Below are 144,179 nucleotides of genomic sequence, written 5' to 3' on the forward strand. Positions count from 1 at the left end.
CGCGGAACGCAAATTGACAACGTTTTGCCTTGCAAGTGTCGAATACACCGCATCGAACGTCGACCATGCAGATGACTACTCCAAAGCCTCCTTTCAAGGCACTACTTCAAAACTTCAAAGCAAGTCTGCTTTGCATACCACGGTGTTTTTTGCTGTCCTGCAAGAACGTTAAAACACGTGATCCTCCTCTCTCTTTCCACCTCAACAGCTTTTAGTCTATTGCAGTGATTGCTGGACCAATTTACAAACAAACAAACAAACAAACAAACAAACAAACAAACAAACAAACAAACATGCAAACAAACAATGTAACTTTCCAGCTTCCTTGTACGAGTTTTGTCTGGTAAGTAATGGCCGCGCAACAAATCCGTATGCTTATTAAGGGATAAACAAAATCTGAGGGCGCCTCTGTCCTGTACTTTTACTCATCAAACATTTCTTCCGGCAGCTTTCTCTTTATGTCGACGACTGTTTTTCCATTATACGCCGCGAAGACGTCTTACCTTTTCTGCAGCACCTGAACTCTTTCGAAAGCACAATAGAATTCACCGTTGAAGAAGAAGTTAATGGTCGCATGGCTTTCGTTGACGTTGAAGTCATGCGCACTGAATCCGGCCTTTCCACAAGTGTTTATCGAAAGCCTACCCACACAGGGAAATATCTGCACTTTGATTCGGCCGATCCCCATGGACAAAAACGATCTGTTGCCTCGACATTGTCCACCCACGCATTCCGATTGTGCTCGACTACTGACGTACGCAGAGCTCAGTTGAAGAGAGTGACGCAAGATTTGGTCAGCAATGGCTACCCCTGCCAGTTTATAAAGACTGAAGAAAAGCATGCAGCTGAACCCCCTGTAAGGCCGATGAGAACAAGAAAACGGGTGTCTCTCCCCTATGCGCGAGGCGTGAGCGAGTTAATGTCTAGAATTTTCAGAGATTATGATGTACAAATCTGCCACGTCCCTTCAAGCTAGCTAAAACAACTCGTCCGAGTCAACCGCTTCGAAAAAGAAAAATTTCCGGGCGTTGTCTACAAAATTCCTTGCCAGAACTGTCAGGCGTGCTACGTAGGTGAGACGGGAAACTTTAAAAGAAGGCTACAGCAGCACCACCGCAGTGATGTAGCCAAAGGACACACGGTTTCCAGCACCCTGGCAGAGCATCACGAAAAGACTGGACACAGTATTAACTGGCATTCGGCTTCTATCATCGAAAGAGAGAAAAAGTTATCATCCCGATTGCTCCTTGAATCATTCTGCATACAATATACTACTAACACGATAAACCGGATGCGAGGACCCCTCTCCGAGTTGTACGCAAGCGCATTACGTCTTCCGACGCATATATAATAAAGACCATCATGCATTCGTTCATTGTGAACAAGGCACCCGTATTGGGCGCCGAAACGTCAATCTGTGGTTTTGAATTTTTTCAGTTGGCGAGTGTACTTTTATTCAGCCATGTTCTTTCCTCGCCAGACGAGTTTTCGTCAAACCCTAGACTTGCTTACGCCGTTTTGTTGCACTATCACGCACCATCTGAACTGAGCGGTCTCTCTGGTGACATTGTTGAGCTCCAGTTTGCGTTCTTCATCAATGCCGAATACAACAAACACGGCCGTCACTTCAAACGAGAACCAGCTTCATTGGAAGAATGGACAATTGCAGTAGGGACGATGAGGCACCGGAGAGAAACAATAAGGTTGAGCTAACGGGGCTCTGAGTCCAGATTCGATAAACCAAGTTCAGTTTAAAAAAAGGTCATTGAAATCAGAGCTGTCGGTGGCCTACAATGGACTCCAACACTTCTCTTGCCTTCTACACGCATTAACATTCTGGTTCATTAACGGTGTTTATGCCACCGAGGAGACAATGTGGCCTGGCTAGACACTGTGGAGTTGGCCCAATTCCGGAGAGTGACAAATGCTTTAATTGCACACATAATGCCTGCACTAACCTGAACCACGTACTCTGGACCTGTCCTGGTCAACAACAGAATCGACACAAAAGTACCGAGTATACTACTAGCGACCTTCAGACCCGCAGAGGTGCGCCCGTAGTATACCCTCAACCTGGCCCGGACATCCGAGAAACATTTTTCGAGAGCATGTACATGTGAGCGGCCTTGCTCCCGATATCTAAAAGCCCCTAGTCCTTACAGACCACAACCTTTCACCTGCATGGTCAATACTAAGGGACGATCCTATCCAGAAATATGTTAAGCAAACAATCGAAAAGGCAAAGCGCTTCAGCTGTTCTGATGCATGCTAACACCGCACCTGAAGGATGCTTTGGCGATGGTCTTGAGGAACGACTCGTGCTTCGGCTCGTGCTCTTCGTGCTGTTCGCGGACGAGGAGAATCGCCATGGACGAGGTCGCTGGGCTGGCCGAGAACGCCTGCGTTGTAGCGTGGGTCTCGGTGTCGACTTCGTTGGAACCTTCGCTCAGCCAGCCGGCAGCATCGGTACCATGGCTGCTGCTGCCAGGCCACCACCTTTCCTTTCGAGCGCCACCGCTGTGCCGCTTCGAGGCAGCGGGGCTGCTCTGGTCGCTCCTGGTCAAATCGTGGATGTCGGCGTCCAGGAGCTCACCCTTGACGTCCACATCCGCCGTCGACTGCTCGTCGCCCAGCGTGGTCTTTCGGTTGACAACGCCCGTACCGCTGTCACTGCTGCTGTTACTCCCACTGCTGTCCTTCCCTGGTTGCCGGGAGACTTTCCGAGGTCGTGGCTTGACTTCGCCTTCCGGCTCGCCACCTGCTGCCTCGCCGTTAGTGGAAAGCGAGTGCTTCTTTCCACTCTTGATCGTACTCGATGTCGAGGTTGAAGAGTTGCTCATCGCTACTTTCGTTCACCTCGGAAACCGTAGGACACTGCAACACCTCGCGCCGAGACGATTTTCTTCTTTCTCTTTTCCCCTATCACCAAGTATTGGGTACGCGCCATAGTTGATATCCATCATCATCCACTGGAGCCACTAATGGCGAAAAAGGTCATTTCAAAACATGTACTTATCTGAGTTATCTCTGACTAAGCAGTTGGCAGGCTGGGTCCCTCGCTGTGGTTCCGGATCCGGTCGACGTGAAGGAATCCTAAAATCTGCTTTAAATGAATCAATGTTACGTTGTTGAACAAGGGGATCACGGCTCTTTAACATATGGCCATGCACTGAGCATGTAGATCAGCTGAAGTTGCGACACTCACGACAAGAGCAAAATTAAACAGTATGCGTGAGGTTCTATTTTCTTGCGAAGAACTAGGGACGAAAAATTTGAACATTAGCTGCCAACCAGAACATGAGATGCATTAACGTCAAGAAGAAAAATGGGTATGTCTGTTCGACTTTGCGATGAGTGAAGTCTAACGTTGAAGTGTGGGCCTTACAGGGTAATTCCTACAGATTACAGTGACTCTTATTCACTGGGGCAGCTGGGAGGCAGCCACCATTACTAAATCGAAGCTTCCTTTGCGAATCCTTCCGAGCTTTACTGGCTGTCGCTGCTGTCTTGGCAAATAGTTCATACTTAAAAGAAATTGAATTACGTGCCCGAAGGTGGTCTTGAGCCTTGGTCCCCCAGCACAGTAGCCCAATGCTACGATAGGCCACGATAACACGTATACTTCTATCATGCCAACACCAGTTAGCTCTTAGAGATGATGACTGAATGTGTCACATTGCATAGCTCGAATGCTTGAGAGCACATGCAGGTGCGCCAGTATTCTTCACACCAAAGGTGCCGTAATGAAATGGACAAAATTACAGCATTTGATTAACCGCTTCACGAAAACTTCGTTTCACATAGACTTCAAGATGTGAGTTGGATCTACACTTTTTTAGCGATAGCTTTATACGCCATGTCTCTCAAGGTCCTTCATCATTTCACAATGACCTTGAGCCGCCAGAGTGCAACTGCGACGTCACGCCACGTGGTCCGCTGCCGTGAGGCGTCGCAGCTGCGCTCGCTCGAAGCCTCGCCGCTGCGGTACCACGTGGTTAGGCGACGGTTAAAGGGCTAAATATAGTCCGACGTAGCGCGAGCGCGCGCACACGTTACGTCACGTTGGCGAGAACAACAGTGCTCTACCGATGGTTCGACGCACTGGTGCAGCCAACGCAACCGCACGCGGCCAACGCGCTCTGACGCACCCAGCATTGAACGACGCTCGCCCGCGCGCTGATAACGTCGGGCTATACGCATAGGCGCCTTTAACGGCTGCTTCGCCGGCGCTTGGTCGTTCAGTCTCGCCATAGATGGCGCATCGTATGGGCCATCTGTGCGTGCGCTTGAGCCCACGCGACAGGCTGCCCCCAATCATCCAGTAGATATAGCTAGATGGCAGGCTGAGAAATCTCTAGCAAACGCAAAGTTGCCTGATGAAACCCCGTAGCAAAGGGAAGCCAGTTTAGCACGTTATAGAGAAGCTTACCAAGCGCGGATGCGTGCCAAGATCGAAGCTACTGCGACCGCCTCCGTCGTTGAGTGAGTGAATAAACTTTTATTTGGTCCAGCAAAGCGCGATAAAACGCGCACCCGGCTAATCCCACGACGGGACTGACAGATCTAGTCTGCCGGCCCGATCGCGGGCGCGCTGGACCGGCGTTCAGCAACACGAACAACAACAAAGAGAAGGAGACGAAGCCGTGGGTACAAACAACGACATCCGCAACGAACGTTTGGCGAACCACACACTTCGGCTGGCGGCAAGTTCGACTGCTGGGGCCAGGTTTCACAGCGACTTCACGGACAACCCGTTCGGCAGCGTGTGTAACGTGTGTGGAAGACAGTGGCCTAACCTTAATGAAACACCGTGCACACATATAGTCTTTGCAAAACCAAGTCAAATAGACCTTTCGCACGTGATAACTAGGCTACAAGAGCTAAACCTCAGCTAAATATTTTTTCGCGTTCTTTATCTCCCCCGCTCGCTCCGTTCACTTACGCACCAACCACCCCAATATTTTAGACGGTTTAGAAAGTGCGAGGTGCTGCGTGAACGCATCAGCGGCTTATTCATCCGAAATACACGCGCAGGTGCTACCATCTTGCAGAGTCTGTATCCCACGTGCAGCAGACTGCACATACACTTCCAAGCGCGCAAGCTGCGTTATTCAAGCAATTTGAGATGGAGACATCACATCACACAAAATTAGATTTCTGTCGTTTAGGAGACCCTGCGACTTGCCGTATGAGATGGTTGTTTCTTTGCTTGCAGAGCTTTCGGGGCAGCAGATCATGTGGCTGAAATGCTGAAACACCGCGAAGAGCTTGGTAGTCTTCCCGGCAATCTGCTCCCTATGCTGGAAGTGTTTGCGCAGCTCAAGCAGAACCGCCGGACTGGATGCGTCTCGATTTGATTTCAGGTTTAGTGCATGTGTTTGATGTTACTGGTATTTCTTGTGTTGCTTTGTCTTTCTGACATTGCTCTTTATTTCCCACGTCATGAAAACAAAATTGCGTTATGTCTTAGTGGTTACCGCATCCAACTCTCAACTGCCCATCAACGAAGTGGCTTAAGCAATACCCGAAGTATCAGTGGCAAAAGGCATGTTCTGCATTGATCTTTTTTAATTGCGTGAGCATGTAATGTTAAACAGGCTGTTGAGGCAAACACAGTGCGTGAGAATAACGACTGCAAGCCGTGAGCACGCTCGATAACTTTAAACAATTTGAGATGGGGAACTCGAATATAAGAACAGAAGTTTGCCGATTAGAATGCGAAAAGAATTAAGCGATATTCTAAGTGAAAATAAATGCAGCCATTTAAGCGGAGAGTAGAAATAGCCTCACTAGCTTCCGAGGCTTAAAATATTTGCACCAAACCGTCTAATGAAACGAGCAAGTGAACTGCGTACTCGCACCACAGTCGTAACTATCGGCGGCGGAACTTCAAAGCGCAATTTGGAACTGACAAAGATGGTCTTCGAACAGCATCATATTACTTTTTATTTTCAGTGAAATAAAAATTTTTCAGGCAATTCATGAGGTGCAATAAAAGAACATACTTGCATTTCTTTCTTCGTTTGAAGCACTGCCATAAATAAACTTTTGGCACTGGTCTGTGAAAAAGACTCATAGCAGCGCAAGTCGATGCGACGACTTGTAAAATTTCTAACTTTTAGTATTTTCGAGATTCTAACAGATAGCACTGTCCTTGTGTGGTAAGCAGAAGAAATAACACAGACACAGACGATGGCCTTTGGCCCTCTTCATCACCTGACAGAAACATGGGCAAACACCGGTGTTCGACCAACAACATTCCTCGGAGACTCTATTTAGCTCCACCTGTTTACCGTGAACATTATATCAGAAGACTATAAAGGTGGCCACAGAATCCTAATTCTGCTTGTACAGACGCTCTCACTAGTGACTTTTTGTACATATACTAGCGTTCTATAACTAAGCCACCCATACAGTGGTGTGCTTCATTGGCTATCAATATCTTAGGCTGCGCTGAGGTTTACTAAAAGAACTCTATGAATGTTATGCCACACGAATTCAATATGCAAACTAACACGGACCACGCAAATTTTAGCAGTGGCTAAACCTACTAAGAGGTGTTGAATTTTCTCATCCAACGGTGAAATAGGAACAGCAATAAAATCACAATATAAGGCCGACTTCACAACCAAACAATATTTTTTGAATCTATTCTTCTGTCACAACCGCAATAACACCTACCATGTCGCCGTATCGCGATTCAACCGCCAGAACCAGTGCACATTTGAAGTTACGCAAAAATAAATAACGAATAAAATAAAATAAACTTACAGGTATGTTCGGGCTATGCGCTTGACAAAACGGAAACTCCATCGCACAAAGTAAAAAAACACCGGAGACATTACGTTGCGACAGTCGGACCGTCTGGGTGTACTGGGTGCGAAATGCACTTTAATTCCTAACGCCACGCGGCCATCTCCTGTGTAACTTTCCGAAGCAACTTGCGCTCCACTGAACTTGAGTGAAGTTCGAAGTTTCGCATGTAATGTGCTTGTGAGCTGACTGTTTATGTCTTGGTCTGTGCTGTTGATACCTCAAAAAGTACTTACGGGGTATCCGTTTCCATTAACAAAAAATAACAATGATGTATATCGACGGAACATTTCTGGTCCCTAGGTATACTGGTGTGAGAACGTTCCGTCTCACGCAAATGAGTGATTGCGTACTTAGCGGCACAGAGCGGCGAAATCGCCACACAGTTGTGGTGTGCGGCGGTATACTTTGAAACAACACAGCACGCAAAACAGGCAAATTTCTCGGACGGTGAACGATCTGGAAGCGCACACTTGCATACAAGACGACTTCCTAAGCATAATAGGAAGAAACTGATAATTTAAATTAAATGGCGCCACGTAAACATCATGAGACGGCGCAAAATAAGATGGTGAAAACAACCCCGACACTGGGGATGGATTCTTAAGATCACATAAACACGAGATGCAGGAAATCAGCAGTACGACTGCACTCAATCGATGTCGCTCAGCCGTGTCCATTGCATGATGACCGGTGAGTGCGCAGCAACGCGCTTCACGAGAATTCTTGGCAGGTTCGCGAGGTGTCGCTCGGTACGAGCGTATTGTGACACAACCAGCAGTGATCATGGGGAAACCGTAACTATCAACTGCGGCGCTGAAACAGCCACTGAACTCGTAAACAGGGAAGATCAGTATGAAAACAACACAACACACAACAGCGTCTCCATCGCCTTGCCGTCACGTGACGGCAGACGACTTGCGACAGTAACAAAAGTATGCGAAGTCGAACAAGAGCCGCTGGCACACAAACTCGGTGCCCCGTAGCTGATCATGCAAGGTGAACATCTCTTTGGCGGTCGTGTAGTGCGCGGTCACCGCCCTCTTCACCTCGCACACGGATTCGATGCGCAGCGAGTTGAACCCTTCGACTTGGACGCGACGCACGCCGATGCTCTCGGCGCACGAACCGGTGATGTAGGCGTCCTCGATCGGGAACGGCCTCACGTGTCCTGTGGCCCTGTACAGTGCATCAACGACGTCGCCTCCAATGACGTAGGCCGAGCCACCGACGTAGTCCGGATAGATGTCACCCGGGTACTCGTCGGACGTCACGTACCACTTGTTGGTCAGGTCACGAATGGGCTGGCTCACCTGGTACACCTTGCCGTAGATTGCGTCCGCGGAGCGGGACTGCATAGCAGCGAAGAAGTTTCCTGCGTTTAGGTATGTGTCATCATCCACTTTGACCACGAACCGAGCGCCGGGGCAGAATTGCGTCGTCCACCGGAGCATCATGATAGACTTGAGCGTAACGTTGCGGTACGAGTCGAAGAACCCCTCCTGAATGACGTCACCGTGCACCGAGGCCTCGCTCTCGACGGCTGACTGGAGCCTCGAGTCGTTACCAGCGCCCAGCAGGAAGGCTAGCCGGTTGCCGGTGAACGCGAGGACGTCGCGGCCCCAGGTGTCTCGAATGGCATTGCGCCGGTCGACGTTGCCCAACGCGGACGATATGAGGAATAAATAGTCGATGCGGTGCCCATGCTTGTCCGTGCCGTTGCCGCGGCACAGTCGCTCTTGGTTGATGAGGTACTCAAAGGGCTGGCTGTACACACGGCTGCTGGGGAATGTGCGCCGAGGCTGCTGCTGCTGCTGAGACTCCCTGTAGCCTGCTGCCTGGGACGCCAGCGGAACGGGAAGTGGGTGGGCCGACGACTGGCGCCGCGCAGCGATCACCCGACTGTCATGGATCCGCGTTGCGCTGCTGGCAAAGTGAGCCAGGCTGGCGAGCACCGTTACAGCGGTCACGCCAGCGGCCGCGAATCGGGCGAAGCGCCGTTTCCTCAAAGACCACATCGGGGAATCCTGCGAGACGAAATGAAAAAAAAAAATGAGAATGTGAAGAAACAGCGTTAGTTCATCGATAGCTTAAGAAGTAGAGCCTTTAACGAGCCAACAGACAAGGGTGACATGTTACATTAACAAAAATTGAGCCCCTCGGTTTGCATTCTTCTCGAGCATTTATGAAACGCATACACGGTGCATCACGGTATGGTAAATGCGTGTAAAGAATTGGAACTACTTCATGGGCCGTGTATGGAGATGCTGCGCCGTAAAGCACCGCAAGTAACACGAAGTTTGCTTCAAATTGCGGCAGGATAAGATTTATTTTGTTACATTCCTGTGCCATCGATTTTGAAAATTTAATGGTCTTATTGTTCTTTCTATATTACCAAGTTGAAAGTATCCTTTAGTTGTATCATATGCAAGATACGTTGTTCCCTATATCATGCTCCAAGTGTCCACCTTTATTATCACTCAAAAAAAAGAAGGACCATAGGTCTTACATACTGTAATCCCATATGATAAATGGTAACATACGAACTGTCATGCGGGATGCCATGTAATCGCACGGGAGATTGGGGGAAGGGAATTGAATGGAATTCTGGGGCTTTACGTGCCAAAACCACGATTTGATTATGGGGCACGCCTTAGTGGGGACCTCAGATTAATTTTGACCACCTCCCCTGCGTCTTCTCTGGACAGAAATAAAGTTATTTAACTCACTCACCCACTCACCCACTCACCCACTCACTCACCCACTCACTCACTCACCCACTCACTCACTCACCCACTCACTCACTCACCCACCCACTCACTCACTCACCCACTCACCCACCCACTCACCCACCCACCCACTCACCCACTCACTCACTCACTCACTCACTCACCCACTCACTCACCCACCCACTCACCCACTCACTCACTCACTCACTCACCCACTCACCCACTCACTCACCCACCCACCCACTCACCCACCCACCCACTCACTCACCCACCCACCCACTCACTCACTCACTCACTCACTCACTCACTCACTCACTCACTCACTCACTCACTCACTGGGGGTCTTTAATGTGCCCCCAATGCATGGGACACGGGCGTTTTTTGGAAGGGGAATTAAATAATACAGAGGTTATGAGGCATTAGTTGTTACAATAGTATATATCCGCGTTTCCGTCATGCGGATATGTTTACACTACCTTTCTAAAAATACGTGGAACCGCTCGCTAGAGGGGAAAAATCGAAATGCATAGACATCGCACGCGAGCACAGCATTTGTTGAAACCATACAGGACAGCAAAAAACACAAAAAATAGAGATAGGACGGAGGCAGTTTATGCTTGTGCAGTATTTGAATACTGCACTGGAGAGCTTGTAGGTGCAGTCACAGTTGCCAAACTCTAGGCAGCTGCTGCAGATATCTACTGGTACCCCCCAGTGTTCCGGAGCGATGTCTATAGACTCTGCTAATTACCTTCTACACGTTCTTCCCGCCAGGAAGGCCACAGGAACCTACCTGCACGCCTCCGTCACTGCTTTTGTCATAGTACTAGTCACGCAAGAAGTCTTTCAGTAGTTTACACAGATTGAACTTCCCTAGCAGCAAATGATTTTAGCTAAATAATCAGCTGTGAAATGTACGCAGAAATGTTATAGGCACATCAGCTTTGGTTTATTGTTCAACGTTTACCTTAATGCTTTAATGCTTAAAGGGACACTAAAGTGAAAAATGATTTCTTCTGCATCAGTAAATTACCGTTCTACAACACCAAAAACACAACTCATACAACGATAAGACGTTTGGTAAGCCAGAAGAAGCGCAAGAACGAAATACGGGTGGCGACGCCTACTTAAGTTCCCGCACCTGGGGGCTGTGACGTCTTGGATTTTGATAACTACTTCTAGGGCTAACTAATTATATATAGCGGTACAGATTGACTACACTGTGTTCTAAAGGAACCAAATATTAAACATGACAAGTTTCGGGAACCTTTATGCAGCCAACGCGGCCCAAATGCGAAAACATAATTTGGAATTCCTGACGTCACGCTGACGTACCGGCGCTGGGGTTTCGGCGCGAAATTCAAATAATGATACTTGGACCTTCATTTTCTCATCTAATAATCAAACTATTTTTTTGAAATGACTGCCTGTAGGGTTCTCATACAATGCTTCATTAGTCTAAACTGATTTATTGTTTAGCTTTAGTGTCCCTTTAAGGTTCAGCTTGAAGCTTTATTGCTTAATAATGCTTAGCAAAGGAAGCATCACCGGGTCATCCAAGGCGCCATGAAGCGACATTGACGGAGTAGACAAATATTAACATTTCGAGTTCCGGTAAACTCTGTTTTTTATCTTATGTGAAAGTAAGAATGCCCTAACAGTTAATGAGCGGTTGTTTTTAGAGCGCCGCTCTTGGGTGGCCGTTCCTGCGGCGAGCGTCGGCGTTGCACCTCATAGCCGAGCAAACGAACACAGCGAGGGATGGAAGCGAACGCGGAGCGCAGCGGGAGACGGAAAAACTGCGATAGTGAAGAAAGCGCGAGGAGGAAAGCGGAGGAGACGGGTGTGGCGAAAACGTGAGAAGAAAAGCGTATGGCCGCGCATGACGGGGTTTGCGGGGATGATGGCTAAGAGATGGCGCCAGAGTAGCACGCAAACGGACAGCTGCGGCGGTTGCTGTGAATCGCGCCCACGTGTCACCCACGTGTCGCCTCTCGCTATCTTCCGATTAGCGAGGCAATCGCGCCCCACATCGCTCCGTCTGAAGCCTGCCGCGCGACACAGATTGTCCACGCCAGCGAATATATGACGAAATGAAGACACGTATACAGCTGCGCTGAAATTTTTGATTAGGGGGTATCGTTATCGTCGGTGAATTTTTTTCTTTTGAATACATTTTCGAGGCATTACCTGTAGCGTAGCACACAGCTTTCAGAAGTACGCGTTCAACTAGTACTCCGTGGAACAGCGCTCAACTGGCCAAAAAGGATTATTACGCAAGAGTAGGAACTTGCTCACCTCGACAATTTCGAGCAGTTAAACTATCAAATAAATGGAGAGAAAAAAATTTTGCCAAGCCATTATTTTAACAGCAGGTCAGGTAACACGCCTGTGATGCCAGCACCAGTGTGAATCATGGATGGAGTCATATGCCGACTTCTGTGTAGATCTTAAAGCTGCGCTAACGCCTATATTAGGCTACTAGAATCGCCCAGCAATGTTTGACTGCGCCATAGTGTGTGTTTCTTTAATTGATGTACAGCACAAAGCTACGACAGCTACGACATAATTCGCGTTCCCCGCAATGCTTGAAGCAATGCTCTGAAATTAACGCTGCACATGCAAGTGAATCTGGAATACGTCATGCCGCAATATACACAAAGCCGAATGTAATCGACGTTATTCAATCCTGCCAGCGACTGCTGTTGGAGTGTTCTATAGGCTTGCTAGGTGCAAATCCACCCAGAAGAACACGCACGACAGTCAACTACAGTGTACAAATGTTTACACCCTTAAGGGTGTTTTCTTGTCGCACTGGTACCGTTTGGGCCTTACAAATCTTGCCTCTTGTACCATTAGGGCCTTGCAAAAATTTATAGATGACTACAACGTAGGTCTAACTAGACTTGCGATGATAAAAGAGGTAGTTGAAAACTACGTAATCATTCTGACAGCCTTGGGCACGCAGAAATATCCGACAGGAGAGTCATATTTGTCCCTGCGAAATTCTCTTGTCGGATATTTCAGTGCGCCCAAGGCTGTCAGAAGGATAAGGTAGTTTTCATCTACGTCTTTTGTCATCTTTCGTTTAGTTAGAGCTCCGTTGTTGGCCTCTATAAAGTTTTGTCAAGTTTTAACGGTAAGCGTGCCACCAATGCGACAAGAAAACACTCTTAAGGGTGTAAATATGTTCACAGTGTATTTGGTAACACCCTGTTACCAGCTGCTACAAGAAATGTGTATCAAGACCGCTAACTTGTCTAACAGATCAGCAACCGGTACTGCGAACTATGAGAAGCTAGCATAGGTTTAGCGTGCATGTTTGTTGCTGCCTGTTCCTTCAATTACCATTCGTAAACACAAATAACAAATAGTTTTCTTACCTACTCTTACATCTGACATCAGGGAAGTCGGTTTCGACTCCCTGCTTTGTATGAATCATCGTACCGATGTTATAACTTACCGCCTGATATGCCTTCGAGTCATTCCCTCAATAATAAATGTTTTTACAACAGTATCTTAAAACGTACAAAATGATCGGACAAGGAAACAGACAAAAAAGCAGCAACGGCAAGGCGTAGAAACCTTAAGCTCAACTGAACAGCAATGCGTGTAAGCGCACGCAGTAAGAGGGCATTAATCTACAGCCGACACCCGTGAAACATGTCCTAATTGCACGGCTCCTGCTACTAGGCGGACGCTTATCACCTCCTGTCATGGCGATATAAGTACACTGGCACTCGGAATATTAGGCACAATTGGCCACGGAGCCCCGACTCGAGCCTAATTTTACAGAAGACTATACTAGTCGGATAATTCACAACAAATGCCCAAACAATTGCAGTATCTGCAACATAAAGGGCTGCTTGCGTTTATTTCATGCCATTTAAAAACAAAGATATTTACAAAACGTGTCTCGACGCAAATCTGCCGAAATAACGATAAGTCTACAAATACTTATCCACGTACTTGAAGAGTCACCAAAAGCTCAGCGAAAAGCACTGTACTTCACCGCGGTGTTTACAATGCCACACGCAGAAAACGTACAGTATAGAACCTTACTCACTTGACGTGAAAGGTCATCAACGTACGCTGACTGCATAGCAAGCACAGAGCGCGCCAAGTTCTTCGTCGCACACGCTTCACAACACAGTGTCAAGCCCATCGAAGCAGAGTCACTGCCGTGCACTGTTCCGCTGACAGCTCGGTGGTGAAGTGGCGGGTTCGGCATATTCGCAGCGATTCGAAGCAGCGCGAAGTCGCTGGAACGCATCTGCGCAGCCGTAGCACCTTACCGTAGAACCCGCATAACGGCTGCTCCGCTACGCTTTTTACGTAATTGCACTTTTCGGCGCAGGGTAAAAGAAAGGAAGAAATACAAAATTAATGTCGTACGGCACGCTCAATAGCCCAGAGGCCGCTATTAATCAATCGCCGGTATAGGAGAACCTATATATGGAAATCACGTGCTCAGAAAGTTTGACGCACCGCAGCGGATTGCGAGCGGCAGAGGAGCACGGTTCGTGAGGTGAATTGAAGTGCACCCGCAGTAATCAAGGGGCAAAGAGAGCACAATATCGGACACAATGGGAGGAAAGGGGGGCACGGTCGAACGTCCCGTCAGTCGAAAGGTTTCGTCAAACCTGGCTCTCTGCGGCCAGATGTGCTAGAAATGCGGTCGTTTCCGCACGTCGGTTGTGTGTGATTTCAACCAGTAGATCACTTGGATTTGGCTCGTGTACAAGTGTGCCGGTGCGTGCTTTGTTATGAATTATGCATGGCAGTGAATGTTGGCGATTACAAAAGCCCTGCAGTACAGGGGCCCGCACACCTCTTATACTGTTTGGTTTTCGTACTGGGCCAACTTGATGACTGTAAACATTCTGCTTCACCGGTATTAAAAACTGTTTTGCAGATCAAAATATGAATATTTAAACGGTCGACATTTGCTGATGAGAACAGTTAGCGGTTATTGAAAATAATAAGCGCTATATCTCATAAGATGCCAAGGTAGGCTTGAATTATAAGTATAACGTCGCGTAATATAGAATCACCCTACAGAAACAGAAGAGAGGAAAGGCATAGAGGCTATCAAGACGCACGTCCGATTTGCTACCCTGACCTTGGGGAAGCGGATATTGCGATGAAGAGAGAGAGAGGAGTGAGAGAAGGTACACAGAGTTTTTGTTTTTCAAAGCTACAAATGGCGGATGCACACGAAAATGGCTGAGTGGCTGGTTTTCACACAGCGTGAATTGGTATGCATCGTGCTAGTAAGTGACGACGGCGCTTAATTGTGCGGCACACAGCATCTATATGATAGATAGCGGCGGTCTTGTTTTCGAAAAGGCGTTCGACGAACAACGATTACCAGGGGTAGGTTAGCCATGCAATTATCTTATGCTTTGAATATTGGAAATGCGCCCTTTGATTGCCTAGAATGTTAAGAGGGGAGCGGCACACGACAAACTGTATACAGGATGTTCCAGCTATCATGCACGAAGTTTTTTAAAGATACGGATAATTCAACCCGAATAAGACCAAGCGCATCTTGTTCGGAGTGAAGTTTAGGAGCCGTCAGTGTTGTTTTTTTTAGTCCGACATCTAACTAGTTGATTAAAAGTATTTCGCTCACTTTCATTTTTGTTGTTATATCGTGAATAATTCTACTGGGGAGCTGTAGAGAATTGTAAGATACGTAGAAATTGTGTTTCCAGCAGGGTGCGCACATTGCGTCTCTTTTTTTTTTCCCGCCAAAGGGTCAAATCTCGGGAGATATGAAAAAAATAAAAAATAAAAAGGTCATGTGATTACGCGCCCGCGCTCACGGGATAGCAATGCCATCGAACAGTAGGAAAGCAAGCTGCTCATCTACAACTGTGCCGATGAACGAGAAAAGCAGCATGCATGTTCTTTCCATGACGTGCCAACAGCTCCCGTCAATTACTGTGTACCAAGATAAAAAAAATCCCTGACCTAAAGGACGAGCCAGGACGGCGAGGACGGAGGTCAACCGGGACGCACTATACCGTGTATCCCAGCTAACGTTAGCGAAGGTGTTCAAAGAAAAAAAGATAAAAAAAACATGGTGCAAAACACAATTATAAAGCATGTGTTGTTGTATTGTCAAATGTCTGACGACTGCACACCGTAGGTCTTATAATTGTAACTCGCACCGTGTTTTCTAATATTTCTTTTTTCAGTTGAACTGCCTGGCATATAACGTTAGCTAGACACCCTACATACGCAGTGCGCCATCCATCTCACCTAGTCCTGCTAGCCCGCCCACACAGCTCACCACTCGCACTGCCGTACTGTATCGCGGAGTGACTCGAGGAGCAGCCGAAACCAGTCTTTACTAAATATCCAAAACCATCGCGGGAACAAAATGTCACTTGCGCTTGTGTGCGGGGTCATTCTATGCTTCAGTCCATCTATTGATGCTCTTTACGTTCAAAATAAAAATTCAGGACACTATAACAAATAATGGTTAATATTTGTTCGAATGCACGTTCAGCACGCTACATAGCAGCTTTAGTTTTGTTACAACATATAAATGTTGTACGGTCACTACAAATCTAGTTAATATAAATTTCAGGACAAAAATAAAGCTAGACATTTACTGATACACACATCGCTGAATCTACAAACGATGTTTTCCAACACTCGCCATGCTGCCAATTCTCTTTTTTTTTTTTAATTTCAAAACTATTAATTTTATTTTTTATGTTCTGAAAAGCATCGTATGGTAGAAGTTCCAGACCAAATGAACTTATGGTTATAGAACAAAAATATGATAACAATTGAGATTCAGGAGAGTTAATATAGGAATCTACCAGGTCGTTCGAAGAAGGTATAGACGAACTTACGTACAGCATCGTTGCTATCCTAGCTCAAAAACGATAGTGGCGGCCCACGCAGACTTTAGGCCCAGATTTTCTTCTAGTTTTCTTACGAATTTCCCTTTCTTTCTTTCTTTCTTTCTTTCTTTCTTTCTTTCTTTCCTTCTTTCCTTCTTTCTTTCTTTCCTTCTTTCTTTCTTTCTTTCTTTCCCATCCTCTAGGATAAAGGCGGTCGAGGTAAAAGCTGCATGCAAACAGCACGACGATCCCTCGACCCTCGCACAAGCAGCAACAATAAGAGGCATACGCACATGGTCATGCAATTCTGGAGCACTTTGACAAGGCAGCAGATAAATATGGAATATGAATTACAATATAGAGAAAACAGAAATGTATGTAACGCACATTTCAAGATAATCTTAGAGCTTCAAAATGAAATAATACAGAAGTAGTTCTAGGGCATTTTCACAGAGCAACAGATCAATATCGATTGCAAAACACTGGAAACAAATTTATATAATGAAAACTTGTATATTGTATATTGTAGCTTGCATATTGTATATATTTTGTAACTTCAATGTAAAAAAATTCGGAAATACGTCTAATTATGTGTTCAGATTATTGCAGTGTTAAAATATGTTAGCGAGTGGTGGAACATACTTACTAGGGGTGATGGTACACGAGCAATTTGAATTCTGACAGAGTAAGGTTGCGAATTTCTATGCCTCTATCATGGAAACCATTCAGAAGCTTTGGCAGGCGACACTGAAGCACTTGATTGCCATTAGTTTGGGACCGAGGAACTTTCCACATCTCTGTGTGATGTGTAAGTCGCGCAGGTTGACACGGTTCTAAATTAGCTATTTCAGCGAATGTCTTGCAATGTCTGCGATAACTGAGATAAAATTGCTTTATTAGCATTTGGGTATATATATTTCGAATTTTTAGGAAGCTTATACTGTACAAGGCTAGGTTCCGTGTGCTCTGTATATGATAAGTTTTCAATAATACCCAAGATTTGTTTTTGCAGTAGCAACAGTTTGTTAGTGTTCGATTCAGTTGTCGAACCTCATACCAAATGGCAAAACTGTATACGGGAGGCTAATAATGGATTGTATATTAAGAGATTTACTGACGCAGGAAAAGTATATCTATTTCGACTTAATAGGCCTACAGTGCGGCTAACTTTGTGAGCGACGAAGTTAACTTGGTCATTCCACAGTAGATGGCAAGAAAAATAAACATCAAGAATCTTAATAGTACTAACTATTTCAATCTGTGCTGAATTGAATGTTACACTTAAGTCTGATAGAATGCGTGTGTATTTAGTGTGGAAAATAACGGCTTTTGTTTCGGTGGCAGTAACTTTAACGAAGTTCTGCCCATGTGCTCAGCTTTCGAAGAAATACATTTGCTTGGCGAACGAACTTGTTGGAACAGACGGGGGATACAGATATGCTAAGGCCGTCAGCGTACATTATGATCTTTGCCTCTTTATGGAAATATGCAACATCATTCACGTTGAAGTTGAAGAGAAACGGGCCGAGTATGCTCCCTTGACTAGTTATTGACACAAACTGTTGTCTGTTTGTGAAGTAAGACATGAAAAATTCTAGTGCGTGACCTCTTATACCGTATCTTTCAAGTTTTTGAAATATGTGGTGATTAATAAAATCGAAAGCCTGGGTAGAGTCTACAAATATGCCAATAATCAGAAGTTTGAGTTCGAAGTTACGGAGGATGAATGCTTTTTGGTCAAGAAGCGCGAGCTCCACTGACAAGTTTTTTTGAGAACCGTACTGAGCCTTTGAGAGGAGTTGGTATTTCGAAACAAACGAGAATAACTGCTTTGCAATAAGTTTTTCTAAACAACTGGGAAACATTGGGAGAATAGAAATTGGTCGGTCATTTCGAATGTTTAGTTTATCACCCTTCTTATGCAGGGCTACAACTCTTGCAATCTTCATTCAAGAAGGAAATGTTGCTGTAGAAATACACCGATTGTAAATATAGACTAAAATAGGAGCTATATCATGAATGACATGTTTGATTGGTCGTATCTGTAAGCAATCGGCGTCACAAGTGAAAGAGTCACGAAGGTGTTGGAATATTTAGCAAGCGTCTGCAGTGTTGCATGGCTGTAAGAAAATTGTGTTTTGGTTGAAAGGCAAACGACTTTCCAATGGCTCTGAAGCCTGCATAAGGCCTATGTGCACGAAGTAATGATTAAACGCATTTACCATGTGCTGTCCAGTTTTTACATGTCCATCTATGGACATGTAACATTTTTTTTTTCTAGTTGCTCAATTGTTTCTTTCCGTCCAGCAATAGCTTTTATCTTATTCCACAGTTTGTCACAGTTTCCTATGCAGGATAGAACTTGATGCAAAAAATATGATTTCTTTGTTCTCTTTAAATCTTTTAGACAGTTTATTACGGAAAACCTTAAATTCTTTTAAGTGTACAGGTTTGTGTCTTGATGAACCTGGCAAAGTGCCTTTCTAGCTTTTTAATTTTTCTGAACTGTTTAGTTAGCCACGGATTTTTAATGCTCTTGTGGCAGATCGTTTATTGAGAAACGAAGTGATTTCTGTATATTGCCACAAATTTCTCTAAGTATATGTTATAAGATACTTCAGCATTACCACCAAGAAAAATTTCGTTTCAGCACACCTGCTTAAGTCCCGAGTGGAGCATTTCTAAAGAACGTTGAGTTATTGGTTGGAAAGCGATAACTACTCTTTTTAAGTTACGATCACTACATCCGATGCTAACAAAAAAAAATGACCATATGATCACCTATTGAACTGCTTAAAACAGAACTTGTAGTGCATGGCAGGTCATAATGCGGCAGAAAAAGGTCAAGTACAGTCACAGACGTTTAAGTAAATCTTGTCACTGACTCTATAGCGTTCAACATCCATTAGAAGTAAGTACTCCTTCAAAATTAATTTTCTTAGCCGTTTCCACGCTCATATCGATGTTGAAGTCTCCACCAATGATGATCCTTTGCCTCCTTTCGCTCACCGTAGTGAGAAAGTGATAAAAAAAGTTAAAAACGATCATGGATTGCCATCAGGTAGACGATAGCACACAGCAAGAAGAATTCTATAGGCATCAACACACAACATTTCATAGTCACTAGTAATTCAGAAAAATTCAGGTAATAGACCACATGACAGAGCCATCTACTAATAACGAAACACCTCCTCTACGCGTGCCTGACCTATTCAAATAAAATGTTTGCTTTTTTAGGAAGCTTAAACTTATTAACATCATTATTATACTGCGTTTCGCTTAACACTACATCCCAGCCTGCATTTATATAATCAACAAAGCTTTCTAACTTGTCTATTTTATTTTTTACGGACTGTACATTCATGTGTAAGAAATTTAATCCCTTTCTCCGAGTGCGGAGAAAATCAATCCATTCATCTATAGCAACGTGGCCTAAGTACACCATGGTGTCAGAAAACAACCAATTTCTGGCGAAAAGGTGCTGCTTATGAACTCAAGTTTTGAATGTCTTCGTCGCACTTTATCGCGACCGCCGTATCACCGGACGCACTGCTCCCAAGTATTTTACCGTTTGTGTACCTTACAACCTTGAACCCCGAGTGCTATGGCAAATCATGGCGGTTTTTATTCTCCACCGGTAATTTTCGGGTAAATATTCAATTTATCGTGACAAATCAAGAGCCCCGACGCCGGGGCGCAACTACGGGCTGTCCAGAGGGCCCATGATGCGGCGGTCGGGCATGGCCTGACTGTCCCAACGTGGGAGCGGACCGCAGCGCTGAGTCGCGTACCTCAGGACTTTAAAGTTTTGCATCCATCCATTCAACGCGTCCAGCAGGACGCTTCGCCGGGGCTACGGACATCTTGCGTGCGAAACCAAAAGCCATGCAAAGTAAAAATAACGTTGGTGGGAGATGTGCATGCCGTTCCTTTTGTCACGTCAATCTCAGATGGCTTGGGCAAGAAACACGCCGAAGTGAGCGCTCAAAAGAAGCTAGATGCAGCCTGAAATGCAGCGATGTTTGCGGCAGCGCTCTTTACATAGCGTATACAGACCTGCATTAAGGAAATAGGGTATTTCTGAACCAACCACTCCCCTGCATAGTTGAAACGACAGCAAGATCCTCCTGCTCGGGGCTTGGTTGACACCTATACTTGCAGTTCGGATGGACTAATGCACGAAGGACACATGAATAAGAACACCCAAAACGGTGCCTGTTTTACTGTGTTTCTTAAAAAAAATATCATTATTGCGTCAACGTTATCGTGTGACTCTAGTCTCAGTCTGCACCCTATCACGCTGCAGACGCGACACTCTTCGGAATAACGCATAGCCCGCCTAATAATGGCCGCAGTCTTCGTCGGTTTAAATGGCTTCTTCGATCTCTCCTCGACGCAACGACCCCTCGCAGACAGTTTCAACACAACCACAGGCGTGACCGTTAGGCGATGTAAAGGTTCTTATCTAGATACGTGGAATGCATATATGACATTCTTGCGGCACAGAAGGCAGCCCCGCTGTGTTACAAAATTTTAAGCGTCAAGAACGTTTGCGCACAATCTACGAATTACGAGAGTCTAGGACTTGCGCTGTAATCGACCGCATTATTGTTTGCAAAGTTCAGCGCGGTGACCTGGTCCCGGTGCCCGGAGAGGATGTTCAGCGTATTGTTGAAATTTGGTAACCAAACCTGATTGCCGCATGCTGCAGGCGTATGCTGAAATACGATCATGGCGGCTGTCAACTGGCTGCAACTACGCCGGTTTTGTAAATAAACAACAGTTATGTTAATGCTACCATTTATTGCTATTGATGACTTGCCGACGCTAGAAAAGGTCAGTTCAGGATGATCACTTTTATGGAACAGATCACAATGAGTTGGAATACAAAGAGCCCCCAATTCGCAGGTACTTACTCACATGAACAATGCATCCAGAAGATTGCCAAGGAGAGCACTATTTTAATCTGACAGCGAGCAGAAGGTTTATCGGAGGAAAGACAGAGAGGTCGCCCTGCGGTTTTATCCGAAGGCAGCTCATGTACAAGCGACAGGTAGACGACCTGTATGTAGATACTGCAATGAGATAATTTCGCGCCTATCTAATGGGGCACGACTGAGTTTATTTGAAATGTTTGGCGTACAATTCCTCACCAACTATTATTAGACACCGTATTTTATTTCATGCGCAACCTCCTGTGTCTTGCAGATTTATATAGCCCTGATTGAAATTTTGAAGATAATTACAGCGGCTTTCTTTCATTAACCGAATTGTGCGCGGAGTGTACATATTCCGAACAAGCGAGGCAATGCGTGCTCCGCCTTCGCCCGCCGGCCACGGCACCAACGTCGGCTGGACAGTATCCGCACACACGCGCGTATCATGCAGCGGGCATTCCCAGTCGGTCAAGGCAACCCCGCCTGTAACTCTCGCTCAATTGACGAAAATCAGCCTCGAACAACCGCCGACTTTCACAGGCTGTCCCACAAGTAAGCAGGTGGACAAATACTAAGCTGGTCCGAGGCCAATTTCGAATGTCATAGTAGATAGACTGCATCAACGCTTGTATTATATAATATCACTTGCACTGGCGAGCCGGACGTTAGCGCTACAATGAAAACTGACACTCGAACGAGCACGACAACACGAAGTCAAAGGACAAGCATTTCGGTGCAGTTTCTCACAATATTTTTTGGTTCGAGTTACGTACCGGTTGTGTCAGCTATGGCTGACTTCATGAACAGCAGTGGACAACACAGTTCAGCTCTGCAGCGTACAAATCCGAGAGGACTAGCACCACGCAGAAACAATCGCAAACTCCCGTCACGGCGAATGAGTCTGTTCAACCAGCCATTACAGCTAACATAACCGCAAGCACACCGCATATACGAGTTCACAGCGGTCCTGGCACTTCATGCGCTCGCGACGTGTGAAATAGTGTGCTCAAAAAACTACCCTTTAGCTTAGTCGCCAGCTCCAAGCAAGTTTCACATTTCAGAATGCGTTGACTACTTCTAATACTGGCAGCTCACGCAGCAAGAGTTTACAGGCTAACGCAGGTGGATCGACGGGTACTGAATCGAAGCGAGACTCCATTACAACAGTTTGCACTCAAAATGCTTTCTAAATAAGTCTATTCAGGACTATGAAAATTGAACAAAAGTGCTTAGAAATGTCAACAAGGATTTCAGTAGGCGCTGCTCGGAAACGAGCCATCAATGAGATGTTGATAGAATCGAATTAAAACCACTGTCAAAATTGCCCACAGCACGCGCCGTGTTTTCTTGCCTGGGCCCAGCCCGAGCCCAAAAGTGACATTTGCTGGCTCATCCGAGCCCGGCTCAGAGGTTTCAAATTTGGCCCTTATCCGGCCCGTAGGATCCCAAAGATTCGGGCCGCGCCCAACCCGACCCAACTCGGTTCGGCCCGTTAGCCCTCAAGGCCAAACGAAGCATTGTGCAGTTTTCTGTTATTGTGGAGATCCCAGCCGCACAGAGATACCTGGCTAAAGAGAGGTTTGACTGTCAGGTTTTTCATTGCAGTTGTCGCTAAGAAGTAAACAGGTAAAAAAGAAAGGAAAAAATAACACATCCTCTCCATTATGCTCGAGCGTTACCGTGTGGCATGAACTAATTGGTGGAGGCTCATTGGTGGAGTGTGCCACTATTGTGTCGTTGCTTGCCTGCTCCTGCTTTCCCGTTGGACGACAAGCACCACCGACCCAACATTCTGTAAGGGCGGCGATTTTTATGGTGGACAATTTCGCGAAGTTACAAGTAATCTACCCGGGCCTATAGACTACTTGTATACTTGTACGACGGGAGTCCTACCCGAGCCTGAAGCTCCCAGGCCTGAGCCTGACCCGGGCCCACATCACAACTTGCTTACCGTGTCCGAGCGAGGCCCGCGGGCCGGGCCGGGCCAAGACTTTCGGGTAAGGCAGAACCCGTATACAGTGCCCTACTGCACAGACCGCGATTTAGTGGACGTCGCCTTGCCCAGCTACACCGTAAAGATGGCTTCTCCGATGCAGAAGCCGTTCATCGCACGGCATTTCTCCCTCATGGACAGGGTCTTCTCCAATACTGTGCCTACACAGCCGGCCGCATTAGGCGGGCGTCGCATACGTTGTAGGAAAAAGGACCTGCGTATCTTTACCAACACGTTACGACATATTTCCACTGACAATCTTGTTTTGCAAGGAGAAGTTGTGTCTGCGCTGCGTTATCATCTTACCGGTTGTGTGCGAGGCGAAATTTCTTTATCGGTAACGATTTCTTGACGACTTAAAAAAATAAGGCTTTAACTGCGCGTATAATCCCAGCTGCTGTTGAGCTTGTACACACGATGTGCTCAGGACAATTGAACGAACAGACCTCAAATGTAGATCGCACAGGGCAGGAAAAGTGTTGAGCATCAGAAAGAATACAGCCCCTGTGTTGCCTTATTCGACCTCCAAACTTTGCCTGCGCTCAACAGACCATTAATTAAGTTCTAGTAAAATGGGCCCTTCGGATCACATCGCGTGCGAGCCGCGATGATTGCGATATGTTGATGGTATAGGTGCTTTCTAAACTACGCAGAGCACCTCCCCAATCCTCCAAGTAATGTAAAGGTACGGTTGCACGTAAAATTGAAAAGATGAACAGCAATGTAGGAGGAGGCTTCGAGCTACACCGCAGTAAGCTTATGCTAGAATGACACATCAAAAGATTGTGTGCAAACATTAAGTTTTTGTAAAGCTCTGTCCAATTTCGTCAAACGCCACCGAAACAGTGTCACAAGTTCCGGACACATGTTGGAATGCATGCAGGACAAAATTCGAAAACAAATGAGGAGCGAAATTAAATTCATATGATGGCTTATATGTATCCATTGCATTTCAGCCCCACATACATGAACTATATGAGTTGCTTCCTCAAGAGGGCCCAGAGCACAGCCAACTGTTGGACAATCAAAATCACGCGTCATATTTCACAGGTTTATCAAAAGCTTACAAGTTTTTCTCGCAAAACGACTGAAATAACGTTAAATCCAGGAGACGGTTGAGCTCTTGCTGACACTGGCAAAGATGGAGAAAATTGAATTTCTTCGATGAGAATGCATTCAGATAGAACTGAGCGAACCTACAGATTCACCGCCAACTTCCTTAGTATTGCGACCGGCATCTTACCACTATCAAGACCGCATACCTATCTATCTGTATACAGACACAAATAGGACGCTTATAAACAATAGAGAAGCAAGAATAGATAAACAGATACGATACGACACTAGCATCTTAGCACCGTTTCCATCTACATTTACTACACTGCGTCGAACATAGCTTGAGGTGCCGTGATTGCCTCAATGAGAAAAGACGCGAGTGCCGAACTCCCATCAGCAATCCTGTTCTCCGAACAGGCGCCGCGTCAACACGGTCTCTACCAAATTGACCTTTAATTCCCTGAGTTTTCCAAGTTTTCCCTGAGTGCTCTTGCAAAATTTCCCGAATGACACAGAACTTTGTTTTATGTCAAGGTGGGCTGACACCATGTCGCCCGATGCTGTCACTGTCTAGTAATGTTTAAACATAAAAAAAAACCGGATTAATCCAGTTTTTATAAGGATTAGTGCTTATTTTATTCAATAAGAAAACAGAAAGGGAAGGGGGGCTAGTGAAATGCTCAGCAAATAAAATACCTTTTACTCACGCAATACTCCTTCTGGAGCCTGTGAGGTATATCAAATAAATAAATAAATAAATAAATAAATAAATAAATAAATAAATAAATAAATAAACCTGCGAGAAAGAAAGGTAAAACCTATTGTAAATTGAGTCGAACGTCCTCAAATACGAATAAAAAGGAGACAGGGTCGGAGAGACAGGGTGTATAGCGATTCGAAAGCCGCCATCAGGGCATTCCAGAAAGGCCGGGTAGCCCGGCAGGTAGTTCACATTCTGAAAGGCGCCAAACAGGGCAACACCTCCATGCACTCGATCCTTTGGTTCCCTGCACACGTCGGGGCGATTGAGGGGGTTCCTCTGAACCTCAACGAGTCTGCCCACGAGGCTGCGCGTGGCTTTACCGACCGCGCTGCCCTCGGATCGGGCGACTCTCTCCCCGGACACAGAGACGCTCCTCTCACACACAACGAAATCACGAAATTCTTTTACTTAGAGAGAAGGGTTTTCCCCCCGCCTCACTCCAAGCTAAGCAGGCCGCAGGCGGTCACACTAAGACTTCTACAAACGAACTCGTACCCAAATCCGGCGTCCCTTAATAGCATATATCCAGAGATTTATCCAAATTGTTCTTGCGTGGCCTGTGGTGAGGTAGCTACGCTGCCACATATGCTCTGGGAGTGCGGGTCGCTGGGCCCGACGTTCACCAAGGAAGAGTGGGACGCGCTCCTGCGAAGTCCTGTCTTTGAGGATCAAATCCTGGCCGTCCAGCGCGCCCGCGATCGGGCCGGCAGACTAGATCTGTCAGTCCCGTCGTGGGATTAGCCGGGTGCGCGTTTTATCGCGCTTTGCTGGACCAAATAAAAGTTTATTCACTCACTCACTCACTCCAAAAGGAAATATTTTCGAATATGAGCTATTTCTATCAATTGATTACTGTCTCATTGGTATGATGTCCGAACTCTGTCACAAGTGAGATTCTCTCTCAACAGCTGTTAAGTCACCCTCAACTGTCCAGACATACTCTCAGCCAGCGCACAACGCCTCAGTATTGCGTTTCGTTGCTCTAAAGAGTTTATTTTGGTCTGGATGAGGAACACCTGCATCTCGGCATTAGCCAACACTTTGTTTTTTGAGCTCAAGCTCCTTCGAAACGGCGGCAGCACGCTTCCTTTCCCGTTCATTCCTCAGTGCGTAGGTCCTTTCTGTTCGTGTTTTCCTTGTTCTGTTCCTGTTTTCCTTGTTCCTGGTTCGCTTCACGAACCATTTGAACCATCCTTTTGGTAAGTCGTACCAGGTTTTACAGTCAACGTGCGATTTTTAGCACTCCCTAGGGACCGAGAAAACATCCGAAAAATCGGGCAGTTCGACAAAATAAACGCATGTCTTTTACTGCCCTTAAGGGCTCAAATCGCCACAAGCACATCCGGAAAAGCTCCGAATGCCTGCCAGTCCACTTATTAGGCATATCGGTGCTCGTACTTTGACTAGAGATGGCGAGTGCACGCGTGTACAATATAGGAATACACACTGCGTCTCGTGACAATTGCCCCTTCTCACACTTCTTATGCTTCACAGCAATACTTTTGTGTATGCTTCACCACGTCACATTACTGTAGTAAGGCGAAGCTAACGTTCAAAAACCGGCATTACACCGTTCTGTGCTTGCCGAGCTTCGAAGCTAATAGCGAGGACCACAAAGGCGGAGCCGCGTTGCTGACGGTGGCATTTTCTTTCAATGAAAAACATGGTACCGAACGGCAAGAAGCTTAACAGCGAACATTGAAGCAGCTAGGCCTAGCGCTGCCGCGGTGGTGGCGCCTACGGCTGCAAGCGCATCTGCGTGCAAGAGCACCGTCCGAGGCGGCTAGGTAATCAAAATGGCAGATGTGGTGGCTTTGTTTGATTAATGCCATTTATGACCTGCGGTCACGGCAAAATGTCCGAAAAATCGGACGGCGAAGGGTTCTTGCGTCCGAAATTTCAGACGTTCTTATACATTGACTTTACGGGGTACGTCGCGATGCCGCGAAGCGGTCCGAATTATCCGGCGTCCGGAAAGTTGGTCGTTGACTGTACACTGGCAACTCCTCCAGCCGACGACACGGCGTCAAAGTAGATTCGTTACGATTCCTTTTTGTTACTCCAGCCAGCATTACCACGAATTTCGTTCCTTTTCAATACAATTACAGCTAATTTTCCCTGATAGAAGCACAAATTACCTGAGCTTTTCCTGAATATTTCTAGACTATTCAAAATCTCTGAGAATTCCCGATTTTCTCGGTTTTCCCGGTTGATGGACACCCTGGTCAACAACATATCCACCTCCCCCGTCCCCCATAATGCTACGAATACGACATGTTGACGCTAGTCCCACTGATAACTTTTGTCGCGCATTCACTGTCGTCACGGAGACCACTTATCGTGATGTATGCGGAGTCCATGGCACTCTTAGAAGGCAATCAGAATCGTGAGGTAGCAGCACAGAAGCTCGAGCGCGGGAAAAAAGTTTCTTGCTCGCCGCTCTTAACACGGCACGCGGAAAGGATTGCAAGACAAATAAGAGAGAAAAGCGCTGATAATTAGGTACTAAAAAAAAGATGGACGTAGTATAGTCCGCTAGATTTCGGAAGAATAGTAATAACGGCTGTTTATTACACATAGTTTTACTTCCGAGGACAGTGTAGGCGATTTTGCACTATTTCCGTACTCCCTCAATTTCTTTCTTTAATTTGCACGTGCCAAACTGCATACTCCCGTATACGCGAACGTGAGACGAACGAAGAATACACCACTATAAACCAGCGATGAAAAATCGAGACGCTACAAGTGTCGTACCGGCTGCCGCAGGCAACAGCGTCGCCACGCTTAATGCATGGTTCGTCAACGCCTCTAACTCTGGCGTGTACGTACACGAGCACGTGGCACCGCACGCCAGCCTGACACAGGCGATATCGACGTAGCTGCCCTGCATACCTTGGTGTACCTAACGCCATTTCCCACCCTCTACTCCTAGAGGAAAAAGAAAACAGCATTTGCCGAAACCACAGAGCCCACACAAAAATAGCAGACAGAGTCGTGTCATTAGGGCCGGAAGAGAGGCGACGCATCGCCAAACCATCGGCGGTGCCGACAAACAGCAGCTAGTTACGAGCGTCGCCAAAGCAGGGAATTGAATATTTAAAGAGGGGAGAGGTGGGTGTCCGATGCCCTGAGTTATAAGAGAGGGCAGAAGGGTATAGTGTTAAGAGAGACGAGCAATCAGGCCTACTAAGCCGAACTGCGCGCGGGCGGTTGGTGTAGAGGAGAGCGGCGGAGGGGGCGAGAAAGAGGAGGCGAGAGGCCGAGATGAGAGAAGGAGATGAGCGCCCGAACGGCGGGCGCCTTCTGCTATCCATTATGCATTCTCTTCGCCACAGAGCCGCCAGAACATCCAGTATACCAACGCCCCACCTCCCACGGCGACGAGCCGTCACCCCAAGCAACGACCGCGGCAACAGAGCCACCAACACGGAACGGCCAGCGGCCTCCCATGAGGTGCAGCTGGATGGAACCTTTCGGCTCGGCGTGTTGCTCCACTTGCGAGCGTCTTGCTGTCGGCTGCGTGCCGAGCACGTTTCATCTGGCGTGTGGCGCGTTTTCACCAGGATGGTGATGAGGACGGGTGTAGGAGATTTTTTCTGGAAGTTCTGCAGCTGCTGGAATTTAGATTTCTTTTTTTTTTGCATTATGATGCACGTGGGAAACGGCAGCTCTAAGTGCGTATACATATACGAAAAGACGTGCAATTCTAGCATACATATTCACTCATCAACTGAAAACGCCCGCGCGGCGCTGCAGTGGTATGCGTGCATTTCAGGGCAGCTACATCTTTACTTGAGTACAACCCCTGAGAACGGCGTCCTATATCGACCATACGTACAGCTTTAAAACAACGTGCAGAACACTGGTGATTTCGCACCTTGTATTGCAAAACCACGCAGACGGACAGAGATTAACCCTTATATCGCTTTTTTCAGCGTATTTTTTACCTGTATCCGCGGTATTGCGCGATATATTTGCGAAAACGTCCTACCAACAAGGCCTACTGTAACATTATCATGCCTTATTTAACTCTAGATACCATTTCATTTTATCCATATAAACTTAAACTCGCGTCTGTGGGTTTAGCAGTACGAATATGTGATAAAAAAATCTCGAGGTGCTCAAGAGTGGTAAATATTGTATTCAGCTGAATGTAGGTCAGACGAACTGATCAAGCACACTATATATATATATATATATATATATATAGTGTGGCGACAATATACACACGAGGGGTCGTCTGAGCCTAACCCTTGTCTATTTTGGTGGTTTGTCATTCCGATCTATTTACGAATACGGCCACCTTGCATAGCAAGACTATCACTCTTGTCAATCGCTCTGTAGCACCACCTAGAGTTCATAGTATTGAAAACAAAGAAAAAACGCACGTGCTTAAATTGATACTGGTCTCCCTACGTGACCGACGTGCCTGCTATACGACTGCGTAGACACTGCAATAAATGAGCGCATTACTTGTACTGTAGGCACATTGTAGATAAGGTAAATATGAGCAAATGCCTCAAATACACGAATGAAATGTTTTGTGCGCTTTGCTCGTTTGTCTAATAAGTCCACTCTACTGCGAGACGTATAATTCCGTTATCAGTATTACAAACAAACAAACAAACAAACAAACAAACAAACAAACAAACAAACAAACAAACAAACACAAACAAACAAACAAAGGAGCACTGAGATGATCATATCGCTCATGGTCTGTCCGTGTGGCCTATACGCACCTACTATACGACTACTTAGAGCTGTCGTCGGCTTCACTTATCGTATTTCCGCTCGGGACAGCTATTTTTATGAGACTGGACGTCAAGACAATTTGTTTCGTTGTCGACGAAAGGAGAATGGCTCCAGTGCAGCGACAGGCCTTCCTCGACGGCGAAATAACACACCCAGCCGGGCTCTCACGCAATAACACTGACGGAATGGTCCCACGAACCGCAATCTGCCAGAGGGCTGCGGTTCATCTGCCAGCGCGCTGGCAACGCCGATATGCCAGGACCGCTAGAGATAACAGGGCACGCGTCGGCCGACAAGGCTATGGCGGTTATCACCGCAGCCGGAAAAAAAAATCTTGACCCAGGAAATCGCCAGCGGTCGTTGCCACTGGCTATACGAATCATGAAATTAGTCAACTCATGTTTCTCACAAAGTCAATGCTAATAAGAACTGTGCGGTCAGGGATGCTGAGTGGAAGAAAACATTTTCTTTCAAGAACTCTAACAATTAAATGTCTAAAAGAAATGAGGCGTTCTGTTGTGAAGCATTGTATCGTGGATAAGCAGGAATAACTTCGGGAATTAACTTGCGAAAGTAACACCATGCCACGAATTACGCTATATTGGAGGTCGCATTCCTTTCTCATGAGAATGCGGTCGTCCCAGACCCACTTGCGTAATTCTGTATTTCTCCTTACCAGGCAAATTCAGCGAGGTCGAGATATGTTTCATGTCGCCGCGCTGTGTAAATAACTGCTTCTCAGTATAGAAGGAGTGGCGGCCTCTTGTTGTGGTGCGGAATACCCGGCAACGTCACAGAGTAGACGAGTGGCCACGTGTCAATTTCCATGGCAACGTTTTACCCATCCACGGATTAGCGCAGGCCAACGCACGCAGGCGGCTAACTGCCATACAAGTACCATATCGACCTTAAGGGAAACCCTGTTACGTATACAACGCTGAGGCCTCCACTTGAAGCGTAAGGCTTCGAGATGCCTGTTGGCCTTTATTTGCTTGGCAACATTTTTGTGCCAGTCTTCTTCAGTACGAATAAAGGCGGATCGCATGAGACGCAAGCGCTACCACTTCATTAATTGCCTTTGGCGTCCGAACGCAAATGATATCACTTCCAACTGTCTGGTGCATGCCGTCTGCGCGCACTTTGAATTATCCACGAAAAGCACAACAAAACGAAAAGGAGCAGAACACCCCCGCGTCACACCGCAGCGCTTGGTCTGACGCAGGGATGCACACAAAATGAATAATAAGGAGAATAAGGCCACTATAGATCACGTGTTTGCTTCTTACACCACCCTCACTCGGACGTTAGAGAAGCATAGTCGTCTTGTATTTTATTGAAAAACACATCTGTTTGCACACAACAATCGGTACTCGGCATGCAGCGTTAACATAGATTCAGACGGAAACGTTAGCACTTGTAGTTTGATGCTCTTGTGAAAGATGGCTAGACAGTTACGACCCGATAACTGACAGTATCAGTATTGTGAGCTTCGTTTTTTTTTTTTGCTTTTCTTCCCACTTATGCTTGCACAATTGAGTCTCTGTCTGTCTGTGTCTGTCTGTGTCTGTGCCTATCTGTCTCTCTGTGTCTGTATGTCTGTCTGTGTCTGTCTGTCTGTGTCTGTCTGTGTCTGTCTGTCTGTGTCTGTCTGTCTGTGTCTGTCTGTCCGTGTCTGTCTGTCCGTGTCTGTCTGTCCGTGTCTGTCTGTCCGTGTCTGTCTGTCCGTGTCTGTCTGTCCGTGTCTGTCTGTCCGTGTCTGTCTGTCCGTGTCTGTCTGTCCGTGTCTGTCTGTCCGTGTCTGTCTGTCCGTGTCTGTCTGTCCGTGTCTGTCTGTCCGTGTCTGTCTGTCCGTGTCTGTCTGTCCGTGTCTGTCTGTCCGTGTCTGTCTGTCTGTCTGTCTGTATAATCTAATCTAATCTATGAAGGAATGAATCATATGCTTTCGGATCGATGCATGAAACGTGGGGTTTCATGCATCTAAGATGGACAAAAACGAACTGACAAATAGCACTGGCTGTGCATACAAGTAGACTGAAACCTTGGTTCGCTGCTGGCACATCTGTTTCTCAACGAAGGGAATCCACGGTGCAATCTGCGGCGCGCTATCGTGTTTGTTCCGTAATTAAGGTCCTGACGTGTTCGCCACTGCTTTTCAGCGCCGGCACAGCGGACACTGTTCCGTTATTGAAGAAGCATCTCGCCCCCCTCGGGGAAGAACAGCGCTGCTATATGGGGGCCAACTGCAGCTCAAAAGAGCAATATTCCGGCCGGCTCGTCGCAGCGAAGAATGGAACACCAGGGACGATTGTCCGTCTCCATAGCCTTCGAGCGAAGAGCTTAAGTGGCGATTTATCTTTCAAACTACGCGAGCACACAAAAGAGAGTTGCGCGGTCACACGGGTATTCCTCGTCGCTGGTGACAGAGGTCTGCAGCTGTACATAAATGCCGTAACGAAAGAAGAAAAGGAAAGGAAGAAATAGAAGAGACAGAAAGAAAACAGCATGGCAGAACGCAAATAATAATAATAATAATAATAATAATAATAATAATAATAATAATAATAATAATAATAATAATAATAATAATAATAATGAAACACCAGTTATCACAACAACTCAAAATAACAATGCGTCTCCTCGAAGCAGCTCATCGTCAAAATATACGTACAGCGCTTGGTATGACGAAGCATACTCCACATCACGTGCTTTACTCGGAGGCTCAGATTAACACACGAAGAATTGAGGGAAGACGCACGACGCGCCCAGCTGCTGCGCGGCTGGCCGCTATGTATTCAGGTCGAAGCAATCTCGCCCAGTTTGGTCGAAATCTGCAAGCTCTCTTCTTAATTTTGGGCGCCATGTCTGCCTGTAATGGCGGCCATTGTACATCCCTTTCCGACCAACGCGGAAGAAAAATCAACAAAGTCGGCGGCGTTACCATTGTCACAGAGCATTCTTGAGCGACAATGCAGCTCACTGCAGTTACACGGACGCCGCAGTCACGCGTAATCACGTCAGCACTCCCTGGACAAACAGCAACGGTAGTAAAGAGGTAACAACTTGCTCATGGCACACAATTAATCACTACCGGCGAATAACTGCAAGTGATTCTGGAGGCTGTCCAAGCAGGGAAAAACATAAGGGACAAGAAAGGTAGCCTCCAACATCGCATACCCCCACACAAACACGTGGGCTCCAGGACACCGTACGAATGCAGAAAGATTGACGCGCACTTGCTGGCAACCGCTAACAACGATGAAGCCAGAGTTCAGAACAACAAAGTTGAGGTACACATTCGCTGGACACCCGAGTCATATGGGCGCAGGAGGGAATGACTGAGCGGACGTGATAGTGCGGGTAGCACACTTACATTTGAAAGTGCTCAAAGTGCACGGGGAGCACATCCTAAAGGGGCCCTGAACCATTCTTCGGGCTTGGTGAAATAACTTAGTTCGCGGGTAGCAGTCCCTTGCCCAATGCGCACATCATCGTGGATTACCAACAAGCCCAGCCTCGCGTTAAAGAGATCCTTTCAAGTGAGACCCCTGCCCACAGCTAGCTATAGTTCCTGTCTAGGAGCAAAACAATCAACTCAATCTAGGAATCTCACCGGAAGCACCATAGCGGCGGCCGTTTCTCTTAGTTTTTAACAAGCTTTTTATTTTCATTCTCTCTCACATCCACGCTGGTGCTCAAACGCCTCTGCCGGACTTCAAATATGTATTTGGGGTGTCTTTCGATTTGAATTCCCAAGTGCATGTTACTCACTGTGTCGGGAGGGGCACATGTATTTGACTATGATAATGTTTCACGACTCACGCGCATATCGCCACGTGCAAATCATTAAGAAAGAAGGTATGGATGCTGTACTGGTGCGTAATAAGAAGTACATAAGTACAGACATACCGCTTGTTGTCGGACTATTAGTTTGGGCGCTTTTTGAGCGTAGACACAAACATAAAAAATGGGCACGTGGGGTGAGCGTTTTCATGTTCTTGTGTCGTCGCCGTCTGCTAGGCGCCTGCAGCCTAACCAAACTATGGAAGTTCTAAAAACTGCAAAGCAAAAAAATTTAAAGAAAAATGCGTTGAGAACTGGCGCTTTCGATAAACATTTGCGATATGGCTCGTCTGCCTTGAACCGCTCACTTATTCATATTTCGTAAGCAGGCAGTGAACCGTCAGCGGCAAAAATAAACAGGGACAGCGTTTACGGGTGATTACTTGAGATAGTAATTCGGCATAGCTGCATGGTGATTACAAGAGTACAGGCTTTATATACACGCGTCATAAGGGATTCGCAGTTATTTCTCGAATGTAATCGGTGAGCTAAACAAGGCAGCTTGCTTATATATGGCAAAAATAAGGGCATTTGTTGCGGGCAATATGTAGTTAAAGTTCCAAGTGTGTAAGATAATTGTGACCTTTGCAAAAAATTACGTAGTAAAGTACTCCTGATCGTTATGAGTTTAGCCCACCTCCCGGGGGTAACTACAAAAGCCACTGGGATAAATCTTGTCGAACACGGGGAAACACTATGTAAAATGCGTGTGAATCAAATACAGACTTTGGGAAACAATACTAACAAGTGCTCAAAAGCGTTATATGACCATTTTATGCTATGTTTCCTAGTGTCCCGAAATAACCCTACGTTATTAACCCCATTTTTCTGGGAGAACTACAAATTCCATGAAGATAAAATTGAGAGAAAATGGGGGAAAGGCTATGGCAAATGTGTTTGTGAAGAGAAACGCGTATGGAATTAATACTGCCTTTTGAAAAAAATTATTAAGCAAGTGTTTGAAAGTGTAATATGGTAGTTATCAGCTATGCCTTACCAATTTCCCGACATATCTCCACATTATGGAAATGGAGATCGCGTCAAGTGCAATATGTGACAAAACTAACATTTTAGGCGTTATTAGAAGTGCTTCAAATATTTACAGAACGCTCATTTTGTTCTTTTTTCATGCGTTATGCGATGTTAGTAGAATGCTTGCCCTGGTGTTCTTGGTAAACTAAAAAGACACTTTGTTTATATTTGTTTAAAGTGAGGGGCAGGTTATGGATAATGTGTAGACGAAATGCAAAGTGAGTACAAATTACGGTCTTAACAATAAACTACGTACGAAAGCTATAAATACCATTACAAGTACATTTAAGAATAAAACAGAATTTACCCTCCTGCTCTGGGGTAACTATAAACGCCTCCAAGACCACATCAAGTGCAAATTGGAGGAACATATTGACCACTGTTTTGGCCAACGTAAACATATGCCCAGCATTCTAGCCAGGTAGTCTGGCGTTACCAGTCAGTGATCTGTATTGTCATGCAGGGTCAGCTCTGGACAGCTATTCGAATTCTTTAGGTACCGTCATGTGCTCTCAACGGACCTAGAGGCACCGTCAGCGAAGTAACTGCCAACGATGCCGAAGTGACCTCGCTGCCACTGAAAAATGGTGTTGTGGCTCTTACTACACAAAGGCCTATTCATTGATCGTTGGAATGGGTGGAACACGTTCCTGCAACAGTTGCGGGTGTGATAAATGCAAACAACATCTCTGCATCTGTGCCCGCTAATACGATCCGCGCTTTCATCTATGTATCCCGCACGATGACCTAATTATCGAAGTCGAAAGCCCAGGGAACATGTGCATTAATGCAGTTCCTGAATTCTACAGTCCTCTGTGACGGAATGTAGTATATATATGTAAACCTTCGGATGAACGTACCCTAAGCGTTTTTTCGCCTTTCTTTCTTCTCGTACTCTGTCATCGAATGTCAATCACGAAGCGATTTTGGCGAACGCGATGGGCAGAACCAACTTCAACACGACGTCATCGGCAGAGCCAAGCATACGGAGCTACAGGAACTCGACCTATTTTCCATCCACGTATGCAGAAAATCAGGGAGGCTTTCTACAGATTCGCGCGCAGTAAGAGTGTGGGACCAAACTGAAGTGATATTGAGGATAAATAGCTCCATGTTGTCTAATTCACCATTTTGTCATTTATTATTCGACATCAGAGTGGCTACGGCTTCCCCGATTGGCTCTAAGCACCAACATGGCAGAAGCCGACAATATGGCAGCATGCGACTTGTTTCAGAATAGCATCCCTTGCGGGTGATCTCGCCGACAACGGCAGTCATTCTCCGAAATAACGCGCACGGCCACATTGCCACGCAGTCTACGCCAGATCCTTACAAAGCCCCCAGCTATACTGCTGCTGCATCGGCTCCTGATCTGACACGATGAAGTGCAGGCGTCAGTTAACATTTCTTTTCTCAGCCACGTGTTCGAGGGCGCTAGAAAAACAGTTGAAGGATCAAAAGAAATAAGTTAGTAGACCACACTTAGGAACAACTTGCCAATGCGAAATATGGCTGGTCACGGTTAGCGAGGAAAAAGGGAAATGAAAATGTTAGCTTGCAAATAAAAATATTGAATTACTTAAAACAGATCGTTTTGTTAGTGCCACAAATAAACTAACAGTATGCATATATCACCACTATACCAGGTTTTCTTTTTTAACGCTAAAGGAACGTTAGAAGATCGCCTGTGGCATATAGCGCAAGTCTACTCATTGAGTAGGGTTAGGATTGCCATTTGTTGGGCGTGTTGATCAAGTGACTTGGAAAGCATATTTAGCGTCAGCGAACAAGGACAGAAGGGAGACGACACTACAATGCTTTCCAATAGCGCAATGCGGTGTCGTCTCCCTTCTGTCCTTGTTCGCTGGCGCTAAATATGTTTTCCAAGTAGGGATACTCGATGCGACGGACATCATAACTGAAAAAAAAAACATAATTGACTGATCAACATAATTTCACTAATCAGACTATTAATGAATTACCTTGACACAAATATTGTAATTTACGAATTGAAGCTATTTATGCCACAAGACACCAGTGTTGCCAGTTTAGCGATATTGTTGTTAGACTTAGCCACTTCTTGGTCTGTATAGTGACAAAATGTTTTATTTAATGACCAACTACTTTTTTTTAGCGACGTTACAGAACAGATGGCGACATTTTGGCGACATAGGAGTTAAGAATTTTTTGTTAAGAAATGAATTTCTAAAAGGCTTTTTAATATTTAAAAGCTAGATAAAGGCAGCCGGAATTGTCGTATGGCACGCGGGCTTTGTGACCATATTGACGTAACGTTGTTCAGCACTCGCGGAAGTCATATGCGGCGGGTAATTGCGCTGAGGCAAGCGGGGTTCAAATACTCACAAAATGCTCGTTTTTTTTTTGAACTTTTTCACGAAACCCATTAGGAAGGGTTCTAAGGCAGCGGTGGGTGCTGCCATTTCACTGAGCACGTTCGATTAGTGGACATTGGCAATCGTGGCAGTAACATTATGGAGACACATTACACTAAATTCAAATTGCATGGTGAAGCTCGCAACGCAGCAGGTGACTAACACGACATGTGAACTGTACAAAAGCGTGCATATCAGAGCGACTGAGGACCGATATCAATGCACCGAATCCGTTTCTCGCCGCCTCCGCTTCTCGCGGTTTGCGAACAAATCAATACTTCACGGAGTATTCAGGTCGATCGAGGGGCGCAGCAGTATTGACCTGCCATGTGGTACCGTAAGAGTTGACCTGTATAACGATCGCGTAATGTTTATCACCCTGTTAACGTGAGCAAGATCGAATCGCATAACTTATTTTGCATCCTCTGACGAGCGCCGAAAGCTATAAAGTTTGCAGTGCGTCTTTTTGATGGGGGAACCGGTGATCCGTGATCTCTTGAAATATGCTAAACGTTTCATCTTAAAATCTGAAGGTAAACGCAGGATTTCAGCTTTCATCAAACATAATCTTTAAATACATTACTATAGTACATAAATTTCTATACACCCTGCTAATAAATTGAATGTTTGTTCCTCAAATCCATGGCACACTAGACGAATGTAAACGTTTCTGTAGATTCGTTACGCCATTTTAGCCTATATTATAGCGTTCCGATTCCATGGCGCTTTCATCAAACATAATCTTTAAATACATTACTATAGTACATAAATTTCTATACACCCTGCTAATAAATTGAATGTTTGTTCCTCAAATCCATGGCACACTAGACGAATGTAAACGTTTCTGTAGATTCGTTACGCCATTTTAGCCTATATTATAGCGTTCCGATTCCATGGCGCGCGTAGGAAGTAACGGCCACTCCTCGGACAGATGATAGATGCGACACGATGATTTAAAGTTTTTTTTTATACATGCCAACCAATAGCAAAATGAGGTGCTGCCGCATTCGTGCAGTGCCTGTACAAAAGCACACAAAGGGCGGAGGGTACAAGGAATTATTGGTACACAATGCTGCACGACAATTACCGGAGCACAGAGTTGCCCAACAAGATATGAAAAAGAAACTTAGTATGTGTCCATCACATATAGTGTTCCAAGAACGCATATGTTGAAGTTCACTCAACAGCTTAAGCGACAATTTTAGCGAATTCGGAGCAATATTTAGCGAAAATATTTCCTTGCCTCAGTTTAGTAACATGTTCGGAAAAAAAGAAAAAAAAAAGGCAACATTGCAAGGCACATTCGCTTGGAAGGAACAGGTGGTGCACAAAACATAGCGTCTATGACGTGTTTTCGCCTCCGGAATCACTTTTGCCGCATGTAGTCAGCAGAAGTATGACCTTCGAGATCAGCTTCTGTTACCCATAGAGAGCCGTAGCTGGGGCGTGGATTTGGACATCCCCTATTTTGAATCTAGCACCTGTGTCGAGATAAGCGTTGTCAAACTGGCCGCAAGAAATGCGCTCTTTTCTCACGTACTTTTTAAACAAAATGACTTTTTATGCACTGTAGCTGAGAAATAACTGGGGCATCACTGCATTTCGCCGCACACTTTGGGAACGAATTTTCCGATCTTTGCTCGATCTTTGCATTTGATCTGATTGAAATCATATCATTGTGCGTGCAGTATTTCCTGCTGGGGACTGTAGAGCTCGTCCGTCACAGTGCTTCTCATGTCGAATTGCGAGGCTCGCGAGACGCACAGTTCCAGGCAGCCCGCTCAGCACGACGTGAACTCACGCAACACGATCAATGCCACTGCAGAGCAGCAGTTGAGAAAGTGGAACTACACTTTTTTATTGATTTCCAATACTGTGAGCCCTGCCGGGCTGTTACAGGGTGGGAATACATAGCACAAAGTTCACGCAAAGAACACCGTCAAGTTTTCTTCAAAAGAGTCAACCATGTTACTGCTCGGAAACACACAAGAATTCAAGTTATTCCACTCAACAATTACCTTGACAATAAAAGAATGCTTAAAGACATCAACTCTTGGCACATAAGGCATTATAGCTCAATTGTGATTAGTTCATGGTGAAACCCTTCCAGGTGGCTTAAAATACAAAACTGGAATTCAGGTTCAGCTTATTGCTATAGAGTTGATATAAAAACTTAAGGCGTGCGATTTTCCTGCGCACAGCCAACGTAGTGAGACCAGCCCTGACCGGCATGGAGGTTACCGAGTGCGTTTTGTCGTAATCAGAAAAAATAAACCTAACCGCCATTCTCTGAATGCGCTCTAATTTAGCTGTTATGTATTGTTGATGAGGGTCCCAAATTATACAAGCCTACTCTAAATTTGGTCTAACAATGGCAGTGTATGCCTTAAGTTTGATATCTGGTGCAGCATCTCTCAATTTACGCCGTAACAAACCAAGCTTGCGCTGGGCTGATCCCCATATGTTTTCGACGTGTTCATTCCAGTTGAGGTTACTAGTGATTGTTACGCCAAGATATTTCAGCTTTGTGAAGTAAATAGAAGAGACTCTTGTTTCCTCCTGTTTGCTTTCCAAACGCGTCTCTTATGCCTCATACAGCATCACTATGACACTGAAAGGCAGATGTGCGAGACATGGATATAAGAGGGCGAGCACACGCTATCGTTCTCGACTATATGACACGCCTCGACCGTAAGGTGCACTTAAATTAAAGTGTGCTACTTAACGGTCCAGAAATAGCACAGTGGTTCACAAGGGAACCACAGTGAAGTGTTCCGCACTAATTTTGACTACTCGCAAGTCCTTCAACGTGCACCAAGGTGCACGGTACACGATCGTTTTTGCATTCCGTTCCCATAGGAATGCGGCCGCCGTTGCCCGAATCGAAATCGCGACCTCGTACGCAGCAGTGCAGTGCCATAGCCACAGAGCTACCGTGGCGGGCACATGGTGCACTTAATGTGTCCAAACAGAGCTACACTCTCTGCAAATTTCGCAGCAAATTTGCAATTGCGACAGTGCATCGAAAGTTTATACGGGGTTTCCCCGGTCAACGATCGTGTTCCAACGCTCCAAATTCGTTAAGTCGGCGCTTGTGTAGTGCTTCACCTTCTACCCGTGTCTTTGTTTTGCACGTGACTGCCTTTACGTGTCATTGAATTCCTACTAATGCGTTCAACTTTCAGTCTTTCTAGCGTCATCACTGAGAGTAAAGTGAACGGGAAGCCCCGAGGCTGTTTTCAAAAAGTTGAACGGACAAGTACGCAGACAGCGTACTGGACAGGTCGCTGAAATGTTTCCGCGCCGTGCTCGAGTTATCAACAGAGTTCGATAAACGAACCGCTTGACAAAACAAACACACTGCTTTCAGGCCAGTCGCAAGGCCACGATGAAAGTTAGCGTTTCCATAGTTCCCCCCTTCAGTATAACTTGTGCGATTAGTTGCACTCCAGTTCTCCCTAGCATTCTTTTTTTATTATATTACTACACCTTCAGAACAGGACAGTGAACTCGACTCGATTACGCTTCACGATACCCCTCCTCTCTTAATCTATTCTCTCCCCTTTCTAACACAATAACACCGAGCGTGAAACGGAGGCAGAGAACGCGAATTTCAGGCCGTTCTATTCTGGAACCGCGGTGTTTTCGCCGTACAAGCGGGAGCCGCGCCGTGTGCGTGACGCCAGCCACTCGGCAGCCCAGCGCGCCTGTGCCAACACGCCATCCAACCTGCGAAGCTCTTTTTTTCTGTCTTCGTTGTTCTTGTTTCTAGCAATAAAAAAAAGGGGAGAGACAAGCCACAAAGATGTACTCCCCTGTGGCATGCACCCATTAAGCCACGCAACGACCATAGTGCTTCGTTTTTGTTCGTTGGCGCGAGTGAACATGCGACGAAGACCCGACAACGAACAGCCCCTTCTTCCCTTCGCTTCACCCCATCTGGTCTCACTCAAATGTGTCTTGTACCGCTGTATCGAGCAGATGCGTCTATAATGTGTTACCGTTTCGGGCCGCACGTGCGGTTGGCGCAAATTGACGCAACCGTAGCGCCTCCAAATCTATTTCGCCACACGCTCAGCTTCGAGTCGCTTCTACGGTTTCAGGTGCTCAGTACGCCCTGCTCGATGATGGTGTTACGGTTGAAACACGCTACGCATCCATAATTCCAGAAATCGCTGCATGTTCCACGGACTATTTTGTGCCCATATTAGGCAACACAAAAGCAACAGAAGGCAACCACTGATTCAATTATTCAGGCTACCATTGCTCGTTACTGTCAGCAATTAATGGCACTTCATTTGCCAAAGCTATCGTATAAGGCGTTGGCGATATATAGCACTGATACTGCAGGGCTCTTAGTTAATTTTGGCTAATCGAACTTTTTTAACGCGCGCCTAAACATGTGCACTTAGTCATGTTTCGCACCCTGCTCCCACCGAGACGCTCAAGTCATGACAACGTGATAAGTTGATGAGTTACTACTCTGTTTTATTGCTCTCCGTATTTATTCGCGAGAAGGGCGACTAGACCGACGGAAGTATCAATAAAAAGTCGAACGTCCTTCTCTGTATATGCTTCTTTACTGTCCCTACGGCGTCTTAGTTGGCAGATTATGGAACTTCACGGTTTCCTAAGGTCCTTGAGCCCGTCTGGATAGATCTTTTTCCTTTTTTCTGTTGTTTTCTAGAAACGTCTGCAAGAGCGAGTCAGGATGAATGCTCACTTAATAATCCAACGGCTGAATACTCTGGCTAGTTATTTCTAAAATATGTGATGTTGCAAAGAGCCGCTTCGGGCATTTGGCCTTAAATTGTCGTATATTGAGAAATCAAACCTATGTGTTTTTTTAAGACGCTGCTTATTTAGTTTCACTTGATACCTCGCGCGTAAAGTTACGTTCTAACTAGGAGTAGTCGAGGTTGATGGTTCGTGCACTCACTAGATAAACGTTGGCGCTGCGAAAGCAATCTGCCATTGAAGGATACGCCTGACAAAATTCCTGCGTCAGGATTCCAGCGTCGTCTCACTGATTTGTGATCTCTCGTCAAACACCGATGCTTTGGTGTGCTTTAGGAACATGCATGCCTTGGCGCTTACGCGTCCGGCTTGTCAAAATACGAGCGACCTTTCTCAAGGACAACTCCTACAGCGCGAACACAAAAGACGAAATACAAAATAAGAGAGAACAAGCGCACGCACGCACGCACGAACACACGCACACACACACACACGCACGCACGCACACAGACACGCGCACGCACAAGCGCACGCACACGCACACGCACACGCGCACGCGCACGCGCACGCGCACGCACACACACACACACACACACACACACACACACACACACACGCGCACGCACACACACACACGCGCACGCACACACACACACGCGCACGCACACACGCACACGCGCACGCACGCACACGCGCACGCACGCACACGCGCACGCACGCACGCACACGCGCACGCACGCACGCACGCGCGCACGCACACGCACGCGCGCACGCACGCACACACACACACACACACACACACACACACACACACACACACACACACACACACACACACACACACACACACACACACACACACACACACACACACACACACACACACACACACACACACACACACACGCACACGCGCACACACAGTGGCTCAGTGAATATTGTGTAATTGTTGTCTTTCCGACCGCAAAAACCTTCAGAACACCATTCTCTTAAAGAAAAGAAAAAACAGAACATTTTCTTGCGGCTCCGCTGCACGAAAACGCGCCGTAGTAGCTCAGGGGCTATGGTGTTGCGTTGCTGAGCTGCAGGTGACTGGTTCGATCCCGACCGGAGCGGCCGCATTTCGATGAGGGCGAAATGTAGAAAAGAAAAAAAGAAGAAAACGAAACTCTCGCGTACTTAGATTTCGATGCACGTTAAAGAAACCGAGGTGGTCAAAATCAATCCGATGTCCCCCTCAATTGCGCGCCTCGTGATGATATCGCGATTTCGGCAAGCGGAAAAAAAATATTTGTTTTCCCGTTGCATCCCAGGCCCCGTGCCCTTGAAAGTTACTTCAGAAATTATTTTGCGTGCTGTTCACTTCATCGTCCTCAGACTACATGGGCACACGAGCTGAAGTTGTTTGTACAGCTCAGCCTAAAGTCCTGAACAACTCCTTCCGCATCCATTTTCGTTGAACATTACCCGAGCAGCCGACACCCTGCTCTTCGCGGATGTTGCACCTCCGGTTATATATTGCGCATCGCAGTAGCTACGATGACGCCCTTAGTCGCTCTGCGGCCCTCAGGCGACACAGGATGTTGCCATTCCCGTACTTAAATGTTTCACACATGCGCGGAAATGGACAACTCATCCATCAAAACCGGCCTCATCTTGTCTCAAGGTCGCCCTTGCGTTTCTGTGGAACGTTTCACGAACACGCGGTGCGATATCCAAAACCAAATAAAGGCAATATATTTTTCTTTTTTTACCTAAAAAATTTACGCCCACTTCTGAGTGCATATCTAGGATGGGGAAAAAGAATGCGTGATGAAGTTTGCAAATCAACGCGACGTTTATCTTGACTCAAATTTGACAAATAAATATTGGGGAATGATATTCCGAATGACTGTATCAGCAGACTGCACAAATACATCAAATACATGATGTACCTGCAAGTGGCAAAGAACAGCAACGCATGTCCAAAAGTAGAAAAATCGCAAACGTTTCACTCTGCCACGATCGGTCTAACGACGAAGAAGCAGCAACATTTTTCTCTTCGAATTACAGATAGTGCCACTTAATGGCGTTCGGCCCAGGGTTTGCGCTGCTGAGCAGTAAACCGCGAGTTCCATTTTCAGCCCCAGAGGGTGAATTGCGCAGCGGGCGAAATGCGAAGGCTCGTGCGCCGAGACTTCGGTCCATGTTAAAGAACCGCATGTCGCCTAAGTTGTCAGCAATAGCGAGAGGAAGTTATTTATTTATTTATTTATTTATAATTTCAGTGCCCAAGGACACTACAGAAAGAGGTGGAGAAAAAGTGGCAAGACGTGTAGCTAAAAAAAATTACAAGGCATCTTGCAAAGCGGTCTTGAACCCGTGGCCATCAGTTATGCTGACGATTGTGGAGGGAACGTGGTTCCATGCGACGCTTGTTCTAGGAACGAAACAGTCATTACACAAATTTGTGCGGCAAGACGGTAGACCCACCTTGAAGCGATGATCGGTCCCTGAAGATATATAATGAGGTGGATGAAACGGGACGTCCTTGAAATCGTTGTTACAATAGATTTGGCGAACAAGGTTAAGGTGCGATGACTTTCGACGCAACGAAAGGTCAGGCAGGTTTAGGGTTCGCTTCATAGGTGTGACACTGGAATGACGCGAATAATTCGATAACATGAAACGCGCTGCGCGATCCTGAATGGCTCCAAGAGTTTGCATGAGTGTAGTCTGAGCAGGATCCCATATGATGCATGCGTACTCTAATTTAGAACGTACCAAGGCTTTGTAAAGTGTTAACTTCAGGGACGATGGGGCATCAAAAAAGTTTCGACGCAGATAAACAAGCATGCGATTCGCGTTGTTAGTTACATGTTTGACATGTGTATTCCAAGAAAAATTAGAAGAAATGTGAAGACCAAGGTATTCATAACTGTCTACAGATGGTAATGGAACATTATTGAGTGGTGTGGTGAGAAACTTGCATGCTTTTACAATTAGTTGTATTAAGTGTCATCAGCCATTTACTGCACTATTCAAATAACCTATCTATAAATCGCGTTGCAGATTGTAATAATCGGCATGGTTAGTAATTTTCTGGCAAACTGCACATTCATCTGCAAGCAGTTGGACAGTTCAGGAAGAAAGGCAAGTAGGAAGATGATTAATATAAATCAAGAAAAGCCGAAGGCCCAAACGGACCCTTGCGGGACACCAGATGTTACTGCAGAATTAGGTGGACGACAGTCATTAGTCGTCACATACTGACTACGGTGAGAGGCAAATTCCTTAATCCATGCAAGTACACTGCATGTTAAGTTGACTATGTTTGAAGTAGATCATGTGAGACGGAGCCAAATGCTTTAGCACAATCTAAATATATGCAATCAGTATCAAAGTCATGATCCGTGTTAATAATCAAGTCGTTGGCAAAACATAGCAATTGCGTCTCGCAGGAAACTGCTTTACGGAATCCATGCTGATAAACACTGAAGAAGGAATTGGACTTAAGGAATTCAATGAAGTGTGAGTGTATTCTATGTTCTAGGATATTTACTGGAATGGATGTTAATGATATGGGACGGTAATTATTGCGGGAATGTACATCACCCGATTCATGCACAAGGACCACCTTCCCTATCAATCAGAGGGCAGTGTAGACATCTGTAATGACTGTTCAAAAAGCTTTGACAATATCAAGGAACAATAAACTTGTGTATACTTCAGCATTTTTGATAAGATACAATCTGGACCGGCCGATAAAGTCACCTTTAAGTTGACAATCTGCCTTTCGACACCAACCGCATTATTAGCGATGGAATGCATTGGTAAGAGTTGGTTTTTGGAATATGCGGAAATATTGTGGGGGAGCTCTTACGAATATGATAAACACATTATTCAGAACATCGCAGGATTCTCTTTGAACTACTGGAACATAGCATTAATTGAATGTGTGTCCTTTTATTACTGTTAATAATGCTCCAAAATTTGCAGGGGTTAGAACGCAGTATCAAAGGAAGAGCTTTATCAAAGAATTTGTTCTTGGATGTTTAAAGAGCAGTACGGAATTCTCGATTAAATTTTGATAGCAATACCAGAGGTCTTGTCAGGCTTTTAAGTTTCCCCGTCGAAATATCCGCTGCTTTTTGTTGCGCAAGCGGTTTAACATGTTATTAAACAATAAAGAGTGCGTACCCGACGAAACTTTTAGGTACAAGATGATCAATTAGAGACAAGAGTTTGTTTTTATAAAAAGATCATTTAGATTCCTCCCGACACAGATGCGCAGTCAATGAAATTTTCCGCGTCGCAAATTTCATTAACTATTGTTTCTCCTTTATATCAATGACATTAGTAGCGTGGCAGAAGAGGGTGTTCAGGTTAAGCTTTTCACAGACGACTGCTTAATTTACACCACAATTACTAAACTTGATGACCAGCTTAAAATTCAGAAATGTTTGCAAAATTTAGACGATTGGTGTAGGAAATGGAAAATGGAAATAAATTATCCCAAATCTACATATACACACATGACCAAAAAGAAAACTGTCTATTCCTTTTTTATAGCATTGGAGGACATTTATTGGAGAATGCGCACCAGTTCAAGTATCTAGGGGTAACAACAACACGAAATTTGACATGGAACCAACATATAGATAACGTCTGCATGACTGCCTATCAAAAGTTATACTTTCTGAGAAAAAAACTGGAACATGCAGCGCAATGTAAAACTTATTGCATACACCACCTTCATTAGGACGATACTAGAATATTCAGCCGTTGTTTGGAGTCCCCATCAAGTGACACTTAAAAGAAAATTGGAAAGGATACAGAAACTGGCGGCGCGTTTCATTTCTTCGACGTACCGAAGGAAGGAATCGGTCACGCTTATGTTACAACGTTGCAACTTGGATCTTCTTGAAGTACGTAGAAAGAAATATAGGCTGAAGATGCTTTATCAAATAATGCAGGGTCAACTTAAGATTGATAAGCTCAAATATCTACACGCTCCAAGCAAAAGAAACCCGCGAACTAACCCCGACTACGTCATAAAGCCGTACCGTACCAACACAGATACATTTCGATACTCTTTTTTCCCGGATGCAATAGAAATGTGGAACCAATTGCCAAACGCTATTGTTAGCCTAAAAGATGTCACCAACTTTGAAAATGCTGCTGAGGCGTATTTACGGGAGTTTCCAATTTAGCTTTGAAGTGCCAAGTGATATGTGCGACTTGATGTTCATTGTAAGTACTTTGATAAATGTCAGAAGTGTGCTGAACATCATTCAAGTGAACATCTTATTCACTGTGAATTGACATGTGTTGAGCTACTTTGCGTACATTGGCATTGTACATATTTGATGTATGTAATTGTATTGTCCTCTCTGTTATGACCCTCTATGAGGGTTGACAGTATTAATAAATAAAATAATAAATAAAACTGCAGTTGTACGCAGGACAGAGCCCGCACCTATATAGTGTCATGTTTCGAACGGCCAAGCTGGAGTGAAGGCCGATCCTACACGTATTCTGTTAAAACAATCTGCCTCCCATCAGATTAAGCCCCTTTAAAACGCAGGCTTACGCGGTGGCGGTGAAAACGAGCGAATTGGCAGCGAACTCCCTTCTTTGGGAACTATACAGTATACGGTAGCTACCAAATTCCGCTTCAATTCCAGTCATGCGGATATGGCCAAATCAAATAGCTAAAGGAATGAAATACTATAGACATTTTAGCTAATTATTTGTAGTAGGCTCCGCTCAGACCGATGCGTCCTAAAAAATTGTACACAACTGCTCAGCGGTAACGCCAATGCTGACAGAGGAAAACGGCTCGCTGCCCTCAAACCGCTGCTGAACTAACTGAGGAAAACGTGCCCGTGCTTCGCAGCGTTTGAACGCGATAGTCTGAACCCCTGTCGCAGAAAATCCGGTGTCGGCGTCCGCCATCGGCGGCGTTGTCCGTCAGAAAAAAAGAAAAAAAAAGAATCCCGAACAACAGCCACGCAGGCCTTCCACGTGGCGCAGACGAACTAATTGAATTTCTCAAAGTAAAATGCATCAGGAAATTCTTAAAGTCCGACTTACACATAACCTACAGACATGATATCGTCGGATTGTAATTTGAATATACGAGAAAACAATTTCCTTAAGCGGAAACTCGAGCACAATCCTTGCTCACGAGGATGTGAGCCATTGATGAGTCCCTGCTTGTAGCCTCTACCTTCCGGGGATATGAGCCATTGCTCTACCCTGCCCTGCCGCCGGGATCGGAGCACCGCTGTTCTCTATCGGGCCTAGTGTCGCAGAATATCCGCTGCCGGTGTCGACATCAACGGGGCCCGATAACGCTATCACGTTCCACTCTTAAAGGCGAAGCTCAAGCGTCCTCCAAGTTTTGAAATGCAATTGGCATTTTCAACTAACTTCCCCCACTATGTCATGCTGCTGCTGTCTGCTATCTAGCCGTTGAAATGTCGCTTTGACTTGCGAAATAAAAAAGGAAATTGCATGCCGGATGGTTGACTTCGAATCTAGTTCCCTCAGCACAGCAGCCTGATGCTGTACGCATGCATAAGACCGTCGACGCTCGCCTAGAAATCGCACATATAACCCTTACCAGCTTTATACGTGCAAACCAGCGCTTTGAGAAGTTAAACGCGCAAGCCGTGTCGCGTGGCAACAATTTACTAATAAAATTGAGAACGCGCGCTCTTCTATGTTAAAACTAAAAATTGAAGTTTTACGCCTGGAAAAGAAGCCTATGCAATCGCGTCGTTATTAATTCGAAGTCAGATAGGCTGAGTCAGAGGGACCAAGCTGTCTGCGGTTGGGGCACTGCGTTTATTGAACCTCTCTTTGTGGCGTCCGCCAAACCGGAGCAATCAAAATCTGCAGACAGACTGAGAGACGTGCGGAAGTCGACACGCACCATTCCCGAACAACCTCGTACATTTTACCACCACGACGCTTCCTTCGTATGCCAAACTCAAACACTCTCACTGGCCAACCACGCCGCGACCCACCTTATGCGGCACTGCCGAGGTCACCCGTCGTGCCTTAAGTGCAGGGGCTACCCAAACATCCTACACACCTACTGTACGTGCCCTCGCGATAAATCATCACCGTGTTTTCTCAATACCTTCATTTCTGGGTAAAGGCGCAACCTGAACGAAGAGGACAAAGAACACCATCTAATAAGCACCAACTCTCAGAATTTTCAGTTCCCGATTTTTCAGTTCCCAATTTTCAGTTCAGCAATTTGTGTATGAGTTCAGCACAATGAGAGAGTAATTTTTCTAGCCATCTATGAACCAAAGACAAAAGAACCGGTAGCCGGGGCTAGCTGGTATTTGTTCATTGAGAATGGAAGCGCAATGTACCAACGAGGATATTGGAAAGAACGTGGAACGGCTGTCGACACCTCAACAGTGCTCTGCTACACAAAACACTGCATATACGGCAACTACAACCGTATTTCGATTCTACGACCCGTCTAATTGGCTGTACCAGGCATCATCCAAAGAAGCTACGCAAGCCTTCTAGATTGATTGAGGCTTGGCGTGGCCCTGCAACAATTTGATAAAGTGTTTCGCATTTAAAAGAAATTTGAAATCTGGTAACTGTAGGCATTTTCTTTAATTGCTGAAAATTACAAAAACTCAAGTATGAAATTTTCAACTCTGTAGTACAGTAATAGATAATGATATCACCAATCTGTAAACTGCGCCTACAAAGAGATCTGAAGTGGACAAGCTTGGTGTATTATACGCCGCTCTGAAATATACAACTGATTTGTTAGCGTAGGACTTTTGCAAATCACCCTCGTAAGCATTGAAACAATTCCATGTGAGCTGTAAATTAATATATAAAATTTGTCCAATTTGGATACTCGCGCAGATGCAGTTTATAGAAATACGATATTTGTCCTTTTTTGTGTGTGTGTAGAGTTGCGGATTTGTAAACTACGTGTTTCATCTTTCTAAGCCTACCAATTTTCAGGAATTCTAAAAAAAATGCTTCTTAGAGTCGTTAGATTCTCTCTCAAATTTAATAAATGTAATTGAGATCGGCCCGCCGGTTCTGCCACAAACATTTTCTGTTTCGCACATGTATCCAAAAAGGGATGTCGTAGTTGGACCCGAGCTGAAACTTCCTCTTGAGCCGACCTCCCAGCTTTTCTCTTATAAGAAAGCTATATCTTTAAGTGACTGAGAGCTAAACTTATGGGAAACTTATACACAGTGAATACTTACTTTTTACGAGTACGAGGAGCGAGGTTAAGCCCCAGAAAGCCGGGATGAAGTACTCTGCAAATGACAGCGCATGATGTGACCTGTTGATTGCGCAACTTCGGCGCGTAAAACGTCATTCGCGCTTGGAAAAAAAAAATTATTCCAGCGGTAGTATTGTCGATCGTCTGCTACAACCACTTACGCGAGATTTCGTGCGATTACCACAGAATGTGTGTTGGTGCCTACAGGGGGACAGCGTTCCTGACAGTGCGATGCCAAGACAGCGTGCTATAGGCACTGTGCCGGGAGTGCTGTCGCCCGTAGACGCCGACGCATCTTGTACCGACTTGCCCGAATTCCCTCGAAAGTGATCGTACCAGCGTGAGTGCATGATCGAAAAACACTGCCCCGGAAGCACGCAAGTGCAGAACGTTTCGCAAACTATTGGGCCCGATTTCCTTTAGCGCGCGCAGCGGTGAAGTTTTATCGAGTCCTGAAGCACTCGGGCTTTAGGATCTTATACTTTGCTCATCGCCTTATTCACTCATTTTGTTTCTTCAGTTGTTAATTCCTCTATATGCTCAGTTTCATTACAAATGACAAATTTCTTTTTCATGCTTGCCTACTAAAACAAAAAAAAAAACAAAATTGGTGAGTTTTGATGTCCACAAACTGCCCAGTGGGTTAAGTGAAGGGCTCCGGACCAATCGCAACCACGTGGGGTTTAAAGGGAAGCTGAAACACTTTTCGAAAAAAATGAGTTCTCTGCGGCATTCTACAGTTTTGAGTCCCCTGAACACGAATATCTGGTTCAAAAAGGGCGGAAACAAACGCAAGCGGCTGTTTTTCCAAGAAAACGCGTACCAGCGCCTCAGGCCATCGCGCAAACGCCGCTGTTGCCCGTGATTGGTCGGGGCCGCTGTGACGTCGTTGGCGGTAGTCGCCGGTCGGCGCCGCCGCATGTCTCCGTTTCAGAGCGTAGCACCATTCCTTTCTCTCTGGTAGCACGCGGTTCTGCTGTTCTGACTTCATAGCTGAGTTGCAAGATGGAACGTTCTCGCTGTCTCCGACAGCTTGTATTGTCCCCGTACATGTTTGAACCCACAGCCGATACGGAAAACGATGGCGGCAACAGAGTCAACGACGATATTGAGTGTGCCAACAGCGAGAGCGATGTGTGCACCTTCTCGCGCGCTGGAAATCTTAGCTGGTACGCATGTTTTTTGTTTTTTTTTTCATGTAGCTGCACGTTGCAATGACGGGAGAAAAAATGCGCTAAAGTGTCACTGGGAACATGCTGCTGGAAGAATGCCGAAGCACTAACTTCTCATTAGACTTACACGGGTGCAATTCCGCGATGTCAAGCACCTTGCCGCTGCTTGTCTAAAGTCCCGTGGTTTTTTCAGCGTTGATACACGATCGCGAACATAAGTGCCGCGTTTCAAAGCGCGCACATGCAGTGCTGTGAGGTACAGTCATGGAAGTTGCTCATCATACACATCCAGAGATGACCAGAGGTATTATATGTGCAATATTCATACTATGGTTCGACGACTTTGCGAGTGTGGCTCGATCAAGAATCGGTATGCGTGCTCCATGCTAGTGTTGACATAAAGATATTAGGCAGTTTTAGCACCGCCGTGTGGTAAACACGATAACTGAACCGTACGTCGAATGTCACTAGGCAAGCCTACACTCCATTTGATACCTCAGGTGCATCGCTGTGGAAGCTACGCTCGAAGTCTGGTCACCAAAATTTATTACTGGAGCCACCTCCGCCGAGAAGGAAAAGCCCAGGCACAAACTAATCTGGATCCCGGGTCACGTAGGCATAGGGGGGAACGAAAGGGCAGACAGCCTAGCTCGAGGCGAAGCGTTCAGAGCTGGGCGGTCGGATGCCCCGGAGACCCACCTACAGGCTTGCGAGGGGGGATACGCAGAGACCCTGAACTTACATAGAGGAACTAGAATTATATATCCGCCACCACACAAAGACCTCACAAAGGAGGAAGCGACCAGCTGGCGCAGACTACAAACAAACTCCTTCCCCAACTTACACGTGCTCAATAAGATGTTTCCGACACAGTACAGGGCCACCTGCCCTTGGTGCTATGCCAAACCTACACTCTACCACATCACCTGGGAGTGCGAACGCAACAAAGCATTCCACAAACACGAACACCCGAGTGCGGAGCAATGGGAGAGTCGGCTCACCAGCAGCGAGCTCACGGCCCAAAGGGCCCTAGTGCAGCACGCGAGCGATGCAGCACGACTCAGTGGAGCCTTGGAATAGGGGCCCACCCTTGCTGAAGAGGAGTCTCAAGTCGCCAGCGCCAAGAAGATGAAGACGACGGAGACCTCGTAACCGCGAAACTCTTGAAAGACTCAAAAGTTTTCACTCACTCACTCACTCACTGCGCGCGTTTCCGTCTATGCTTCGCAGCGTGCCAGCGGCGTTTGCTCGCGCGAGCATGCACGTGAAGCTGCCGCGACGGGCTGCAATTAAAAAATACCGAAATGAAATTTTTTTTAAAAGAACGTGTTAGCAGCCGTATAAGTACACGGATGGTTTCTATGGGTAAATTCTTTTTTTTTCATTCCGAACTGAGCTTATATATGGAAAGCTTTCTGAAAAATCGGGTCAAGAAACACCGAACTTTTTCTAAGTGCGAACGCAGCCACTGCAAGAAGTATCTCAAGCCTCCACAGCGTTGCACCTGATGTACGAAACGGAGTATAGCAACGCTACAACTGTGTTACCAGACGTTAATGGCTGCAAATGTTCGTATTTCTCCAGTGCATCAATGTGGGCCTAATCACGCTTTCATTAAACTAGGTGCACCTGCATGTGCTGCGTATTGATGGAAGATGAAGAGAACTGCTTGTGCTGCCAGGAGGTGCAAGAGATTAGGAAAAAACAGAAGCGCACGCAGTGCGTAACAAGTTCAAGACAATTCAGGACTGTGTGCCTCAGCAGGGCAGTACTGGAAGTGGCACTTGCCCAGAAAGGAGTCGAACCGGCTGGACAAGGCAAGAAGTTTACACACAGGTGTGAAAATGATATGGCCAATGGAAAAAGAGTGATGCAAAAGCAATTTTTTTTTACAGGCAGTTGAGGTATGCAGCATACCGCCAGTTTGTCTGGCTAGTATGGAAAGAGTTGGGAAAGAAGAACCGTCGAATTCTGCCAAGCTGTGTACTTGAAGTTGTTCGGGCTTCAGTCGCGCCGATTTAATTGGAATACCGATTGCCCGCATCGTTGTCAAGCTCCGATGATAGTCACTGTCGCGGAAATGGTCCGAGCACAGCACAGTTGATTTCGTCGGCACGAACTTATCTCTCCTCACCGCACGTACCCACTGCGCTGCAAGCTTCTTTTCCTTCGGGAATTTGTGAAACACCACACCGTCTCGCCCGCCTGTGTTCGCGCAGCCGAATGCTGCACAGAACGAGGGCATGTTGGGCGCCCTTGGCTGTAGGCACTCACGCAGCACAGAAGGAAAGAACAGTTTACGAAAATCGCAAAACAAACGTGAGCGGCGGCGGCGGCGGCAGATCTCTCGTAGCGTCGTTCAGTAAAGCGCAGGATGGAAGAGGCATGCCAGCACATGTCAGCACGCCGGTCCGCAGCTCGGTTGGCTCGGTCTCCGCCCATGACGTCACTCTCGCCGGTTCTCTCCTCTGCCAACGTCCTCACCCGGCGCTCCGGGAAGCGATGGGGGCGTGTCCGCGCGGGTGATTTAGAAAGCGATTTCCGCTTGTTATATTAACAAAACGAAAAAAAAAAATTCAGAACCGTAAATTATTAGGTCTGTTCTTCCCAATCCCAGCAATTCATAGAAATTGAAAACCGTTTCAGCTTCCCTTTAACGTGCACGTAAATCTGGGTCGCCATGGCCAGCAGCACAACGTCATGCTAAGCACAACGTCATGAAAACGTTGTGCTAAGCAGCACAACGTCATATCCACTCAGCCACCATGGTGAGTTGTTATTGAATACGTTGCACAACATAGAATGGGCCTAAACATAAAGTGAGAACTAGTTCACTACAGACGGGGCATCGAACTCCTGTAACAGAACAGAGAAAAGCAGAGGGAAAAAAGAATTTACATACGCGCGATACTTGTGAGACTATATTTGGTACTCGTGAACTTCCCTACACTTATGAGATAATATTTCGCGTGCAGTAAAGCAGTGAGAATTATTCAGCGAGCATTGAATGGAACAGACTACGAAGAATTCTGCTTACAGCAAAAAGAAGATACAAACAACTAACATAGAGAACAAAGTGCCCAATGTATACTGCACACTAAGTGAAATTAATTTAAGCAATAATTAACATGAAAAAATAAAATTTGTGTGTCGCGCTTCTACTAGAATACTCAAAATAGAAGAAAAAAACGCGTTCATCAATGTCATTTTGACATCCTTTTGCAAATTTGTCGCTTCCTACAGAACACACCCACCTTTCTTGTGCGACGAGATTACATCGACGGCTGAGCGGGCGGAACCGGACTGATTTCGCCGCTTCCGTGCTGGCGGCGGTCCAAATGTGCAGCCTTGAGGGTAGGTAAGGCCTCGAGCGTCGCTTTGAGCATCGTTCTTTTTTTTTTTTTTGCTGTTGCTGCGATGATGAACGCGACACCGCGGCTGACGTCAGCGGATGCGCGGAGCGAATGTGAGATGCGTGCTTCGCACCAGCATCCCCGAGTGGCACCGATTGAACTCGAGCTTCTTTCGTATATCACCGCTATATGCTAGGATATGTGCAGAATTTCCACGACGTTATCGGAAATGAGAAGTGTGTTATCATACTGTGGAAAATACGTAAAATGGCGCCGCTCTGTAGCTCGGTCGACCGGCCGGGGTGACACGGCGCATGTCAAGCATCTTGAGTAGTAGCCTGTTCCCCGCCTTGCTAACAATTTGTACAGCGTATGTATCTTTAACGCACACACGAACTATTTATATATATATATATATATATATAGACTCGCGCGTCGCCGGTACGGGGAGAGTCTCGAGGACCTAAATGTACATAAAATGTGAGTAGCGTCAGAAAGGACAGATGTGAAATGACTGATTCTGTGATTCATGGAGTTGAACGTCCCAAAACAACGGTGGCGCTTTGAGGAGCCACCGCAGTAGAGTGGTCCGGATTAATTTTGCAAACCTGGGGTTTCTTAACGTGCACCTAAGTAAACGAGCGCTCATGCATTTCGCTCGCATTGAAATGCGACTGCTGCGGCCGGGTATCGAACAGGCGACCTATGCGCTAAGCAGCGAAACGTCTTAGCACACAGCGGCGGGTACATGTAAAGTGAGACAACGTTTTAGCTGCTGACTTACTCGAGACACACTGTTCCCTTTCCTGCGCTAAACATTCGACACAGATCATAAGCTGGACCAGTCACCTTCGTAAGCTACAACAGGGAATAGCGAGCATAATATCACTCGAGCTTCAAATCATAGACGACGCGGTTAAGACCTCGAGGATCCCGTCTATATAGCGTCAGAAACTGAGCCTGATTTGCTCACTGCAAATATATATTAATTTGCTCATAAAAGTTGAACATCCCGAAGAAGTGACCAAAATGCTGCGTATTCACAAACAAGCCCAAATACTTCACAGTGGACTTTGTCTACTGCAGCCACCGCTACGGTTACTGAATAACCTGCCGGAAGCGAATCGTTTAATCGTTGCAAGCATTGCATTCGTGCAAGGTTCTCAGCCCTAGACGTACGTCGATGTACATTCAAAATGCAGCACGCAAGCAAACACAAACATTAAATATATATATATACACGCACACACACACACAACCTGCAACAACATGATTAGACTAAGGAGGTTATTAAAGAGGTTACACCAGCGGACAAGGACAACAGGGAGGCGTAGACACTACGATGCGCTAACTTGAACAACTTAGTCTCGTGAACACATTTAAGCGCCATGAGCAACAGCCCCACTTCTGGTCTAATTTTCATGCCGCTGCTTCCTAAAAGGGCATCTTTCTATCAAGTAGGTCGACAGACACCGTCTTAACACACGTTTCGCTATTCCGCCTTTTAGCTTGTGTTTGTATAATTTAACGCACTTCTTTGTCCCTGTGTCTGGCAAGAATAACGCGATCTTAAAAAATAAAGGAAAAGGGTGCCCAGCCACATTGACTGTGAGCGAACAGATGACCGCCGCACTAATTCCTAACATTTAAACTATATTCTGCTAAGCGGCGATTAAGGCATCGTCCCGTTTATCCTGTGTATTTATACCACATGAGCATGGCAGTTCATACACTATATATACTGCCTCCACACAACCAATGATATCATTGAATGTTATCGTCACGAGCGCCCTGCGTATGCATACACATGTGTCGATCAAGAAATCCCATTAACGCCCAGAAATGCACAGCGTAAAGCAGGAGCATTGAAAATGCGCCTCCATACACATCGTTGCAAGGAAATGACGGCTTCGCCGCTTTTCCTCGTCTGCTGGAAAGGTCAGGCAAGCACGTGTCAATCCGGTCAAGAAAGAGCGGCGGAGAATCGCGAGTTGACGCGCATTTTTTTTTTCTTTCCACGCCTACTGACGTTCTAAAGGCAACGGACACGTATTAACACTCGGCGACCAATCGGCGCCCATTGCTAAACGGTCGTCGCAAAAGAACCGGCTTCAGGGAAAGGCCCACGCGTGGCTCGCGCACGGCGGTCTCGCGTGCATCCGCTAACTGCTACTATCGTACTTCCTTGGTATAATATCGCCAAGCGAGGGCACAGCGCAATTTAAGGGAAACGGAGTAGGTCGTTGCCGCCTTCGCGGCGCCCATTAAAGACAGAAAGGATGAAACAGAAAAAGAAAGGAAAGAAAAAAAACGCGGTGACGCTTTTATCGAGAATTAAATATTGCAGAAATTCACGTTACCAATAAGAAGGGCCCGTGCGGCGTGCGGGGAAAGATGACGGCGTAAAGGCACATGGAATGGCACGAACTGTGCTTAGAGTGGCTTGGGTGTCGGTGATGCCTTCGCAGACGTTAGTCGCAACTTTCCCGACCTGCAAGTGTGATGTTTTCCGCGCAGGAAAAGCGAGCGTAAACCTCAGTGCAGCTACAGGGGGATTTTCCAATTTATTCGAGCGCATCTTGGCGCGTGTAGAAAACTGCATTGACGCTCGCGCGAATATAATTATCTTTAATCTATAATGCGTGTACACTCTATGGCTTACTCCACTCTTGATTTTCCTAGCTTCTGAGATTTATTCGTATATATTTATTACCAATACGTGATATGGAGTAGCCGTCACCTTTATAAGGCGGCTAAATCTCTCTTATACTCGTTAAAAATAAGAAAAATAAGGGAGGGGGCTCGCATTACGTAACAATTCTTTTCGCCCTTCATCACTGACTGGCCTAACGCGAAACCTCAGTTATCGTCTGTATCGGCCACTGACTGCGACGGCGATAAGAAAAAACAAAGGTGAAGTGGAGGAAAGGGTCCTTACATACCACGCGTCCATGGACCGAATATTAAGCACTGATGCGTTTCGAGCCGAGTATTTTAGGCGAACGATATTCGCACGGAATGCAGATTCCAGAGCGAAATGAAAAAAAAGCTAATCATCGGTGCCTAATGACCCAAAGACACGTGTTATAAGGGACGACATACTTGAAGGCTCCGGAGAGATTTTCCACCACCTCGGACAGTTTTTGCAACACCTACGCGAACGGTCGTTGCACAACAACAGACGTGGAGTGTAAAAAGACGAAATAAAGGGGTCGACCTATCTTCACGTCCTCTCAGTGCATGTGGGACAGTCCGTGTCGCCCGAGCCAACCTGAAAATTTGTGAACTTGAACGGATGGAGATCGATAGCAGCGTAGAACATCATTTCACGAACAAAAGACGACAGCACGTGTGACGTGCTGTCTTGCGACATCTGTACATCGATACCGAAAGGTGGTGTGCTCTCGCGGAAATCGCTCTGTCCCGACTTAGAAGACGCGAATCGGTATAGTGCAGAAGTCGGGACAACCGCTACACGAGAGGTTAAAACGTTTTGACGAAGAATAGCGCGACACTTTTTTATTGTTTTACTTAACTTGTGACAGCGTGTATAATTATTTACATTGATTACTCCTGCTACAACACTCCGCCCCCCCCCTCCCCGCCCGCTGCTTACTCAATTCCGTGAAATCAGCCTGTGAGGTATTCTACATAAAAAAAAATAAAACGAGAAGGAAACACTACACGATCGCACTGCGCTTGCGTCCTGTCACCTTTCTCGTCCATTCCTCATCGCGCTATCCTTAGTAAGGAATAATCGAATACCCTGCTTCAGTACTTAAAAAGCTTACTGCGTAAGTTCAGCGATTCAAGGAGAGTTGCGAGCTTTCACCATTTGAGAAATTCGTGATATAACGAAATGGAGCGCGAGATTACTGCACTGAGAAAGCCAGGAACAACCGCAACATTATGCTGAACGCGACAAAGAGAGATGCAAACTCATCATCTAGCAGATCTTAGCGTGCTATAGATGATCGCCTGTCATGCTGTAAGCGCACTGTGCAGCAGGGGCTGGCTTATAAATACTCTGCACGCAGTGACAACAGAAAGACTCCAATAGCGCGCGCACACACGTACACACACACTATATATATATATATATATATATATATATATATATATATATATTAGGAATGATCACAGATGGCAAACATCAAAGTATAGCGGTATTCAAATCACGTGTCGCATGCGCCGCGAGCAGAAATGGCATACGGAAAACACGAGCAGATTGCAATCAATTTTGCTCCACGGCCCACGCATTTTGTATTTTTTTTTCCCACAGGCAGAAGGACATGAAGCTATGTGTGTGCGTGTGTGCCAATTGTTTGTGCTGGCATTCATCAGTCGAGTCAGTAAACAGGAACAGATTGCGGCAGCCGGGGCCAGTGAAATGCGTGCCTTCGCCTTTCTACTGGCGTACTGCTGCGTATACACCTACACTATAGACCCGACTTGTAAACATCAATACGAAATCTTCATCGTTCTTCGCGTGCTCAACTTTCTAAAATGCTATGAAACAAATGGTACTTCTTTTGCTTCTCAAGTTTAGAAACGCGGCTGAGACACTCTAAGATTGCGTACATTAACCGAACTTCGACGCTCCTAGCATGCTTCAGTTTGCTCCTTTCATATTCTGTCACTTGGCGCAGGCAGCTTTTACGTTTGCGATTCGCAAACAATATAAATTATGAAAAACCTCGGAACCCCATGGTGGCGTGAGGACCGTACAGACTACGTACAAAGGGCGTCAGACTTTTAACGGATCGCGTGATTTGAGAAAACGTAGAATTTTCCAGCAGATTGACTGTAGCCAGTGAAACTGCATAGCCGCATGTTGTGTGCATGTGCAAGTACAGCCTGAAAACGCGAACACCAGGCTACGCCGCGCACAGGTTGTGGCAAATGTTCAGCTTGTTCTCAGATGCCATGGTGCGTAAACTTTTGGCTCTGACTGCACACGAAGCTCTGAAACGAACCACCTAGGTGAACGCTTTTGCACTAAACAAAAAATAGCACACCGTGGCTATATTACCAGAATTGTGATACAGCAAAAGGCGAGAGGCAACGTGGCAGTCGCACACTTCCAACTCGTATATTTTTGGATGAACACGACCATACGGGGTGATCATTTTTAAGCTTTCCGGAATTTTTTGAAAGTCGCCTGTCGCAGATAACATAGTCCTAGTCCTTGAGCTGAATTATTCACAGAGGCGGACATTACTTTCACGAGGAATCAAAACACATATTCAGCTATGTAAAAAAAAAAAAAAAAAAAGATCACCAATTGCCCTTATAATTATTTACTTTAGGGCGCGTATTGGAATTTACGCATTGTAGGCGGTGAGTCTCCAAGGTGCATCCACTTGTAATTAATCTCCGGAATGGCACCTGTGTGGAGATAGGCGCCCTCAAATTCGCCGTAAAAATGCACTGTTGTTGCACTTACTTTTTTAACGAAACTGTATTTCATGTACTGAAGCAAAAAGGTAATTAGAACGTCTATTTCGTCCCACACACTTTGGTGGAAATATCTCGAAACTGGTGTCCTCCTGGAGCTTCACTTAAGGGGGATACGTGTTGCAAACTCACCGGCTACAATTCGCAAATTGCAATAACTGCCGTAAAACAATTAAGTCAATTAGTGAGTGATTTTAATTATTTGAATGTGTTTTGATCTCTCGTGATAGTAATGTCCACCTCTTCGAATAATCCAACAACAAGAATTATGCTACCTGCCACAGGCGAATTTTAGAAATTCCAGAATACCCAAAAATGATGACCAAATATATACAGGTGTACAGCACCTGCGCAAATAAAAAGCGATCTTCCAGAAAGTTATATTCATTATTGTGGTTACAATAACACTACTCCGCAATTCTGGTAATTAATCACGCAACGACGGGCCCCATCAACGTGTTTTATTCGTATACCGTGGCGCCGATAATGGCGAGCACTATGGTGGGTATTTGAATCCAATAATGCGGCTGCTTAATCCATGTCGTGATGGATAGACATAGAGGAGACCGCAGGAGGCGTGCAGAAAGTTTGTGGGACGCGCGCGCTCTGCTACGGGTCTCATTTATGATTGCTGTTGTGCACAAGACAGTATAGGGAACGAGAACGCACATTACGGATTTACCGGCAGGTTTTGGAGACAATTCCCTACCCTTTTTGGGCCCCTGTCCTTTTCAACCTGATGCCCATTGGTCTCGCCGATTCGTTACCAGCAAACCGTAAAGCTCTACGTACATGCAGACAACATCTGCATATGGGCTTCAGGAGTGACACGTCTCCAAGTCCACGCACGACTTGAGAAGGCTCCAACGGCCGTTTCAACATACCTAAGAACGCAAAACCTGGAACTTTCACCGGAGAAGTGTGCACTCGTAGCTTTAACTCGCAAAGCGATGGCCCCATATGCTTTGCGGATCAGTGACCAAAACGTACCATATAGGCGAACGCACCGACTTCTTGGTGTCATAATTGATAGAGACTTGTCTTGGAGCCCTCACGTCTCGTACATGACAAAGCGTGTGGCCGCCATTGTGGGCCTTCTAGCACTTCTCGGAGGGAAGTCCTGGTGCCCGATTGTACCATCGATGTTGCAACTATATAAAGCACTATTTTTGGGCTTCCTGCGGTACAACTTACCTGTACTAGAAAATACTTGCGCTACAAATATCCGCAGACTCCAGAGTGCGCAAGCCCAAGCACTCAGAACTTGTCTTGGTCTCCCAAAAACTACTTCATCGATTGTGACAGGGGCCATCGCCAGAGACGCTCCTTTGACAGTCTGCATTGCTACACATGTCCTGAGAGCACACATCCGACACCTTACTCGCATTCCCTCACATAATCTTGCTTGCTTACCAGTAAAGAGGCCACATTCTACATTTTCCAAAAGTACTGTAAGACATCAGTCCTACTTGCAGGACATCAGGAGGACATCATGCAGGACATCAGGAAAATAAACAGGTGTGCGCAATAAAAAAAATGGGTAGAAGCATGTCGGCTGTGTAAAGAAGGTAGCTTATTCTGTTCGTTTGTCGTGTGGTTCATCATATGTTGGCCAAACTGACAGATGTCTGAATGACAGATTGTATGAGCATCGATATAAGATGGAAAATCAGCTCTCAAGTGACATTAGTGCTCATTGTGAGGCTCTCCAGATTTTGATAGAACCCGTGTTTGAACAGAGCAGATGATCAACTGACAAGGGAGATATTGGAATCGTTTGAGATCAAGAAGCGCGGTGATGTTCGTATCAGTGAACCCTCAGTTTCTCTATCAACAAAGGAACTGGCGTATCTTGGGAGCGGCGCTTAAGAAGCTGTTCTGTATCGTGTTTTCGTTGCGTGATGCTGATGACGGCACTGTTCTTTCTTGATGTTTTTACTCTTGGCAGCAGCTATTTATTCCTGTGTCAAGAAATAAAACGCTCAGTTGTTAGTGCGCCTACGTGGTTGTCCCATGTCCTCGTCCTTCATCCGTCGTTTTATTTGGCGCCTTCATCGTAATCATAAGAGACACCAGAAGTCATGGAGGCATTGCGTAATGAAGGAGTACAAGAGATATACGTGAATATGTTTGGAAATATCTACAATCATTCCACAGCAACCTTGCTTCTCAACAAGTAGAAAGTTACCTGTCAGAAAAGGAGTCAGGCAAGGAGACAATTTCCCCAATGCTATTCACTGCATGCTTAGAAGTATTCAACTATTAGACTGGGAAGGCTTAGGAGCGAGGATCAACGACGAATATCTCAACAACCTTCTGTTTGTACATGACATTGCCTGTTCAGTAACACCGGGGATGAATTGCAAAAAAACGAGTGAGGACCTCAACATAGAAGGTAGAGTAGGTTTGAAGATTAACATGCAGAAGACAAAGCTAATATTAGTTCAATAACTTGGCGAGGCAGCAAGAATTCATAATCGTCAGTGATTCTCTAGAATCAGTGCAGGAGTATATTTATGCAAGTCAGTTACTCACAGGGGACCTTGATCATGGGAAGCAAAGTTACAGCAGAATAAAAATGTGCTAGAGTGCGTACCGCAGGCGTTACCAAATCGTGACTAGGGGAGCTTACCACTGTCTTTCAGAGAATAATGTACAATCAATGCATTTTACCGTTGCTAACATATGGGGCAGAAACCTGAAGGTTAACAAAGAAGCTCAAGAACGAGTTAAGGAACGCGCAAAGCGATGGAACAAAAGATGTTAGACGCAACGTCAAGAGATAAAAAGAGAGTGGTGGTGAATCAGAGAGCAAACGGGGATAGCCAGTATTTTAGTTCAAATTAAGAGAAAAAATTGGAGCTTCGCAGGCCATCTAATGCGTAAGGCAGATAACCAGTGGACCATTAGAGTTGATGAAATTGGAAAATTTGCAAGCGCCAGTTGGAATCAGCTAGTGCCAGACAGGGTAATTGGAGATCGCTGGGAGAGGCATTCGTCCTGCAGTGGCAACAAAAATAAGCTGATGATGATGCCAACTTTTTGAATTGACATAATAGATATGTGAAACTACGTTCAAGTGAAACAGCCACTGTTATCCAGAACATCGTTCCGCATACCTGTGTCTATTATGTGAAGCATTCTTCCACATGCCTGTCATTGGAACATGTGGGACAGCTAAAATGAAAGTGTCTAACTCCAGAGATCAGATAGTCGCTGAACTTTCAAAGCCGATAAACAAGAAGGCGATATTCGAAAGTAAGCGATATTCGAAATTATAATGCCGCAAAAATGGCGGAAGCAGTATTGGCACCGCCCCTGTTTTGTGTCATCTCTTGTCCCGTCTTGAAACCGAGCTAACGAGTATTCATATATTATTATCTGGGACGACGTGCCACATAATTGTGGTTTTAGTTACAGGTTTATCGAAGAATGGTCGAAATAATGGGCACAAATATGTGGAACACTGTTTCTGATATCAGTGACTAATTTACTGGAACACAGTCCTAGCGGTCCTCTGCCCGATAATCGCGTATTTCAAGGCTGTCAATAAAGCTTTTCCATCCATCCATTCATACGAATTTAAACATGGACAATCGCTCTTACATTCTGCGATTTTATCTGGAGCACGGTTTCGTATAAGCAACTAGAAAATATTTGCAAAAACGCCCCTCTTATAGCTTTGGAACAACTGGAACGAGATTAAGAATTATTTATATTTAGAGTGAGGGCACGAATTGAGTTACACGCTTGTAGCTCAGAGAGGAAAACTTTACTATTAATCTGATCGGTCTTTCTTAACATGCTGGTTCACCACGCATAGCCGCGGCCAACGCGATGAGGTTATTCGCATCCTGAATGCATAGGAGTTTCCTCTGGCGTTCAAGAACAGAATCAAGGGATGAAAAAAAAATTCTGGATCGGCGCCAGACTGAAGATTATGTAAGCAGGCACCGGTTCAACAGCCTCCGAGATCCAGTTGACGCTTATGTAGAGCCAAAAAAAAAAAGAAGTAAAAGAAAAACGGTAGAGCTGGCGGGGATGTGAAGGTCTACCACTGTAGCGGTGATTCTTCAGATAAATAGAAGGCACAGAGACCAAGCGACGTAATCTAGAGCGCACATGCCGCGTTATAACTGCTAGAGAAAATAACGAGAAAAGAAAGGAACGCCTCTAACGTTTGCAGGAATAGACAGGGGCTGTAAAAAAATTTGGAGGACGCTTAGGCTTCGCCTTTAAGAGTGAAACGCGATAGCATTCAAAGGACCCGGAGTCCCTGACTGCTTTTCACGCCTCATGGCAAGTGTAACTTAAGTAACCGTATAATGCTTACCGGGAAACGCTGGCGGCGAACGCTACGCTCGAAGGCGAACTTTCTGGTAGAAATACGGCCTCTTGCGTCGTCCGATTTCCTGTTACTGTTTCGCACTTTTAATATTTCAGTCTGAGAAGATCTAACATAAAAGGTATCTGCTGTCGGTGCTTTTTTTTTTTACATGACATTTGTTAGTGGGCTGTCATTCTCAACATTCCGAGGAATAACATTCTAAAGAATGAGAGACAAGGTATGAGCAATTTCGGTGATAGAAGAGTGGTTGGGTATGCGTGCTTCGAAATGATCTTTGCCGAAAGAACGGTCGACGCTGGACACGGAACGCCGACGCCGGATTTTCTGAGACACGGGGCCCTTAACACTATCGCGCAAAAATTTAACGACTTGGAAGGCACCAATGGTGACGCTTGTGTGCAGAGAACGGAGAAGCATGAAAAGGAAACGGGAGGCGCATGCGATAACTGACACGAACAAGCATGTGCTTACGGCAAACAAACGCACGCCTCCACTCGCACTGCGTGGGAACGCTGACCCGCCGGCCTCGGTTCGTTTGTTTTCGTTGAAGGAGCGGCGAAAACCAAACCGTATAGGCGCGCCTTCTATATTATTTTTCACACCGCATCCAGCTTGGAAATGTTTTAGGAAAAGCAAGACCATCACACTTGTGTGCCATAAGCTCAGTTGGAGCGGCGCTCCGCCCAGTCGCTCAGAAACCGTGCTCAGGATTCCCTCACCTTTGAGCCGTCCTCGCTGCGAAGCGCCCAGCGGCGGCATGAAGTCCGGCGTCACCACGACGGGCTCCGGCGATGCCCTGCCTCCGCTCGGAAGAGGACGCCACCGCCGCCGACGACGACGAAGAAGGCCCGAGCTGGTCGATCCGCTGCTCCCGACGCATCAGCTCCCCGGGAGAAGCAAAGCCATCACGGGCACCACGCAAGCTTCAAGCAGTAACATCGTTGCACGTGCGCCATCCAGCAGCCTACAGCACCAGTTTCACTTCTCGGCCGCCCGAAGCCGGCGACGCGATATTACTGCTCGCTATCGTGTGCACAACACCGTTGCTTCGTACGCGCAGCAGTGTGCTACGCAGCGCTCGCCATCACAGCGAGGTTGGAATGGCTGCGTGGCTTCTTCCTTCTACGTGTAACGTTGCTTAGCCGACCGAATTGGCTCGCTCTGCCGCTCAGCGGTGGGGGCCGCGGCGGCGCGACAGCACCTCCCAAGGCGTGGACGAAGACACGTACCACCCGGTACCACCCTCGCCTTGGCTCCCGCTATGCGGCCGGCGTCGCCCACGCCGCGGATGCTCTGCGCTGCCTCTCCGGGCCCAGCGAGCGAACTGAGAGCAGCGCCAGTAGTTCGGGAGTCTGCCGCACGGCGTATTTCGCGCGCTCTTTGAGCGCGTCTTCAACAACTTCGCGCGCGTCCTCCAACGAACACTGCAGGGATGTGCGAAATATACATAAAATATTTAGCCCGAATGGAATACGACGACAAGCGAATCGAATCAAATCAAATCGAGTATGTTCTGAATACAAGTTCTGGGATAAAGAACAGCCGTTTTCACCATTATTATACAGCGATGTACTACACACCCTCGTATCCACAATGAAGGCAAGTTCTTGCCATTACGTCGCATGTTATCAAGCGTTGTTTACTAAAAACAGAAATGGAGCCTTAGGCACAAATAAACAGTTTGTCTGCATACCCAGAACTTTTAGGACAGTGTAACTGATCGTAGTTTACAGAAAAGTATTGCTCCTTGAGCAACGTAGCGTGATTGTGTAGTAGCGTGAGTGGTAACACACGCAGTAGGCACAAGCCAAATAATGCTTTATTGTAGATAGCGTGGCTGCTTTTATGCCATGCGCATTTGGTCGAGCATGCGCACTTCGTGCGATGAACGGGCTTCCAATAACGCGACACGGCACTTCCTTTCCCTTAGAAGCCTAGTCTAACGAGAGGTCTTCTTGTGCGCGTAGAATGCCTGGGAAGTTTCGAGACTGTCTGTTCTCTTGAGGTTGTCCCATTGGGAGACCGGGTTGTACCAAGCAGACTGTACCAAGTCTGATGGCGGTTCGGTGTCTTCTCCTGCTGGGGGTTGGTCCCGCTGCGAGGCTTGGTCGTCTGAGGGTCTATCACTTTGCGAGGTGTGGTGATCTGAAGGCCGAGTTGTGCCGAGTTCCTGTTTTAAATCTGCCATTGCGTTTCATGGTCACACTTGGTTCACGTCACGGCACTGCACTCCTTCAGTGGTGTCCTCCATAACCAAGCGCCTACCTCTTGTTGACGTCACTGTGCCGGGTAGCCATGTCTGGCCGGCTTGATTGTACTGGCGTGGCCAAACAGGTGCTCCCGGAGGAAGCAACTGCGGCGTCGGTGCCGGGCGTGTGCTCACCGTGGAATCCCGTGGTGCCACCTCCTCCTCTGGAAAATGTGCACTTAGACGGATCCTTGGTTGAAAACCGAGCCACATCTCGGAGGTCAATTTCCCTTCTCGAGTTGACGTCGTCCTGTAACGCAGCAAGAACTTGTTAATCCGACTGAGTAGACTTCCGGCTTTAATTTTCTTGATTCCCTCCTTGATGGCGCGCACAGCGCTGACGTTTGACTGAGGGTAATATGGAGCGGAGTTAACATGACGCACATGGTTAACTTTGAAGAATCTTTCGGTAATTGCACTGTTAAATCGTAGCCCATTGTCGGAAACGACTGTGTGTGGCAGGCGAAAACACGCGAAGATCTCCCGCAGAACTTCCACTGTGGTTTCTGTACTTGCTGTTTTGAGGGGTACTACTTCCATACATTTCGTTTCCGCATTAATTACCACCAAGATCACGCGACCTTCAACCGGACCTGCATAGTCGACATGCAGGCGAGACCAAAGTTTGTTGTTCTTCGGCCAGCTTAAAGGAACCTGTCCCGTTGGCCTGCACACATTGCTGGCAGCTTTGTACTAGCTTCTCTATGTCGTGGTCCAATCCGGCTGCGTAACTTCTCGTGCTTCAGGTTTACTGTGACACTATGATAGAACGTGTCCCACTTTTAATGCAATGTTATGTTTGATCGTGCACACTTGATGCTTTAAAATGTTTGAAAGCTATTCGAAAAATATCCGTATTTACCAACAGCGACTATATGATTAAAAAAAACCCAAATAGAATGGGACAATAGTCAATTGCTTATCCAAAACTTCTGAATATGCGCACACATACGACGAATGTTCAGCGGCGTTCAGGACGCGGGGACGCTGGAAGACGTTCACGCGTCGGACGCCAGAGGGCCGAGTTCGAGCGCTTTAAATTATGGGGCTTAACGTTCCGAAACTGCAGAGCGTATTCTTAGGGAGGCAGTATACCCATGATATTGGGTATAAATGCGAGTGAACGAGGACGCAGAAAGAAACAGATACACAGTGACAGCGCTGTCTCTGTGTATCTGTTTCTTTCTACGTCCGCGTTCAGTCGCGCTTGTACGCTCTATCATGGATTCTAGCCAACTAGCCCGCCAACGTGTTTTAACCAAAGATGAAGTATAGTGGAGGTCTCGGGATTAACTTTGGGTGCCTCTAAAGAGGAAATATGCCAAGGAGTGCAGCATTTCATGGACTTCTGTAAAGTTTCTGGTGCTAAAGTGAATTGAGAAAAGTGCGTGATTGCATGCCTAGGTGCATGGGACTTAAAACCAACCACCTTTCTAGAGGTGAAGTGGACGTCTGAAATCGTCAGCTACCTCGGTGTGTGTTTTGATACTGCCAACCTACAGAATAGACAAACTACAATTAGAAGTGGTACTCTCGCGGCAAAAGTGCAACAGTGGCACGTTAGAACGGTCCCGCTTATGAATAGAGCCTTTGTGTGTAACACTGTGTTCTTTCCAGCTATACGGTACTCATAGCAGGTGATGCCCTGCTTGCCGGCTCAGGTAAACGAGTGCATATATTTTGCGCAACATATATTTGGGAGTCACGGTTTGAGCGCATGAAGCGCAGTAATTTATTCTTAAAAGTAAGGGAAAAGGAGGCTTAGGGCTGGTAAACGTAACGGTAAAACTCAAAGTTCACAGGCACCTCTTTTTCAAAAACCACACCCATCATATTATACGTCATTCTTAAAAACAATTAGGAGGGAGGCACTTAGGTGAGTCGTTCGATGTTGCACAGGGAGTCCCACGAGCCCGCACCCTAAGATTCTACAGGGAAGTAGAGCAGGCAGCTCACTTCTTCCAGCAGTGTTTTTCTCAAGAGCACCTAAAAAGTGTAAAACGGAAGAGCCTCTACTGGAACACTATAGATGTGCTATTCCCACCACCACTATATCGGTCTCGAGCTGGAAGCCAGCTGGAGTCTGACGTTACATGTCGAAGTTTTACCTGTAAAAACATGGTTACGTAACAATGGTTTCTTTTTTGTGCCGTGGTCAACGGACTGCCTGCTCTGCCCCTATCCAGAATTGTTGCAGCACGTATTTTAGTTTTGTACAAACGCAGTACACTTTTGGGTCAACATACGAATTGTATTTGACGTGCAGATATACCCAAACTGGGATGACGTAAAATTTCTGACACTGGAAGAGGACAAGAATAACAGCAGTGTTGAAACCCCGTTGTTGCTAGGTTTGTATGCAATTTGGAGATCACTAACTGGCTGTGTCCTAGCTCTAGAAAACGCGAAACCTGCGTGGACGCACTTTTATGATGCTTTTGCGTATACAAGTTTGCTGCTGGGCGGCGAAGATGAGTTTAGCAAGAGATGGCAGGTGTGGCAGAAGCACCTGCAGCAAGGACGAGTACTTATATAGATGTGCGATTCTCTCTCTCTCTGTGTGTGTGTGTGTGTGTGTGTGTGTGTGCGTGCGTGCGCGCGCGCGCGTGTGTGTGTGTGTGTGTGTGTGTGTGTGTGTGTGTGTGTGTGTGTGTGTGTGTGTGTGTGTGTGTGTGTGTGTGTGTGTGTGTGTGTGTGTGTGTGTGTGTGTGTGTGTGTTAGAAAAACTGTAAAAGAAGAACGCTTCAGTGCATGGTGCCTGCTATGTCTAAAAAATAAAAGGAAGCTGTAAAAATAATAAAAAGAAAACAAAAAAGAAACGCAAGAATAAACAAAAAAGCCCCGTGGCGTCGGGGAAGCGTGCTCTTGTCGCGCGCCGCAGGCCCGAGTTCGAGTCCCACCCGGGCCGAAGATTACCAAAATTAATTTTCAGAGCCATTAATTTGCTTTGTTTACAAGAACCTCCATGACAAATTTGACGTCAATCCGATCATTTTGCGACTTGTTTTTATTCTTTGAGCCGTCGGCGATTTTTTGTACCGTCTGTCGGTCACGCCGACTACGCCGACGGATTTTTGCCTACTGGGGTGTATATACGGTAATGCTGTGGCATTAAAGATATGGCGTGTCGATGTATTCGAGAAGGTCAGCGCCTATTCTGAGCGCCAACAGGGCAGTGTGTGTTTACACAACGCCGGTCGTTGCGATCTCGTTTCCCGTTTCGTCGTACCGTTGCCGACTCTGTGCCCTTCGCTTGCCTATTAGAATATTCTTCCTCGTTGGCCAACGAGCCGGCTTAGACGTTCTATGCTGCTCGCACGAATTACGCGATATAGTGGCAAAGAAACGCACACTATTTGCCTCCGGAGTTTGGCTCTTGTCTGCCTAAACGGGCGTGTGCAAAGGCCACCGATAGCAACGACATTTAGGTAAGTGATTAGCGAGCCATCGGTCCACTGGCCTGCGCCTATTTGCATATGCCCCTGCGTTCACTGTGTTTCCCATTCAGCGTAGTCGGTATCGATAATGACACGAGCGCCTTAACTGGCACCATGTCGCCAAGGCTGGTGGAACAATGCGTCTGTTTACGCTGATGTTGATATGATGTCCACCCATACGACACGGAGACTTCGGAAGCATTAAGCAATTAAAATTGATGGAAACATGCGTAAGAGTATACTCGCTGTCCGATGCCCTCTTTACGAAGGGCCCCTATATCACGTGATATCGTACAATGCGCCATTGAGTTAGCGTATGACACATTATGAATAGTTTACTAGCATCTGCCTTAAGACGTTTATTGGGGCGTGCCCTTAAGTGAAAGTTTCGCAGCACTGCCCATGCAGTAACAAATACGACGGTTGTGTGTACAGACTAATAAACGGCGTAAATTAACGTTGAAATGAACATAAGCAGATGTCGCTAAAGTAGGCTGCTCGGAATAAAAATACACGGTGCACTTGAATTATCTAGCCGAATAACAGCCCTATTTCCAGTGAAGCTGTTTATTTCCAGCAGCTGTGTTAAGAATTTTTAATGTCTGTAATTATGCCATTCATTTTGAAAAATTGCCCGCATATGACGCTTTGACATGACTAGGATGATCTGCAAATTTAGACTCGGTGTCAAATTAAACTCGGTATCAGATTATTCGCTCAAATATGAAGTAGTTGACTGTTGCATTTCTCAGAGGATACTGGGAAACAAGCATTGCCTTCAGCAGTTTTATAACGCTTTCGAACACGTGCATAAGTAATATGATTCAAAAGCCAAAATGCCGTAATTACCAGACACATGCACACGTTAAACATTGCGTGCTGCCATAATTTGCTAGTGCCATAGTGTTATGAACCGCAAGGCAAAGAAAACTTTCCCTCAGATAGCGATATATGACGCTAAATACTGTAAAGAAAACTTGGCCTACTGAATCAAAATAACGTAAGTTGTCCTTACTTCCTCGCATTATGCATACCGAGACAATAAGCTGCACTCGTATTGACTAACATATATATCCAGTGGACCGCCTTTAGGTCACGAGCAGCAACAAGAATTTTTTCACGTGCTTTGATAAGCAAAATAAGGGCTGATTGGTGCCATAAAATTATTCTACAGCCCTTGGGCATATCCATACGCATTCAGTTCACTCTTCGTTTGACGCCTTTACAAGGAAGCCATAAAATACAGGGCGTCCCAGCTAACGCCAGCCAAGTTCTTACAAATAGAATATAGAATATACGAAGACGCAACCAATAGTATTCTGTCAGCACTGACACACCGCACCAGAAAGATTTTTTGTATAATTGAAGTATCGGTAATTACATTAATTACTAAATGGAGGACGCGTATTTTGATAGAAAAGTAATAATTGTGCTTTAAAACATCCGATTCAGTTGTTTTCAGTGTGCCAAGTCTCGCGTTAATATTTTTTTCCACGTTATAAAGCAAACGCTCCAAATATGAAAATAGCCGCACAATTACGCGTCCGCGTGCTGTGACACCAGCCGTTCCAAGGTGTTACTCGGGAGAACTAACTCAGCTCAATGCTTTGCGCTTCTCCTCAATGTCGCTGTGCGCTGCGTCGGCGTTGCAGGTCACGAGGAAAAGCCAGCTCGCAGTTCGCCGTGACCAACGCCGATGCCGATGCCTCGCCACTTTCGCGGGGCAGCCGAGCCAGGCATATAGCAGACCCGAGTAGATACCGATGCCTCTCCACTTTCGCGTGGCTGCGGGGCCAGGCATTGAGCAGATCCGAGTAGATACCGATGCCTCGCCACTTTCGCGTGGCAGCGGGGCCAGGCATTGAGCAGATTCGAGTAGATACCGATGCCTCGCCACTTTCGCGTGGCAGCGGGGCCAGGCATTGAGCAGATCCGAGTCGATGCCTCGCCACTTTTGCGTGGCAGCCGAGCCAGGCATCGAGCAGATCCGAGTAGATACCGATGCCTCGCCACTTTCGCGTGGCAGCCGAGCCAGGCATCGAGCAGATCCGAGTAGATACCGATGCCTCGCCACTTTCGCGTTGCAGCCGAGCCAGGCATCGAGCAGATCCGAGTAGATACCGATGTCTCGCCACTTTCGCGTGGCAGCGGGGCCAGGCATTGAGCTGATCCGAGTACATACCGATCCCTCGCTACTTTCGCGTGGCAGCCGAGCCAGGCCAACGCCAACTTCATAGCACAAGGCCTTTTCACTCCAATCCACGACGTCATGTTACTTGGCCCGATTGCCATAGAATATAATGGGGATGCTCCCGAGTAGGCAACAGTGATTTTAACGTCACCGGTTTCATCACGCCAGCCTTGTCAATGGAAATTTTGCGCCAGGTATCGTGACGTCATGGATCGGAGTGAACAGGTCTTGTGCTATCTAGGTGGCGTTGGCCAGGCATCGAGCAGATCCGAGTAGATACCGATGCCTCGCCACTTTCGCGTGGCAGCGGGGCCAGGCATTGAGCAGATCCGAGTAGATACCGATGCCTCGCCACATTCGCGTGGCAGCGGGGGCAGGCATCGAGCAGATGCGAGTATAGAGCCTGGGACCGCTGGTGTGACGGCGCGTGGATGCGTGATCACGCGGCTATTTTCACATTTGGCGCGTTTTCTTTCTAACGCGGAAAAAATAATTTTGCGAGGCATTGCAAACAACTAAATTGGGTGTTTAAAAAAAGACAAATAATGCTTTTCTATCAAAGTTCGCGTCCTAGATTCACTAATTAAACAGTTCTTTAAATAATCTACTATAGTTCTCGATAGTTCTATTAGGAAAAAAGAAATTCTCCTGGTGCGGCACGTCACTTTTGACAGAACACCATTGGTTGTGTGCTCGTATATTCTATATTTTCTTTTTGAGAGCTTGACTAACGTTAGCACGCACACCCTGTACATGACGTATAGCACCAAGTATAATTTAATTTCATCTTGTTTCTAAAATGGAAGGCACAAAACCTGATATCTTCTTGTTCAATTGCAGTTTGGGTCTATCCATTCGAACATAATTTGTGTGACATCCTCTGGTTGTTGCTAGAAATCTGATAAAATTATTCTGATCATTAGCCCGATAAAATCTGAAGTAAAAGCAAGTGTTGTGCGAGCACTCAGATAGAGCGCAATCCGGCACGCCTGCGGCTACAAACGTATTTACCGTATACGCACAACGGTTCAGAGGCAGGTGACCATAAAATCGATATGACAGTTCCACTGAATTGACCTGTCAGTAAACGAAAGGAAGATTAGTGGCAGTGTCCATAATGGGAAGGTCACGAGTCCTCATGTTGTTTTCTTGTTGTTAAAGCTGTCATTCGAACATTTTATTCAAAAGCTTACTGTTCATACGGGATGTGAGAACGACAGAGACGGCAACCTCTCGTTTAAAAAAGGGTAGTGCCGGCAATATTTCTTGCCGTCATTGTCTGTTGCTAATACGGAACTTTTATTAGTGGATTGGCTATTTCAGCAGAATATATTTAGCTATGGAATCGCGACTTTAATCGTTTTTAGCACGCTTCTAGTCAGATGAAACAGAAAGTGAGATAAAGAAAGGCCTATCTAGCAAAAGCGTCATTCGAAAAGTTCCCCCTGCATTGATATGATATGCCTGTACCTATACTTAGCGGCGTTCGGTCAATGCGAAGGCAAACAACGGCCCCCACAAAACATTCAGCCCGACACCGAGGACCTCCGTAAGGGCTGGACATATGCAATTTATCAGCAGATAGAAGTCATTACCGGACACGCGCACGCATATATATATATATATATATATATATATATAGAGAGAGAGAGAGAGAGAGAGAGAGACAGAGAGAGAGAGAGGTGTGCGTGTGGGCGTGCGCGTGTGCGCGCACGCACACACACACACACACACACACATATATATATATATATATATATATATATATATATATATATATATATATATATATCGAATACACAGACGTAGAATGTCGACAATCACCCGCAATTGAGGTCACGCATTTGCTTTTGCTTCAGGCACTCGTAATTTTCGAACAGAAAGACGAAAAGAAAAAGAACGAGAAAGAGAAGAAATCATGTTTTTTTTCTTTTCTGGGACGTTGCCAGGAAGCGTTGCTAATTGAAGAAAAAAAGCGAATGGAAACGACAATGGATATGTAAATGTAACAGAAGGCGAAGTGAACGTCAAGTCGGCATAGCTGCAGAGGCTAAACTCATTTCTCTCCTTCAGTCACGGAGTATGATGACCTGTTGAAACATGTGTCAATGCTGCACAACTTTATTTCATGGTGCTGCGCACTCGGTTGACAAACAGCAAAAGCGGTGATATGTTGCTTTGTTCATCTTCTGGTGACTCTTCGTTATTACAAAGTAAATAAATATGGGATTATTAAGACATGTTGAGTGTTTATCACAAAGAGAACGCAATCACCGTCTCAAAGAATATGCATTAGTTAAATATTGGCTGTAAGCATTACGAGAAGGGAGAAAAAGCTAAATTCTTTTGACTTTACTGATAGTACAGGGCACGTTGAACATACCGCCAGACATTGTAGTGCTTATACTCCGTTTCATACATCCGGTGCAACACTGTGGAAGCTACGCACGTAGTGCAGCATCCAAATTTTATCACTGCGCGCGTTCCGTCTATGCTTCGCTGGGGGCCAGCGGCGTTTGCTCGCGTAAGCCTGCACGTGAGGCTGCCGCGACATGATGCAAATAAAAAACAACGAAAAGCAAATTGATGTAAAACAGCATGTTAGCAGCGAAATAAGCAAACGGTTTGTCTGCTTCTATGGGTAAATTCTAATTTTAATTCAGAACTGACTCTATATAAAGAACATTTTCACAAAATACGGTCAAAAGACACCGAACTATATCTAAGCGTGAACGCGGCAACTTCAAAAAGTGTCACTAGCCTCCACAGTGTTGCACCTGATGTATGAAACGGAGCATAAGTAAAGTGTTCGTGCGTTTTTACACTGGTTCCCGATAAAATACCGTTGCCTATATTCTATCGTGAACGAGCAAAATATTCATGTGAACCGAGCAATATATCTGAAACATGAGTTTTCGTTGTTTTGAGATATTTACTTATTTAGGAAGAACAGCTCAGCATTAAGCGGATAACGCGATTCGTTCCAACTACCATAATTTACCGAACACTCGACTGGTTCCCGTGCATCCCTGCCTTTCTTGTGCTTGTTTTCTCTATCTCTCCCTGGTTCTAGTTAAACCAACAGCTAGAGGCCGTTAGACTTTTTATATCTGTAACCCGTACTTCAGACATTGTAATCTGTCCCAGAAATTTTTGCTTCGCCTGCGATACAAGTCCAGGAATTAGGGTGTGTGTATTGTGTATGTATGTATTTATGTATGTATGTATGTATGTATGTATGTATGTATGTATGTATGTATGTATGTATGTATGTATGTATGTATGTATGTATGTATGTATGTATGTATGTATGTATGTATTGTCAGAGTTGTCGGACGATCCCACCGCTGTTACCAGTTGTAGGAGTTGTCGGACGATCTCGCCGCTGCCACCATTTGTAAGGGTTGAAAGTCGTAGAGAGGAACTTGGGAGGAACTAGGTGAACAGGGTTTATTTACAGTATTTACATTTTAAACAAGTGATATATTTATACAGTCTAGCGTGACTCCCAGCACGCAAGACGAGCATACAGCATACAGCTTACGAGCACACAGCTCACGAGTACGAACACGAGCACACCCTAGCAGCGAAAAACCGCCGCTTATATCACTCCGTGTTCCCTAGATCTCTAGGTGAGAGAACCGTTCGACGTCATCGCAGTCGACCAGCCTTTTTGGAGAAGGAGGGCTCACGCACACACGTAGACACTTTGGGTTCTCAGAACCCGAGTTGAGCGGGTTCTCGCTGACACGTGGCTTGCCCCGAGCAGACGCCTCTCAATCCCCGAGCGGGCCTCGCACAGTTGCCTCCGCCTCTGTCCATTGCCTGGCGTCTTCAAAGGCCCGTGAGTAAGCACCGCAAGGCATCTCCTTCCAGGAAATCCCCCTGCTTCAGTCGAACCGTGAAGGCGTTGGCGATTTCACTAACAATAGTTTGTCCGCCGATCGCGTTTAGTCATGTGGCGCCGAGGGGTTGTTGACGCGGCACCTCGCGGTCCCTATGAAACGAGTCACCGCGGCGGGTGTTGAAGGCTTTTATGGTCTCTTCGGGGTAACTCGCCACGCTCGCAGCTGCAGCTGGCTCAGAAAACGTTGAATGTCGGCATCTCTGCAGGCCGTTCCTAACAGTATGTATGTATGTATGTATGTATGTATGTATGTATGTATGTATGTATGTATGTATGTATGTATGTATGTATGTATGTATGTATGTATGTATGTATGTGTATGCTATGAACATTCCCTTTTTCTCATTTTGCCTGATATCACACGTACCTTTTTTATTTTGGGCAAACCGATTCCCAGCATCAAACTTTTCGCACCATTATTGAGAACTTTGTTTATGTACGCCTCCGTTGCTTGCGACTTTTCTGTCACCAAGCCTTCAATCGCCTTTTACTAGTCTCTGTTGCGCGGACATAATTGTTGCAGGAAAATAATAATCTCGTATTGCCGGGACTTGATTAGGGACATCACCAACAGCGCATCTAGTGGCTGCCGCTGCAAATATGCGCGTTTTTTACGGGAAAGCGTCGTTTTTCACGAATGAGTAATCACAGAGGGCATCTTTAAAAAAATGTTCTGAGAAAATAGTTTCGGCGCACCTAGCCTGACATCTCATGCAAGCGAGCGATACCATTAGTTGGCTGAAAACCCGTTCCGAATTGCTTGCGAAGTACAAAGTATCGGAGCCTATGGAAACGTTCAAATTTTCAGGACTTTCGGTAAGTAACAAGCCATGTACGATTTAACTACTTCACGATTGGCATATTTCCAGGGATCTATCGGCTTCAATGACTTAGCTATTATCTGGTAGCAGCAGCCGCCCTTGACATGGCAGAGACGTCATTCCAAGATCTAAAAAGACTTAAAAAAACTTTTTACTAGGTCACGGAATTCAGCGTGGCAGAAATATAAATCGGACTGCGTCGCCAGTCATGCGTCAGAGCGGTGACGGAACGTTCTGAACGGTCATAAATCAAAATCGCTGATAACGTGACCTTAAGTTGGTTAGTTCAAATGTAGCTGCGCCCGTCATTTCTGTGTAACTGCTGAGGTCAGCAGTTTTCCGCAAGGAGCAACTAAATGAAGGTCATTTAGTTGCTCTTTTGTGCCTTTTTATCTGCACCATATTTTCCGTAAAAAGAAATATATGGCTGGTTTCATGGACTGCGAACATGCTTCTAAACTTCTTTTGCCTTTATACATGAATATGAAGTATTTTAGACAACAAACTGAAATAACGTGTTTTTGAAAGTTTTGTTATTTCTTAAGGTGAAGATATTAGTAAGAAATATGTATTTCCTCTGCAGCTATGTCATGAGAAAGTCTTGTTTGTGGGACTCTTACGCTGCTTCGAATACACAAAAATAATTTAGTGTCCACAGTGTGCAAATAAAATACGCAGTACTAGAAGAACCGGCAGTAGCCGCCGATGTAGTATTTGTGCCCGTACAAAGGAATGCAGTTAATGGTATTTGGCGGAGTCGATTTTCGTTATATCAAAGCAGGAGTTTTGCGTACGTGGTCTCGGTATAAATTAAGGCTCTTGGCATTATTGCAGAAGCTTTTCTTCTTTCATTTCTTTCTTTATTGAATATAAGAACCGGCACCTCAAAACCTCCGAATTATGTCATCACAATAGAGTGCAAGTGCCTTATCAGTGGAAGCATTCTCTTGTAGCTTCACGAAATTTCAGAAAAACTGAAGGTCTCCATAAATTATGCCACCACGAACGCAGATGAGCATTGAAGTATCTGGGAAGGACACAGGTGCATGATAACGTAGATTCATCATCATCATCACCATCAGCCTGGTTACACCCACTGCAGGGCAAAGGCCTCTCCCATACTTCTCCAACAACCCCGGTCATGTATTAATTGTGGCCATGTTGTCCCTGCAAACTTCTTAATCTCATCCGCCCACCTAACTTTCTGCCGCCCTCTGCTACGCTTTCCTTCCCTTGGAATCCATTCCGTAACTCTTAATGACCATCGGTTATCTTCCCTCCTCATTACGTGTCCTGCCCATGCCCATTTCTTTTTCTTGATTTCAATTAAGATATTAACTCGCGTTTGTTCCCTCACCCAATCTGCTCTTTTCTTATCCCTTAACGTTACACCTATCATTCTTCTTTCCATAGCTCGTTGCGTCGTCCTCAATTTAAGTAGAACTCTTTTCGTAAGCCTCCAGGTTTCTGCCCCGTACGTGAGTACTGGTAAGACACAGCTGTTATAAACTTCTCTCTTGAGGGATAATGGCAACCTGCTGTTCATGATCTGAGAATGCCTGCCAAGCGCACCCCAGCCCATTCTTATTCTTCTGATTATTTCCGTCTCATGATCCGGATCCGCAGTCACTACCTGTCCTAAGTAGATGTATTCCCTTACCAATTACATACATAAATTACATAAATTACATAAATTGCATAAATTACATAAAGCCTTGGGAGATATGCAAAGGGGGAAGGCAGCTGGGGAGGATCAGGTAACAGCATACTTGTTGAAGGATGGTGGGCAGATTGTTATAGAGGAACTGGCCACCCTCTATACGCAATGCCTCATGACCTCGAGCGTACCAGAATCTTGGAAGAACGCTAACATAATCCTAATCCATAAGAAAGGGGACGCCAAAGACTTGAAAAATTATAGACCGATCAGCTTACTGTCAGTTGCCTACAAACTATTTACTAAGGTAATCGCAAATAGAATCAGGAACACCTTAGACTTCTGTCAAGCAAAGGACCAGGCAGGATTCCGTAAAGGCTACTCAACAATAGACCATATTCACACTATCAATCAGGTGATAGAGAAATGTGCGGAATATAACCAGCCCTTATATATAGCTTTCATTGATTACGAGAAAGCGTTTGATTCTGTCGAAACCTCAGCAGTCATGGAGGCATTACGGAATCAGCGTGTAGACGAGCCGTATGTAAAAATACTGAAAGATATATATAGCGGCTCCACAGCCACCGCAGTCCTCCATAAAGAAAGCAACAAAATCCCAATAAAGAAAGGCGTCAGGCAGCGAGATACGATCTCCCCAATGCTATTCACAGCGTGTTTACAGGAGGTATTCAGAGACCTGGATTGGGAAGAATTGGGGATAAAAGTTAATGGAGAATACCTTAGTAACTTGCGATTCACTGATGATATTGCCTTGCTTAGTAACTCAGGGGACCAATTGCAATGCATGCTCACTGACCTGGAGAGGCAAAGCGGAAGAGTGGGTCTAAAAATTAATCTGCAGAAAACTAAAGCAATGTTTAACAGTCTTGGAAGAGAGCATCAATTTACAATAGGTAGCGAGGCACTGGAAGTGGTAAGGGAATACATCTACTTAGGGCAGGTAGTGACGGCGGATCCGGATCATGAGACGGAAATAATCAGAAGAATAAGAATGGGCTGGGGTGCGTTTGGCAGGCATTCTCAAATCATGAACAGCAGGTTGCCATTATCCCTCAAGAGAAAAGTGTATAATAGCTGTGTCTTACCAGTACTCACCTACGGGGCAGAAACCTGGAGGCTTACGAAAAGGGTTCTACTCAAATTGAGGACGACGCAACGAGCTATGGAAAGAAGAATGATGGGTGTAACGTTAAGGGATAAGAAAAGAGCAGATTGGGTGAGGGAACAAACGCGAGTTATTGACATCTTAGTTGAAATCAAGAAAAACAAATGGGCATGGGCAGGACATGTAATGAGGAGGGAAGATAACCGATGGTCATTAAGGGTTACGGCCTGGATTCCAAGGGAAGGGAAGCGTAGCCGGGGACGGCAGAAAGTTAGGTGGGCGGATGAGATTAAGAAGTTTGCAGGGACGACATGGCCACAATTAGTACATGACCGGGGTTGTTGGAGAAGTATGGGAGAGGCCTTTGCCCTGCAGTGGGCGTAACTAGGCTGATGATGAGGATGATTTGTTTACATATTTAGTATATCTTAGTTGCGCCAATATTGATGTATTCCATGAGGGGTGAGTTGTTATGCTTCACGCATGATGTCAACAATGGCTGTCCTGTAATTTAGTCAAGTTTAGGTAATATATGTTGGCTGGAAGGCAATGCATTAAAAATAATTACGAGTTGCGGTGCAAAAGTTCATATACACTTACGTTGTTTTAAGCAGCTGGCTGTTCAGGGTCAGTATTCTTTCTTTTATTTTGGATGTACCAAACTTTGAATGTGCTATTTATTAGTTTAATTAGTTCCTAAACAGTCGGCAGCACAAAATTGATTCAGGGTAAAAGTGACGATAATGGTTTTTAAGCTGATGAGCTGCGATCTATCCTCAAGTTGCGCTGCGCGTGGTAAAATGACTTAAAAAAGGCTATGAAATAATTAGGCGAATGTAAACCTGTGATTACATATTTGAACAGCGAATTATCATTACCTTACTTCCACAGTACTGAATACACTTTACTGAATACTCCTTCAGTACAGAGTAGGGAATCTTATGCAAATGGGCAAACTAGTGCCACTTCACAAATAATTTCTGTATCTTCAAATATATTTGAGTGCATTTTAACAAACAGCAGATTAACCTGGTAGTGTACCAATAGTTATATTCTGTGATTGCAGAACGAAATTTAATACTTTTGTTTTGTACACCCCACATATTGCTCTACAATAAGTTTTCATGTACCTGCTTGTGCCCATTCACATTTTGTGACAAACGCAATCGTCTCCTTTTCTTCTTGTGCCCAAGAGGCTCCACCCTTGGAGTGTTGAACGTTCTGCAACGCCGCTCGATAACACGACGCAGTTCAAAACAGTTTCTGTTTTTTATCCATCATTGAGACATCTTTGCGTTGCACTGAGCGTGCCCCAGATAGAGGCCTCAGATAAAAATATTTTCTTCTTTTGGCCTCCGCAAAACTGCTGTGAAAGCATAACAAATAAATACATGTCAAAATTTATATCTCAGCTTATCTTTAGCGCCTAATCTTTTGCAATAGAAATGAATGCAGCGTCAACATGAAATGCTTATCACTATCACTTGCCTCTTTCTTACTGCGACTAAATAGCTAAAAACATGTTTCTTCTCACATCGAGCAAGGCAGCATCTCTTCGGTTTATTTTCATGACCTACCCTATTGACCTACCCTATGTGCAAATTGTGCCAGGAAGGACCAGCAACACTCAAACACATGCTGTGGGAGTGCAATGTAGTTATAGGAGGGATGGCAGTTACTCCGGAGACCCTGTCGTCGAGGTGGGCCGCCGCTCTGCGCAGCTCAGACTTCGGAATCCAGATGTGGGCAGTCCAGCAAGCCTGTGAGGCGGCGTTGAGGCAGGGCCTTGACGTTCCTCCGTGGGAGACCTGAGCCCGGGTCGCGTTAAATACAAGAAAGTTGTATCCATCCATCCATACCCTATTTTTTTTCGCGGCGGTATTTATATTCAGGGGACAATTTTTTGATCACATAAGTATGAGAACCCAGTGACGTGTTGGGTGCGAAAAATTGTATAGTTAAAATTAAGAAATTGTTTAAAACGTATCTGCTTGATAAGCTTAGGAGAGCCCATTCTATGCTCCCAGTGGTTATCACGGTATCTTTCTCCTTAAGAAAATGTTCTTTCAATGACACCGCTTATATTGCACTTCCACAATGCTTCAACGATACAAGTTTTTAAAGCACAGAGAACGTGAGGTGGCGTCGCCGCGTGTGGACGTGTTTCATCGGTTCCGTGAGTTTACACAACTACAACTCTACAACTACAACTACAATTACTACAACTCCTCCCCCTGTCAGTGAGAATGGCAATCGTACTTTAAAACCATGGACACTTCTCCACCTCCCACTACCATAGCTGCCACATAGCGCAAATCTGTTGATGATGGAAGAGATACTCGGGAGGGACACAGTAAGCTAAGGTAAACGGGCCGCACACATTCGAAACTCTATCAATCGCTTTGAGGCCCTTGAAAAACGCATCGATGCCGTAGAAGCCAAGCTTGAGTCCCTTACTACTAACGTTCATAACCGCAGTACCCCTATAAACACTAAATGTAGCCAGGATGTCGCGCGACTTACCCAAATTTATGAGCGATTCAATCAAATTATCGAAAAACTCGATCGACTGCATGGGCGCGTCGCCTAAGCCCTCCAAAACAGTTGTGTGGCTGTGGAACTGTAAGGGCTTTTCGAAAAAGAAGGCCAGTCTGCAACAATACATAACCAATCTCACACACCCGCCCGCAGTGATTTCTTTACAAGAAAAGCTGGGTCACGTTAAATTCTTTGGATACAACAGATTCCAATGTAGAACATGCGAACGTCCCAATACTGCGATTCTAGCACAAAAGCATTGGACTGTTACTTGCTATCATTTCGAGCGTATCGACATCGATAACGACTTTGTAGAAATACTTCCCTAAAAGATCAGGTCGGCTCCTCTTCCTTAACGTTTACAGCAGTCCCAGCTCTAAACACCACCGTTTTACTACAGTTTTTGCTTGTGCTGAACAGGAAGCTTGGAGAAACCCGCTCCTCATTGTTGGCGATTTGAACTCTTGAAATCAGCTATGGGGTCATACTACATCCCCACCTAAAGGACAAGCTCCATGGACCCACATTCAGGGTCATCAGCTCACCCTCCACAATGACTTCGACACACCTACCCGCTTAGGAAATTGTGTCTCCAAAGATACATCACCAGATCTCACCCTCACCTCTCGGGTTAACTTAACTAAATGGGAAAACCTTCAAATCAATTTTGGTAGCGTTCACTACGTCATTCAGATTTCTGTTACTTTCTCTCAGAAGCCATTTCACACTCTACCTCCGAAACTTACGGATCGGGACAAATTTCGCAAAACTCGCGCAAATAATGCTCCCAATTCCATAATTGATCTACAGCAATGGATCAGTCAACTCCAAACGGACATTGAGAATCATACTACAACTATGTCACCTGATGCACTCTTTCAAGCAGCTGATGCCAAACTACTACACATGTGGCAAGCGAAGGAGCCACTATTAAAGCGGTGGAAAAGACGCCGCCATAACCACAGGCTTCTCATCCGTGTAGCTAGACTTGATGATGACATCCAAGCATATGCGACCCAACTAGTTAGTCAAGAATGGGGCCAACTCTATTGAAAATTCCATATGCCCCATAACTCCCATATCCAATAATCCGATATGAAAGGTATATAGGATCCCATACAAGAGCCTGGTTTTCCTATATGTCATATGATGTTATTGGATATAGGAGTTATGGGGAATACGGAGTTTTTTTCAGTAGGGAAGTATTTGAGAGCATGCATGGTAATCTCAGTAGTAAAAAGACTTGGCAGCTGCTGAGACATTTGCTTGATCCCTCGACCTCGCACGTCCAACACAGTCACTACATCGCCCAATTATTGCACAAACACAGGGATGATATTCCCCATATTTTTCAGGAGCTTGCACGATTACACTTCCCTCCTACCACAACTCACGAGAATTCAGACTATGCAGGCGAGGTGAATGAACTTTTCGACGCCCTAATAACGGACACAGAAGTTCGACATGCCTTAGCTTCCCTTAAAACTACATCTGCTTCGGGTATAGATAATGAAAATAATCAATTACATCGAAATCTGGGCGACAAATCTATCTCTGCCGCCACAATCACTATAACCACTGCTTCGATAACAGCTCTCTTCCGAACGCACGAAAAACCGCTAAAGTAATCATTATCCCCAAACCCAATAAACCCTGGGACATAGCTAATCTTAGACCTATTCCCCTCGCGTCATGCTTGGGCAAAACGCTCGAACATGTCATGCTTAATTGCTTAAATAAATACACGGAAGACAATCAGTTATTCCAGCCAGAGATGATTGGCTTTCGCCAGTCGCTCTCTTGCCAGGATGTCATGCTAAGACTCAAGCATGACCTTCTTAATCCTACATTTAGTAAAGACACTCAAGCAATCTTAGGACTCGACCTTCGCGGTGCATACAACAACATAGATCATGTATCTATCTTACGACAATTAAATGTTATTAACTGTATTAGTAAAATGCGTGACTACATCCACAAATTTCTTACCAATCGTACAGCTGTCATTAGTCTCAATGATCAAACTTCTCCCCCAATCACCCTATAGGTAGCTTTGGCGCTCCTCAGGGATCTGTACTCTCGCCGTTTCTGTTTAACCTAGCTATGAGGTCTATTGCTGGGGCACTGGCACAAATACCGGATCTCCAGCATTCTTTATATCCAGACGACATTACCCTATGGATTAATGGCTGCAGATGCAGTGGCTACGAGAGCCGCGTTCATGAACCTCGAGTGCTCGCCCACCAAATCTGAGCTGTTAATTATATCCGCAAATAGACGCGATACGCCCAAATTTCAGATTGACACTAACGGGAAGCAAGTTCGCGTAGTGGACAAAATCCGTGTACTTGGCATGAACATTCGATGTAACCGACTCAATACGTATACACTTCAAGCGGTTACTGCCAGCGTGGGCCCCACCACATGGCTTATAGAAAGGGTGTACAATAAGCACGGAAGTCTCCGCGAGGCAGAATTGCTAAGACTGGTACAGGCGCTTTCGGTTTGTGAAATCACATTCTCCAATCCTGATTTCCAGTCAACTATGGTCGAGGATCGGGGTAGTTGGAGAAGTATGGGAGAGGCCTTTGCCCTGCAGTGGGCGTAATCAGGCTGATGATGATGATGATGATGATGATGATGATGGTCGAGGAAGATAAAGTTAACTCCCGTGTGCAAGCGTTTTTGTGCAACACTTCTAAGATTCATATTACGACTGTTTAATGTTCTCGTGACATTTTGGAACACGGCAGCTACTAACTCTTTCCCTACCATGGGGAAAATAGGTGTTTTTTGTAGGCTGCCCCAGATTTTTTTTTTTTTTTTCTGAATGAACTATGGCACTTCATATTTTATGTAATAGGAAAACAAAAATCAAAATGAACGCACTTTTCATCCATAAAAGTTTTATTTTTGTTTTATGCTTTGACGATCGCGAAATTTCGGACTGCGTTCAAACATTAACGCCTGCCGCGAGAACATCGAACTGCTTAGAAAACAAAAATATAGTTCTCCTACTTCACGTCATATGGCGCAGATTGTCCGTGAGCTGTGCGGAAGGCCTCGAAAGCGGCGTTTCAAGCAATTGATTCTGGGCTGTCATTTTTGATTTCTACTATGGCGATTGCGAAATTTCTGAGTGCGTTCAAAAATTAACGCCTGGCGGTGGAAAATCGAACTGCCTAGAAAATAAAAAAAGAAAGCTCAGTACCCTCCCACTCTGTAAAAAAGAATGACCAACAAAGCTGTGTATGTGGGCCCCTTAATGGCGAACTGCACCTCCGCCGCGGGTCGGCCCGGCATTGCCCTATCTTCGGGACCGACCCACGTTTTGTGTCTACACACGGACACGATCTAGGGGGAACTAGCCCTTAACAGCTTCCCTGTAAATATAATTCTACTTCACATCCTGTGGCCCAGAGTGTCCGTGAGCGGCACGGAAGGTCTTGTTTGAAACCATCGATAGCGGGCGGCCATTTTTTATTTCTATTTTGGCAATCGCGAAAATTTCGGAGCTCGCTCAAAAATCACCGCCTGGGGGGAAAAAGCGAACTGCTTAACAAAAAAAAAAAATATATATATATATATATATAGTTCTCCTTGACGTCCGATAGCGCAGTGTGTCCGTGAGCGGCGCGGAATGGCTCGAAAGCGGCGTTTCAAACCATCTTTAGCGGGCTAACGGTGCCTAATAGGAGCGGTACGGAAAGAGCTAAGCATGATGGCCGTTGTGCTTCGTGGTTAAAGAGAGCACAGTACGAGTTCAGAACACACTCATATCACATTTCATTTTAGACTGTTTTCTGGGATGCATACTCATTGCTGAATGCCACAATGGAGACAATTCTTAACTTTGAACTTCTGTGATACAAAAAAAAAAAAAGAAAGATGCCCGACAATTACGCTGCTTCTTAGCGAAATGTGAGCTCAGCTGTACACGTGTTTTTATTTCGGAATATATTGAGGCACAGAATTTGAGACCGAAATCATCGCGCCAACTGGCAGTGGGCCAGTGCCATCAGCGCCTTCCCAGAGGGAGGGGCCGTATAGAAACGCCGGCATAATTAGTGGCGTCGGAGCCAGCTATGGAAGACGACGACGTCGAACGCGTGAGCAGTGGCACGAACGCGCTCGCGCGTTTGCGCCGAGGGTCGCCGATGCTCATCCCAGGAACGGGCGCCTGAAAACTGCGCTCTAATAGAGAGAGAGAGAGAGAGAGAGAGAGAGAGAGAGAGAGAGAGAGAGAACATTATTTATCCCATGTTAAAGGGAAAGGGGCTGAGAGAAGAAGGCGAGTGAGGTTATCCTACTCGCGGTAGGCCTCCTCTACCACCTCAGCCCACCTCAGGATAGCTTCCTGAAGTTTGGGGTTGTAGCTGCGCATGGCAGCCTCCCACGGTTCCCTACTACTTAAAACTCTACAAATGTTAGGGGGAGGGGAGTGGTTCTTGCATTGCCACATAATGTGGTTAAGGTCCGCTTTCCTAGCAGGACAAAACTTGCAAGCTGAGCTGGGATATATTCCTAGGTGAATATTGTGACGCAAGGCAGGAGATAGAAGTGCGAGTCTGTGTAGTTTACGCCATAGTATACCTCGTGTATGCGCGACGACCTAATCATTAAAGGTGGGAGGGTTCGGCGACCAAGGCGGTAATGCCCGCAGATATGGTGATGTGTAAGTAATCTGTCTTTGGAGGTGAATGCTGGACGGAGGTTATTGGCGTGTGAACGGTCCCCTAGTCAAGCCTGCGCTCGGTTCGTGAAAGCTCGAGCACTTAGGTGAGCCGTTTCATTGCCGATTAGACCTGCGTGATCAGGTGCCAAGATCAAACTCAGAAGTTGGGCTGGCGGTTTATGAGATGGATGGCTAGGGCTGTCCGGCAAACCCTACCCGCTCCGAAGATGTGTATGAGAGTTTCTAAGTTACTTACTATGTTAGAGTAATCGGGTACTGTTGCGGCGAGTGCCACCGCCGCCTCCTCCGCCGCCTCCGAACAAGAGGCTATAATGGATGCTCCCGTCGCAACACTGCCAGTGGAATCAACGACTGATATGGCGAATTTGTGTCCACATGGATACTCTTCGGTATCGACATATAGACCACGCCTTTGTAGTTAGATAACATTTTTCTGCAGGGCTTTAGCTCATTGTTGCCTTCTATGTTCCTGATGAACAGGGTGCATATTCTTAGGGAGAGGAGGGATATGAAAGGGCTCATGTATCGAGTGGAGGATATTGAATTTCTCATTGGTCATGGGTGCTGGGGTAATACTTAGGGAGTTTAGGACGTGCCTACCAGTGTGGGTGCTGGATAAGCGCTGGCATTGAGCTGTCAGGTGGGCTTCTGCGAGCTCACCGAAAGCATTCAAGGTATTTGTAGACAAAAGTCTCTCAGTGTAGGCTTTACTTGGCACTCCAAGGGTAGATTTGTAGAGTATGCTTTTAGTATACATTGCCTAATGTTTTGAAAGAACTGAAGGCACCCCACAGCATACGTTTTGAGGTATAAGGAGAATCTTAAGGACGATGAGAAGGCCATTTCAAAAGTGCCAGCTTAGATGTACTTTGAAAAATTCGTTAGCCAGTTCTTCAAAACCGTTACCGAGGTTTTATACACCTTGCTTCACTGTGTCCTGAACCGACTCAATATGGCAGCGAGTTTATATTTGGTGTAAATGAGGAACAGCATGCTGGAAGAAATGTGAGGTTGAAGGACGTAAGCTGCCAGTCATTCAATCAATTATGCTATTTCCGTACATTAAAATAAACTAAATATCTGTGGTTAAAAGCTGCCAATCGACAGGTCGATTAACCTACCACTCAATGACATGAATTTAAGCTGCACAAATGCATCAAATAAGTTATTACATAAAAATATCAACTTGACTGATATATAACCATACCGCTGAAGAATATTTACGTAATCCCAAAATGGTGTCGCGCTTACAAAATTAGAGCCTAACTTGCTTGAGTCACAGGTACACGAACAAAATTTGATGGATACGTAATGATTCAATAGACTTCGGAATTTAAACCCACGGTAAGCACTTGTCAGTTTCGCAATTTTACATGTCATAACCATGTTCTTTTCTTTCTTCAACCAAGAAATTGTTGACAGATGCTTTAGGTTTTGTTTGATTTCAAGTTTAAATCACGTGCTCAATCGATAGCGGCACAATTTATGGACCCTGATGACACTAGCATTGCCGAAGAAATTAGCATTTGCTTCCACACAACACCAACTCAGCATTTTCTGGGTTGATTATGAGCTCTGCCAAGAATTAGTGAATACTGCTTTGTTCCTTATTTTCATACGTAATGCCAGGCATTCGGTAGGCTTCCCCAGTGTTCTCGGTCCACTGAACTAGTACCGACTTCATATTTTTTAAAATGGCGGATGTTCTCTCAGATGTGCGTGCATAACCACAGCGTTACGCAAGCGTTATATATCCATGTTTTCGGGTGTCTTGGGTGAATGATACATAACGGTGGCCTTCAACTTAGAGGAAATGAGTTTGAAGCGTGCATAGTTTGTAAAATAACGTGCTGGCACAGTTTAGAGCCTGTTTAAATTGCACGTTTTCAAAGTTACTAAGTAGTGTAACTGCTAGAAAAAAACAGGTTCGCTGGAAGTTTTGTTGTTTTTTGTAAGGTCCACTAATGGCTGTGACTTTTTTTAGATTACCAGGTTATAGTTGATGCATATTTAATCTGCTTGATAAGAATATTGTTACAGCACAGCCAAGAGTGGCGCCAGTCAGAAGAAGACGATTTGACGTGTAGCGGTGGAATCTGTCTCGACAGCCTATCTATTCAATTCAATCCAGATATCTTACTTCTTCAGGAAACGTGGCTTTCACCAGAGAAAAATTTTCATTTAAAAGGTTTTCGGTCCTTCCGATTAGATAGAGACTCGCGAGGGGGAGGATTAATGATACTTGTTTCCAGTAAAATTTGTCACAAGGCAAAAATTTCTTTTCAAATCATGGACTGCGACTGTGAAATATTGGCCATAGATTTATGCCTCCCAGGATACCATCCATTTTCAATTATAAATGCTTATTTCCCCAGCGGCGTGCAAAGTACACGTCAACTTGATAGGGCTGTGGCTGCCTGTAGAAAGGAAATTTTGTTTGTAGGGGATTTCAATTCGCATCACGTGTCGTGGGGGCAAAAAACAGATGTGTGCGGTAAGCGACTATGGGAGTGGACGATTGATAGCCACCTTTCATGTCAGAACACAGGACAAGTAACGTTTGTTAGAGGACCCTTCCGTTCAGTGTTAGATTTGACATTTTGTAGCGCTGGCATCAAGGTTTTGTCGTGGGTAGCGGTTGAATCAGCAACCAACAGTGATCATCTTCCTGTGTCATTTAAAATCAATTGTCCAATAACATCTTTAGAATACCAGGCATGCACATTTATGGACCATACAAAATTTAAGACTTTCTTGCGTTCTGCCGTTTCGAAACTTGCCAATGCCAATGATAAGGAAATCGCTTCAACCATTTGCTCAATTCTAGAGGATTCCCGGAAGCAAGCTGAATTTGTCATCCCTTCGGCTAAAGGCACCGCTTGTCGTTGGTGGAATAATGAGTGTACGCGGAACTATAGAAAAAGAAAGGCCGCTTGGAAAATGCTTCTGCATAATCAGTGCCCGACAAATTGGAAAAATTATCAGTTTCATGCTGGTGTATTTAAGCGTACTGTTAATAGAGCCAAAGAGGAATACGATATTAGGCATTACGATTATCTATCTAATTCAAAAAATAAGCTTGCTTTATTTGCATTCCTTCGTGCTAGGAAGGTGCTACCAACACCCTTAACATTAGATTCAATTGTTTTGACCCCGCAGGAACTGAGCGCCTCCCTAGTAGAGATTGCCGAAGGCTTAGAAAATCGATTTACGGCCAGGCTTCCGGCTACTCATTCTACATTAGGTCCTTGGGATGGCTTTACTCCAATTTCCTTAGCTGAACTAAATGAGACTGCACTATGTTTACCGAATTCAGCCCCTGGCCCTGATGGCGTCACAAATGCAATGTTAAAAATATTGTTACAGGAATCACCTAACGTTCTTTTAGACCTGGTGAATTATTCAATTAAATATGCTTGGATTCCGTTGCACTGGAAGCTTGCCAAGGTAATATTGATGCTTAAGAAACAAGAAGGAAGGTATGTATTGGAGAACATTAGGCCCATTGCGCTTACATCAAACGTAGTAAAATTTATTGAGAGGCTTCTTCACCGTCGCATCATGAAATTTATTAATGATAATTCCATTCTTAGTCCCTGTCAGATTGGTTTCAGGGCCGGCTGCTCCATCTGGCATGCCCACGTCGACTTAGAAAGCCGAATACAACTCGCTCGACGTCATAAGCAATACGCTGCCTTAGTGACGCTCGATATCGCTAAAGCATACGACACTGTGGAGCACACTATATTGATCAATCGGTTAACTTCCTGTTGTGTTCCTGGGTATATAGTAGCGTGGATTCAGTCATTCTTAGGTGAAAGAGAATTCTATTGCTACGAAAGCGGCGTTTCTTCTTCTAAACACAAACAAACGAGAGGCGTACCGCAAGGCTCAGTGCTTTCCCCGGTACTTTTTAATATTCTCATGAGCACACTACCTTGTCATCAAGAAATAACTACTTATGTTTATGCAGACGATATTGCGTTTTTTGCATCTGCAAACGACATCCACACGCTATACCAACGACTGCAAACTTACCTTTATGATCTGGAGAGGTGGTTAGATGCTAGTCACTTCACACTCAATGCCAGCAAATGTGCTGTTCTCGTTTTTCCGATACGTGACATAGTGCACATTTCATTGTCTTACCACCTTCAAGACATACCACAGGTGGAATCTGTTAAATACCTCGGAATTATTTATAACGCCTCTCTCAACTGGCGCTCACACATAGATCTGTTGACTGGGAAAGGTACCCGTGCAATTGGCATATTGCGTAGGCTGAGCAGTCGTCGAATAGGATTGAGAAGAGATACACTCCTAATGATATATCGTATGTACGTTCGCCCTGTATTAGAATTTGGTTGCGTGCTCTTCTCTGGAGCTCCAGCCTACATGTCCCGTCCTCTAATCCTCTTAGAAAGAGAGGCATTACGTCTGTGTTTAGGTCTTCCTAAATTTGTTGCAAATTCTATTCTTTATCTAGAATCCCGTGTTCCGCCACTTTCGTGCAGGTTCCGGCTTTTGACGGTGCAGACGTTCTTAAGGATTTACGAATCACCACTGCGTCATCCCCAAATAATCTTTATTTCACAACCTGCGTTGTTTTTTGGTGTCATCTGGCCGCGACTGCATAAACCGGAAATTATATTCGTGCAACAATTACTTGACTCCTTGGGCGTGTGCATATGCGATGTACTTCCTATTACCGACAGAGCTGTTGCCACGGATATTCAATTTGATGACATCTTTCCTAATAATGCAAAATTACTTCCACACCGTATTCTCGACGGTATATTACAAGATCACCTGAAATACCTTCAAACAAACGTTGTAATTGCTACAGATGCTTCACAATGTGAAGAAAAGTCAGGTGTAGGAATATTTTCCCCGATTCTCGATTGGACATTTTCTCTTCGGCTGCCAGATTTCATACCGATTTTTTTAGCTGAATTCATGGCCGTGGTGCTGGCATTACGCAAATTAGGACCATCAATTACGTCAGCCGTGATAGTCACTGATTCTTTATCATTGTGCTCATCCCTTACTGCTTCTAGTGATTCTCGCGTGATGAGGACATTTCAATCATTGGTACCTGGTTACTTGAGAAGCGTGCGTTTGATTTGGGTGCCTGGCCATAAAGGACTAATCATTAATGAAATTGCAGACTCTCTAGCCAAGGCATCGATAAGTGGCCCGATTCTTCCTTGCTGCCCTTTGACTGCTTATGTTACTGCAGCTAGATTTCGCAGGAGTATCATTGTACAGTCCGTATCAGGCTCCGCAATTACTAACTCTGAGGATTACGGACATCTCCTGCACCCTTGGAACAGAGATTTTTGCCGAACAAGGAAAATTGAAGTGTCCATCACAAAGCTGCGCTGCCGTATACCTGCATTGAACTTCTACCTCCACAGGTCTGGTCTGGTCCCCTCACCATTATGCTCATTCTGTGGCGAAGCGGAGACAATCGACCATTTCTTGTTGTCTTGCAGACGTTTTTCTATTATAAGAAAACGACTACTCGAAATGCCGCTTCGCTCTATTGGTCTAACTTTATCAGTGCCTGTGATCCTATCTTTTGGAGCCTCCATTGTTGGGTTCAGCCACAGAAATGTTTGCTTGGCGATCCAAAATTACCTAATTGAAACCAATCGTTTTCCATGTTAGATTGATCGTTCTCCCTCCCTACCATAGCTTTCTTTTATTTCTTATCTATTATTAATTATTATTGTTATTATTATTATTATTTTCTTATACCCGGTTTTCATCTGATTTTCTATTTTTTTTTCTCCAGACACAAAACGTTTACTTTTAAGCTCACACGCCCAAATTGTTAGCTCCCTTGTTATCATTATTATTTTTAGGCACCTAATTAAACCGCCCGATTCTTGGCCAATCCCACACTGTGGGTATGTGCCACCGCCACATAGGACAACAACAACAACAACAACGACAGCCATCTTGTTGATGAATGATTGTATCTTTTGTAAATATTGTAAATACATCTTTATATGTGACTTCTGCAACGTAACAATATTTATAAAAGGAAAGGACGTCTGGTATTCAGCTTGTAGCTCAGCGCTTTGAAAATAACCAGTGCACATTGTTGTAGCATTTCCTTGCTTATTTACCTTAAGTAAGCATTTAGGGATTTTTAGCCAACCACACTTTCTTCTGATTAACATCCCTGTCTTTCCTCCTCCTCCCTCCGAAGCAGCTTTATAAACAGATTCCGCAAACAGATATCTTGTACTAAAACTTAAGGGGAAACTTTAGCTCGGAGGTACCCATCAAAATGCATAGAAAATGAGCAGTCGTTATTTTTAGCCACCACAGCACCGCATTTGTTGAGATTTGTTGAAGTTAAAAGAAAAAGTTGAAATGTAGTGATTGCAGCAAGCAAACTTTTTATTTAGGCTGTAAGTTTGTTTACAGAAATTATAAAAACAGTAAAACAAAATAAGTGAGATCTGAAATTTGAAAGTCTGTATCTCAGCAATGAAAATGATGTCGCAAATCATGTAAACTGCACCTTATAATACATCTAACGTGAACAGTGATATAATATACACCCCTCTGAAATATACTACTAGTTTGTGAAATATCACTTTTGCAAGACCCTTGCCAAGATTTTAACAAATTCACATAGGCTGTAAATTCACACATTAAATTTGTCCGCTTTAGACTAACAGATACAGTTCACAGAAATTCGATCTTTCTTCCTAATACTGAGCTACGGATTTATAAACTTTGTACTTGTGTTTGTTGAAATTTACCACTTTCCACAATTCTTGTAAGCAATTCCATGCTCCAAATAAATATTATGGTTGTTGCAGTCACTATAATTTGATTTTCTCTCTTAAATGCAACATATTTCATTAAAATTGGTCCAGCGGTTTACTCATAAGAGTATTTATGCGTTTTACATGTTTTTGAATAGGCGGCATCGGAGATGGGCCCGAGCAGAAGCATCCTCTTCATGCATCGTACCGGGCCAGTTCTAAAGGAAACCCCAATGGAAATCCATGAAACAGAACGCTCACGTATACGGCGGGGCAAAAGTAAACAAAACAAAACATTTTTTTTCTACGGAAGCCTTGCGACAACAGCAATCTATTCCAGAGATCTCGTCCGGAACGCTGACGAGTTGTCTGGTCAGATGTCTAGGTGAATCGTTGACTCATTGCGAATCGAGCAAGTATAGCTGGCAGTGTTCGCGATAAGGGTGATACATAGGCGCACTCGTTTTCACGTACGGATGCGAAGTGACCGTCTCAGGATCCGCTTCTGCTTAATTTATTTGCTTTAGTTGTGCCTCGTGGAAAACGTCATGGCAGGAACTTCGAACTCTTTTAGGTCGATACGCCACGTGGTGAAGGAAAGAGGAAACTGAAAGAAACGTCCCTTATTTCTGGGTATGCGATTGCACGAGTGGAGGAGCGGCACAGACACCACCTAACACGTCAAGGTATGCGCATGTATGCGCCTGTACAAGCCTGGCGACGACAGCGTGTCCACATGCATCGGGTTCGTTCAAAACGAAAACAGTCGCCCCATGGCGCCATCATCTGTCGACGTTTTAACTCGAGAACGTAGGTTGCGGGGCTTCCTCTTCATAAGCAGTGCCTGTACTCGGTGAAAAATGGCCTGTGTTTCTTCGACGGTGTGCGTCTGCGGTTGGATACAGGATTTTTCAGACTGGCACTGCTGCGAAGTTCTTCAGCTACCGCTTATATTCCCCTGTCGTCCTCTAAAGGAGGTAAGTGTTTAGTGTGCAGGATTGACGATTACGTTGATCATTGTAGCTTGATGTGACTGTAAAGTAACCGAGAAGTAAACCGAGGGCCGGAAAGGGCACTGCCCTTGTGTGCTCTTGGCTTCGTTTATGTTTACCTGTTATTTTATATTTCGCTCTTATACATTGTTTACTTCTCGCAAGCGGGCATATCGTGGCCTGGTACAGTTGACCATATATGACGACGTTATGCGTGAGTGGTTTATTGCTATAATGGGCAATTAAAAAATGATAGTCGTTGGCTCGCATCAACAGGCAGTGTAGGCAAGCATTGCATTTCAATGTATTGTACTAAAGCTTTGGTCCCGCTAATTCGTGAACTACACCGACAACCTTAACGTACCACGTGTTGTAAACGGTGTGGTATAGCGTGCTCACTAAGCGTGACATTCAAAACTTCGGTTGGGCGCCATAACGTAATGGAGGCTTCCGTAAACCGAAATCGCATTCTTTTTTTGTTATGTATCCACTGGGCTAATCAAAGCCTGCCTGCCTCCCTGCCTGCCTGCCTCCCTGCCTGTCTGCCTGTCTGCCTGCCTTGCAGCTTTGCCATGAGTTATCGAGGCATGAAGTGCTCAACGAATCATTCTGAATGATAATTTAGCTGACAGGTTGTTGCTGCAAAGATGAGGACGTGACAAGTATATGAGATTTTCTCATTTGTCTGAAGAACTACGGAGTCAAGCGCAATGCGTGTCTAATTCCTTATTAGTGACTAAATCAACCAGCGGCTGATTAATTATTCGGTATCAAGTATCAAGCAATATATTGCAAGTGTTTTAATGCGCAATTGGGAATTTGTTAATTGCTGTAAATATTGTTGAATTCTTGTAGCACACAATATCTATAAAATGAGGTTTTAGCATAAAATTGTTCAGCTCTGTACTTCTGTCGTAAAAGTTGGCTAGCCCGAAAGAAGACTGCAGGGCTGCTTAAATGCGTAGCGCATTTCCAGTGTCGGCGTTGCGCGTTCCCCATTGGATTAATTACCGAATCCACGTGTCTTGGGGAGTGACGTTGCTACCACTGTGATTTACGTTACAACATTTGTGCGTGCTGCCTTAATTCCCTGGCTGGGAGGCAGCTTCCTCGATATGGAGAACGCGCAGCGTTTGGTTTGAAATTGCCGCTGTTCTCGCGTGGGCGCACAGAGTTGTAATTCCCTGCAGATACGATCGTCGGCGCGTCAAGTATGTGCTGCGCTTGTCTGTTTCAGATGTTCAAACCTGGTGAGAGGTCCTTTAAGAATTTCCCGCACGCAAGAGACGTTTTGTAGCTTCCGGGGCCCGGTTCCTTCTACTTGACAGGAATTTCCTTGCGTGTTGTGTTACGCCATTATGTCGCACCCACGTGTAGTCTCACATCGTGGTCTGAACACCGTTCGAGGATGATGCTGATGATGATGCCTTATGATAAGCCTTTATCAGGGCTCGTACCCACTAAAGGGGATAGGCCAAGAATCTGGTGGCAGTAGGTATATAAAGAAAATTATTATTTGAAAAGTATCCTATTTGAAACGCAAAGTAGTCGTTGTTGTTGTTGCCCATCCAGCTCGTGGTTCATAGCCTCTAAATGGTGGATTGCCCAAGAAATTGGTGTACTATTCCAAGCTTTAAGCACGAATAAACTCACAGGACTGCTATAGGTAAATGCTGTTGAAAGGTGAACTTACATGTTAAAGTGAAAACAACACAGTAAAAACAATCAATAACAATAATTGAAGAACAGATACAAGGTCATCGTCACCATCATATTATCAGCCTGACTACCTCCGCTGCAAGGAAAAAGTGTCTCCCAGTGAATTCAGTACTCGTGCTATAGACTGACCTATTTTTTATCTAGTAATTGCTTGAGTGTATGAAATGCCACTTACACCTATTTTGTTCTGCGAAATTGCGGAAACTGCAAAAAGTTCGAGCAGTACGCATAAAGAAATTATTTCACAAACGATTTTATACATCAGTGTGGTCACCTGCACCCTCCCACCTCCTTATTCACCTTCCCTATTACACTGCTTCAACCTCTTCTGTTGCTGGAAACATCCATCCTTGGCCATCTTCTTCTGCTGAACGCTTCAGCAGCGATGTCGTTTCTTTTTGGAATGTCGTCACATCCCCCAAATTCCACCATCGGAGCATCAGTGTACATTTTGGGAACAAAATAAGCTTGCAGGGGGCTGAATCTGGGAGTGTGGAGGCTGTTTCAGCGCAGTGATAGAATTGCATCCCAAAAACTATGCAGAGTGCCCAGGGGCATTGTTGTGACGTGGAATCCAGCGCCCTCCTGTATGCGGTGTATATGATTTCGCAGAAGGTCTAGGACTTCCACGTAGGGAGCTGCATTGACAATTTGGCCTTCAGGTACGAATTTGGGGTGCAAATTTCTATGGCTGTGAAAAAAAAGCAAGAAAAACAGCAACAACAACATGATCAACACGATTTTCGTTTCTGCTCTGTTATTTCCCGCCCTTTTTGGCCTTGGATCACCTCTCTTTATCATCTCCTTGCTGTGCGACTTCAGCTCAGTGGTCATAATTTTAAGCCCAAGTTTCGTTGTCGGTGACGACCCCTTGCGGGAATTCGTCGCTGTCATCTGAAGTCTTTCAATCTATGCAGCATTCTTTTCGTCACAACTTTTGCTCAGGAGTCAGAAGTTTCGGCACCATCTTGGCGCAAGCCTTCTTCATTTCAGAATTTTGAGTAAAAAATCTTGTTAACGGACGACTTTCCCGACCAAATGCTCCTGATATCATTCTGACCATCACTCGGCGGTCACTGAGAACAAGAGGACGCACACGATCGACGTTGCTCAGTTAGTTCCACGGGGCTGTATATTTGACGTTTTCTTTACTTTTCGGATAATTTTTGCCATTATGCACACGTGAATGAATAGTGCTAAACTGCTATTCGTTTTTAAAATAAACGATTATTATTTGGATTTGTGAACAACGTAACATTAGAAAAATTCTCGAAAATGCTACATTTTTCAATCTTGCTCATATTTGGGACTCTGTTCCTACTTCTCTGTACATCCAAGTCTGTTGCGATTTACAGCAAGGACAGGTCTTATGTGGATAGTGAACCGGTGCCTTTTATTTTTCTACTACTTTTTAAAGTAACAAGATTTTTTACTCAGAACGTCGAAATAATAAAAATGTACCATTATTTAAAAATGCCTATAAATATCACCCCCCCTCTCAATTTGGTTCAGAGTCGCCCAAGTTGTTTTCTGGGGACTGCGGAATCATAGTATGAAAAGAAATCTAACATGTCGCACCATTTTTATTTGAACAATGAATGTTCGAATATTTTGCTTATAGTGCTGAAATGAGCATTTCTTGCGAAAACGCAACATAAGGACCAGGGGCGTAGCCAGGGGTGGGGAGGCTTATGGGACTTCAGCACACACCCTCCCCTCAAAATGTTTTTGTGCTGTCATGCCGCCGACCAAGACAACCCCCAGCGCTGGAAATCATTCTGGATTTTGTTCAGAATGTTTTTTTTTCAAGCTCAAAAAGACATTTCGGCGCGAACATTGCGAACTCGGGCTGGATTTCGTGGCAATAAGGTGTATAATAAGGTGTATCTCACAGGTAGTACACCTGTGAGATACACCTCTTCTTTACTTGGCAAACAAGGAACCACATCGAATGGACTCGCGCAGGAAAGAAGCGCAAGAATAACACTGCCAAGAACAACTAAGCAAACGAAAGTGCAAAATAAAGATTTTTATCATCATCATCAACCTATTTTATGTACACTGCAGGACGAAAGCCTCTCCCTATAGTAGACTTCTATAGCAGCACACAACTTAAAAAAAAAAAAAACAGCAGTTGGCAACCAAGGCACACGGACCGCGCGAGGTTGTGTTACTCCGCCTGCCAATCACAGAAGCAAACAAAATCGTCGTCATGAGGCCTTTTCAAAATGGCGTCGTACTTGATACCTCCGGAGCGTTCTTGAAAAGTCTTTTCATCGACGGAAGCAATGAGGTGTGCAACAGACATGGATAAAGCGTATGGAGTCTGAGCATTTCACTTTTCAAAACTCTACCCGCCATGGTTGCTTAGTGGCTATGGTCCCGGCCACAGCGGTCGCATTTCGATGGGGACGAAATGCGAAAACACCCATCTACTTAGATTTGGGTGCACATTAAAGAACCCCAGGTGATCCAAATTTCCGGAGTCCACTACTACGGCTTGCCTCATTATAAGATGGTGGTTTTGGCATATAAACGGTTCCCTTGGCTTAATTTCTAAACTCCTTGCGACTCTTATTTCCAGTTGCCAATTTCGCACATAAAGTGCTGTACAAGTAGGAAAAAATCCAGACGAGGTAACGGGTGACAGTCATATTGCTTATGGGTTTAAGGTTTATTGCAGGGTTTGATGATGGACGCTGCTACGCATTATTTTAATTTGCACTTTATTTAACCCATATCGCGGGTGTATGGTTCCGACGATCTGCCAGCGTCGCGGCGAGCCGCCACTCGAGGAAATAATGACGCAAAAAGAAAAGTTAAACTCAACTGGCGTTTTCTCCGGCTGCAACTCGTTCCTCAAGCATACAAACCAGCTGACTACGAACCGAATCCCTTTCCGGGTCCTTGAATCAGACTAAACAAAGAAGGTTGAACGAACAAAGCAACAGCCATGCGGGTGACCGTTGAATAGATAGTGACAACTGAACGCATGTCGAGTTAATCGCGCGAGCACCGAATCGATGAGAAAACTGGCCTTCACACCCCAGGAAATGCCGATAAATGCCGACATCTAAAAGGAGCGAAAAAGGCAGCCAAATGTTGACCGCCAAATAGCTGTAAAGTCTCAACATTCTGTAGGCTAAGAGTTTGGTCGCCTGATTTGCAAAGTACAAGTTACGCCTAATGAAACCGAGGGTTTGGATGCTTTGGTGGTTATACATTCAATGTGTTTGTGCCATGTCAAATCAGAAGAAATGTGGGCACCTAGGTATTTGATTGCAGGAACTTTTTCAATGGCCACGTTAGCGATAGAATAAAAGATGAGTTCAGTGACTGTAGCCGTCGTAAATGTTACAAGTTTCGTTTTCGAAACGTTTATTTCCATTGCCATTCTTCGCACCACTTACGATTTTCTCAAGATCCGATTGCAAAGCATTAGTGCCATGAGGGTCAGTAATCTTTCTGTAAATAACACAGTCGTCCACATATAGCCTAATTGTAGAAGTGAGGTTGCTGCTTATGTCATTAATGTAAATAAGGAAGAGGATCGGCCCGAGCACCGAACCTTGAGGCACACCATACTTTACATGGATTAGTGCGGAGCAAAATTCATTGGCAGACACGAACTGCTGTGTGTTAGTTAAAAAGTTAGCAATCCAGTTCAAGACATTGCTGCTTATGTTTAGATTTCCAAGCTTAAATATAAGATGATTGTGAGCAACTTTGTCGAACGCTTTTGCAAAGTCGATGAATACGGCATCAATTCTCATTAAATGATGTATAGCGTCGTGCATGTCGGCCACGAGTTCAAATAACTGTGACTCGCAGGAACGACCACGCAAGAATCCGTGTTGGTTTCCAAAGAATAAAAAGTTCTGCTGACTGAGGTACTTCATTTTTGCTGATGATATGATGTGTTCCAGAATTTTGCAAGGTATACTCGTTAATGAGATGGGCCTGTAATTTGAAAGGACAGAAGAATCTCCAGATTTATATGTAGGTATAATGCGTGCGATTTTCCAAGTGTAAGGCACAATTCCTGTATCAATGGATTGCTGAAAAATTGGGATGAGTATGCGAGCTATCACTGGTTTTATTAACTTGAGCAATTTTGGACATATGTCATTGGGTCCGGGGGCTGAATTACTCGGCAAGCGATCAATAGCTTGGTCAATGCCTTCCTGCGTAATTATGGTGTCATTCATGTCCGCGTTTATACTAATAGCGTTAAAACCTGTGGGAAGTGGTGTTTCGTTAGTAAACACGGAACTAACTAACTATTCTACTATGTCGCCAACTTTCTGGTATTCGTCTATCTTTTAAAGTTTTTTTCCACTGCTTTCAGCAGAGCTTCCTTATGTTTTCGTCCTAATTCACATTAATCAGCCTAATGGAAACCTCGTCTATCCCTGTGGCTGTGCGCTTAGGAATTTTCTCACGTATTTCTGACAACAAACGTTCACTTTCACTTTTTATCTTTGCTTGCACCAGTATTTGAACTGTAGGCTTTTTCTCCCGTTATATTTCCCATTTACTGGCTACTTCATTCTGCGGCAACTGCGCCTTCTTTGCCTGCCTGTGCTCTCGGGATGCTTTCTGTCGTCCGGCGATCGCTTCTCGTATCTCCCTGTTCTACCGGCTTTTCGGTTTCTTTTTCCTTTCCAACGAACATGTTTCTTTTTCCGTATTTCTGTCGTTATTACACTTAGAAGCTCACTATATTCCCACTCCTGGCCATTCGCTGCCAAGTTCTTCCTCGACTCTAGTGACTATATTTGTTATTTCAGTGTTCAAATTTGAAGTGGCCAATTTGCACTCCTTGCTCTCTTCCCAACTACTTATCCCCTTTTCAAAACAATGCGTTTATGGTCCCTCCCTATGCTGCTATATCCTTCCTCATCACTGACCATTTCTCTCAACTTATCATGAATTGCTTCTGTCATCAGACAGTAATCAATGGTTGATGGCCGGTTTCCCACTTCCCACGTGATCTGCCCTTCACACTTAGGCCCTGTATTCACCATAACGAGTTTATATTGCTCACAGAGGTCTGACTTCCCATTGTTGTCGGTATAGCCATCCAAACCCTGTATGTGGGCATTCATGTCACCTAATATAATAATTTCAGCATAATTCCCGAAACCCTTAATATCAGTACTTATGCATTCCACTAACTCTTTATTCTTCTCTGTGCAATTATTTCCGGTTCACAAATACGTAACGCCCAACCAAGTTTCCTTTCCACTTATACCTGATAACCAAAGAGGCTCTTGACATTTGGAATGTAGTCTCATCCATTTGGCTCCCTGATGGATGAGCATTCCGACTCCCCCTCCCTTTCTTTCCGACTCGGTTCTGTTGCACCCTTCCCAAACATAATTCTTAATCACTGGCGGCTCTTCCTAGTGTCTAAGATGCGTTTCTGTAACCGCATACACCCCTATTTGTTCTCTATTTAACTGATCCTCAATATCTGCCCCCGTTTCCTTTCTTCTGCCGCCCTACATGTTTATGTAGCCTATTGTATGGCGAGCTCTCTTTCTTGCATTCCTCCTTTTTCTGTCATTGACGGCGATGCTGTACTGAGGTTCCCTTAGGGGACCTTCTTCATTACTACCTACTCTGGCCTCCTGAGCGCCCGTGGGCTCCCTAAAGAAGCAACAGAGGAACCAGCCATTCGCCAGCCCACTTCTCGTGCAAGCTTGTAATTTAAGTGGATCCCGTCTCGTTGAAAGCCCCAACACCTTCTCACTTCCCTGTTTAGTTCGATACCTGGAAGCCTTTCTCTTGGCTCATTTTCCCTATCGCCTCCTTAGCACCCACTACGACTCTTTGTACGTGACTGTCACGTACAGGCACCTCCGGCACTGTGTCCACCACGATCTGCTCCTGAGGGGACAGCTCGCGCAAGTCGTCCACCCCCTTCGCCAACCGCTGGGCTAGTCCTGTCCCTTTTTTGTTTAGGACGTCATTTAGCCCAGCTGCTAGTGTGACAAGTTTGCGCACGTCGGCCTTTTCCGCGAGCTTTGCTTTTGCTCGCTCCATGATAGAACCCAGCGTCCGCCCCGGAAATGTCCCTACCGGCACTCTTTTATCGCCTTTCACCCTCTCCACAATTGCTTCTGAGCACCTAGTCAGGTTTGAGTCACCGGTGATAATCACCATTTCACTCTCCACTACCTCTCCCTGCTTCCCTTTGTCCTTTTCCGCGTGATTCGGACAAGGGCCATGACACATGCGCTCCTGCTTTTTCCGCGTGGCGGCCTCAAGGTAGGTGCCGCTCTTTCCAGCTAACCCCTCGCCACATCACACGAATTCCACGTACTTTGCTGGCACTCACTCTTCTGTCACGTCGAGGGACTGCGTTCCATTGCCACGACCATTCTTGTTCACAATGGCGGCCCTGTTCAGCTTTTCCTCGGCTGCTTCAAGTCTTTTTTCAACATACCTTCCGTGAATCACGTTCCCTATTTAGCTCATTTTTTAGCTCTTCAACCTGTTTGACAAGCTCTTCCTGAAAAGCCTCCATTTTCTTCAACCTAGCATTGACGTCACAGTGTGTGCCGATTGACTCAATTCCCTCTCCATTCTCATCCGTCCGCTCATCTGCCTTAAGGGAACTGCGCACACTGCCTGCTTTCCCGGCTTTCTTGCCATCTATTGCACGGCTTTTTCTAATGCAAATACTATAATACTACAACACTATAATAATGCAGAGCACGTGCCTTCTGGAAAAAACCGATACACATGGGATATAAATCCTTAAAATGTCGCAAAGTAATTCTCACCAATGTTTTAAAAGCAATCAATGCCGCAGAGACTTAAGGTATGACGCGTTTTCGCACGTGACCACGCGGCCACGCTCTCACTTTCCTACCAATACAGACACAGTAAAACCACTAATAGCTATTAGTCTTGCCACTTCCAAGCTACTATTTAAAGGTTATAAAGACTTAACGTTCCACCCGGTTGCACGTGCTGAAGCATGTGGCGCGAAAGGACGCTCTGACATCCTGCAGAACCAAATGTACATGAAACACACCCATGCAGGCAAAAAAAGAGAGAAAAAGAGAAAACTACCCAATTATTATTTAAAGGCTAAAACAAACCAGCAACTCAAAAACAGAAGCAAGTTTAAAGCATGCACAAAAACTTATGATTTCGTCGCCGCCACGGAGCCCTAAAAATCAGGTCCATCCGCCAGAAAAAGGAAAGCCTACCGATCGATTTCGAAGCTTGAGCGCCATCTCTCTTGCAGCCCGACAAATTCACGTGGGCTCCGAGACTTGATGACCAACTTGTATTGCGAGGGCCTTTGTGCAAAGCAAGGTAGATGGCGCCGCCTCATCCGTGGGCCTCTGTAAGTCCTCGTGCATGCGAGGGCTCCCTGCGGAGGCACTCTCAATGATGGCAGATTACCTACAAACTTATCAGTTTGCTCAGCAACGCGTATGTTTATCTGTAGATAATGTTCGACTGCTCGCTCTTTGTTGCAAATTGAACAGTTCAGAATGCACACGAACCAGGTTGCGCAGTTTTGTTTTATTCAAAAGCAAACTGAACGGCTTGTGTTTGCTTGTTGTCGTCTTATTACCTTCTTCACATCATGCACCTCTGCAAGATATTGAAATTCTCTGCGAGATATTGAAGATATTGAATCCATAGCCCAACTAGCCTTGAGCTAGGAATTCAGATGTCCTGTATAATATTTCTTGTGTACATTTACTAGTTTGAATGAACTTCAACTTCAACTTCAAGAAGAAAGAAAAATCGCATTAGCCAGCCTATATCATTCCTCTGTCACCCTTCTAAGCTACGAGTGCAGTAGCATTTTTTTGTTAATTAGTAGGAGAGATCGAGCTCGACTTTCAACCTTATTGAAAGCGGAGTAGCGAAATTATCTTGCTTAAGCGAACCAAATTGTTTCCACGCATATTGAGAAACGTAAGCAAGAGTCCGCTGCTTTCGCCATTTGAGCACAGCAAAATTTGTAAGCGACTCCTTCGCGATTAACTTTGTAAATTTGCATTGCTGCATGTAGTGGCGTAGAAACCCCCGCTGAAAGCCGGACGCTTTATCAGAAACAGCTGAATTAGAGATAGCATCCTTCTCCTGACTCCCCCCCCGGAAAGATAAAGAAAGCTTAGCTATATCTGCTGGTGTGGGCGAGATAAAATGGTCTCGAGAAAGGATGATAATAACGTTTGCAGAACAAGCTTCGTAGCAGTCGCAGAAATCACAATTTGCGCTGTGATCGTGAACGCGTTTATTACTCCGCAGAAAATTACTAATTAAAGCATAAAATTACTGATTTAGGAGGCCAGAGTGTAACTGATCGATTGAGGTCAACCAGTGCTCAGAACGCAACATTCTGCAAGAAACTTTCTGGCCAGCATCAGTTTCGCGAAAAAAGAACTCAAAATGTGTCACGAAATGCATTGCGGTTCCAGTGCCGGTTTTCCGTACTGCACATTTTTTTTTATACATTGTGACACGTATTAACTGGAAGAGAAATATGCAAGTTTCTGCGGATTTTTAGTGCTTATTCCTTGAAGCTGCTCTAAGGTACAGAGTTTGTAGCGAAATGTTATGTTCTGAGTACTATAGTTGACTTGCATTCCCAACTACAACACGCCTCATAAAGTCATTAACGAAAATGTTAATCTGTAATTTTTGGGGGGCAGTCGTAATGGTGCTCATTGTGTCGATGTCGCTGCTGTCATGCTTGGCCGGCAATAACTAAATTTTTTTTTTCGATACCACTATATTTAACACTCCGGAGAGTCCGCGTAGAAACACTTCCGGTATACTCGCTCTGGTAGCTCAGTGGTGCTGCAGCATAGCACGAAGTCACGGGTGCGATTCCTCGCTGCGGTGGCGGCTTCTGGACGGCGCAAAAGGGAACACTCCTGTACTCAGATTTCTGTGCAGGTGAAAAAAACGCAGGTGGTCAAAATCGCGCCGTAGCCCTCCACTACGGCGGTTCTTCTAGCGCAAGTGTTGCTATGGCAGGTTAAAATAAATAAATAAATAAATAAATAAATAAATAAATAAATAAATCCCATTTCGCGTTTTCGCTGATTTGCAGCCATCGCCATCAATGCCGCCAGACTGCAGACTTGTGACAGCATGCCCAAGGCACGTGTTGCGCCCATGAAGCATTCAAATGCGATACCACTTCGTCCGCTGCGCTCTCAAAATGTCAGCTCAGCAGACGCATCATGCTTGACATTGAAGCGCTGCTTCCACAGAGGCCCAATTTATCTTCATTATATAAGTTAGCATCCCGATCGCTAACTTTCTTTTTGTTTCATCGTGCATCCACCTCTGCCCTTTCTTTTGTTAGCACGTTATCTCTCATGTAGGCTTTACTGATTCATCAGCACGATTGCCTTAGCGTCTGAAAAGTCAGATGTTCTGATGAGAGATTAGACGCAAATTACATGTTCATAGAGTGAACGCGTGACTGAGCACATAAAGGGATGAGTCTTTGCCTCGCGTAATCTTATTGCTTAGTATCCTGAATGGTAAAACCATCGACATACATAAGCAAGTTACTAAAAATCCTACACAATAAAATGACACCCACACGACTCGCATTTCTGACGTATTTACTGCGTGAGTGATGTCGGTGCCTACACTTTGCATCATCATCATCATCATCATGATCATCATCATCAGCCTGGTTACGCCCACTGCAGGGCAAAGGACTCTCCCATACCTCTCCAACTACCCCGGTCATGTTTGGATGGTGATGACCATCCTGCAAATCAGACCGAATTTCTTGATACGTGGTCTACTGAAGCGCATACACCACTACCTGCCGATTGTCCATAATAACGGTGCGTTTACTATCCCATGTAAAACAGACGCCCATATTCCGGGCGACGTGTTGCCGATGTACGCCGGAAGTGTAAAATGTAGTGCAATACGCTTTCTTTAGCAAAATATTACCACAGAGAACTTTTGTAGAAACTAATTAGTGGGGAACTAGATTTGTTTGAAACCAGATTTGTTTGGAACCTGCTTAGCTCGGTAGTGTAGTAAGCACCCCCACTTATAACAATTTTTGTTCTCCGAGGGAAAAAAGTTATAGGCGAATATAATAAGGACTTGCCCACGTGTCCTTATTACCAATAATTATCCGCCAGATACTGCAGACGCGATTAACGGGCTCTCAACAGTCGGAACAAAACACATGAGTGATAGCTATCGATAGAAATGCAAAGAAAAGGCACTGATATGTATGGTCATTTCTAGGAGCTATGATGGTGGCTGTCATGCCCAACCGGCATTTGGGCTAAAAGTCGGAGTTCAGCGAGATTGTTTGACAAGAACGCAGGACAGAAGAGCGTTTCTACTTTTGCAGGTCACACTTGCGAACGGCACTTTGAGAGCCTAAAATAAAAGCGGAAGAATGGGTACCTTCGACTTTACATAAACTCACCTTGCTGGAAAAGCCAGCTGTAGCTTCAGGAGTACAGAATCTACAGAGATGCTCTTGTACTCGCCGCAATTTCAAGAACTAAGATAAGCGACGCTATGAATACTTACAACATCTTGCACCTGAATGTAATTTTTCTACACAATTTTTGAGGCAAATGACGTTGCGGCTACCTTACTATAAGATGTTAGGTTTTGTAATTCGAAACTCGAAGTACGCGTCTCACATCTACGGTTGGGTTCCATGTCAGCGAGCATCAGTGGGCGTATGTAGGAATATTTGCTTTTCAGATGGACGTATTTAGGAGTACATAGGCATGTTTACCTTTTTGAGTGCTTAGTTTAGTGTACGCGTGAGGCAGTGGCTGAAACAGGAATGCATGAGTCCGCCGCCAGTTAGGGCATTTCCGCTTCTCTGAGACCGCTAGCGAGTCTGGAAACGCGCCTGAGCTTGTACCCACATGCTCACCCTGTTTCAATAGGTTCTTGAATGTCTCCGAGCAGCCATACTTCTAGACTCCATGCCTTGGTGTTCAAGCTAGTCGCCGATGAATGGTGCATCAACCTTCTTCTCTTCGTTATGCCAGATCTTCAACACCAATGTACTGGCATAAAAGAAAGCAGGCCGTTCCTATATTGGCGATGCGTGATTACCTACCCATGGTCATAGAGGCCACGTTACGATGGTTCCGCAATACGAGAATGCTCGTGCACTGAGCATTGAGGCCACAGTAACGAACCTAAAGTGATGAACATTAACCCGGAGCTTTACGTCACTGTGTCACTCATAGCTACCGTGTGGACCTGGGATGTTAAATGCCGTAAACGAATCACATTCGCCAGCTATGGCTCGTAGTATTGCAGTACAAAGGCATCTGGCGTTGGAGAGGCACCAAGAACGCGACACCGAACAGACTTCACTTTACTAGGGGTAGTAGACGGAATAGGATTGGGCGCCTCGTCTGAAACTATATTAAGAGATTCATACAGGTTTCCTTTATATAGAAAAAAAAACAACCTTCCGAGCATCGTTTGTCATGTCTCCTTGTTGCACGCTTCCCTGAAATAAAAGAATATTGAAACAATATAACCCCTTTCAGTCGCGGTGGGCACATTCGCATGCGAGATTTCTTTTTACTAGTCGTGTCATAGAGTGGCTACGGATCAGTTGACCTATGCTTACCAAATGTGGCTCTAGTTCACCTATAGATAGCGGAGTATTTGCTAAACGCGACCACTTTACTAAACGCACTTATAATGTCTTGGTGTGTCTTCAATGTGCCGCTTTTCGTCATCAGTGGTGAAACAATAGTTTTCTTTTCTCGTAATTTCCGCAGCCATTAATTAACTTGTGCATGTGGTGCAAACCGTTTCAAGTCATGTTACGAGAAAAAAAAAAGAAAAAAAAAGAACACGATATGATTTACTGTAGCATAAATAAAGAACATACTAGAAAATATGCGGGAGACAATGTTACCATCTTGACTTTCCTTCTGTCGAATGTACAAGGCCTTGAAAAAAATTGCTTAAGTTGATATTTTTGACGATGTAAAATGAGCTTTGTCGCCCTGAACAGGCGGATAAAGCAATTATGCCGGGCAGCGCTCGGAACCGTAACTTCAGCGTCGCCTTGCGTGAAGCGGGGATGATGCTGGTGGTATTGAGTGAGTGAGGGAATAAACGTTTATTGAGTCCAGCAAAACGCGATGAATCGCGCACCCGGTAATCCCACGACGGGACTGACAGGTCTAGCCTGCCGGTCCGACCGCGGGCGCGCTGGACGGCCAGGATTTGGTCTTCAAAGACGGGACTTCGCAGGAGCGCGTCCCACTCTTCCTTGGTGGACGCGGGGCGTGACGTTCGTCATCTTCAGTCCCTGGGGTTCGTCTCCTCCAACACAAATGCATTACAATTCCTGACTGAAGGACAAGATCAACGACTGCGAAGCGAACGTCAGACATAATGATTGTTCCCACGGCGTTGTGCTCGCTAAAGAAAGAGGTGTGAAACTACCGAACCACATACTGTATTTAAAGGGATGTAGACATATCGAGACTACCCGTATAAGTAAGAAAAAAATTGACTATGAACTGCTTAAAAGCAAGCCATTCTTACTGAATGGCTATATAAATGATTGAGACGGGAAAAAATCACTACAAACTGCTTAAAAGCGAGCCATTCTTAATGAATGACTCTGTAATAAATTACTGAGAAGTGATATGCATGCCTTATGCGTTCGCTCAGTAACTGGTGTCAATTCGCCACAACCCGAGCTATTATGCAGTGGAATCATTCGGATCAGTCCTCACTTTCGTCGTTCTGTCGCCCTCGAGGGTTAAGTGAGTGCTTATACGCCCCATATATTCGGAAAAAAAAAACGAATATCCGACAACTATGAACAGTGAATTCGCTAATCGAACACGGATGCAATAGCGGGAACCATTCGATTCATATTCAAAATTTCGAACATTTTTGCACCCCTACTCAATTGGTAAAAAAATGAATCCGGTGACGACTGGTGCCCTTCATAGCCCAGCTGTGCAGTTGGACGTTGAACACAGCCAATTATTATGCACTTGTCGTTGCAAGCGGCTGTAACGACTGCCACTCCAGGGGGTTATTTGTAACCTCCATGCTTGCACCCATCCTGCAGTCTCGGAGGGTCGGCGCTCTTGGTGTCAGTTTTGTCTGGCTTCCGACAGATGGAATTGCGGTTCCATCTCCCAAATAGATGGATGGCTAGAGTATTTAGGGATGTAGATAGATGGGGGGGGGGGGGGGTCTAATGATAGATGAAAAAAAAAAGTTTATTCACAGCAAAGAAAAAAAAAGAAGGGCAAGCTTTCTGCTAGCGGCATAACAGCGGCAGCGCCAGGGTGTTAAAATAAGCTCATGGATTCAGAAACAGCCGATAGCCGTAATAAACATGGAGCCAGTGATTGAACCAGAGTAACTATAAAATAATAAAATCTAAAGGCGAAGGTTTACTAATAATTGAAAAATAAATCTTTAACAGGGTATCTGAGGTCAAGGACTTATAGGGAGGTATTTTCAGACGCGTACTATTGACGTGTAGCGTGTGGAAATAAGATAAAACCCGAACCACGTTTTGTTGGACAAACACACACACACACACACACATATATATATGTAAGTATTAACGTTCCAGTTCATGTTGTGCTTGAATCCATAGAACGACGTTTTGTTAAGAAAATAACTGGTGGGACACCAATGCATTTCTGCACAAAGTTCGGGAATTAATATCTTGAAACTGGTGTCATCCTGAGAACTCGTTCCAAGTGGTTGAAAAAACATCTGGCCGCATATAGAATACGAACAGTCGTCTTAACATTACGCGTGCGATGCTCTTACCAACTGAGCTACCGAGGCGCCGTTTTCCCATCCACTTTCTGGGGTATTTATTTCTTGCTTTACTACTAGAACTAAGTTTGGGAATGTTAGCCAGCGCCCCCGCTCACAAACTTTGGCAGCGGATGTGGAACATCCCTTTACCGCAGACGTCACGAGTACCCGCCTGCGACCAGTTGTTTCTTCATCCGCTTGCATATCCATTAATTTACAATTTCTTTAATTCAATGATTAAGTTGTTGGCTTGTTGGTTGTTGGCTGCTTATGAATAATGACAATCGAGCCCCTCGGTTTCTTTTTTCTTCTCGTTTTTAACACACACACACACACACACACACACACACACACACACACACACACACACACACACACACACACACACACACACACACCATACCGGGTTCGATTACCGGTCGCGGTGGCCAAAAGTTGATAGGGGCTGAATGCAAAAACGTTCGTCTAGTTAGGTTTAGGTGCACTTTAACGAACCTTATAGGAAGAAATTATTTCGCAGTCCTCAAATAGCCCGTGTGTTCTTCTGGGGCGTTAAACCTCATAATTAAATATTTACTGGCATATTACCCTGAGCCACGGATCCTAAAGGCCGAGCACAGAGATGCAGAAGAAAGATGAAAAAAGTAAAGCTAGCTCCTCTGCAAGAGTCAGCACACCGTATCAAAAGAGATCCTCATAAAATCCAACCATTCAACACCACTCGTGCAGCAAGCTTTGTTTTTGTAAGCAAGTATCATCTTCTCGCTGACTATCAGTCTTGTCACCTTCCTCGCTGCTGGACTTTTAGCTTCCCGGAGTAGTGATGTAGGTTTCTCCTATTTGGTGTGTGCTTTCATAATAATAATAATAATAATAATAATAATAATAATAATAATAATAATAATAATAATCAGCCTGGCTACGCCCACTGCGGGGCAAAGGCCTCTCCCATACTTCTCCAACTACCCAGTCATGTGCTAATCGTGGCCATGTTGTACCTGCAAATTTATTAATCTCATCCGTCCACCTAACCTTCTGCCGCCCCCTGCTAGGCTTCCATTCTCTTGGAATCGAGTCCGTAACCCTTAATGACCACCGGTTATCTTCCCTCCTCATTACATGCCCCGCCCATGCCCGTTTCTTTTTCTAGATTTCAACTAAGATGTCATTAACTCGTGTTTGTTCCCTCACCCAATCTGCTCTCTTCTTATCCCTTAACGTTACACCCAACATTCTTCTTTCCATAGCTCGTTGCGTTGCCCTCAATTTAAGTAGAACTATTTTCGTAAGCCTCCAGGTTTCTGCCCCGTAGGTGAGTACTGGTAAGTCACAGCTGTTATACACTTTTGTCTTGAGGGATACTGGCAACCTGCTGTTCATGATCCGAGAATGCCTGCCTAACGCACCCCAGCCCATTCTTATTCTTCTGACTATTTCAGTCTCATGATACGGATCTGCGGTCACTACCTGCCCTAAGTAGATGTATTCCTTTACCACTTCCAGTGCCTCGCCACCTATCGTAAACTGCTGTTCTCTTCCGAGACTGTTAAACATTACTTTAGTTTTCTGCAAATTAATTTTTAGACCCACCCTTCTGCTTTGCCTCTCCAGGTCAGTGAGCATGCATTGCAGTTGGTGCACTGAGTTACTAAGCAAGGCAATATCATCAGCGAATCGCAAGTTGCTAAGGTATTCTCAGCTAACTCTTATCCCCAATTCTTCCCAATTCAGGTCTGTAAATACCTCCTGTAAACATGCTGTGAACAACAGCATTGGAGATATTGTATCTCCGTGCCTGACGCCCTTCTTTATTGGGATTTTGTTGCTTTCTTTATGGAAGACTATGGTGACTGTGGAGGCACTATAGATATCTTTCAGTATTTTTACATACGGCTCATCTACACCCCGATTCCGTAATGCCTGCATGACTGCTGAGGTTTCGACTGAATCGAACGCTTTCTCGTAATCCATGAACGCTATATGTAAGGGTTGGTTATATTCCGCAGATTTCTCTATCACCTGATTGATAGTGTGAATATGGTATTTTGTTGAGTAGCCTTTACGAAATCTTGCCTGGTCCTTTGGTTGAAAGAAGTCTAAGGTGTTCCTGATTCTATTTGCGATTACCTTAGTAAATTCTTGGTAGACAACGGACAGTAAGCTGCTCGGTCTATAATTTTTCAAGTCTTTGGCGTCCCCTTTTTTATGGATTAAGATTATGTTGGAGTTCTTCCAAGATTCCGGTACGCTCGAGGTCATGAGGCATTGCGTGTACAGGGTGGCCAGTTTTTCTAGAACAATCTGCCCACCATCCTTCAACAAATCTGCTGTAACTTGATCCTTCCCAGCTGCCTTCTCTCTTTGCATAGCTCCATAGTCTTTCCTTACTTCTTCCGGCATTACTTGTGGGATTTCAAGTTCCTCTACACTCTTCCCTCTTCCATTATCTTCCACTGGTACTGTATAAATCTCTATAGAACTCCTCAGCCACTTGAACTATCTTATCCATATTAGTAATGATATTGCCGGGTTTGTCTCTTAACGCATACATCTGATTCTTATTTTTTCCTAGTTTCTTCTTCACTGCTTTTAGACTTCCTCCGTTCCTGAGAGCATGCTCAATTCTATCCATAATATACTTCCTTATGTCAGCTGCATTACGCTTCTTGATTAACTTGGAAAGTTCTGCCAGTTCGATTCTAGCTGTAAGGTTAGAGGCTTTCATACATTGACGTTTCTTAATTAGATATTTCGTCTGCTACGATAGCTTACCGGTATCCTGTCTAATGAAGTTACCACCGACTCCTATTGCAGACTCCTTAACGATGCCCATAAGATTGTAGTTCATTGCTTCTACACTAAGGTCCTCTTCCTGAGTTTAAGCCGAATACCTGCTCTGTAGCTTGATCCGGAATTCCTATATTTTGCCTCTTACCGCTAACTCATTGATCGGCTTCTTATGTACCACTTTCTTCTGTTCCCTCCTCAAGTCTAGGCTAATTCGAGCTCTTACCAACCTATGGTCACTACAGCGCACCTTGTTGAGCACGTCCACATCTTGTATGATGCCAGGGTTAGCGCAGAGTATGCAGTCTATTTCATTTCTAGTCTCGCCATTCGGGCTCCTCCACGTCCAATTTAGGTTATCCCGCTTGCGGAAGAAGGTATTCATTATCCGCAAATTATTCCGTTCTGCAAACTTTACTAATAACTCTGTCCTGGTATTCCTATAACCTATGCCATATTCTTCCACTGACTTGTCTCCAGCCTGCTTCTTGCCTACCCTGGCATTGAAGTCGCCCATCAGTATAGTGTATTTTGTTTTGACTTTACCCATCGTCGATTCCATGTCTTCATAAAAGCTTTCGACTTCCTGGTCATCATGACTGGATGTAGGGGCGTAGACCTGTACGACCTTCAATTTGTGCCACTTATTAAGTTTCGTAAGACCTGCCACCCTCTCGTTAATGGTATAGAATTCCTGTATGTTGCCAGCTATATCCTTACGAATCAGGAATCCGACTCCACGTTCTCGTCTCTCCGCTAAGCCCCGGTAACACAGGATGTCCCCACTTTTTAGCACTGTATATGCTTCTTTTGTGCTCTTAAACTAGCTGAGCCCTATTATATCCCATTTACTGCCCGCTAATTCATCCAATAGCACTGCTAGACTCGTCTCACTAGATAACGTTTGAGCGTTAAACGTTGCCAGGTTCAGATTCCAATGGCGGCCTGTCCGGACCCAGAGATTCTTAGCACCCTGTGCTGCGTCACAGGCCTCACCACCGCCGTGGTCAGTTGCTTCGCAGCTACTGGGGACTGAGGGCCGGGGTTTGATTGCTGTATTTATATAGAAGGTGGTGGCCAAGTACTGCAACAGGGCGGCCAATCCTGCTCTGGTTAGGGAATGCGTTATATACTGGTTCTAGTCACCGGGATCAGGCCGCACTCCTGTCCTGTTTATGCAATTTTATGAACACGCGTTTTTGTTTAATCCGGCGGAAAATTACGGGGGAAATTTGAATCCGGTGGCGGTTCAGGAGAATAGAGAGACTTATTCCAAGATTTAGGGTCTTTCAGTTTGTGTTCGGGGATCTGGCACACTCATTTTGCTGTTTTTTGAAATTGTTGAAGGGGTTGCATTTCTAGTGAGTGTATTGTTGTGCATCCGTAATGACGCTTATGCTGACGCTTATGACGTAATGACCCTTATAAAGAAGAACCACAAATATAATGGCTGGTAATCCTTTTGTTCTTGCACCTTGGCTAACCCTAGGGCCCCCTTTAATGTACATACGTAATATTCTGCTTCTCTACAGAACGAAAAAGTCGTAGCACTGCAAACGTGGAATGAAGACAGATCCCCGTCTTGATTTTGAAGTTTAGAGCCAGGATTGGCGAAGACGAAGGATACTACGCGTCTTTCAGTCCGTGGGCTTTAAGCACTGGAGTTAAAACTCGACGTGGCGCTCATGTTCCCTACGAATGATAGCAGGTTTCGCAAGAACCTGACGGGCGCAGCATTCTGACGCGTGGTGATGCTTACAGTTATGCACATAAGTGCTTTAGTGCTTAGGATTCTTCTTGTTCCCTAGTGAAATGGCGCAAGCCACTCTGGGGGGATCGACCATAAATTGGGCGGTGAATAAACTGCTGTTAATCTTTTTTCATGAAGTTAGGGCGAAATGAACTAAGTACCTTGCGAATGGGATTTAAACTGTCTACTGTTACAGATGTGAATAATCAATTATCTAAGCCTTACGTAAAAATTATTTCTTTCGTCAGCATAATAAGTATTAAGAAGAATTATAGCATGCAAGTCTTTTTGTTTCACGCAGAAAGATGCAGAGGTCTTCACAAACGTTCCTGTGGCTGTAACCTATTACGGTAGCCCCAAAGGAAAGAATTAGAGAAAGAGGTAAATTCAAGCCAATCTTTTGGAAGGGTTCTTCTAAAAAACGTTTCCGCTGAATAATGAAACGGTGGCATATAAAAAGTAACTGTTGCACAGATTCGCTTTCATTGCGTAAAGGGCACAAGGCCGATGTAGCAAGACCAGACCTGTGGAGGTAAAAGTTCAGTGGGGTACTCGGCACCGTAGTCTCTTAATCGTTACTTCAATTTTTCCAGAGGAGCACCATCTGTTGTTCCAAGGAAAACTGAGATGCGGGAAATCAGATCTTGCCAACGATGATTGGGCAAAGTTATTTGCAGTGGTATATCTTATGAATCGCGCCGTATTGATGAAAGCTGACGTAGGTAAAATGAGGATTATAGGACCATCATGGGGTGCTACTGCGAGTGCATCTGCATATTCGTAGAAGGCTAGACCTTTGTGGCCTGGCACGCACACTAAACGAACGAGACGTAAGTGTCATAGGGAGAACCGAATAGAAAGTTTCTTATGAATCTGACAATTTGGGTGAGGTTAGTGAAGAACACACAGACAGACAATCAGCTAAGATTACGTCTGATGACAGACATGACGGTAATTTGGGTAAAGATAAGACAATTTTCCATAATTCTGCCTGAAAGATAGGCGTGAAGTCAGGTAGCCGAATGGAAAAAGACCAATTTTAATGTTGTGAAACAATTGCCACACCTGCCTTTTCTTCACCGACAGAAGCCTCAATTGCTATAACGTCTTTGTATCCAGGTGTGCAAGGTGGTCTTCCAAAATGCTATTAAGATATTGATAGGAAAAATGTCTAGCATTTTTTGAAAAAATGTAATCAAATGCAATTTTAGCGACTGGAACAGAAGAATTTAGTAAGACCACCTCGTATAGGTGAACTTTTAGTACGGTAAATAGTTTTTGTGCGAAAGCAACTTGAGGGCAGCGTGAACGGAACGACGCAACTGATAGTTCAAGAATGAGGCCGATCGACGCCGTTTTTTTTTCACTCAATGAACCATTTGATACTTTCGCATCAAAGCGCCCGTGTACCATGCATAGGATGCACGTTCAAAAACCCTGGTTATCAAAATTAATCCCACTACGGTATGCTTTATAATCATATCACGGTCTTGCACGTAAAACCCCGGAATTGAATTTCTTTAAGTGCATGGAAAACCTCGAAGTAAAGAAGTGAACTCAACGCCTGGCTCGATTTAACAAAGATTTCGTTATTTTCTAAATATGGGTAAATTATGAGAAACTTATGGGCAAATACATCGGTTTTCAGTTCAGGTTTCCGACCCCACTGACATGTTAAGAAGCAGAGATACATTATATCGAACTAGCTGATTCATATTGAACAAGTAACGTTCTGCGCAAAATACAAGAAGGGCGGAAAGAAAGGGCAGCTCGCAGTGGACACTACGCTTGGTTCTATCTGTTTCCACCCTCTCTGCATTTTATTCGGCACATGTTGGTAGACTTTTTAACAAAGTTTGCCGTTCCCTTGAAAGAGTACAAGGACACGATCAACGGGCTTGTTGTCTATAACGAATTTATTCATTCATAAGTGAGATAAATGCGTACGGAGCCAAGAAATACGTAATTTGTTTGTTCATGGATAAATATATTAATGTTCACGTGAATACTTTAAGCCCTTTCGATTCAACGGTGTTCTTCATGCAACGAAATGGAGCCAAACAAAAGCCTTTATAGCGAAGGGCTTGGGACCACAGAAATATTTCTCTACGCAGGTCACTTCGCTCTAATGGTCGTGCATCGTACCACTCACACTACAGCAGACTAAGCACGTTCAACAAAAGGAAATCTTTATTTAACAACAATTCAATACATACCTTGTAAAAAAAAAGTTCATAATCCTTTTGTTCACAGTTTGTCTAACAGTATGTGCAACTGAAGCCAACCTTATTGCACCGAAGTTGACAGCATGCTCCGCGACGAAACGCAGCAGTTACGCAAGGTAAAGCTGCAGATCGTCGAATGCCGCTGTTGCCTTCCTTGCAGTCAAAAACCTTTGGTTCGTTTACATGATTTTCATCACCACAGCCCTCGTTGAAATTCGCGTCCTTTCCGCCTTAGCTGGCGTTGAAGACGTCGTGGGTCGTCAATTGTGATTACATCATCACCTTGTCATCAACTGCGACGTATTCGTCAGCCGTTGCAACCGCAGATGCACTGAAAGAAGCAGCGTACGACTGAAGCGATTCCTGGAGCAGTGCAGCAGGATTACTTCTGGCATCGGCATGCTCTTCAATAGCATGCCGTTTGCGTTAGCGCACAGCGCACCTTTGTGGCGTCTGCAGAGGGTAGTGGCCGAATCACTACGTGGCGTTCGTCGTAAAGCGACAAATCAGACATCGGGGATGTCGAAATTTCCTCGGTGTATAGGCCAATTCTTTGTAGTGGTCTTCGTTGTGGACGCATTCACGATGCGTGTGAAAGAGGGATTCAGGCGGGACTTAATCAGTCCTTCGTTATACAGGTCATTTCACTGTAGAGGCGTTCGAGTGTAATTTTGGGGTCCCATAGACATAGTTATATGGAAGTTTTAATGTAGGAGCAAATAGCGGAGTGCCTTCACTATACTGGTTTCAGTGCGCCTTAGATGTCGCCTCAGCTTTGTCTACCATCATTACAGGTGTTGCTGAGTCGAGCAAAATGAGAACGCTAGACGATGGTCTATGAAGGAAGACTGGAGAGGGAGTATAGTGGAATAGGTAAGATGGTAGGACCACCAACGAAAGGAAACCGGGAACACAGCAGGTCGGCACTTGGCTTTAAAAAAGGAAAAAAAAACTTGCCGACGGTATGCAGCTCGTCTGTGCTATAAGGCGCACATTCGAGCTGTCTGCTTTAGTTAGAAGTATTTCTGATTAGTGGAAGGTCAAAGCGAAAATTCCATCAGGCGCAGGCACGAAAACAGGAAAAGGTCGATAACGGTCGACGGGGTCTGTGTTTTCGTCACTCGCGTCTTTCTTGGCCTGGAGATAAACGACGCTGGAGAGGCTGCATATCGCTGAAACATGGTGATGCTTGCAAGGTTTGCTAAGGACGTCACTGCAAATGAGTTGGCGGGCAACAAAGTCCTACTCGAAACTTAATCAAGCTGCATCCTATTTGGACCCTGTGCATCTCTTGCTTCCTAAGTCTACAGTATTATTATTATTATTATTATTATTATTATTATTATTATTATTATTATTAAGGCGAAAGCCTTAGACTGCTCATGGGTCGAAAAATCAAATGTATGGCGTTATGGCACCAAAATTCAATGCCACCAACATTGCGGGTCAAACCCTGGATCTCTATAGTGGGAGTGATTGGCGTACCAAGTATTTTTCGAGTGGGTGGGCGCGACCCCCCCACTCGACGGAGTGGAGGGACAGGACGTTGACGTATGGATCAAGCTATATGAACATGCCAGCGCTAATAACAGGTGGGACCCAACCATTAGGCTCGCCAATGTCATCTTTTATCACGGCGGCACCCCACGCGTGTGGCACCAGACGCATGACGACGAGATAACCAGTTGGGACAATTTCAAAGAAAAGCTCAGGGAACTGTTCGGCGACCCCATTGGCCGCAAGGTTGCCGCGAGAAAGGCTCTTGCGTCTCGTGTTCACACATCTACAGAGCCGTACGTTTCACACATCCTCGACGTCTTGGCTCTATGCCGAAAAGCTGACGACGCTATGTCTGAAGCTGATAAAGTGTCACACGTTCTAAAAGGCATCGCCGACGACGCTTTCAGTTTGCTTGTTTTCAGCAACGTCTCGACAATTGACGCCATCATTAAAGAATGCCGTCGCCTTGAACAGGATAAGAGCCACCGTATCACACAGCACATCACGCGGCTACCCAACACTGCTGCTACGTCGACATGTGAGGGTCGCCCACATCAGGCTACCACCTGTGACGACGTCACCCGTATTGTTCACCGCGAGCTCGAGGCCGCCTGTTCGCCAGCTTTCGCCGCGATGCCTCCCGATCCGCCAGCAACCACGATTGCGATGATTCAGGCCGTAGTCAGACAGGAATTTGAGAACATGGGTCTGAACTCTGTGTGTACAACGTCGCAACCCAACGTTCCCAGTTCTCTACCGGCCCTCCTCGTCCCCGGCAGTTCTTTTCTGCCATACTTCGCCGCAACCCGTCCGAATGGCGTATCCCTGATGACAGGTCGATCTGCTTCCACTGCTGTCGCATCGGCCACGTCGCTCGTCACTACCGCAACGGATGGCCACCACGTCCTCGGACATACGCCGCCACTTATTCCTGCACTTCTGGACCTTCTGTTCCCTATGCCACCCGCCATGAACCCACTGTTGCTGATGCCCCTGCTCCGAACCATCGCTACAGCCGCTCGCCCTCACCTCGACGCCATCAGTCTCGTTCGCCCCAACCCCGCCGCTGCTCTTCGCCGACTATCGCCTCCCGGACCCAGCCGGAAAACTAGGCACTGCGGCTTCTGGAGGTGAAGCTGCGTTGTCGACCCTGCCCTCAAATCCTCTGCTCACGTTACCAACGAACCAAAACCTTCTTGACATTGACGGCTATCCTGTCACTGCACTCATCGATACAGGCAATACACACACACACACACACACACACACACACACACACACACACACACACACACACACACACACACACACACACACACATATATATATATATATATATATATATATATTCAGCCTGTTTTTATGTCCACTGCAGGACGAAGGCCTTCCCTTGCGATCGCCAATTACCCTTGTCGTGCGCTTGCTGATTGCAACTTCCCCGTGCGAAGTTCCTATGCGTCGTGAGTTTTTCGCGCTTACATGTAACTGTTTAATAATTAAGTGCATTCTAAGACGCAATCTTTAAAGCAACGTTCCCAACTTCGAAGTCGCTACAGTTTCTGTAGTTATTTATTCAAACCGCTAAAAATGTCCCTGGTCACTAAAAAAAAAAAAAAAAAAAAAACTTCTGTCGCTAAACATACAAAAATGGCGCTAAATCTAGCGAAAATGCGCTAAAAATGCTACGTTGACCATCAACCCAAAGATGGCCCCGACCTCGAAGAGCCGTGTACACTTAACTGCTTCCTGAAGCCAGCCGAGCGTTATCTGCTACAGCGCATGGTAGCGAGGCCGGAAAGGCAATTCTACCTGTCAAAGCAATATATGTGTAATAGGAAAGGCATACTTACGTAGGCGCGGTCATGATACAAAACTTCGCTTCAGCTGCTGTTTCGTTGGATTTGCCAGTATGCTGCCGAAAGTAACCGGTTACAGAAAAAAAAAAAAAACGGGGGGAGGGGGCAAATGGTCTACTTTGCACCCCCCCCCCCCCGAAGTCTACGAGCCCACGACCTTTGGTTTTAATTAAGGCGAAGAAATTAATATACCGTTAATTTACAGTTTATTAAGGCACTAGAACCTTCGACCACTAGTGTTATTTAAGGCGAAGTTAATTAAGACACGGTTAATTAAGATACAGTTTATTAAGACACTTGTACCCACGACCTTTGGTGGGCGAAAGCAGGCAATAGGAAGTAACAACGAATTCGAATGAGAGTGTGAAGTAATTTAATGAATGCCTCGTGAGCCCGCAGGCTTTGGCCTTCATCCTCTTTACCGTATGCGAAAGTGTTTGTCAACTTTAATTAGTACTATTAAATCGCGCTATGGTGTCACGAACCATCTTTTCAATTTCCATGGAAAATATGCGTTTCAGTGAACTTTTGTCTGCTTAACACCTTTCTCATAATTATTTTCTTCCACATACAAATGCCGTGGAACTGACGTAGGTAATTTGGCGTTTCGAGTGCCCCCTAACAGCTTCTATAATAGGATTCTTCTGAATCACGTGCGTCACTTATTTGTCGCAGTGCCGCACGTAATGCTATTAGTATGGGTATTTATCGATGCTTGCCCAAGAATGTTCACCCACGGCAAATCCCCGACAAACTCTATACGTAGGCATTAACGCAATTGCATTGTACTCCTCTTCATCGAACGGCATCCTGCCTACAACCTCGCCTGACTGATAAGATCGATTCCTGTGGTCAATGGCGGTGAAAGACGACCATATCGTGCCGCCGCTAGTTTATCTCGGGTGCTCGGATGGTGCGGATAAGAAATCGCAAGTTGCTGACGGACTTGTCCATTGTCTTCAAAGTGGGCGTCATTCTCGCGTTATCGGGGCCTCGTTAAATATAAAATTCCGTTTGGCCGCACCGTTGTCACACTACCGACAGTACCTTCAGTCACAATGGTCCGTCACTGTGCCCTCGCACTTTGCCTCATCGCCTTCGTGGCTCCAGCCGTCTACGGCAACCTTTCACAAGTCGAGGTTGAGGCCTGCTCAGGTGAGACGTTCTCTGAGTTGTTTCACTCGTGTTTGTTCATAAATAACCTGAGAGCTTGTTCCAGACGTCCCGTCTCCCGTTACTTGCTATTGCATAGGCACAGCATTTCTTCGGTGAATCAGCATTGCACAGAAACTCTTGGGATAATTTTTTTTTAATTAAGGAGCCGGACATTTTGGGTTTTTCTTGACTGCCGTCGTTGTTTTTTCATGACGTGGCTTAATCAGCAACACTGTGTTTTAAGGTGGTCCTGTATTTTTGTAGTGTTTCCTTTCACTATGTGTAAAGAAAGGTAACCGCAATTTATATGTTGACTACAAAAAAAAGTTTGCAAATTCGCAATTACCTTTTCACCTTTTAAACGATTTCTACACAGTTTGTTTTGCTCGCGGTACTGCAGCAGTCACGTAGGTGGAATACTCACAGGAACGACGCGACCATACTTTGTCCTTCCTGCGCAGATGGATCCACGAGCAACGTGGCTGCTGTTCGCTTCAGCCACTGCTCCACGCTGCCGTGCACCGTGACGTTGGCGGACAAGCCCCGAGTTGAAATCGACTTCCAAGCTCGTAAGAAACGGGGCCGTGTGGGGCACCGTAGATAACGAAGGCATTCCCGCCGCAAGAATACATATCTTGTTCTGGCGTGCACTTGAGTCCCGTTGAATGCCACCTCCATGATTTGAGTGTTTACGTGCCGTCCATTGTCGCAAATGGGAGTATACACTCCGAAGACGCTGTCAAGTGCGTCCCCTCATTCAATGTTTATCAAAGCATGTCTCAAAGAGAAACACGTGCCAACCCCTTTTGCTCTCAGCACAGCTGGGAGCTATTGCTTTGCTGAAGCGCTTCCTAAGAGCTCCTACAATATTCAGTGCTCTGCCTTGCGAGCGCTTGGTATCGCATTCTCTGAATATAATATTCACTGTCTCGGTATCCGTGTCTCCTTTTCAATGCTTGTGCACTGCTCTATTTGGTCATTTTTCTCGGTTTATTTCGAACGCATAATTCTTATAATGGCTGCGTTTAGCAGCCTTTTAAAAAGAATTGTATACTTTTTTATTGCGTTATTCGCACATAGTAGTGTCCCTTCTAAGTTTTGGGCCGACGCTAAGCAAACAGTGTCTGCGTTATTCGCAGGACTTAGTAATGGTACATTTCTATGCCTTTCTACTTAAAGAGTGGGCAGGCGTTGTGAGCCTTTCAGTTTAGCAGTTGCCAGCCTGCTCCTTCCCTCCTGTTTTTCTTTTCTCTGCTTATAATTCTGCCTCGAAAACCAATATGGAGATCATATAATAATAATGATTGCTTCATATTTCAATGGCTCACCTGAATTTTTTACCGGTGTAAGTTTCATTGATCGCACACTGTGGTCTACCATCTTGTTGCGCTGAGAGGAGCAAATGATGGGTGCGAGACAAAAAAATCAGTCCACGAGATACGAATGCGGCAGATCTGGTATGCTGTAAAATTCATATTATCATGATATTTCCTCATATTTGTTCCTCAACGTAGTGGCAATATCGTGCATCATTAAAATGTGTAACGGCCCCACAGCTACTACCGCAGCTCAAATGGCAGAACATAGCATGCTCTGTTTCGGGGCTGTGTATTTCGCTGTTAGCGGCGACGACATGTTTTGTTCTGCCACTCTACTTTATTTTTATCAAAATATGGGGATAAGCATAAATTCACCTTCCCAAATACCTTGGTTAAACGCAGAGTTAATTATCACTATGCTAGATTTTTGGCTTCATTGTCACTTATCTTTTTGACAAGGTTACTTTACTAAAGGATGAGTCTCAGTTTTCCTGTTTCGTTACACGCATTCAGACTGTAATGCCGTTACATAGTGATGGGGACTAATTTCTCAAAGCAGCTCCCGGGTAATGACGTGTAGGTGGGGGAGGGGGGGAGGCTCCGATATAATTTATAACTCATAAGGGTTTTTGAACGTGCACGCAAGGCACGAAAATCGAGTTGTTTTGCATCGAGACCTCGTCATCTAGAACCCGTCACGGTTGGGAAAAGAACCCGCGAACTTATTCATACTCAACAGCAGAATTCCGTAGACATTGAATCACCGCTGAATCTTTGGATGTCTTTTTTTCTTCACATTATACTAAAGTGCAAAAGACAGAATCCATTGTAGATTACAACTCCGCAAACACAAGCGGGAACAAAAAACTGCCAGAATATAGACTGTCTATGTTCTATCAGTTCTTTATCCTCTTGTGTGTATTTTGTCCTTTTGTGTGCGCTAAAAGCTACCAAGTATCTGTTATTCCAATTTGTCCAGACCGGCACCTCATCAAAGTAAAAGAAAGAGGAGGAGAGAGGTAGATGTGAAGAAAAGAGACTAAATCTGGTGTTGATGTGCCTTCTGGCCACTTGCAGCTCACGACTCGAAGACCCTCCGAGTCCGTGTGCTCGGTGCCATTGGCGATATGGCGCCGCAGCCTTTCCCGGGTTTCAAGACCGATGCCTGCAACTTCATGGGTGTCAGCTGCCCCTTGAAGGCCGGCGAGAAGTACACTGCGAAGTTCGATCTTACCCTTTCTCCCACCTTCCCACCGGTTAGTACAGCGTTTCTTAATTTGATCCTCTGTCTTTCTCTCCCTTTGGTCGCGTACCTTCTTCGACGCTTAAGAAGGCCGGGGAAGTTTTGCCCGCACAAGAGAGGTGGGACTTTTTCATACGACCAGATTGTTTCCGCAGATGTTTAAATTTGCACGAGAGCAATATTAAAGGAATGCGCAAATCATATTAGCGTGGAAATTAGTCCATACTATTGATTGGAGCATATTTTATTTATAATATAGACTAAAGGTATGGCCTAAGTATGTATTTAATTTACAGTGTTACTCACAGCAATCATTCATGAGAGTCCGTTGGTGAACTTAGCGTTAGGGCCGAACTTGCATTAGCAGAGTGGTTACCGCTCTATGCAGACTTCCTATTAAAGCAAGATATGTACCGAAACAAAAAATAAAGAGAACCTTTTATTTTGCTAGGCTACACTGCTTTTGTATATAAGCCGATCTTTATCGTGTTTTCCTTATTTATTATAAGGAACGATACTAAAAATGCTTAAATTCTTCGAATCCATGAAGTATTTAGCAAAGCATTTTTTCAAGTGCTTACAACACAGAGCTGGTACGGCTTTGTAATCCAGATAAGACAGTGTGCCCAGCAACATTCGGGTTCAAACAAGGCAGTTCAAACAAAGAAGAAAAGCCAATTCCAGATGATACATTTAATTTTTTAGGCTAAGAAAACATCTCCTTTAACAGTCAAACTCCTTAGCACTACTAGTGACATTATTTGTCGAAAAACAACATAAAGTATATATTGTTGTGCTAAAACTTTATTTTAAAGAACCGCGTTAGCAAAAATTAGTTTGATCTTGCTGAAATGGAATACAGTATAATAATATATAGGCGCGTCCTTGCCGTAACAGAAAAAATTTTTATTTTGTCTTTTATTTATATATGAACTTCTTTGTGGCGTTGATGTCTCGGTCTGTCCTATCATAATAGAATACTTGAGACCGTTCCTCAAGAGTAAATAAACAGCAACAGACAAAACAAACCCATTAACTACTCAAGTGTTTGTTGCATTAACTTTCCCTTGTATAACAACATTTAACTGAATTCATACTTCGCTAGGCTGCTATATTTGAACAACTATTACAAGAAAGAAGATCTCTAAGTAACTTTATTGAGCCACAATGACATCGACATGTATCGTATTCTTTTACTAAAACGTCTTCCTCTTACGCTTTCATTAAAGGTGGCCGCAAAGGCTGTTTTCAAGGGCCAGGATGCAGCAGGTGAATTCTTCTGCTTCAAGGTTCCGGTGGAACTCAAACACTGAATGAACTGTGGACAATAAATACGCATTACCTGGTCGCATGGACTTACTGTAGTATCTGTTTGAATATGCTTCATTCTTAAGCGGGTATCTACAATCAATATGACAAGTGCGTTGATTATTGAGAGGGTTCAAGCTACTTGAAAGTAATTCGTATGATACAAAATTTCGCACAACCTTGTTTTGAGAGAACACGTATTCCTGATGCGTAAACTCAGCGTTAATTTACTAGCGCTTGTACCCGCGGCCATCCAATTAGTCGCTGTCGAAAAGCCTTACGCCAGCCCGTAGGGCATCCGTTTTGCTTTTCAAGTCCCTCAGGGAAACTGCTCGTTTGCTGAAGAGTATAAAAGTGTCAAACATAGCTGCAATATTCACTAAATTTACGCCACGCTCCAAATTTGGATACTTTATTAGCGATTCTTTCACGAGTTGTATTAGGCGAAAATCTTTAAACATATAAACGTGGTCGTGTTCTCACCATATGAACACGCATACGAACGGCTAGATGAACACTCAGAATGCATCAGCGCTTCTGGAACTTGCAGGCGCTTGAGAGCACAAGAAGTCGTTCTTGTTTTTATAACCAGCCGCTTGTGTCTGTTTATCACGCTAAGAACATATCCGCTGTCCGTTCTCGCTGAACCTTGTGTAATTTGATTGCATGCATGCGCGACGCGAATGGCGTAGAACTTTGTGGAATGCACGCGGGTCCCAGCGATTACTCTGGAACATTCGACGACTGATCTCTAAAAGCCGACGCGCTTGACTCGCTGATCAGATTTCCGAGGATCGCCGACTGTGTTCACTGTTTTCGTTGAGCATTGAGTGTAGCCTGTTTTTTTGGGCACAGGTTCGCCCAATAAAGTTAGTTTCGCCATTCACAGTTTTCTTGCTGTGTCCTGAACCGTCACTACCATGTGACATCTGACATCTGGCAAGTGACTGAACTCCGGCGTAGTTTGTCAAGTTTGTGCGGCGGTTGAATTGCCGGTTCCGCATTTTCAGTGTCTTCTCGATGCTGGTGGCTTCGCAAAACTCGTCGACGGTCTTCGGTGGCCTCCGTACCATTCCGGCGAAAAGTTCCTCCTTTACACCGCGCATCAGTAGGCGGACTTTCTTCTCTACGGACATTTCCGGGTTGGCGTGGCGGAATAGGCGGCTCATTTTTTCTGTAAAAATCGCGGTGGTCTCATTAAGCAGCTGCACTCGGGTTTGTTGTAATGCTTGGGCTCGTTCTCGGCGTACGACGCTTGTGAACATTTCTTAGACGGTAAAAGCGCTCACCCGTGAAAGATAAACGAGTTCACGTGTCAATATGGTTTCCTCGCCACAGTATATAGAACAAGGTGAAAGCAGGAGCCAACGTTTCTACAAGTGGACTTGTCTTCTTCAAGGCGACATATGGTTTACTCGCCACAGTATACGGAACAAGGTGAAAGTAGGAGCCAACGTTTCTACAGGTGTACTTGTCTTTTTCAAGACGACATATGCTTTTCTCGCCACAGTATATACTGCTTCACTCATTGTCCTATTAGGTGGTACTCAGTCACATACACCTAATAAATTTCTTGTCAACGGGACTTACAATGAAATTTCAAGATACCCCTTCCCCGCAAAAAGAAGTGTTTTGCATGTACGTATATTCTTTTATTAAATAACTTTAACGGTCTGATGTATTTCAACTTCGAACAGCTACAGATCATTTGTGAAGAATGTAGCGGCGAAGCAGTTCTGACACGACTTAGCCTTTTCAATATCTGTAACCCTTTAATGCCGGTTTTCGCGAATTCACGACACACCGAATGAGTGCAAGCTGGGAATATGCTTCCTGGCTCAAGTTTTGGTTGTCACGCATTCGCGACAAGAAACAATTTCTAACGCTGACATGCGGTGCCATCTAGAGCAGTATCAGTTGGTTGGCAACTATTGTTTGGAGTCGCGATCGGCGAAAACAGCCACGTGCAGCGTCAACTACCTTCTCAAAGTTTCGAGAACATAAAGTCAGTTCACGCTTTCAAATTTGTTCTCCTGTTGTTTACATTCCAACGATGAGTATGTAGTGAGTTCGAGATTGCAGATAATTTTCGCATTACCACTTGGCTACGGAACGTCGCGAATTCGCGACATTCGGGCCTTTACAGCACTCATTGGCTTTAGCGACATGTACAAACACCTCGAAATTGCGCGTATAGTTTTTCGGCAGGAAACTTACGTTAGGCCTTTTTATGGGGGTATGAAAGGGCTTCGCTTCGACCTTGCACCGGAGGATATAAGCGACGGCAGTTGCCTAACAGGAATGTCGTCCGAAGTCTCAGCCTTAGCCAGTGGAGGAGCCAGGAATTTATTTTTCGAGGGTGAAGGACACGTACTTCACCGGTGTAGGGGGAAGAGGCTGCGGGTGTTGTCGCATGTCGTATTATGCCAGTTATTCGTCGTACAAAGAAATTTCTGAGGGAGGGGGAAAGGGAGGGGGCACAAGGGCCTAGTGTGTACACCTCTCCTCCATCCCTCACTACGCCCATTGCCTGTTGACTGCGTTAGCACTGACAGCACCGGCCACTAGCCAGCCGTGAAAAGTACACGCGAACCATGCAAGCGACCGGGGTGCAAGGAAAAAACAGTTTTTTACGTGCCCAAAGTGCAAATCTGCACCTAGAAAACTGTCAAATGCTTCCAGTATTTTTAACAGCTATAGTTTACCGGCATAAGTGGTGTCGCTCATTCGCCAAATATAAGGTCATCTTTAGTGCAAAATAAACTGTTTTGCTGAAGTTAAGCCAGCAACTGCCTCAAGCTCATCTCTTTTTCTTGCGACATGGGTGTGACATTTTCTGGCTTAAGTCCAGGATGTCGCGAATTCGTGGTAGGCCCGAAAGTTCATAGGAAATTTAGTCTTCACACAAAATATTGGTGGCATTCGATTACAAGCGCTAAATAAGCTTAAAATATCCTGCAACAATATTTTCTGGCGTTTATTGAATAATTCTACCATTATAGATATAAAGTGCGTTTAATTTTCAGGCCCCCGCCCTTTTTGCACTACCCACGCATAAGAATGGGATTGCCATAACTAGGCGCCAAGAGTGAACATTAAAATATAGCAACCTTAACTTAAACTTCAGTAAAGAGAAAGTATAGGGAATCTGCAATTCAAGGCATTCTTTGGACAGATAGGAAGTAATACCGAAGCCTAGCCGCCCTAAGATGCTAAGGTAGAGCTACAATGAAACAGAGAAGAAAGAAAACCGAAAGTCTTTGACGAAAGAAAAAAAAAAGCTTTAACGGCAAACAGTATATTTTTTCAACGTTTATGTTCTTCTAATGTAAAATCGCATCCGCAGCAGCCCTGAGCATACAGCGGTAGAAGCTGAATACCCCAGAATAACATATATCGTAATTTAATGGAGCATTTGACTCAAATAAGAGCTTTTGTTGTCCAGGAATGCTTGCTTACAATGTTCCTTTGGAGCTAACTTTTTGACGTGATGTAAAACATTCTTGTGCTAAATCTGCAGTCGCAATAAAGAGCCGGCTAAGGAGGAGAAAAGAAAAAAGATCCGCGTCCCAAGAACCCTGATCTCATGCAGGCGTCAGCACTGATGATTGATTACTGGCGTGCAATTTCAGCTCATCCTCGGAGAATAAGGAAGAATGCCAAGTATGTGGTTTGCGTTAGAGGCTCATGAACCGCTGAAACGATGTACCCATATCCAGGTTTAATAATAATAATAAAAATAAGCACCCCCTTTAACAATAGTGAGAGTCAAAACTCCTAACAACATAGGAGATTGCTTTTTTATGATAGACTCGTTCCTTCTGCTTTTCCTTTCTTTGACTTTCTATAGCGCAAACCATATGTTAAGAGCTTACGAAACTTGTGGTGCTTATAAAACTTAGGCTTCAAGCAGGAATTTAAAAGCAGTAGCACGTGCACATCTGGACGCCTGAACAGAAAAGGTGTGATAAATTATGATTTTCAGAATCATGGAGACACGGTACGCGGATTTCTAAGACGTTCGACAGAGGGAATCTAAAAACAATGAGTAATGACAAACTATTAGTTCGTTGCCAGTTTCGCGGGCTATTTCTGCGCACCTGGGACTGATTTCTCATTTTAATTTCTATTCTTACAACACGCTCATGGACTTGTTAACATTAAAACACTTTAAAAGTGTTTCCGGATCTTCAACACAAACAAGCACCTCGTTATAAAAACGAGCTTACATAATACTTAGTTGGGTGAGCTGAGGTTTAGAGGAAATAACTAAATGAAAGATACCTTTTTAAGGTTCTGAAATGAAACATGTGGCTAAAAGAATATGCGTTCTCTACCTGTGCTCTAAAATGATCAGTAGTAAAAAGACGTTGAGTGAAAAAAGGGGAGTGAACACAGAGAAAGCGTCTGATGTTGAATAATTACCACAGGAGAACCGAAACCCGGCTATCACGGGCTTTCTGTAAATATGTTTGTATGGGCCGTATACATCTTTGTATAAATTTACTTCTTGCAGCTATAGACAGAATAGAGTTACAGCTGATGTGGCATGTCGAGGAGAGCCTGATAAGTCGAGAAGAGGAAAAACTGTGATGCGAACGAGAGGAGCGTTCGGTTCGGTATAGCACACACGGGAAATGGGTATACGCTGCGTAGATGTATGCCAGTCTTACAGCTGATATATCAGAGACAATGAAGCTGCCTAAGCGAGTCTTCACACCCTTTGATGGGAGTGCTGGGGGTCCGTTTGCTGGCTCATGGCCTCGCGCAATGTTTTGACCGCCACAGCCGCACAGAAAACGTTTAGCTGGCCCCCTGCGTGATGCTGGTACATTGCGACGTGAGAAAGAAAAAGGAAATATTGATAACTGAAAAAAAAAACTGCGTGTATAAGTTGTTGTTATACTAACATATACGCAAAGAGGTGACTTTTTTAATGATGGACCCTTGTGTTTCAAAGCTAAATCGGAGCGTTGAATGTGGTTGCGAATTTGATATCGAACACACCGTGGCACACCGCGACACGCGGGCCTTTCTCACACGAAAACAGTTGCGGAACTCGCCTTTAATCGTTTCGCTGCAAAAAAAGAAATTCGAATATGAAGAATTAGAGAGTGGAATGCTGCGGGCGAACAGACGGATGCACAAGAGGACAATAAACAGTCACTGAGGCCGGTGCCTTTCGAAAACTGCTGCGGCACACGAATAGCTTTCTGGACCAGGCGGCATATGTGGCCACGGTAAAAAAATTGCGTCTAAAAATGTTCTGTAGTCCAGCCGGTTTATTGACGGTCTGTAGAGAGGTGCAATGGACGGCGTATCGAGGGCAGGTGCGAAACAGCTGTGCTCGATGGTTTCTTCAAATGTGCAAGAGTCCTACGTTGGTCTTTTTGCAATTCCAATACGGTAGAAATGAAGGCTTGTAAATGTTCCTCCCAGTCATAGGCATGCAGCAGAGGCAGACCAATGTTATAGCACCGCGGGAGAGATTTGTCGACACTTGCCGACGGGAGATTTTGAATGCGCTAGCATTATAGAGTGTCAAAGTGAAAGAAAGTGTATGTAGGCATGAGCGTAATCACAGTGCATTTCCGTGTGCTGTGCGGTTACAGTTTGAGCTTTATTTTGCGCGCCGTGGAACATTCGGTGAAGAGGGACGAGGACGACGAAAAAGACGTTCTGCTCGATCGAAGCTGTTCTGCTGGGTCGCCGGCGGTTGCTTGTCGTGTTAATGCTGTGATTAAACTGGTGGAGGTGCTATGTACCATCCTCTGAATTAATTCGACCTCCCGATGCGTCAAATTCCTGCCACCATTTCCACAATTTCGGAGGAAAACCGGGCACTTCGCCGCAGCCGCCGCTTGCGAGGACTACCTCCCGAATACGTGCCATAGAGCCCGGTAAGAATGTCCACCACAGAAGTATGTAAGACGCAAGAGGGCGGCACAGTCCAATCCACTTCTACCTCGAGTGTCGCATACGCAGCGCGCGTTTCGAAGTCATTTCGTGGCGGTGTGTTCGAGGTCGTGGAGAATTGGCTTGAAGACTTCGACCGAGTCGCTGCAGTCAATGAAAGGGATGGCTCAAGGAAACTGCGCTACGTGTACTTTGCCCTTGAAACGTATTGTCTATAGCGTATACGCTCGCACGTGGTTCGCAAATCATCAGGGCTCCATCACTAGCTGGCAAGAATTCCGCCGACAGCTCCGCGAGACATACAGCAGCCCTGAAAGGAAAGACAAGGCCGGGCAGGTCCTGCAGTGTCGGCTTCAGAAGCCAAATGAAAGCGTGGCCATGTTTGTAGAGGACATGTCGCGTTTGTTCCGACGTGGTGATCCAGGTATGGCGGAGACAGAGAAAGTTCGTCTCCTAATACGAGGGGTGAAAGAACAACTCTTCGCTGGACTCATGCGCAACCCTCCAGCTACCGTCGCTGAGTTCGTAACTGAAGCAACAGCCGGTCATTCAGCAGAACAGCTCCGATCGAGCAGAACGTCTAACTTCGTCGTCTTCGTCTCTCTTCACCGAATCCTCCGCGGTGCCCAATATAAAGCTCAATGAAACTGTAACAGCGCAACGCACGGAAATGCACTGAATGTACCTGTCATGGGCGTCATCAGTAGTGCTAGTTAAAAAGAAAAAGGCACACCTTGCTTCTGCGTTGATCATCGTAAACTGAACAACGTCACAAAGAAAAACGTCTATCCATTTCTTCGCGTTGACGACTCACTGTGCCGACTTCGACACTGCGTAGTGGTTATTAGCAAATCAAGGTCGATGACCATGACCGGGTAAAGATCGCATTTATTACTCCTGGCGGTCTCTTTGAATTCAAGGTTCTTCCTTTTGGCCTGTGCTCAGCTCCTGCGACTTTTCAAAGATTGATGGACACTGTTTTGTCCGGTCTTAAGTAGCAAACGTGTCTTGTTTATTTAGACGATGTCGTCGTTTTTTCGGAGACTTTTCAGCAGCATTTTCAACGTCCTTGTGCAGTACTTGATGCATTCAAAACTGCTGGCCTTTCTCTCAAGCCCGAAAAATGTCACTTCGGTTACGAGGAGCTAACATCTCTTGGTCATGCTGTCAGCCGCGATGGAATTCGCCCAGATTCTGAAAAAACGCGAGCAGTTGCCACCTTCCCGAGAACTACGAAGAAACGCGAGGGTCGCCGTTTTTTTGGGGGGAATTTGCCCGTACTACCGTCGCTTCGTACGAAACTTTTCCGAAATAGCTGAACCCTTGCATTATCTCACAAGGGATAGTGTTGTTTTCGTTTGGCACCCAGAGCAACATCGCGCTTTTTGCGACCTACAACAACGACTTCAAACTCTTCCAATCCTAGGTCACTTCGACGAAGATGCCGACACTGACCTGCACACAGACGCCAGCAATTTCAGCCTAAGTGATCGCCTATAGGGCGTACCTCATTATCAGCGAAATCGAGCTACTTGACTACAGAAAAAGATCTTGCTATCGTGTGGGCCTTGGCCAAGTTCTGGTGGTGGCATCTGCTATGCGAGGAGATCCTACATGCTTGTCACGACGAACCGTCTGAAAAAGATCTTGCTATCGTGTGGGCCTTGGCCAAGTTCTGGTGGTGGCATCTGCTATGCGAGGAGATCCTACATGCTTGTCACGACGAACCGTCTTCCGGACATTTGGGGTTCACGCGTACTCTTGCACGTTTTTGCCACAAGTACTACTGGCCTAAACTGTCCCGTTAAGTACTACGTTAAGACATGCTGCGACTGCCAGCGGCGCAAGACACCACCCATCAAACCAGCTGGCTTGTTACAGCCTGTCGAGCCATGGGGCACCCTTTCAACAACTCGGAATGGACTTGCTTGGACCATTTCCCAAATCTTCGGCTAGCAACCGATGGATAATAGTTTCGACAGATTATTTCACCCTTTACTGTAAAATAAGACCTCTTCAACGAGGTACTGCTACTGACCTCGCCAATTTCTTCATCCATGCTATCGTCCTCCGCCATGGTGCACCAGTAGTGGTTATTACCGAAAGAGGGTTCGCTTTCACAGCCCAACTCCTGGAAAAATTGATGATCCTCAACGAAACTGTCCACCGTCGGGCGACTGCGTATCATCCCCAGACGAACGGCCTAACGGAACGGCTCAACAAGACTATCACTTACATTCTTTCAATGTATGTCGATGTGGATCACAAGAACAGGAACAGCGTTCTTCCTTTCGTAACCTTCGCCTATAATACCACTGTTCAAGAAACTACAGGATTTACTCCTTTTCACTTGCTTCACGGCCGCGAAGTTACCACAATTTTAGATGTAATGTTCCTCCCCGACGCATTCGTATCTACCACAGTCAATGCTGTCCAATATGGTCAGTATGCCCAGGAAGCTCGTCAGCTAGCTCGCCTGCGCCTTTGCTCTCAGTGACACTACGATGCTCACACGCACAACCTCCGCCATACAGAATTTACTAACGGCACGGCCTCGGAGACAAAGCGTGGATCTGAAATCCCATCCGCCAACGCGGGAGGTCGGAGAAACCTCCCCGTCATTATTTCGGGGCTTACCGGGTCCTTCAACGCCTCAGTGACGTCAACTACAAAGTTGTTTCAGGGAGCATCACGCGATTCTCCCGCCGTACACCACAACCGGATGTCGTCCACGTGGCTAGGATGAAGCCCTACTACGGGCTCTGATGATCCTCTCCTACCTTCCCCTCTTCCGAAGCATCGAGCCGATGATTTTGAAAGGGGCGGGGGAATAATGACACGTACATTCAGTGCATGTTCGTGTGTCGTGCGGTTATAGTTTGATTGAGTTCTATTTTGCGCTCCGTGGAGGATTCGGTGTAGAGAGACGAGGATGACGAAGAACACGTTCTGTTCGATCGGAGCTGTTCTTCTGGGTAGCCGGCTGTCATATACTGATGTATATCACTTGCAAATTGCTCGTCGAAGAGGCAGGACGCATATCGAGTGAGCTCCCAAACAACGCTTTGGAGTGTGGGGAATGCGTTTAAATCATGGATGAGGAACTTCACAGAGGTGGGAACGGTAATGCTACTGCAATAATTTCACAGTTACCGCTAAATTAGCACTACATTTTTGTTCCGCGAAGCAGCTGTCACTTTCACTAACTCGAAAATCAGGTTAGGTTAATTAACACGCTTTTCTTAGTCTTCATGCTACCTGGGTAACAGGGACCGCCTCAGCGAAATTGTGACAGGCGCGAGTCGTCCGTCTGAAGATAAAGAAGGAGAATAGCCTCTGCCGAAATACTACCGGCTCTCAGTGACAGAATATACTATGAAAAGAAGAGGCGCAGCTCTCGAACGCGAGAACCGCAGGGCGAGGCTGTCGCGTTTAGTAATTCGCAATTCGCTTGATTGCAGGCGATGCGCCCGACGTGGCATGCGTTCGACATCTTGACTGCATCACAAATAAGTCATTAGACAGGAATAGTCGGGTGCAAATGGAGACAGTGGTGCCGTGGACACCTGTATACAAAAAAAAAAGAAGAAAGAAAGAAACGAAGATAAGCTGATCATAACGTACCGCTGGGAACGCTACGGCCAGTGCTCTGACGCGATGGGCGACGACTTAGCTGCCTTCCTTTGTGCACACACTCGCTTGCTCCTTGTTGAAAGGGCGCCGTGAAGTCATTGGGCTATAAGGAACATCTGCCACAGCTGTTTTCGCCCTCCAAGACCACGAGCATGTCGCGCCCGACAGCGCTAAACATGTTTAGCGCCCGACTGGCGCTAAAACATGGAAATCAGCTTCGTTCGCACGCTCCAAAAGCACCGTTTTATCGTCCCGCTGCCGGTCCTCCTTACATTATCCAATTTCCCCATCCCCTTTCCCGACTTCGCACCTTTATAAAGAAAGTGGCGCCCTATATGGCAAGCATGGCATCATGCATCTACGGCATCTTGTATATATATATATTTTGACGGCCTTAGGGTAAGGAGAAACGTCCTGTGAATAGAAAGCGAAGGGGAAATTATCTTCGTCCTCGCTAATCATTCAAGGAAAGAAAATACATATATTGTGGTCATGAAACGGAGGGAGAGAGAAAAGTAAAAGAGAGGAACGTGTAGCGGAGAACTAGCAAAAGTGAAGTCACACGCATCAACTTTCCGTCTCTTCCCTTCTCTTCACCTCTTACACATGCTCTAAGGGCGCCCGCCGAATAAACAGTGAGAAGGTATTACGAAAAGAAAAAGCGGGAGGTTGAATTGACGGAGTTGGAAAGGTGGTATTTTCCGGCGTCGACGACGATGCCTATAGCTTTTTCTTTTGTTCTTTTTGCGTTTTTTTAGGCTACTTGTGCAGCTCCCCGCTGGTTTCATGGACGAAAGGAGGCTCGCGTCTCACGGGGCCATCATTGCCCAGCGCTCGCGCGTCGAAACGAATTCCGTGCCCTGCGCATAATTTTGGCGCCGTTTTATGCCGCGGTCGCCTCCTTTTTATCCGGGCTTCCGTCTCTCTCTCGTTTTTACGGCGATCGCTCCGCCTTGGGTGCCGCTATACACGGGACAACAGGGAGCTTGAGAGCGAGGAAGAGCCTGTCTATATGAACTGAGGCCGTTACGGTATGTGCTTCTTTCTTTGCAAGCACGGGAACAAAAGGTTGAACCGTAAAAGTACGTTTCCCGCCTGCCACCTTTTTTTCTTTTTTCAGTCGGCATGTCTTCTTTAGGTTTCAGGCTAGGCGAAATGCGGAAGTGAATACAGGGACCTGCTGTTTGCTGCTTTTCACGCTAGGCGCTTATTGCGCACGAGGAGAGAAAGAAAACTAGATAATCGTAAGCTGTGACAGTGCTCAGGGCCTAAAGGGTAGATTACGTGAATTTGTGAGCAAGAAGAGGGCGTCACTTATAGCTGATTCATTTCTTGGCAAATATGTCCGCGCTGCTTTCTTAGCCGGCACCGGGCTGATGACCACGGAAAGCCTTTGTGGCGAAGCTTGCTTTCTAGGAAGTTTCTTAGACATGGCGCCAAAAAAAGAATTACATCGCTGACATCGAATAAACGCAGGAAGTGACTGAATGAGCTTCTTTCGTTTGTATGAATGTTAATGACGTTATGCGAGCCAAATAGGCTAGAGCTGGAAACACATAAACAGGATCGAAACACAAGCCTTGCGCGACATCTAGATTTAGACCGCTAGTCCTTTCAGTGATGTGTACATGGGTGACAGCTAGCTTTTCCCCACATGGTGTATGTATACTCTGCGTTTCTTCTGGAGGAGGGTCTGAATTCGATAAAAAAACGATCGGGTGGCCGCGGCCTGTGGGCCATCAAATCACCAGAAAAAGCAACAAAGAAGAAACAATAATGCGCCTATTTTTATAGTAGCTAGTGGTGGTGAAGCGTACGCCAACAGCAGTTAAATTGAATTATGGTGTTTAATGTCTCGAAGCCTCACAGTAGGATATGAATAACGCCACAGCGGATGGCCCTTCATTAAATTTGATGGCCTGTGTTTCTTTAGCGTGCACCTAAATCAAACTACCTTAGCGTCTGTGCATTTCGCTCCCTTCAAAATATGGCCGCGGCCGGGTCATCGAACTTACGAACATGTGCTCAGCATTGCAACGCCATGGTCACTAAACTATACCACAATGGGTGCAGTCGTCGTCACCACCAGCTTATTGAGGATAGAGAAAAGTCAACTCGGGAGGGACTACTATCTATAGAGTGGGTGGCAGCTACAGATGCACCGTTCACAGAAAAGCTATAAAAAGGTACATTGCTTAAGCAAGATTGAGCAACACTGATGGCGTTATCCCGTTTGAGTGGAGCGGTGGCGATGGCCTTGAAACTCATTAACCTACAGTATCCGCCCCCTTTTGGACGGCCTCACTGGCTGGGATCACGGTGAAATTGCGAGGCGTCTGCCGGTTGCCGACCTCGTTAACGCGCCGGCGGAAGAAGGAGCCGAAATCGTCTTCGCTGAGAGCGAATCGAGCGGAGCTGCGCTGCGCGCTAACGTGGCGCTATAGCTGGCCAGGTGCAGCTGCTTACCGCCTGAAGAGCTGTTAAAGTGCCAGTAGACGGTTATGCCTGCAGCGTCTGTATTCAGGGACGTATCCTCTATCGATCGCTGTCTGGGTGTCTGGGATTGATCAGCCGAAAATGTGGCCTCGGCGCGGAGCTCACAGACACGATCTCGCGACATGGCAGTCCTTATGACCTCTGGCCCAGGTTGCAGACAGGCGTGTCTGCGAAACAACGCGAATCACTGTTGATATATTGTACGAATAAATTGGTTGCACTAGATACGTTTGGACATATTGGCTACTTATGATGATGGCTTTTCAAGAACTTTTTGTTATTATTAAAACACACATGGCCGACCAAGGTACAGTATATTCAAGTAAAAGACGGTCATTGCAGGATCCGAAACGTCTTTTATTTGAATGCACTGTGCCTCGGTCGGCACCTTGTGTTTTATTGACAATGCTCTCTTCCCCGACCAGACGGGATTCCGCCAGACCCTCGGTTTTATAAACGTTTCATCATCTTATTAACATAGCCTCCGAGATCGGACGGTGCGAACGTAACAGCGCGCCGCCCAATCTCGAACACTACGGTATGAGCAAACCAAAGTAGAGTCGCTGGACAGCGCCGGTAGAGACTGTGCCGGAGTGTCTGAGGAGCCACGTCGCTGCCACATGAATTAAAATTGGCGTCATCATTTCAGAGGATATCCGTTGTCCACGCCCAGGGAGGCATTCTGCGATGAGACACGCGCCGTGCTTTTCACGTCTCAACTGTTGCCTTCTAAGGAATTCTTCCTTTTTGAGTAGGCGGACTTTCTCCGCTTTCCGCCACCGCGTTCTGAAGATGGACGCTAGCAAAATATACAACGCGTTCGAGCTCATGAGTGTCGTCGCTCTAAACAACTGCACCCAAGGCATAAGATGTCGCATGCTCCTGTTGTAGCTCGTGGCTCATGATGTAGCTGTGTCGTGGGATTGTGTGCCAGGCAGAGCGTGGTATAGTTGATAACTGTATTTGTTGAGGGATCGAGGAAACATTTCTTATACCTTTGGTGCAGAACATGTGTGGTGCACGGCGCACATTCATGCGCCCATTCTTCTTACTAGGTTCCGCCAAATCATTAAAAAAATTATTATAGAAGCTGAACAGCTTCTTGCGCAAAAGCTGTTTTAATAACCGACGCAGTTGACGTTAGTAGTATAAAAATTACCGAGCGGTGTAACTTTCGGTGTGTCGTTGTGCGAACATTGCGCATGTTAAATAGATTCCTTTGAGGCATCGAACCACTGGTCTCTATGATTTTTCGTAATGTATGCCTGCTGAAAAGGATAAAAAATGCTTATTCTTTTTCTTTCAGAAAATATATGGGAGATATTTGCAAATTTACTTCGAGCAGTTTTATAAGCAGAAGCAAGCGACATCAGGCACCGATCCTTGAGCGTTAATGATTGCAAGAAAAAAAAAATAAAAAAACACCCAAAAGGCGCTTTTTGAGCTAGCATAAATGATTTTGCGACATTGTTTGCGAACATGTGGCATGACTTGCAGCCCTCTCCGTAGATTGTAAACTAGCTCGTATCTGCGGAAGCATGACCCTCGAGTCCATTATTATTTTTATTTTTTGTTACTACAGCCAAGCCGCATATAGTTTGTCAACCTAGATAAATACAATTCAGAAAAGAATGTTAACATGGCGAATAGTATTGCTAAGCAGCAAAGTATAACGCCGTGGTGGTATTATTCGTTCATCACAACTATCGCTTCAATGTAACCTGATACCCTGTAGCCCATAAAAAGAATTTTCAACATTAGTCACAGCACTACTCAATGCGAATACCGTGGTAAAAATTAAATTCGTGCACACAGATGCGAAGGTAAATAAAATGGGCGTCTACATAAAGTATCCGTCGGCACACAAATAAATAAAACTTAAATGAATAAATATAGGGTTTTATGTGCCACAACTACAATCTGATTATGAGGAACGCCGTAGTGGGGGACTCCTGAAATTTGCATCACCTGGGGTTCTTTAACGTGCACCTAAATCTAAGTACAGGGGTGTTTTCGCATTTCATCCCCAACAAAATGCGACCACCGTGTTCGGGATTGCATAAGACTTCTGTGTCGATCACACTACAGAGATAAATTAAGTTTTTCGTTCGTAATCGATAACCCTTACGCATCCTCTATATTTACGTGTGGTGAGAAGTAATATTTCTGCGAAAGCGATCTCATAATACAATTTCAAAACTAAAGTACTTTGTGTGACTTTTATTCGACTGGCATTACAGGCTCTTCTTGACAAGGGGCAGTTTTTTTGTGGGGTGCGAGAATACCCGAGCTAGCAACTTCAGATAAAGAAAGACAGAAAGAAAGAAAGAAGCTTCAAGCTGACATAGAAACACGCTGAAAGCACTTGCGCCGAGCACAATAGGACGCAAGGTCCGAGCTGGTTTACTATCCAGTCGTTACAACGTCGCCGCTCTCGGTACAATAGTCGCGAGAAGGGAGGCAGTTAGCAGTGTCGACAACCTCGAATGCACTTTTATTGTTTCGTCTTGTAAGGCTGACGGCAGCTCCGTTTATTCTGTCGAGGCGGTTCTTTCACTGGCTGGAGGCTTTTATTTTATGGCTGCTCCTAAAACACGTCCGCAGAGTTGCTCATATAGGTTGAGTGTGCGGCTTTCAATGCTGACCGAAGGCTTACAGAGCACTTGCGCCGTCGACGTCCCCCGAGGGCGAGCTTTCGCGTACGCGCCCATGGCATTCGGAAGGCAACGCGTTTGTCCTAATGACTAACGTTTTATATCGATCAGGGTTTATGACTGTAAGTAACGGCGGATATTACACAAACGAGAGAAAAAGTGTACCCTTCGCTTACCGGAACCACCAAGGAAGGATGATGGAGCCACCAGATGCTTAGGCGCGTCTATAAATTCCTAAATTTTAGCACTATAACCGACCGCGGGCGCGCGAGTGGACGCGCGCGCAGCCACGCACACACGCACACGCACACACACACACGCACACACACACGCACGCACGCACACACGCACACGCACACAGACACACACACACACACGCACGCACGCACGCACGCACACACACACACACGCACACACACACACACACACACACACGCACACACACGTGCGTGCGTGCATGCGTGCTTGCGCGCACAGACATAGAGACACGCACACGCGCACACGCGTACTCATACAGCGTGCATACATAAACTACATAGTCCATACATAAACGTATGGACTATGACTTATTTGGTTAGACTTGAAGATGCACGGAGCCGTCAACTCCATCGTCCTGAGCGATGAAGAGGGAGGCCTGTATCTTTGGGTTGCCTCTTCCACCTCTTACTTGCAGCCTGCGAGCTCGCTCTAACTATATAGCAACAGCTCGTAACTTCTCTTACGTACGATCTACTGATGCAAGCACCTTTTTGCAACCCGAACATAATTCACTGTTGAAAAAAGTGTTGCTCTTGTGCGGTGACATGAGCTTCCCCAGCTGAGAGCATCGTCTGAAGCATCGCAGCTGAAGCAACGACGTTCTTTAATGAGAATTTATAGTCCAAGTTTCAGGAGTTAAAACAAGTATACTGCATGCACTTTACCAAGCGAAGTATTATAGCGGCTGCTGTTACAGCGACTTTCCAGATGAATTCGTGGCGTGGGACTTATAGTAATGGGTAGCAGCGGCCTGCGATAACGATTATTATGGTATCCTTACGAAGACGAATGCATAAGTGCAGCGTAAACATCCAGCATCGTATAGCGTCAAACAATGTCAGGCTCGCTTAAACCGTGCGACTTTAGCTTACCGCTTGTCGTACGGTTAGTACATCTCGTTGTGCAACCTGATATCTGAACACATAAAGGGATTAAGCACTCCGTCATCGGGCAAGCAGATTTGGCAATTTCATTTGACGGTCATATTACGCGTTCTCGTTGCACAAAGCACTTCACGCTCACTTTGTCAAGCAACCGGGTCTTGCGATTATTTTGTACAACCAGGCTTAGAGTTTTTATTGGGCAACGCGGTTACGTGACTTCGTGCCTCCCGCGAGTACCCCTCGCTTCGCCTTTTGCGCAAAAAGTCAGATTGTGTTTTTAGTGTTTCGTTTTTACATAGTAGTAATCAACGAAAAAAATAATACGAGAGAGTGGGCCGGTATAGCTAGTGGTGCAGATACAGTGTTACAGGAGCAACTAGTCGTCGACGACTTGCGAGCAGACAGAGCCCAGATTGTTCAAGAGGGCGGTTGTGATGCACATTAAAGTGCACGAGGCAATTGCCTAGCAAAAAAGAGGTGAAAAAAGTATATGTGAGGCGAAGCTTTCGAGAATCCGTTGATTGAATGCTGCACAACTGAATGTGGTGCCTACAATTGGCTTTATTTTTATCCTATGCAGCACGTAAATCCCATTATATGCTTATGCTCAAACACCGCACAGCCCCTGAAAATGAACCTTCACTTATTTTCTGTTATTAATGTGCAGAAAAAAGAAAATGGACTTTGCGCGTTGCTGTATAGTTCATGTACAACACCGTCGCCATAGTCCAAGCATTATGCTGCAAGACATATTCATATTGCGTTGCCTTTAAGTGAATTGAGGTCCGCTACTTTACTACTGCATTGTAATTATAAAACAACATATTAATGCTTTACTCTAGCAATGTAGCGCCATCGTTGCTGTCTATTTAAGTTTCTCACTCCCTCAGCTTCAAGTATATGAGCAACTATTTATGCGCAGAAAGCGGGCAAAGGAACTGGAAAATTATCATTTAAGTCATTGTCCAGACTGAAAATGATCGCAGTGGCGAGACAGCTGCCTTTTGTGATGGTTGATTGGCCTGTCGAAATCAATCAATCAATCAATCAATCAATCAATCAATCAATCAATCAATCAATCAATCAATCAATCAATCAATCAATCAATCAATCAATCAATCAATCAATCAATCAATCAATCAATCAATTTCAGTGCTTTCAGATGGCAGAGAGTTTCTGCGTCCATTCCGGTGTTTTCCTTGTTCTCTTGCCTATCGTCTGTGACACTGTTTAATTACAAAGACGGCGAGAACAGAAAGTGAAAAATTCTGCTAATTCGCGAGCCTGACTGCAGACGTTAAAGACGAAAGCTTAGAAGTAACACAACGTACATAGACGTACGGACAATGAACTAAATATGAATCTCTCCGCTTTAATTGTGGTTGTAAAATCTCAAGCATCTAACAAGACGGCAATTAAGCGTCTTTGGCCATCAGTGTGACTCGATCACTTTCTACGCAGATACAGTGGCAGCAGAAACGATTGTTAACACGCGGACGCTCTCGTTTCATGAATCTGACAAGTTATCACGAACACGGAAAATAAGAGAAGGCTTTCATCGACAAACCCTCTGATGTTAAAGCGTTCTGCTGCTTCTCTCTGTCACATATTTAGCGATCCGCTGCTCAGCAGTAATGACAGTCGTTTCCATTTACAGTGCGATGTGTCACGTGGAAAGGCAATTACAAGGCGCAAGTAAAGATAAAACTGCTCCTTTCGAGTTGCAAACGCAGCGCGTTACGAATGCAAACAAAGCCCCCCCCCCCAAAAAAAAAAAAATGCTAGAGAACAAACTTGCTGCTGTCACTTGTCACACTTGTCTGCGCGCTTGTTCGTTTGTCCTCGTTCGCATGGCACTAAGTTTACTGCTCGTGTGGATCAGCAACAATTCAATGCTGCTTTCTTTCAGTCATTAGAGGGTTGGGGTGGGTGAACTATCGTGAGAGACAGGTGAAAACGTTTTTGCGGCGCGAAAGTGTTAACAGCTCGCAATAAGAAAAGTGGAGCGTGAGAAGAAGTGATAAGAAAATGAGGACATAGTGCAGGAAATATAATGAAGAAGCAGATTCCTAAGTTAACAAAGAAAGGGAGTATGCTTTGGAGCTGGACTTGTGTTTGCGGGCATTAACATGACTGGCGTATAGCGCAGCGTTATGATTAGGTGGCTTTTGGTGCAAAATTATGATTTAGCGCCACAATCTTGTAATGCTTCTACAGTTCGAGACAAACACAGTGATACTTGGGACCTTTAACTTTGTATTTACAGCTGGAGTCGCTGTGCATGCGCCTGAATCTAGGTTTTTTGAAAAGCAAGAGAGGGATCAAGAAAGAGAGAGAGAGAGAGAGGCACGCAAAGGCAGGGAGGCTAGTCAGACGCACGTACGGTTTGCTAACCTGTACTGGTGAAATGAGTACAGGTACGAAAAGAGAGAGCTGGGGAGAAAGAAGTAGAACCTGTGGCGCGCATATGTTAAAATACGCAGCAAGTCTTATGCAGTTTTCCGGAGCTTCGACGTTTGAACTCTGGGAAGTGGAGTTGTCAGAACTTCGTGCTGAGCCGACGAGCCTTCGCTGCTGCCATTTTTTTCCTGAATTGAAAGAAGTGTGTTGAAAGGGGTTTGGAGTCTGTAAGAGTATCCAAAACTCATTTTACTTTCATAGTGTGGTAGCTTTGTAGAGCCTGTTAATCCACGCTGTCGTAAACCACTGTTGTGCGAACAGCCGGAATCGCGTGAGCGTGCGTGCTGTATCGTTGCGCGCTGTGTATC

General features: G+C 45.4%; 2 protein-coding genes across 2 annotated transcripts; one reads left to right on the forward strand and one right to left on the reverse strand.

Moving 5' to 3' along the window:
* Positions 1–5,922: 5,922 nt before the first annotated feature.
* On the reverse strand, positions 5,923–66,156 carry LOC126531395 (beta-1,3-galactosyltransferase 1-like). Its single transcript, XM_050178904.3, has 2 exons — positions 65,218–66,156; positions 5,923–8,840 (listed from the first exon to the last, which is right to left on the reverse strand). The coding sequence occupies exon 2, from the start codon at positions 8,829–8,831 to the stop codon at positions 7,713–7,715; it is 1,119 nt and encodes a 372-aa protein (XP_050034861.1). The 5' UTR covers positions 8,832–8,840; positions 65,218–66,156; the 3' UTR covers positions 5,923–7,712.
* Positions 66,157–121,522: 55,366 nt separating this feature from the next.
* On the forward strand, positions 121,523–125,617 carry LOC126531397 (mite group 2 allergen Tyr p 2-like). Its single transcript, XM_050178910.3, has 4 exons — positions 121,523–121,700; positions 122,162–122,269; positions 124,097–124,275; positions 125,492–125,617. The coding sequence occupies exons 1-4, from the start codon at positions 121,604–121,606 to the stop codon at positions 125,573–125,575; spliced, it is 468 nt and encodes a 155-aa protein (XP_050034867.1). The 5' UTR covers positions 121,523–121,603; the 3' UTR covers positions 125,576–125,617.
* The last annotated feature ends 18,562 nt before the right edge of the window (positions 125,618–144,179 follow it).

Source organism: Dermacentor andersoni, chromosome 5 (genome assembly GCF_023375885.2).
Source record: "Dermacentor andersoni chromosome 5, qqDerAnde1_hic_scaffold, whole genome shotgun sequence".
NCBI classification, from domain to species: domain Eukaryota; kingdom Metazoa; phylum Arthropoda; class Arachnida; order Ixodida; family Ixodidae; genus Dermacentor; species Dermacentor andersoni.

Coding starts and splice junctions, on each gene's coding strand:
- LOC126531395 (XM_050178904.3), bottom strand. CDS start 8,831: ATGTGGTCTTTGAGGAAACGGCGCTTCGCCCGATTCGCGGCCGCTGGC.
- LOC126531397 (XM_050178910.3), top strand. CDS start 121,604: ATGGTCCGTCACTGTGCCCTCGCACTTTGCCTCATCGCCTTCGTGGCT. Junction 121,701..122,161: donor CGAGGTTGAGGCCTGCTCAG/GTGAGACGTTCT, acceptor CTTCCTGCGCAG/ATGGATCCACGAGCAACGTG. Junction 124,276..125,491: donor TTTCTCCCACCTTCCCACCG/GTTAGTACAGCG, acceptor CTTTCATTAAAG/GTGGCCGCAAAGGCTGTTTT.